At 40.4% G+C, this 139994-nt stretch overlaps 1 protein-coding gene across 1 annotated transcript; it reads left to right on the top strand.

Annotated features, from left to right (window-relative positions):
• Positions 1–41060: 41060 nt before the first annotated feature.
• LOC122772769 (CD276 antigen-like) lies at positions 41061–95900 on the top strand. Its single transcript, XM_044031029.1, has 7 exons — positions 41061–41166; positions 52038–52388; positions 54851–55147; positions 75965–76102; positions 79484–79525; positions 83925–83963; positions 95026–95900. The coding sequence occupies exons 1-6, from the start codon at positions 41121–41123 to the stop codon at positions 83945–83947; spliced, it is 897 nt and encodes a 298-aa protein (XP_043886964.1). The 5' UTR covers positions 41061–41120; the 3' UTR covers positions 83948–83963; positions 95026–95900.
• Positions 95901–139994: the final 44094 nt, after the last annotated feature.

The following is a 139994-nucleotide window of genomic DNA, read 5'->3' as shown; positions in this document are numbered from 1 at the left end:
TGAATGTATCAAAGGAAAGGAACAGGATGAAATGCAAACATCTACTGTTTCATGAGAATTGCTTTTATTGGTTGGTTCCCCATTGAGTTTCCACTATACAGGGCGAGACTGTGGCTTTGCCCGGTGTTTATGGCAGAGACGATAAGGAAAACGACATCAATAAAAGGTGACTAAAATAAGACAGTCTGATAACTTGAGGAGAAATATGGATTTATATGTATTGGAAGAGTGGTCAAACTTTGTTGGCCAGTGTAAATTCAGTACTCAACAAACATAAGCATAATTACATATTATACTTCTAAAACTTAAAGCAACTTTCATGCCACACTTAAAGAGAAACTTGAAATTGAGGTCACCTTTTACTTCATTTCTGTTTTGGTCATCTTGTTACTAGGTACTGATTGGCCATTTTGAAACAGAGTGAGTCTCTCTATCAAAGTGTCTGTTTAATTTTATTAAAAGTCAATTACTACTTCATTAACATGATTTACTCATCCATCACCAGGGAATTATTTCTCTTTACCAGCGGGCACTGTCCATGAGACACAATGACTGGTGGTGCAGGAGAAGTGAGGGAAGGAGGAAGAAAGTCCTGGCAAGATGCCGAAGCATCACACCAAGACCCTCACATGCACAAGTAAAAGCCTTCATGGAGCAAGAGTTGAGACAGAGTTACCTATTTATATGAAGCCCATGACGCACAATTCAGTCCTAATTTATATATCCATGAAACCTCTAATGGAAGGCTGTGAGGTGGGAGGGAGGGAAACCACATAAAGTGAATCAACCAGCGTCATAACTTTGGTTCCACATGGGCTTGATTCCATTTGAACTATATAGCTAAACATCTGGTGTGCAACACCCTTGTCCTCCTATGCCTTCTTTTCCCCCAATTAGCCTGCTACCCCTCTATGCTGTCACTGTCAGCATCACTTCCTCAGTGCTGCATGAAGTTCATTCAGCTCGACCTGCTTACTGAGTTTCAGCTGTTTGAGGAAAATCTTAACCCAGTTCTTCTTGAAGTTGCAAGCAGAGTGGATTCTTCTCTCTCACTTTAGTTTATAAGCTACAATGATGACATTCTTAGGCTGTACCTTTATAAAGTAGATAAATACCAGACTGTGAAACGCTTTTGTGTTGTATCTGTTGTTTCAGTTAAATATCAGGTTGAATAAATCCCACAGATAGTCAAATCAAAACCTTTATGATCACAAGCTGATGCCATCCAGCTTGTAATTCAGTTTGTTTTACAGACTGATTTTTGGTTTAGAATTGAAGTTAAACTGGAATGTTTTATAACAAGAGATTTATATGAAGTTCCAAACCTACTTTATATATATATAAACAGTACAGAAATTGGAGGATTTATTAAAGTTCAAGACAAATCACTGTTGAACAAGTCCAAGTCTCATTGAGTGTTTCTCCAGTGAGTTGACATTGAGCAATACTTCCGAGGACCAAGGCCATGCCCTTCTGCTGTAGCCCAGGATGGGCATTCTTTCCTGGGTTTGGCATCGCTCAGTGACTCCTGCCAGGAAAGCTCCACTCATGGATAACAAGGTGTATAAATAGACCAGCGGGTAGTGAGACACAGAAGGGACAAGACAGGCCTGGCAAAAGCATGTTGAGTGTCATGGGTAAAGTCACGCTGAATAAATTGAGACACTCATTATTCTCCAGAAGAATAATACTCAAATAAAGGGAGTATAGTAGACTTAGTAGACTGTCTATTCTTAACTTCTTAACTTACTAAGTGTCATCATACAACACCAGGGCAGTGCTTTGCTTGGCTACTGCCACACAGTCCTGCAGTGAAAGACAGACTTATTTGGTTGTTCTGGTACCAGTCTTACTTTCCAACAAAAGCAGTCAGTCAATACAAGGAGTTAACACTGCTTAACAGAGAGAGGGAGAGACAGAGAGAGAGAGACAACCTCTCTTCTCATTACCTGTTAATTTAAAGGCAGTGGAGCAGTATTTGGGAGAGAGTGGGCTACAGGGTAAACAGACAGGCGTGTGTGTGTGTGTGTGTACACCGCGGATTTTTAAAGGACCACCAGCAAAGACCAGCAACACAAACACAAAGATATGAAAGACAATTAAACAAATACAACATTTTGTGACTAGTCACAAAAAATCTTGTTAAGACCATTGAAAGGGCAGCTACATCATGCTCACTGGACCTCATCCCAACCTCCTGCAATCTCACAGCAACAATCACACATGTGAGCAATGCTTCACTGACATCAGGTACATTTCCTACTGCATTCAAACAACAGTGAGGGAAAAACACCTTCCCTCACTCCCACTCAGGTGGAAAACCGGTGGGTCTCTCTCCTCCCATTCCTCTCTAAGACCATTGAAAGGGCGGTGTTTAAGCAGGTCACTGAATTCCTCTCCTAAAATGACCTCCTTGACCCTAACCAAGCAATTTGTTTTGTGTGCTGAGACAGAGAAGTGTTCTTATCAGACTAACAAGAAATGTTAGACAGAACACAGCCTTATCAGGGTGAACATGGTGGAGATACAGGTAAGCTACTACAGGTAAGCTGCAGAGATGGTTCCAAACACACACACACACACACGCACACAATCACGTCTATCTTTTTTACCATTGCCTTAAGCGTCACCAACTTGTTCTCAGTGACAGCCGAAATGAATCACAAGACATCTAATCTAATAATTCTAATGTTTACCCAGTAATGTCCTCACCTGTCATTATATACTGCACATGCATAATAGTTAGGATGCTTGTGGAAGGCCAGGGGCCCTTCACATAAGTCAAAGATGATATTATAGACTGTGGTTTCTCTGCAGACCCACCAAGAACACTAACACACTAACTACAGATTTGTGCTCCAGAGAGGAAGACAATCAAGTTTGGTGTTATGGGTTGAGAGCAGACACTAAACAACAAAGCTGAAATGGACTGCAGTGACCTCTGCTGGTCATTTCAATTAACCACACACGATGGAAACAGTTGTTCAGTCTATAGGTTGTAACTGGACATGGGCATTAGTTGAACGATGCCTGTCCCACTTTACTTATATAACACTTAATGTTACACTTGTTAATTAATTTAAATATGGCTGACGATGCTTTATTAACTTCTTATTTATTTATTTACTTACCTAATGATTATATTTCCCAGCAAACCAAACTAAATCACTGAAAACAGAGTAAAATAATGATGAAGAAAAGTGAAAGCACTAAAAGTTCTCGTGAGCATATTCAATTGTTAAAAAAAAAAATTCCATTGGAAAGGTTTTAAATGTCTCACCATGTACGCTGAATTGATTCCCTCAGAGGGAATTAGAGCAATTGTTCATCCCTCATTTACATAAATCTCCCCTTAATTAAGACATTAAATATGATCCCCAGCAATAGAGACACATGCTTGAGCACAGAGCACGCACACACGCACACACGCACACACACACACACACACTGAAACCCTCGCGTGAGTGCGTGAGTGTGTGGGCTTGTAATGTGATTAAAGTCTGCCTGAAGAAACCCTTGCACGGTGTGATTTCACACTCATTGTTTTTGCCGACAAAAAAGATTAACTGGGTTCGTCTCAGTCATACTCTCAGCAGAAATGGAAAAATGCAGCAGCTTAGAGCACTGAGCAGAGACAGACAGGGAGGAAGTGAGACAACCTGGCATTCACACATCCAGATATTTCACTACATAAAAGAAACTGTTCCTAATTTTAAGTATTTCATTAAAATCATGGAGCAGTCACTTAACTGAAAACTCCATCTGGAGCCCAACCCAACAGACAATGGACAACATTTCATTAAGGGTAGAGGAATAAATAAATAAATAAAGGAATGTGAAGATAATTTATTAGGCAGGTAAATGACAAAAGAGACTTATCCAAAGTCACAAAAATGACAAAAGTCTCTGTGGATGTGAACACCATGTTTTGTTGTGTTTTATTGGCCTGATCGATGGATATTTGACAGATTGAGCTGCTGGAGGGCAAATCATTTACTAGCAACTCCAGATTTCATCAGACTTGTTCAGCCAATTAAGTAACAGTATTTATTCTATTCAATTCCACACAGTCACACTTCACCTAATAAACAGCATTTTATTTATTAGCACCTAAGTACAGTAGTTCCACATATCAGGAAACAATTTCACTGTGGCCTATTGTCTGTAGAAAAATACAGATGCAGCAAATAGCTATTATGAGCAATCATCACATAGACAAGACAATTTGGACGTTACCGATACTGAGCTCCAGCATTTTTCAAATCTTAATCCAGGACACAGCAAATGTGCTGAACATAAACCACCACTAGGTGGGAGCAAATAGTCTTAGTAATTCACTAGATACTAAGTTAACTACATCTTAGGCCAGGTTATGTTGAAAGTATGCTTGTTTTTCTTGCTGTGGATTTTATGAAGTAACAAGACTGACAGTTGCACAGAAGAAGGTCTCCATGGTGAAGGATAGGTTGTTTTTGTCGTCTTTTCTCAGCACAACAATACCTCAAGTAGAAACATCAAATGGAGGAAAGGTTGGTCATAAAAAGGAATAAATAATGTAGCAAGCTGAGCGGGTTGCTACACCCACATCCACTTCAATGCATCTCTGCTTCATTAACAAAATAAACACAAGGAGCGGTGGATACTCAAAACCAAAGTGCACACACATATATACACACTCTCACACCCTTTTCTGTGATGTGGAGTTGGTTGGCAATGAGACAGAAAAGAAGATAACATAACTGGATCATTATAAAGCTGCGTGTTCAGATCCTCATCTTGCAAGCAAGTGTAGACACACAGACCCACCAAAAAGAGAGACGTGTTCAAGCAGCCCATTACCTCATTGAAACACACACACACACTCAGACAGCTGCACCAATGCCCCTCTCTGACAGACAGGTTCTCCTCTTCTGCAGGACAGAGCCAATTAAAGAGCTGCAGTGATGTTTTACTACCACTACACTTGGATTAGCAGGAGACGGAGTGTGATAGCGAGAAGGGGGAAATCAAGGTAGTCTTGGAAACCTGGGAGTTTCTGGGCGCTCTTTCCCTTAAGTGACTCATCTAAAGCCTAGTTAGTCTCCTTTGGTTCCTCTCCTCTTGGAGTGATAATGGGGGCTCAGCTATGTGTTTATGTGAATCTGCATGAGAAAAGTCCTTGCACTTATAATCCTCTTGGTTCTTTTGGCGACTCTTTAATACCAAAAAACTGGTGTTTATGAAAAAATCATTTTAAAAATGACTCACTAATCGACCACTGGGGACAGCAACCAAAGCTGTTCACCACTATAAGAGCAGCTCACGCACATCCATAGTGCGGCCAAACACTGAGGAAGTATGAGCAGCTTCTGTCCGTCATGTCAGTGATCTGAATCTCGTATGACTGACTCCACCAGTTCACCACCTTTCATCAACAAGCACATCAGTACTGGCTCATTCTCCGAAGCTCCTTCAGTTTTCACATGGACTGTAAATCATTCACAGTTTCCTTGGTGACTTCAGTATGGGTAAGGTCATAGGTAGACTGTGGTTATATAGCAAACATTAAGTGCAGGGCTGAGGCCTGATAGTTGTAGCCGTTCTTTTTGGCATATCAGCAACATATAGCAGAAATGATTTTAAACTTTTACAGTAAATGAAAGTGGAAATTCATCCATGATTTCATTGTAAGGAGACTGGACTGAGCAGTAAAAAAGAAAGAATTACTGTAAAATCATTTTAATTTGTTAATATTAGGGACATAAAATCCACTAATGGATTGTGACTTTAAATGCAGACCTGCTGTCAGCGGTGATGCAGATATGGACAGTTAGAGAAGGTTATCGTGTAGGCTGTTAAGAACACAGGTCAGAGGCTTGGCTGACCACAGCTGCCTGTCCTCCAACAATGAAAAGACACATGAGGTTTGATCTATTGAGACCATTACAGTGCTCCCAGTGCCTCAAGGGAAGTGAAGCAACACAAGTACACAGGCACATATACACACAGATAATTAACTTTTATTGCACCTCAGAATCATGGAGCAAACTGCTGGACAAGGAGTGGCTAAATTATTGTTTAATGATTGAACATTTTATTGCCCCTTTCCCTCTGTCCACCATTCTCTTCTCTCCCACTTTTCTTTGCCAACAGACAATCTCTACTTTCCTCATTTTCTCTTTTTCATCCAGCCTCTTCTTCTCCTGTGCCCTGTAAGGTTTTACCACAACTGTACCTGTGTGAATATATCCATGTATTGTATTTTATGTCTTAATAAAAGATGTACCTTGCATGTTTGCTTTTATGCTTTGTTATAAAGTCATTTGTAATGTGTAAACTTTCACTATAACATCCCCATTTACTACCAATCTACTCTTACAGGATTTGTAAGGCAGCCATTACATGCATGTAGTTATGTATTTAAAACAAAGTACATCTCCAGACTTCCACTGCATCTTCACAAGTGCAGTGTGAAATACTGCACATGTACATGATATGAATGCACTTGCTGCTTTTCACTGCAATCACTGGAGGAGTGGGTGAGGACAGTGCCAAGTAAATGTCATTATGGTGAACAATTAATGAGTTTAAGTGTTGATGGAGGTTTATTGTGATAATATATCTTGATATTGTGCACATGAAATAACAGGGTTTCCTTGGATGGAGCCTGAAGATTTAAGATGTGGGATAAAAGCAATCAATAGACAATAGTAATCTCCATTACCCTCATTCGGTTTCTGATTTGCATAATCTGCAGACGGGTGAATTTAAAGGTCAGCTGTAACATCAAACAAACCTTAAAGCTTGATATTGATTCACGTGAGCTGTTAACTGGTATCCCTTCCACCTGGATCCACCTCCATATTCAGGACCATGTGTCTGTCAGATATGTTGTTTATTTATGTGTGTTCAAAATAGTGTGTTTAAAAACATAAGTAAAACACAAACTCATTATAATAGTTTTGATTTCCATGCATTGGGAACACTGCACATTATATTCTAAATCAAAGCATGAAGAAAAATGTATACATTTTTTTATACTTTACAGAAAATGAAGAAAACTGAATTTTGGGCTGTTCAAAAAAATAGCAGTGTTTGAATGTTTCTTTTCAAACTCAAATCTTCAGGATTTAGTATTCCTGTGTCTAACAACTGTTTCTGAGAAATGCTTCACCAACTTGTCACAGTACTTACAGGTAACTTCAGACCGTCTTTGGTCATTGGCTGAGTCTTTATCTGGCTATTCTGGAGATCATGTTGGTCGAGCAGCATCATTTTCTAATTACGCCGTTCTTCTGAACAGTTACTGGAACGACCCATTTTCTCAGGTTTTGGAAGGGAACAAGGGGATCCATGTACAACATGTGCTGGTTTCATAATTAAATCAGGGCCACCTGATTGACACCTGTTGAATTACCTCTAATTGAGCGCCACACTGCTATTATTTTGAACATAATAGCAGTTTGGAATTACTGTGCAGTTTCAATTAATTATCCAACTACACAGACTCAGGAACATGCATATCATGAATATTGGGTCTGTTGGTTTTCTATGACTCTACTATACCTACTGGTGATTTGCCATGTAATAATATCATTTCTACCAAAAATAGTGAGTGATCTGGTTAGACATGTTCATTTAAACACAACTGTATTTAATGCTGTGTCAGTTTTATCCATTTGTGACAACAGTGTGAAGCACCTGAGCACCTAATGTGAATCTGCTGGCTGGTGATGTTAACATGCTGTTACAGACGAGGAGGACAGAGATGCCCTCTCTCTCTCTCTCTCTCTCTTCTTTTGCCATCTCAGGCTGCTCAGTCAGTGACAGCTCCAAAACACACAGCTTACACTTGCAGTACACATGCATGCATTCACAAACCAATAAACTGAAGTTATATATCTGTTATAGCTGAGCTTGAACCAGCGTATACATCAAGTGGCCAACTCATCCATTCACATTAAACAAACCCTCCCTTGCTTTTAACAGACATTGCTGGATCTATAGTACATTGAAAACAATGTTGGAACAATTGAAAACAAAAAAGCTGAGATTCTGGCTCTTCACCTTTAAGCATTCTCAAGAGCAGTTTCATTAGGTGGGAATCAGAGTTTGAGCCTCTGAGCCAAAGACCAAAGCCTTCTCCCATTCGTCTCATCATACTGGCCCTCACTTTATCATGTTATTCCTCTCTTCCGCTTCCTTAACCTCTATCGGTGCCTTCACTCCATCCCATCACTCTCCTCTTTTATCCCTCTTGTGTTTCTGTGCTACTGGTCTTTCCGTTCCTCAGCTCTATGGCTGTGACACTCTCTGGCCTTCATGAATAATTCATCAGGCACACAGGAGGAGATGACGGCACTGGTAACAAAGCTAAATGTCTGGGGACATACTGGGAAGCAAAAATCATTTAAATGCTTCATATGACGGGACATCATCCTCTCTGCATTTGAAGCGGAAGCACTTCGGGTTGCATTTAGTTCGTAAAAATAAAAACATGAATCCCTCTATTTCCTTATTTTAAAAATGATTTTTATTTTTGTCATGAACCAAGGTTCCCCCTTCCTTTTCTGTGTTGTCTTGTTGATTCCTAATTACCAGCGAGGATTTCCCTGAGAGCGTCCCCTAAATCTTATGGGATTACATGAAATTCCCACAGCCAATCTTCTCTTTTCCCTCCTCACATTCTCTCCATAGGGGAAATACTACAGCCCCCCCCAAAAAAAATCAGTTATAGACTAAGAACATAATCACATCTTACAAAAGCATGGCTTCTTTTCACTCTAAAATGGAGCAGGGATTTCTTTTTGCTTCCTGACAGCAAGCACAAAAGCAAACACCGCCCTCCTGGCTTTCTCTGGCTGCTCTTGTCATTAATTCTACGAGTGCCGACATCAGATCCTATTCTTCCAATTCTTGTTGAATGGCTCAGCAATTTATCCAGATAAAATTCCATTTCTGCAGCTGACAGGGCAGACCTCTACAACTTCTCGTCCTCTCTTGACTCCCAGGCTGCTGACAGCCAGCCGGCCTTTGATGCCCACAATTGATTCTGTGCATTCTATCGCATGAGGAGCTAATAAATGGGAAAGCCTGCAGACCAAGTCTGTGACGCCAGTTAGATGACCCTGAGTCACCAGAAAATGGGCATCAGAGGGAGGGACATTGGGACTAAAAGCTGTGACGGTGGTTTGGTGGTGGAGAGTGAGACATAAGTGCAGGAAATGACAAGGGAGAACAATAAAGGCAAGATAGTTCTGTTTCTAACCCCAAAACCTTGGAGATACTCTGACCTAGTTTACTATTTATACATGTGCAGACTGTGTCTGCATGCAAGTACATGTGTGAGATGAAGCAGACATAATGAGGACGGATGAGGTCACTCTGGCAGTTGAGGTGGTACACCTGTATTGGTGGTGGTGCTGGGTGAGAGGAATGATATAGTGTTCAAATAATCAGCAACTGAGAGTCATGCAACCCACATAACAAGTCACCCTTATCACTATTATCACAATCTTTATCCTCCACCATCCATAATCCACTACATTGCCATCACCATTATCCATCATCCATGTCCACAAGACAAATTCATACTGAGAAAAACATTCAGAATGACCAAATAAGAATATAATCGTCTCAAAGAGATAAACAACTGTCACCCATAATCAGTTTTTCTCCTGAATCATTCATTCAGATTCAAGATCTGGTTCAAGGTTAAACGTCACAACCACACATAGTGCCTATATTTACAGACAATGAGGGGGAAAAAGAGGCCTCATTTGTGTCTCAGTACGACAACATGCAAATAAGCTCAGTTTTAAATGGAAGGCAGGGTAATCACTCTTGATGTAAACAAACAAAATAGTCTTTAATCGATCCTTTGCACAGCAGCCATTTTAACAGGTCACACTAGGAAAGTCAGTGTTGTAGTAGTGTTCCAGGATGCAGGCTGCCATTGCAGCTATTATCGGTAACACCTGAGATTTTTCGACACAAAAATGTCAAAATTGCTGCTATTCAAAGGGTCTGTTATCAGTCGTCATGTGCATGCCATCCGCAGGAATAATCTACATTTGAGTTAACAAGTCATTAAGAGTGCATCTGTGCACAACACAGCCTCTGACCTGAGGCAACATTCAAACATTAGAATCAGCATGAATCAGCATTGTCCCTTGGTGCTGAACCAATAACTGTGGATCAATAGTACTGATGTGTTTGCATGGAAACAAGCCAAAACTATCAGCAGGGAGGAGTCAATTCAACAGGTGCACAAGTGGATACAATATGTAATGTACAAGGTCAAGCCATTGTGCACAATGCTAGAAAGGTGCTTGCTTATCCTGTAAAGTATCTGTGCAGTAAGCATTTTAGCAGACAGACCAGAGCATCCTGATGATGGAAAAATAAAGTCCTGCTGACTTTTGTTATCCATAGCCTCCCATTATGATGTAATCCGTCATCAAAATTAGATTTTTTCAAATATGAGCCCCCCTTTGAAACTGTGACAATAGCTGTTTGATGGTGTCAGGTGTCATATTGTGTTTGGTGTCACAAAATCCTGGAAAATCTGTTAAGTGCTCAACCAAAGACAATGGGATGAGCTCAGATGCAGCACAACAGTTAACAAAACCGACAAATTATTTCCATAATCCCTCCCTACTATTTACCTTTCACATTTACAATGGTGATTTTCAGCAGGATATGAATTAGAACTTAACATAATGCAAATGAATGTGACTCAGTTCTCCAAAGTGAAGGCCTTAACTCACTGGGCTGTGATGGATAAACAAAAGGAACATGCAGCACCCTGACTTTTGAATAATTTGATCACAACAAATGGAACTGACAGTGGTGTGTAGCATCAGAGGAGGCAGACGTGTCTGGCAGTCTGTGCAGTGAATTGTTGTTGTGCAGTGAATTGTTATTGCGCAGTGAATTGTTGTTGTGCAGTGAATTGTTATTGTGCAGTGAATTGTTTTTATGCAGTGAATTGTTTGTGCAGTGAATTGTGCAGTGAATTGCTGTGCAGTGAATTGTTATTGTGCAGTGAATTGATTATGCAATGCTGCGCTGTGCAGTGAATTGTTATTGTGCGGTGAATTGTTTTTGTGCAGTGAATTGCTATTGTGCAGTGAATTGTTATTGCGCAGTCAATTGTTATTGAGCAGTGAATTGCACATTTTTTCAAAATGTCAAAGCTCAGAAAAACCTTTCTTTTATTCTTTCCATAAAAAAATTATATTGCTTTTTTACTGCTTAATATTTGCCTTGAGTGCCTTGTTATGGTACTGAAAAATGGTAGCTTCACTGCCTACACCGGCATCTTGGATCTTGGATTATTGACAGTGTCTAAAGAAGTGATACTTTAAATGAATTACACACCTAAAAAACATTAATTAACAAACCTCTCATGTCCGATATTAGACTTTAAACTGTTGATAGACAACAGAGTGAAGTTGCAGGAAGTTCCCAAAGACATATTAATAACAAATGTAACATAATATGTTACAATCTGCTGTAGTCAAGTGGTGTATATTTATATAGCACTTTTAAAAGCACAAACAATGCACAAGAAAGAATAATTAAATAGTGATAAAATCAGAAATAATGTTAAATGTTAAGAAGAATGTGAAGAAGAATATGCAGGTTCTTAACAGCCAACTTTCACGCCTAGAGCAAGTGACACAGTAAGGTGTCAAGTCGAGTTGACAATGAAGGTGTGAAATAATGGAGCAACAAGAAGGCTGATATAAAGAAGCATGATAATCTTATTTATCATTGAAGTACAATTTTCACTTTATCACTTTATTTAGTCTGTACTTATTTAATTTAATGTATGTATTGTTGTATATTGTATATACCTACATATTAACAGTCATTTTTGTTGCATTTAGTTACTTGTTTTATGTTATGTTAGCTTTATCTTACTGTCACTTTGTATAGCAACTGGTGCACATCAATTTCCCTCGGGATAAATAAAGCTTCTTGAAACTTGAATCTGATTCTTTGTTATCGTATGTAATTTTATTATTACATATTACATATTATTATCTACACTCTGGCAAAGTATAAAACATTTAAAATACAGTTTTCACAAAAATGTGGGTTTCTTTTCATGTTAAAATTGAACAAAAAGCCCTCAACAACTCAAGGTCTCTCAAGAAAATATACACAGAAGACAAAGCACTGTTTCACCCCACACACACACACAAACACACACACACACACAGAATGCAATCCTCAGTTACCATAGAGACAGGGCACTGTGGACATATTGAGGATTTATTAAAAAAAGGCTCCCTGGCAGAATTATTCCCTTTACGCCCTGAGAGCAGCGATACAATCTGTCACCGTGCTGCAGGAGCAGGAGACGCACAGCTCAACATCTAACAACTGCTCAGTATCCTGCACACCTGTCCTGACACTAACGATCAACTGTAAGCAAAATGCTCAGCATCCATGTCAGTGACTTTATTGTAGGGTTACAGCTGCTGTTAGTGAAGCCATAAGAATCAAGTCACAACACTGACAGAAATGTTCAAAAACAGGTCTGAAAGGCTTGTTGCAGGACAGTCCGACCAGCCAGGTTCTGGTCCTGTAATTGGACAGTGAAGCAGGTAAACACCAGAGCCCCTACAGCTGTTTAAAGGGCTGTTACTGTACAAGCACCTTGAGGGGCTATTCACACACAGCATACTTTGGGTGCACATTCTTTTGAACGCAGACCTGTGACAGGGGAAAAAGCTGGTACGCAGTTGCAGCAAGTTCATATATCATGCAATGTACACATTTTTGACAACAACACGTAAAGTGATAAGAAATCTCAACTTCACTGAAAGCAGCAGTGTTCCTCTTTGCAAGGGAAAATGGATTACAACAGACTCCAACAACAACAGAAAAGAAGCTGCAGAATCATCCAGACAAATCCTCTGAATCAGATGGTGAAATGATGTCCAAAATACACCCAGACACACACACACACACACACAGACATCCAATATTTAGTTCAATGTCATTTTAGTCGTATAAATCTTTTTTGGCCATTGTTGCCATTAGATTACATGATGCCACAATCTCAATCCTGCTAGTGTATTCATCACAGCTATCCAATAAATGTCATATAAAACTTCATGATCATGTGATCCTGTGTATATTAAGTGCGTTTATGTAGTTAATCCTCCCTGCCAGAGGGAGTTCCTGCTCATGTGTCTCCCTTTTGATTTTTGCAGGTGGTGAGTGAAGATGCTGATCAGGCCAGGTGGATTATCCACCTGGCCTGATCAGCATCTTCACACACCCCCAGCCAGACCATGCTGACCTACATTGTGGTGTGTAGTTTTGATTGATGTCATGTGTGAATCTTTGTTAAATATTTGTGAATGAAGAAACAGTATTATTTAGTGCAGTCCTGGTAGGAAGAACTTTGTTCTCCTGTTTTATGTTAGAGAGGCAGGAAAGATTCTTGTATTTTCTTTTACTATTTATTTGTGAATAGGTAAGTAAAGTTTTTTTATTGACAGATATTTTGAAGTTAAACTACTATGTGTTAAAAATGAATTTGTGTTGAGCTGAAACTTTGGTCGTCTTGGTCTCTGGAAGTTGGGGAAAAAGGGAGAGCACTTTTGGGTTACACTCAGGTTACCCCTAGGTCAAGGCAATCACAAAGGCCTGATTCAGGATCTTGCATGGAGGTTTTATGTAAGTAACTTTTGATGTTCATTAACTTTCTGTTATTTAGCTTCAGTGAGTCAAATTGCTTAATTGATTATTTGAGTTAATACACCCAGGAGGGGCAAAGGAGTTATCTACATGACTGATTAAGGAGTTGGAAGTTAAAATATAGGTGAAAAAAGAAATTCTCTTGCCCTCACTGTATTTACAACACCAGTGGAGAGGGAGCTGAAGCACAAGAGATGGAAGGAAGATAAAAGCAAAAGTGATGGATGGATGGTGGGAGCAGCGGTGTCAAGCCTCCTAATTTCAGGAAGTGAAATCAAGTTTTCCTCTGGATTCCCTCGGGCTGTTCCACATGAGAGCTCCCTCTTCCCTGCTTCCCTGCTTCCACAAAGGAGTGGATAGCCAAGACGGCAAGCCCGTGACATTTGACAGCAAATGTGTATGTGAGAGTGTAAGGGCAGCAAAGAAAGACAAGCTTGCCCAGTATTTTGTCTGTACAGTACAAAGAATCTCATTCCCAGCATGGAATGATGCAGGAGGTTCAAGGAGAAGCAGGAGGACAGTTGAATGTCAGAAGAGCTTGGCATGAGGCAAAAAATGGGAAGTGGAAATGGGGTGAGATAAAAGACGTCATCCCCTTTGCTGAAAAGATCAAATATGACTTATAGAGGACATGAGCGGTGATGAAACGAGACAATGAAAAGAAAAGTGAAGAGTGACGAGAGCTAAAGCAGACAGAATTAATGTGACTGCTGGTCTACATAAGTCCTAACATCACCATCACCTGCGACCTCCCCCACTCTCTTCTCTGTGTCATCTACATTATGCTCAGATAATCTGCATTCATCATGTTGCACATTTTTACCTTTGAAGTTGCCTTACATCTGAATTACAGCTGAATCTTTATAAGCATTGCCAGGGGTCCCAGTCATGCAGCCAGAACAAGGGGAATAGGACGGGGAAGAGGCATCTAGCAGGGAGACTGAATTCAATTCCAGATCACACAGACGCTGCACCTAAAGCAAAGCTTAAATGAAAGTCTTTCTGACTTATCAATATGTACTGCAACTTGCCAAGCTTGATACCTTGCAGTTTGAATAATTGAAATAAAACTAAAAAAGGTAAAATCATGACTGAATTCTCACATTTCTTTTGAATCTGACTTGCAGCTAATGTAAATCAAATTAAGTAAAAAAAAAAAGAATCTGTTCTACAATTCTCCCTTAATAAAATTGATAGTAATTTGTTTTAAAACGTGTGTCAAGATGTTGTATATTTCTGCATCTTTTTTCCAAGTGAGTTTATCTGCGTTGCCTCCTCTGTCCTCTCTCTGGGCCTCCACCTTTCTCAGTGTGTGGGGTGTAACAGTACAGTGAAGGCATCAGTGTCACATTAAAAAGGCACTGAGCAAGGAGATCAAGATGACGCTTCTCTGAATTATATATTTATTCAATTCCCACATCTTCTGCAATTCATGTACTTTCTCAGCTTCTCAAAATCAGCTTGTTTCACATTAAGATCATACACAAAAGACTGAGCTTCCTTCACTTTCTGACTGTCTAAATGTTTGAAAAGAAACTACAAGACAAAGCCTTCAAAGACTGTCTATTGGTTTAGCTTTTCAATTGCCCTTTTCACATGACAGTGACCCTCACCCCACTGCGATTTCCGATTTTCCCACGGGTGATGGGGCTTCCCTGGACCCATATTTAACTATGTGGGGCATAAAGAGGCACCTTTACTGAAGCTATGCCACTCAGTAGGTTCATGTGGCAGCTGGATATAATTCAAGTCTAGCCAAGTCAAGCCAAAATGACTGTCCAAATTAGCTCTTGTAAAATAAACAAATTCCTATAAAAACAGAGGGTGTCAGTTATAAACGTTTCCCTAAAGAAGTCACGTCAGTGACAGAAAAGCAAAATACTAATAATCACTTACCTATCTGCTTCAGTGTCGAATCAATAAGGTGAAGTGAGTTAGACAATCAGAGGTTTGAACCTTCACAGTCACAGTCTAATCACTACCCAAGATTCAGAACTTTACAACCAACCAATCACAAGCAGCCGCTGATTTGATATTGGACCTTAAAATGCAGACCTCTGCACTTCTTTTACCTGTTAAACTGTAGACGTGACAGGGGTTGAATATTAACCATAACGGTGACATCATGCAATGAAAACAAACAAAGGAACACAAAGTGAAACTAAACAACAAGCTGCTCTGTGCTAAATCACACACATGTATTCAAAGTTCACTCTGACACTTTAAATTTATGAATATCGAGCAGTGTTGGCAGAATTTGACTGAATGTAACTGACCTGTCCAGGTTGTACCCTGCCTTTCGTCGTATGACAACAGTGGATAAAGCAGTAGAAGAGTGAGTGAGTGAGTGAGTGAGTGAGTGAGTGAGTGAGTGTCACCTTTATTTTAACTTCAGTCAGGTAGATAACCCCTTTGCTCCACCTGGTTTGGACAATGAATTCATGAATATAAATGACCTCATAAAGCCCCCATTGTGCTGTTCACAAATATGGAAACAGACAGTGGATATTATTCCAGACTTGCAGTATCCCAACAACTCTTAATCACAAGTACAAACATAATTCAACATGGCTCATGGCTTCAAAATATTTTGGTGCATTTCCCAAGTTTCTCTTTGATTCATTTTAAGACACATTTTATGCATCTGAACCACATGATTTAAATGAGAATTTAAATAGTTTTTTTTCCAAATGTAAAAGGTCATGTGCCAACAGCTGACTCATGTATGCCACAATTGCCTCCACTATCCAGTGGGAGAGGCATTGTTTTGTGACAGGTTTTTCAAGATTGGGACCAGCCCAGGAAACGAAAAGCTGATCAGTCCGTCTGAGACTGCTGTGTCCAGCGCACACAGGACATACCGCGCGCTGTTGCCCAGGGGAGGAACTCAAAGCAGTCAGGTTAATAGGAGAGAAAGCGCAAACTTGGGTACAAAGGCTGAGTTAGGCTTCAGCGAAACCTGTGCGTCTCCCAGGCAAACTGAGTGCAAGAGGGGAGCACAGAGAGCGCATGGATAGCGCTAACCTGTTTCGCAGAGGCCAGATCCAACAGCAAAACTGTCTAAAGGGACAAATGCTTCAGGTTCAAATGGAGGCATTAACACCACGGTGGCACCAGAGGCCCCCTTCATAAAGTGCTTCATCGTGGGTCGGGTGGTTGTGTGATTCTCATCACTACCACCTGGGTTTTCATCACCATCAATTTTGTATTTAATTCTCCTTAGCACTATGGTTGTCACAATACTCAAATTTCAACCTCGATATGAACAACATAACAATAAATATAATAAAATAGATAAATATAAAATAAATTTAAAAATTAAGAATCCCAATTGTTGTTAAAATGCTGGGACCCGTGTAGGGATGGGAATTGATAAGAATTTAGCGATTACGATTCCATTTTCAATATTGCTTATTGATCTGATTCCTTAATGATTCTCTCATCAATTCTCATTGGGTGAGGGAATAAGTACAAATTAGTTTGTTTGTATTAACTCTCTTTACTATCTGAGTTTCACATTAATTGGTCCAGACATTGTGCCATAAAAACTAAAAACACAGCCTGCTCTGTGACATTTGTTTATCATCGCCTCAGTCTTTTTATTCTTCCCTGCCTCTGTGAACAGAGTAGTGAGAGGTGCAAGAGAGCAACTTGCTGCAGCCTCTGAGCCAGCCAGACTCTGGCCGTCATCATCATCATCGTCTAAATTTGATAGACAAATATACTTATAGTAAAAGTTTACACAATGAAATTGCGCTCACATTAACTAAGTAGACAGGGCCAGTCCTGCCTGGAGAGTTGAAAGTTACCTTCGGCATTATTAACAGATGACGTCCCGTTAGCTCTGCTGCTGCTTGACTCTAAGTAGCAGTGTATCAAACACACAACAGTCCTGCAAATGAATTGTATGCTGTGTGGTCAAATGTTTCTGCATTTTGGACAAAATGGAAATATAACCACACTTAGCACGCTTCTGCCTCGCCTCGGCGCCATGTTTGCTGAGTTCTGAACCTAGACAACGCAGCGTGCGTGTGACATCATGACGCATTTGCAACGAGCAGAACCGATAAGCGGAATCATTAAGCAGGCATACTAACGGTTCCGAGGAATCGATTGACTCGATTCCCATCCCTAGTGTGTGCATGAGAGAGGCACTGTTGTACAGTCTGATAGCTGTAGGAGCGCCTGAACCACTCCGTTCTGCACCTGGGGAGAATGAGCCTCTGGCTGAAGGTGCTCTTATTAGCAATAGCTGCTAGCTGCTAACGTTAGCTAAATTATAACTTTTAATTCTTCAATGTTGTTAAAACGGGAGCTTTACTCACTTCTTGAAATTCTTCGTAAAGACCGGAGTTTCGCCAAGTTTGATGTGCTCCTCGACTTCGTCGCCACCACTTTGTAGCATTGTTTGCATATTAGCTTATCGTTTAGCCTTCCCCTGGTCGTTAGCCTTGTATGCAAAATACTTCCAGACGACACTTTTGCTTTTTCCCCTTTCCACTAAAACCGGCCGTGAAGGCCGGTTTTAGTGGAAGAACATTTTTATCCAGCTCAGTGTTGTTAGCATTCGACGATGTGTGCTCAGGTGCTAGAGAGAGACGGGCTGTGTTTCTGTCTGTTTATAGCGCTGCTGGGTCAAGTTGCTTGTAAACCGGGAGGCAAAGACGTCACTGTTTGTATGGATACTTTTGCAACTAAGTATTATAGTATAGACACTTTCTCCTATGTTCTGTGCCGCACTCACTGAGCATCATTAACCAGATAGTTATAGACTTGAAGGATTCAAAATAGATGTGTGATAGTTCAGGATGTAGACAGCACTGACTAACTACATCCTCATCTCCTCTGGAGTCTTGTCACTCAAATCTATCCACACAAACCCACTGTCTATGAGGTCTTAAATGTTTAATGGTGAATTCACTGTACAAGCTGTAACATGACATTTGAATTGGGGAAAACAATGGAGCTCACAGGAGACTTCATTAACACCAACTGATTTAATTTACATTATTCTGAGACTGATGGTCTACATTTTTTCCAAATAAGCCTGACTGAATCATTTACATCACCTACAAACTACTGATGGGAAGTATTTACATTTTACAGCAGGAATGGGAATAATACAAATGAATATATTCCAAGATATAGTGTTTGACGAAGGAAGGAAGAGTTTTTAATTTCTCGCTCTTATCCCTTAATTGTCTAGACCCACTATTCCTTTCTCAATCCCAGGCTAATTGCTATTAGAGCAGCAAGATTCTAGCCAATACGACACAGTAATAATCTAGGACAAGAGGGAAGAATGAAAGTATACAACTGTTCTATTAAACGCGTCTACAATGGTTATAAGATGATGCATGTTACAGTAATTTTGTACTGAGATCTCAGAGTGAAGCTGAAGCTGTAATGACCCAGCACTGTGATTTATTAGCCTGTTAGGATCTATCATAAAGCAGTCCAACAGGAGCTGTGGATATGCTGGGTTTAACTGGCCTGTGTGTGAATAGAAAAACGACCTTGGACACTAAAATGTCTGGGGAACTTCATTAGCCCACGACAAAGCCACAAAGAGTCTTTAAATGCATTGCAGTTGGTCACTGGCCTTCGGACAGAACTGCTGTGGCCATTCACACTGACTGAGAGGATGAGCAGAAGTGGATTCCCTCAGATTAGCAGCTCTCTAAAAGAAGTGACCAGCATGCAAAAAGCCTGGCCTGTTCCATCCATTATCTCACGCTTTATCCTCCACCAGAGGGTCGAGGGGGGTGCTATGCCAATCGCAGCTGACATAGGGTGATAGGCGGGGTACACCCTGGACAGTTCGCCAGTCCATCGCAGGGCCACACACATGAAGACATAAAAACATTCACTCTCACATTTACACCTATGGTCAACAACCATTCATTTAGAGTGACCAATTTACCTAATCCCCATACTGCATGTTTTTGGACTGTGGGAGGAGTCCGAAGAAAACCCACACACACATGGGGAGAACATGCAAACTCCATGCAGAAAGGCACTTGTTCCACCCCGGGGCTCGAAGCCAGGTCTCCTTGCTACAAAGGCAAGAGTGCTAACCACTACACCCACCGTGTAGCCTGGCCTGTTCCAGTTAGTGCTAATTAGCCAGGATCTGTAGGTGGCTTCACTCATTTTTCAGCTCTGATACCAGAGCTACTAAAATGTGCTCCTCATCTCTCCTCACTGTGCCCTCTCACAGTTCAGCAGCGACTGCAACCCAAAGTAATAACAGCTTTCAAACGTATGTTGCCCCGACAACCATTTCTCTAGCAACAAGCAAAGCAGCCGCTTTGGCACAGTGTGTTGTGTGGCAAAGATAGCAAACACTGGATGGTTAAAAAAAGAAGAAAGACAAAGGAGTGAAAAGTTCAGCGAAGAAATGCAAATAATTAAAGGATTCTGCAAGAAAGACAGTTGAGTGCTTCTTCTCATAGAAGAGAGCAACATATACATTCTGCGATTTTAACATCACTATGCAGGTGAGCCAAACAACAACACCTTTATTTACCTTCATAACAACATGGAACTAATTTATCATTCCTTAACTTGGCAGCCTTAACTGTACCCATGTGTATAACACCTAAGAACACGGTGACAATGTTGAAGAAAGAACCACAGAAACAATACACAATGTGACTAAATCAATATGAGAGAGAAAAGAATTTTTGAACCTCACCCTTTAAAATAAAGATCAGTTTCCACATCATCTTTCACCAACTGCACTGAACAAATGTTAGTGTGTGCACACCAGATGAGAACATTTCTAACAAACACTTTAGATTGGACGTATTAAGTTAATCTTTTACAAGCTGTGAAGTCAACTTTAATAAGAGCAAGATTATCAGTCAAGTCTCGTTACTGTGTAGAAGTAAATTTTCAGCTCTCAACCTGTTATTTCTCAAACACGTGGTCTCCCACAGGTTACCTACCCTAATTATTAAAATATTTTAAAAGTAAAAGGGAAGTCGTGGATGAACCATGATTCAGTTGAGCTGGTAGAACATATCTTCCTGTCTGCTGCCTGTCCTTCCAACATTCTCAGTGTGGAGTTGTTAAATGGGGAAACCGTGGCCTTCCTTGTCTCCAACCTTGAGCTGTCACCTCCATGCAATAGCCCACTCACTAACAGGCAGGGTAATGACAGCGCTGCTTGGGCTGAGAGGCCAGACACCATTACGGCACTACAGGCCACTGCTTCACCATTAGCCTCTCTGCCAGATGGCAGCTCAGCTCCTTCAAACTGTACTGCACTTTCACACACACTGCTCTTGCATTTACAAACTGCGCCACGAAATGCATAAGCAGACAAAGTCCCTGAAGATGTCTCCAAGCTGACGAGGGACCAACCCACACCTCTGACTCTCTGAGTGCTCCCTAAATTATGACAAATGTTAGAGGTTTAAACAAGGCATAGCAAAAATAGGTGAAGTCAATGCGGTGTGCAAGACTCCAGCGTACTGCAGTAAAACACTGAACTGATTAGAGATGATACACAAATCTGAGGCTGCAGTATGTGCTGTCAGTAACGGGAAGGAAACGGTAAAGGAATGATGAAAATGCAAAATAAAAAGTGGATAATACTGATCATACTTAGCTAATCTGATCTGATCAACCATTCTCTGTGTTCAGTTTGATCATTTTTATAAATGTACAAGGTTCAAGGTTTTTTTATTTGCCATTTGTGCTTAAACAGCTCAAATTAAAATCTATAAAGAGTATAAAAATATAAAAAAAAAATGTAAAAGAAGATGTAGAAAAAATAAAAATATACAAATATACAGCACCTTTAAATATATATATATACATATATATATACAAATAAGAGAGAGAGAGAGCGAGAGAGAGAGAGCATTGCAATATTGTACTGGGATGTATTGACATTTATCAGGGAGAGGAAGTGAAATTGCACATAATATTACACATGGTTAAGGTGAGGTAGCGTCTGGTTATTTTACAGAGAGTTCAGTGGTTTTGCCATCAGTCTGACTGTGGCCGGGAAAAAGCTGTTGAAAAAGCGAGTTCTGTGTGTTATAATGCTGTCCGCTCTGCTGTGCCTCAGATTGTACTGTAATGTGCGTGTTGCATTTACAGTGTGACAGAATGTGTAAGGTCGTTTTCAAGTGGCACCTTTTCCACGCCCTCCTTTCATGTGCATTTTTCAAACATTCAAAGCACAATATTTCCAAAAGCACCCCGACATCTAATGATGGGTTCCCCACAGCTTTGAAATATCCAAAACATAGGAGGTTTCCCAGCACATCAAACGTACAGCCGTAAAAAGAACCAAAACAAACCCTGATGTGTGCACCTGTGCACAGGTGAGGAGCATAGCTGAACTTCTCATGTCATAGCACACACAATGAAGCATTACAGCGGCGCCACGGAGGCGCAAAAAATGGTAATTGAACCCGAGCCCAGCACGATCCATTACATCAGATCTGGACAGCGACAGAGCCGATGAAGAGCACTTCCCCTTTTTTGAAGGCACATCTATGACAAAAAATGAAATAGATTTTGTAATGAAAAAAGCTTTTGTTGTTCCCAAAATGTTTGAATCACAGTGAGACATAAGTCAGGAGTGGACTGATGCAGCAGCAGTTCTGAAATGGCCGCTGTCCTTCTTTTAACTCACTACATTTTTGAGTCAGAATGACCCTGGACTGATTCATGGGCTTTGATTAGTTATTCTGTTTAATGTGTATGTCTGCACTGTTGAGTGAGTGAGGAGTCACTACTTTGCAGTTCCAGTATGAGTCATGCTCGGCTCACAGTGACAAAAAAGACCAACCTCTCTGCTTCTAGTGGCACATGAACTGGCTAAGCTAATTATGGATCAGTTAGATTTTGATTGCAAGACTGATGAAGATGTGTTGGCACTTAAAAAGCTTCAAAGACGCATGTATTTTCCTTTGGTGTTACTGTATTTATTTGACTAATTTTGTACAATTGATTGCCACATTTTGCTTTTGCCTTTTCAAGCTTAAATTATCCTTCACCTACACTGACATACAGTTTATTGTTGATTACATACATTGTTGTAATTTTGCAAGATGATGGATCAGTGATGTTTTTGTGCAGTTTTAATTGTGTATTTGTCATATATACGTCCAATGGCTACCCCAGCAAAACTGTTACCTTGTGTAATGTCTAATGGGAATCCAAATAAACCACGCTTCATTAATTGTCCTTGAACATCTTATAAAATGTAAGAATAGACAGTTGAAAAATTTAGGGGGAAGTTATTAAACCAGCTAAATGAGGCTGGCCATTATGAGACAGTTTGATTCACAGCCTGTCAGTCACTCTGTTACCACATATTGCATCTTCACCAGCCATTAACTCATCCAGCAGATTTCCTGTCAGCCAGACTACTCTCAGTATCTCTGCATGCTGCCAATCACCTGGGTCACTGTTAAAATATGGCCCCAAGAAACCCTGAGACACACACACGCACACACACATGCACACAACTCAACTCACCGCACAGCAGCTGAGCAAATCTGAGGAGTCACTACTTTGCAGTTCCAGTATGAGTCATGCTCGGCTCACAGTGACAAAAAAGACCAACCTCTCTGCTTCTAGTGGCACATGAACTGGCTAAGCTAATTATGGATCAGTTAGATTTTGATTGCAAGACTGATGAAGATGTGTTGGCACTTAAAAAGCTTCAAAGACGCATGTATTTTCCTTTGGTGTTACTGTATTTATTTGACTAATTTTGTACAATTGATTGCCACATTTTGCTTTTGCCTTTTCAAGCTTAAATTATCCTTCACCTACACTGACATACAGTTTATTGTTGATTACATACATTGTTGTAATTTTGCAAGATGATGGATCAGTGATGTTTTTGTGCAGTTTTAATTGTGTATTTGTCATATATACGTCCAATGGCTACCCCAGCAAAACTGTTACCTTGTGTAATGTCTAATGGGAATCCAAATAAACCACGCTTCATTAATTGTCCTTGAACATCTTATAAAATGTAAGAATAGACAGTTGAAAAATTTAGGGGGAAGTTATTAAACCAGCTAAATGAGGCTGGCCATTATGAGACAGTTTGATTCACAGCCTGTCAGTCACTCTGTTACCACATATTGCATCTTCACCAGCCATTAACTCATCCAGCAGATTTCCTGTCAGCCAGACTACTCTCAGTATCTCTGCATGCTGCCAATCACCTGGGTCACTGTTAAAATATGGCCCCAAGAAACCCTGAGACACACACACGCACACACACATGCACACAACTCAACTCACCGCACAGCAGCTGAGCAAATCACCACAATCTGCCAACTATCACTGCCATAATTCAAGCAGTAAATCTCCCAGAACCTGAGCAAACAAACATGACCAGCTGAAAGGTAAACATCTGCCAAGTCACGTTCCTGTGCTGATCAAAATGATAACACTATTTTCTGGTGACTGGCAGGAATCCCATGACTCCCATGATAGCTCTGAACCTCGCAAATCTACACCAGTCCCTACAGCTGTCTTGCATTTTCACATATTTTACAAATGTGTATATACAGCCACAGATCCTGCTGCATCACTGTGCGTCAGTCAGCAAATGTGAAATCACTTCCTGTTTAATTCTCATGTCTTGTCATCAGTCACAGATTCAACAAACCTAATGATGTCTGAGTCTCCTCCAACATGTCTCCAGGCTTTCAGACTGTGGTTCTCCTCAGAGATGAGGATTGTGAAAAGGATCAGCAGTGTTCCATTATTACTTGACAAAGCTCATGACAAAGGCTATTTAAGATGATCAAGAAAGACTGGCTCTCATTATAAATATTAAAATGGGGGCTATTTCAGTGGTAGAGCGAGTCGTCTTTCAACTCAAAGGTTTGATTTCCGGCTCCGCTAGTCTACGCGCCGATGTGTCCTTCGGCAAGACACCTAATCCCACGTTGCTCCTGACGAGCAACGTGGGGTGTGGATGGGTATGAAAGATGGGTGATAGAAAATGCACTGTATGAAAGTGTGAGTGAATGGGTATGAAAGGGTGAATGGTAAACTGTAGTGTAAAGCAGCTTTGAGTGGTCATCAAAAGTGCTACACATATAAACCATCATGAAATCAATTAAACTGACCAAAATGTGATCGTTAGTATAAAAAGGAAAACTGTGACATTCTTGGAGATTGTTCAGGAAGTTCAGGATCAACACCTGTAACATCTCTAATGCTGTTACACTTGTCGTCTTTTTGTTGTCACAAAAAGATGATGGCAAATGTCACAGAGGAACAGAGAAGCAGTAAACATGTGACAGTGACCTTCTCTAAAGTCCAGTCTTCCAGGCAATCTTCTAGATTTATGAGCAACATCCCATGTCCAGTGTTATAATTCCATAATTAACAAGTTTGGATAATTTATTTTATTTAAAATCAACTAAGATTCCACATCTGACCTCTGCAGTTGGGCAAAAGGAAAGACCGTATCAGTATCAGTTATTGGCTCATGCAGTCCCGATATATCAACATATCAGATATCAGCAAAAAGTCCAATATTGTGCATCCTTAATTCATGGTGATTACTGATACATTTTCAGATTATTTTTGTCAACAAGTTTACAGTAAGGTTTTGATTGTTTTCATGATAACGGCCAGCTCACAGTGCATGAGTCCTGTCAGTAGAAAATGAACACAAGCACAAATATCTATGACATGACTGGCACTGATGGGCCAGGTTATGGTCATGTACTCAATTATGAGGCTCATTAAAGGAAGACCCGTCACAGTCTTTATGAGACCTGCGTCTTTTCTGCGTTCACTTAGGCAGTTTGTGTGTGAACTCAGGGTGAGCAGTGTCCTGGGTCTCAGTTTCAGACCAAGAAGGGCGAGATTACAGCACTAATCCAATATTTGTCTCAAGCCAGCACCAATCCCTTAATCCAGACTGATGCTGCCATGTCATCTCCAGCTTCTGCCAGCAACACACACACACACGCACACACGCACACACACACAAGGATACAGACACCAGCTGTTAATGCCTGATAGTGTGTGTATGTGCATGCGCTTCATTTATTCACACACAGATGACCTGTGTGTGAATAGCTGGGGGAAAAACATTACCATAACAAAAACATCATTGAACGTCATTTTTGAATATTTGAATACAATATGATTAGAATTCATAGAACATACAAAGGCTGTGCAAATTGGAGACGTTCATGAATCTCAGCATCTCTGAGACAACAGTATTGGACTGACAGTATATACTGCTCCACAAGCAGGAATTCTTTCCTGATTCTTTGGATGCGGCCTCAAAAAATACTAAATTCAGAGAATCTCCAAACTGAACTCTGGTCATTCTCAGGCTGTATTTGTGAACACAGCTGATTGGATTATGTGAATGAGTGAGTGCCCTGCATGATCAAACTGGGTGCCACCCTCTCACCTGAATCATCTACATTCTCCTGGTGTTGTGAATGCATCTCCAGTGTAGTAGAACTACTGTTGTACTACACATCCATCCATCATCTACCGTTTTATCCTCCACCAGAGAGTCGCGGGGGGTGCTGTGCCAATCTCAGCTGACATAGGGCGATAGGCGGGGTACACCCTGGACAGTTCACCAGTCCACACAGGACCACACACATAAAGACAAACACTCACACCTATGGTCAATTTAGAGTGTCCAATTTACCTAATCCCTATATTGCATGTTTTTAGACTGTCGAAGGAAGCCGGAGAACCCGGAAAAAACCCACACACACGCGGGGAGAACATGCAAACTCCATGCAGAAAGGCCCTCATTCCAACCGAGGCTTGAACCCGGGTCTTCTTGCTGCAAAGGCAAGAGTGCTAACCCTACAACAACCGTGTGGCCCCACTTGTGAAAATGTTCAGACAAAAATCACTTTACATTTAATAAAGTTAATGTTTGAAAATAGCTTTGGTATCACTAGAATTAAGGAGCTGTGATACACCCCATCCCACAGATGCTCACCATATGCATGAGATAAAATATTTCTTTTACATATCAGTGCTTATGTTTTACTTAATGTTGTGTTTTAATTAATGTTGTTGTGTTTTAGTTAATGTTGTGTTTCAGTTAATGTTGTTGTGTTTCACTTAATATTGTGTTTGAGTTAATGTTGTGTTTTAGTTAATGTTGTTGTGTTTAAGTTAATGTTGTTGTGTTTAAGTTAATATTGTGTTTTAGTTAATGTTGTGTTTCAGTTAATGTTGTGTTTTAGTTAATGTTGTTGTGTTTCAGTGTGTTGGTGATTTGCACTTGTGGGCCACCGTACTAATCTTCTAAAAGGGTTTAAAATAACAATAACTATCCATTTGTACAAATCCATGCAGACTTAAGTTTATTGTTTGCCTTATCTATCAAACAGTTTAAAGAAAAAAAATGTTGCTGGGAAGAAAAAAACAACGATTATCTAATTATAATTGCCTGCCAGTTACCTAACTGATTAAAGAGCTAATATATTCAGCATCACAATATGTTTCATTTGTGTTGATAACATACTCATTTCTTCACCGAAGACTACACAGTGACTACACTACACTGTTAAACCTCCCCCATACTGTGTATATTGTCAGACAGTACGTTTATTGCATTACTCCATACAGCACATATAACTTGAGGTTTTGCCACAGAACACGCTGGTAAAACCTTAAGATAATTACAGGAAGGTAATTGTCGGAAGTATAAAGAATGCAAAACAAGTAAGAATTCATCCGGTGATGCTGGTGGCTGTGTGTAGAGAGTAAGCTGGCTCTGCTGTGTGTCAGCAACAGGAGAAAGACTTTGTAGTTCTTCCAGGTAGGAAAGGAACCTGTCTCTAATTCCAGGGGATCGTACTCAGAAGCTTCTAGCATCTGGGCAGCATGCGTGAGTATCCTGGTGGATATATCTGTATACAGAGTCGAGTTTTGCAGCAACATAATTATATTATTAGTTATGCTTCTTTCAAACACTCACATATTTGCAAAAAAAATTCAAAGGCAAACCGCCACCAAAGGCAGTTAAGGAAGTCAGTTTGTTGAATAGATATCATATAGCTGAGGTCCAAGCATGAGAAAGAGAAGGTACAGTTCTAAAAATACAAAGTCCAAAGGATGAAAAAGGTAGTTAATAAGAGGCAGAATATGCAGAAACACATCCAGTTGGTTAAAAATAGGGGAATTTTATTTTACATACATTCTACATTCACATATCTCACCTTTACATTACATTACATTACATTACATGTCATTTAGAAGATGCTTTTATCCAAAGCGACTTACAAGGGAATGGAGTACAACCTGCCAGGGGTGGAGTTGAACGAATGAGCTACCCCACCCCTCACCTCCCTGCATCAACAACTTAATTCTGAAAATCCACACAGAGAGAAATACTTGCTCTGCAGGGTTCTAGCCAGGATTTTATTTTAGCGTAATGGAAATGGTGAGGGAGCGCAGTGACCAAGCAGGGGGATGGCACAGAATGAAATCAAGTGATTTTGAGGCAAAATAAAAACTTCACGTTACAAGGTAGGTGCAATTGAGTATTTCATGGGTTCTACTGACAAATTTAAAGGTATTCAAATAAATAAAAAGGAATTGGTGAGGATAATCTGCCAAATATTAGCCTCATGATTGGAATCAAGTGATTTTAGGGCAGAAAATGTTTTTAGGTCACAGGTAGGTGCTGCAGTCACTTTTCGGCAAGTGGAAATATATATTTTATGAGTTGTACTGGCCCTTTAAGTGTATTCCAACAAAGGACTGGGTTGGGTGAGGTATAATTGGTAAAATATTAGCGAATGAAATCAAGTGATTTTAAAGTAGAAATTTGGCCTTCCAAATATAGTTAATGTATGCTAATGATTAGTTCTTGGAATCTAATGGAAAGCATGACGCTACTAGGGATGGTTTCCATGGGCTTGGCAGTTGCTATGCAGTGATTGACATCGGAGTGCCTTTGTTCTGCTCGCTCGTGGGGAAACTTATGGTTGGAGATGTTCCGTGCTGCTAATGTGAGTTTTGTGGCTGAATGTCGATGGTATTCCTGCTGATGTGTTTGTGATCTATTGCAAGAATTTTGATGTCGATACTAGTAAAAATGTGAGGAAGTATTACAGTCCTCATATTTGTCCAAAGTGTGTGTCTGCCACAAATCATAGTATGACAAGCTGATACGCTACCATGCGCTAGCTAAAACGCTACTCTGACATTTTCCAGGCCAACTCAAACAGGCTAAACTAAAAGTCGGTTACTTTCTCCAAGCTCGCCCATGGATGCACGCCCCACGAGCCACGATTCAGCGTTTGCCAAAAATATAAGAAGAGCTGTTTTGGCGGCAATACAAACATTTTAGTAGTTCATCTTCAGCGACAGTGACAGCATCCGCCACAGGGCCATCGGACATGTTGATATGTGGCAAGCTGGGTTTCCGTATGGAATCGAAGGGGTTGACTTCCTCATCCAACTATGGTGTTAAAGGCGACATAGACCGGAAGCTCCAATTAACGCTGCGTTTGTGTGTGTATCTGCGTCATTACCTCGTTTATGAAACCCTAAAGTTTCAGAACAACAGTTCAGCCACTGCTGAGAAAATAGTGTTGTATTGTTTTCCTGGGCTCTGCGAAGCGGATCGACACTTCCGTAGGTTGATGATGTCATCAGAAATCCTCACCACTCCTCTCACCACCATAGCGCCTCCTGGTCCGGCACTAGTCCGGGCACATTCGGTTGCGTACATTCAACCGCAGAAGAAGAAGAACTACTCTCGATGTAGCTGCTGAGATGCAGTGCATCCACAGTGCCAGAGGGGGAGCTGTGTATCTGAGAGCTGGCCTATCTATTACGTCACTTCCAGGTACCTGGCCAATCAAAGGACAGTGGGAAAGCTGTCAGTGGCTGGCCAATCACAACACAGTCCACGTTCTGGGGGTGTGATTTTGGTCTGAAACAACGCGGCTTCATATATGTAAGTAGACCTCCATAACTAACATATGTGTGATACAAGCATTCGATGTCGCCTTTAACAGCATAATTGTCATGCTTCATCTGTCTGGCTCGTGTTACGTCTGTGTGGATAGGTCCCGCACCTTTGTTCATTAACATTCACTAAATGAAACGAAACAAAAACAAGCTGTACAATTCGCAAGGGATACAGTTCTAGAAAGATGGTACAGTCTGGTTCAGCAATCCAAATGGTACTTCAGCTTGGGGTCATCTCCATCTTTCCAGTCCTCATGTAGTCTGTTGATCAGCATTGCATCATCTACGATCTCAGAATAAGATAATAGCTGCTGATAATCTCTGTGAGTGACTCTTGAGAGTTTTTGTATCTCAGTCCCAGGACCACCACAGATGAAGCACCTCAAACCATGGCAATTTGTAGTATCCGCTTCCTTACTGTCCTAAAAGACAAGATAGCTTGGTGAACAATATATTTTTTGACTACACTAACATATGCTTGCAGAATATGTCCATACAGCCACATTAATAGATTATGTGTATAAATTATACGTTGATCAACAACACAGAGAGTATTTACAATGCTAAGCTACTAGATTTTGCATTAGCCTAATGTTAGCTAACTTAAGCTGGATGCTAGCTAGCAACATTCATTCTACTCATCTAAACTTTAGAAAGCACAAAGATTTACTTACCATGCCAGAAAGTAACTTTGTTGTTGTGTTGGAGCAGTGGTTAGCGCCCCTGACTGACCGGGGTTTAATACGCATGGAAGGATAAAAGTGTGCACTAAATTCCAGTCACCTATTCCTCTACCCTTATATTTTCTTGCAATGATCCTGCTACTTCTCCACATGCAGGGAGGTAATACTGAGCATGTGCATAACATGTGTCATTACAGTAGTATCTTGTTAAAAGTTTTGAGTGGATGTATCTCAAATTTAATGAGATAAATCTCAGGTTAAGGAGTCATTTTTACTCAAATTGCACTAATGCACTAATGTGGGATAGATTCAGCACCCCTAAAAAGTTGGACATTGATAATATTGGTAAAAAAAACAAAAAACAAGCATTTTCACTATTTTTACCCGGGCCCTATGGGCACCCCAACCTTGATAGGCTTTCCAGGTGATTCCCAGAGAGTTTGGCCGTGGATTAATTGGGAGGTGTTACTAGACACCTAGAAGAACGCATGATCAAGAAGCTATTGGTAAGAAATGTGTTCACAGATCTTCAAAAAAAACTATATACTTAACTACCTACCTAATTATCAGGAAGATTGGGAGTATTCAGATTTGTTCTTAGCGTTATCTGCATGTGATCAGCTCACTCAGGAAGGATGTTAATGAATGGGGTCTATTTGATGCTCTATACTCATTATCCTCCGCCATCTAACCCTCTGTTCATCCCTGCTCCCTCCACCCTTTTTAAGCCAATGGAGGTTAATAATGGCCCCCCACCTGGGACAGTTTATTTTGTACGCGATGAAAGATCATACAGTTTGGATCCTCCCTGTGTTTGTCTCTCAAATGCCCCCATCAACATCCTCATCTACCCCTCTGGTCTGACTGGTACTGTCCCTCTGGGGGATGCTCCTGTCACCATTAATGAGGGGTGGGACAAGCTGGGAAGTATAGAAAGGGGGAGGTAAAGGAGAGGAGGTAGTGGTGGGATGCAAAGCCTTGACAGCCTTTATCTGTGATGGATGATGGGTGGGAGATTAAGAACATCTGAAGCAGAGTGATTTCTGCTGGGGATAGTTTGAGGGCCTTGATCTGCATGGTATTATGGTAGTTTTTGCAGGAAAATCAGGAGTGCTTTGTGTCTTCAGCATAATAAACTCAAAATGAACACTAACATGTTTCAGGAAGCATGAGTCTAATTTTCAAATTATTGCAGATGTGCAGTGCAGTACCTGCTCTAAAAAACCCTACTGCAGACCACCCACCTCATATATACACCCCTCAAGGGCAGGAAACAAAAACCAAACACAGTTTGACATCAAGGCAGGGTCACACACAGTGAAGCCCCGAGGTGCACTTTAATAGCACATCATGACAATAGGATACACATGGACACACTGACAACATCTCATGCATGGATCTCACTGCTGAGTGCACCAAGCTCAGCTGGAGCTGAAATGTGTCTACATGTCAGTGATGAAAATCAACAACTGACGTGACAAGAAACCAGCTTGTCAAATGAAGGGTAAAAGGAGACAGAGACAAGAGAAAAACATACAGTACATGACCATCTTTATGCATTCAAAAATCACTCCTGCAGCAATTCATACAATGTGGGCGGTCTGATACACAAATAAATCTCACGGACACAATGGCATGAATATCAACAGAAGTAATTAGGGGTGAAATGTCATTTTCAACATTTCAGGAAGACAACATATCTGAAGTGTGACTGCCTGTAAGATAATATCAGTAGCTTTTTACTTCTAATGGACTGACTCCAGTGATGTTGGTGCAGGACCTGAGGCTCTCATCCAGCACTACAGAGATCTTGATTTCAACAATCATGATTGCTCCCTGTGGAGAAGGAGAACAGCTGAACAATGTGAACCTCACTCACAAAGAAGATAAACATGTCTGTGGCCTTCCACTGGAAAACAGTAGCATTAGCCTGATTTATATTCCACTGCTTACCACTTTTGATATCAAAGCTCAATAAAACTTAAGGACCGCTGTAACATTATCCACTGACATCATCATAAATCATACTGATCAGTACCGTGTTTATTCATATCCATATCTGTGCTTCTTTTTCCATGTTTTGGAAGGGGATGGAATAATAAAGTTACTGACATAATTGAGGAGGAAGGGATTTTAAATTCACTTTTATAGAGGTGGTTAGTGCAGCACTGAACCAATCAAGAGAGCAACAGAATGTGTTTTGGGTCTGACAGTTAAAAAATGAACAGCTACAAGGAGACGTGACTGCAAATCACATCACACAACAAAAGATGATGGTGTTCACAACATATGGAAAACATATGAAAAAGGAAAAAGTGTCAAGCAACACTTTTCTGTCCAGGACCATTGTTGATGCACAACACATTAGTGTCTCTCAAAGCATAAATCGAACTTTATCACTGACAAGAGCGGTAGTGGGTCAACTGCTGAAAAACGGGTTTGAATCATTGTTGCATTATTGATATCGGAGTAATTATTTGTATTGGTTTTATCTGTGAATCCTCTGCCCAGCCAGTACGGCATTCACAGAGTATCCACACACAACACTCATCAATACCTTGCTGTCCTCTCCCCTAATCTCTAAATACACCTCCATTATCCAACCCCCTCCACCCTGAAAGGCCAAGTAGGCTGAATAAAGTTGTTGCTCCCCATTTAATTACTCCCTTTGTCTCCTTTTTTGGGCAGCCTGTGACCAAGAGGAAAGGAATTGGACTTGTAATCAGAGGGTTGTAGGTTCAGATTCATCGACGTGTCAAGGATACCCCTGCGCAGGGCACACAGTCCCTCACTGCTCCCAAACAACAGACACAGAGAGAGAGAGATAATATAATAAAAATAACTAGTACTGAAAATAACTAGTACCGCGCGCGGTTCTGAACGGGTTCGAGCCGACCCGCGCGAGTCGCCGTGTGCCACGGCTCCCCGCGCGCCTCGCGCTCTCACCCGTTCATTCACCGCGCGCGGTACTAGTTATTTTCAGTACTAGTTATTTTCAGCGGCGTCCCCGCACATGTCGATCCAAATTTCGGGGGGGATCGGCAACGTATGGCAAAGTTATAGGGCACTTCCTGTTTAAAATGGCCGACTTCCTGTTCGGTCAAATGCGCGTCCGTAAACGTGTTCAGGGAAGTTCCCTTGTCTTACATATCAAGTTTTGTGCAGATCGGACAATTTTAGAGTTGACTTCCTGTTTCGGGCATTCCACTTCCTGTTGGGAGGTCATCTTTTGCAGACATGCTCAGGACAGGTCCCTGGTGTGACATATAAGGTTTCATGCAAATTGGACAACGTACGGCAAAGTTAGCGGGCACTTCCTGTTTAAAATGGCCAACTTCCTGTTCGTCTCTGGAAACATGTTCAGGGAAGGTCCCGTAACTCACATATCTAGTTTTGTGTCAATCGGACAATGCAAGACTTTACTTCCTGTTTCGGGCGTTCCACTTCCTGTAGGGAGGTGACCTTTTACAGACATGCTCAGGACAGGTTGCTGGTGTCACATATAAGGTTTTGTGCAGATCGGACAATGTACTGCAAAGTTAGAGGGCACTTCCTGTTTAAAATGGCCGACTTCCTGTTCGGTCAACGGCGTCTCCGTAAACATGTTCAGGGAAGGTCCCGTAACTCACATATCTAGTTTCGTGTCAATCGGACAATGTAAGACTTTACTTCCTGTTTCGGGCGTTCCACTTCCTGTAGGGCGGTGACCTTTTACGGACATGTTGAGGAAGGGTCTGGGGTCCCACATACTAAGTTTCAAATGGATACAACAATCCCTGTTGGAGCAGCATCAAAAACTATAAATGTAATTCTGTCTGCTGTCACCAGGGGTCGCTGTATTTGAAAATGAATATTTTCATATAGACGTGTTCAGGGCCGGACTGTCATCAATCCTTGCAAGTTTGGTTCAGATCGGACCAGGATTGGCAAAGTTGTAACAGTTTGTTTTTTTAGAATTTTCTACCACCACCAGGAGGCGCTGTTTTCGAAAATGTACCGTTTCAGCAACACAGTCGTCTTCAGGAACTAACCATCATCAACTATAGCAAGTTTGGTTGGGATCAGACCTTCCGTCGCAAAGTTATAAGAGTTTCATTGTCTGTTGTGAAAAATTATTATTATCTCCAACTTTGGCGCCCCCTATCTCGTACGCCATACAATATTTTAAAAAGCTTTTGATAACTTTTGATGCTCAACTCGTCCACATTGATCTCACCAAGTTTGAAGGTGATCGCACAAAAGCTCTAGGAGGAGATAATTGAAATACAAGCTGTCATACTGTCTGCTGTCACCAGGGGGCGCTGTTTTCGAAATTGAATATTTTCATATAGACGTCTTTAGGGCCGGACTGTCATCAATCCTAGCAAGTTTGGTTCAGATCGGACCAGGATTCGCGAAGTTGTAGCAGTTTGATTTTTTGTCCCAAAAATCCGACTTTGCGTCGTTGCCATGGCAACACCGTTAAACGATTCGTCGTCATATTGATCACACATCATCTACCATGTGTTTTGACTGTTGTCACCAATTTTGAGTGCGGTACGATTATCTGTGTAAAAGTTATTCCCGAAATCGTAAAAAAACTTTTTTTTGGTGTATTTTCTTTCACCACAAGGAGGCGCTGTTTTCAAACTTCACCGTTTTTTCATAGACGTCTTCAGCCATGGCCCATCATCAATCATAGCAAGTTTGGTTTGGATCGGACCTTCCATCGCAAAGTTATAAGAGTTTTGTTTTTCTGATGCGAAACATCAGAATCATCACGAACTTTGCCGCCCCCTATCTCGCGCGCCATGTGACATTTGAAAAAACTTTTGATACCGTGAGCTCCTCAACTGGTCCACAGGGACCTCACCAAGTTTGAAGGTGATCGCACGAAAACTCTAGGAGGAGTTAGTTCAAATACCATTGCTGCGAATTCGCCAAAATCGCCAAAAAATCGCCAATCAACCCAAGATGGCGGAATTCCTGTTGGGTTTGGATCATGGTCATAATGTAATTTTTTCTTCGTCCTGACCCACTACACATGTGTACCGAATTTCATGCATGTGCGATATTTGTGTTGGTCATGGTGAATTTGGACAGGTGGCGCCGCACTTATTGGCCCCTCCCACATTCAATTTTCGACGCACATTCCCCGAACCTTTTTCAGACGTAAATTTACACCAGGATTGATGCGGTCACAAAAATTGGTGAGTTTTGGGGTATGGGAAAGGCCTCAAAAAGGCGATTCATTTGGGGGAATAATAAGAATAATAATAATAATAACTAGTACCGCGCGCGGTTCTGAACGGGTTCGAGCCGACCCGCGCGAGTCGCCGTGTGCCACGGCTCCCCGCGCGCCTCGCGCTCTCACCCGTTCATTCACCGCGCGCGTACTAGTTACAGTACTAGTTATTTTCAGTACTAGTTATTTTCAGCGGCGTCCCCGCACATGTCGATCCAAATTTCGGGGGGGATCGGCAACGTATGGCAAAGTTATAGGGCACTTCCTGTTTAAAATGGCCGACTTCCTGTTCGGTCAAATGCGCGTCCGTAAACGTGTTCAGGGAAGTTCCCTTGTCTTACATATCAAGTTTTGTGCAGATCGGACAATCTTAGAGTTTACTTCCTGTTTCGGGCATTCCACTTCCTGTTGGGAGGTCATCTTTTGCAGACATGCTCAGGACAGGTCCCTGGTGTGACATATAAGGTTTCGTGCAAATTGGACAACGTACGGCAAAGTTAGTGGGCACTTCCTGTTTAAAATGGCCAACTTCCTGTTCGTCTATGGAAACATGTTCAGGGAAGGTCCCGTAACTCACATATCTAGTTTCGTGTCAATCGGACAATGTAAGACTTTACTTCCTGTTTCGGGCGTTCCACTTCCTGTAGGGAGGTGACCTTTTACAGACATGCTCAGGACAGGTCCCTGGTGTCACATATAAGGTTTTGTGCAGATCGGACAATGTACTGCAAAGTTAGAGGGCACTTCCTGTTTAAAATGGCCGACTTCCTGTTTCGTCTCCGTAAACATGTTCAGGGAAGGTCCCGTAACTCACATATCCAGTTTCGTGTCAATCGGACAATGTAAGACTTTACTTCCTGTTTCGGGCGTTCCACTTCCTGTAGGGAGGTGACCTTTTACGGACATGTTGAGGAAGGGTCTGGGGTCCCACATACTAAGTTTCAAGTGGATACAACGATCCCTGTTGGAGCAGCATCAAAAACTATATATGTAATTCTGTCTGCTGTCACCAGGGGGCGCTGTATTTGAAAATTAATATTTTCATATAGACGTGTTCAGGGCCGGACTGTCATCAATCCCAGCAACTTTGGTTCAGATCGGACCAGGATTGGCAAAGCTGTAACAGTTTGTTTTTTTAGAATTTTCTACCACCACCAGGAGGCGCTGTTTTCAAAATGTACCGTTTCAGCAACACAGTCATCTTCAGGAACTAACCATCATCAACTATGGCAAGTTTGGTTGGGATCAGACCTTCCATCGCAAAGTTATAAGAGTTTCACTGTCTGTTGTGAAAAATTATTATTATCTCCAACTTTGGCGCCCCCTATCTCGTACGCCATACAATATTTTAAAAAGCTTTTGATAACTTTTGATGCTCAACTCGTCCACATTGATCTCACCAAGTTTGAAGGTGATCGCACAAAAGCTCTAGGAGGAGATAATTGAAATACAAGCTGTCATACTGTCTGCTGTCACCAGGGGGCGCTGTTTTCGAAATTGAATATTTTCATATAGACGTCTTTAGGGCCGGACTGTCATCAATCCTAGCAAGTTTGGTTCAGATCGGACCAGGATTTGCGAAGTTGTAGCAGTTTGATTTTTTGTCCCAAAAATCCGACTTTGCGTCGTTGCCATGGCAACACCGTTAAACGATTTGTTCGTCATATTGATCACGCATCATCTACCATGTGTTTTGACTGTTGTCACCAATTTTGAGTGCGGTACGATTATCTGTGTAAAAGTTATTCCCGAAATCGTAAAAAAACTTTTTTTTTGTGTATTTTCTTTCACCACAAGGAGGCGCTGTTTTCAAACTTCACCGTTTTTTCATAGACGTCTTCAGCCATGGCCCATCATCAATGGTAGCAAGTTTGGTTCGGATCGGACCTTCCATCGCAAAGTTATAAGAGTTTTGTTTTTCTGATGCGAAACATCAGAATCATCACAAACTTTGCCGCCCTCTATCTCGCGCGCCATGCGACATTTGAAAAAACTTTTGATACCGTGAGCTCCTCAACTGGTCCACAGGGACCTCACCAAGTTTGAAGGTGATCGCACGAAAACTCTAGGAGGAGTTAGTTCAAATACCATTGCTGCGAATTCGCCAAAATCGCCAAAAAATCGCCAATCAACCCAAGATGGCGGATTTCCTGTTGGGTTTGGATCATGGTCATAATGTAATTTTTTCTTCACCCTGACCCACTACACATGTGTACCGAATTTCGTGCATGTGCGATATTTGTATTGGTCATGGTGAATTTGGACAGGTGGCGCCGCACTTATTGGCCCCTCCCACATTCAATTTTCAACGCACATTCCCCGAACCTTTTTCAGACGTAAATTTACACCAGGATTGATGCGGTCACAAAAATCTGTGAGTTTTGGGGTATGGGAAAGGCCTCAAAAATGCGATTCATTTGGGGGAATAATAAGAATAATGAACGGGTTCGAGCCGACCCGCGCGAGTCGCCGTGTGCCACGGCTCCCCGCGCGCCTCGCGCTCTCACCCGTTCATTCACCGCGCGCGGTACTAGTTATTTTCAGTACTAGTTATTTTCAGCGGCGTCCCCGCACATATCTATCCAAATTTCGGGGGGGGATCGGCAACGTATGGCAAAGTTATAGGGCACTTCCTGTTTAAAATGGCCGACTTCCTGTTCGGTCAAATGCGCGTCCGTAAACGTGTTCAGGGAAGTTCCCTAGTCTTACCTATCAAGTTTTGTGCAGATCGGACAATCTTAGAGTTTACTTCCTGTTTCGGGCATTCCACTTCCTGTTGGGAGGTCATCTTTTGCAGACATGCTCAGGACAGGTCCCTGGTGTGACATATAAGGTTTCGTGCAAATTGGACAACGTACGGCAAAGTTAGCGGGCACTTCCTGTTTAAAATGGCCAACTTCCTGTTCGTCTCTGGAAACATGTTCAGGGAAGGTCCCGTAACTCACATATCTAGTTTTGTGTCAATCGGACAATGTAAGACTTTACTTCCTGTTTCGGGCGTTCCACTTCCTGTAGGGAGGTGACCTTTTACAGACATGCTCAGGACAGGTCCCTGGTGTCACATATAAGGTTTTGTGCAGATGGGACAATGTACTGCAAAGTTAGAGGGCACTTCCTGTTTAAAATGGCCGACTTCCTGTTCGGTCAACGGTGTCTCCGTAAACATGTTCAGGGAAGGTCCCGTAACTCACATATAAGGTTTCGTGCAAATCGGACAACGTATGGCAAAGTTAGAGGGCACTTCCTGTTTAAAATCGCTGACTTCCTGTTCGTCTCTGTAAACATGTTCAGGGAAGGTCCTGTAACTCACATATCTAGTTTCGTGTCAATCGGACAATGTAAGACTTTACTTCCTGTTTTGGGCGTTCCACTTCCTGTAGGGAGGTGACCTTTTACGGACATGTTGAGGAAGGGTCTGGGGTCCCACATACTAAGTTTCAAGTGGATACAACAATCCCTGTTGGAGCAGCATCAAAAACTATAAATGTAATTCTGTCTGCTGTCACCAGGGGGCGCTGTATTTGAAAATTAATATTTTCATATAGACGTGTTCAGGGCCGGACTGTCATCAATCCTTGCAACTTTGGTTCAGATCAGACCAGGATTGGCAAAGTTGTAACAGTTTGTTTTTTTAGAATTTTCTACCACCACCAGGAGGCGCTGTTTTCAAAATGTACCGTTTACAGTCGTCTTCAGGAACTAACCATCATCAACTATAGCAAGTTTGGTTGGGATCAGACCTTCCATCGCAAAGTTATAAGAGTTTCATTGTCTGTTGTGAAAAATTATTATCTCCAATTTTGGCGCCCCCTATCTCGTACGCCATACAATATTTTTAAAAGCTTTTGATAACTTTTGATGCTCAACTCGTCCACATTGATCTCACCAAGTTTGAAGGTGATCGCACAAAAGCTCTAGGAGGAGATAATTGAAATACAAGCTGTCATATTGTCTGCTGTCACCAGGGGGCGCTGTTTTCGAAATTGAATATTTTCATATAGACGTCTTTAGGGCCAGACTGTCATCAATCCTAGCAAGTTTGGTTCAGATCGGACCAGGATTCGCGAAGTTGTAGCAGTTTGATTTTTTGTCCCAAAAATCCGACTTTGCGTCGTTGCCATGGCAACACCGTTAAACGATTTGTCGTCATATTGATCACGCATCATCTACCATGTGTTTTGACTGTTGTCACCAATTTTGAGTGCGGTACGATTATCTGTGTAAAAGTTATTCCCGAAATCGTAAAAAAACTTTTTTTTGGTGTATTTTCTTTCCCCACAAGGAGGCGCTGTTTTCAAACTTCACCGTTTTTTCATAGACGTCTTCAGCCATGGCCCATCATCAATCATAGCAAGTTTGGTTTGGATCGGACCTTCCATCGCAAAGTTATAAGAGTTTTGTTTTTCTGATGCAAAACATCAGAATCATCACGAACTTTGCCGCCCCCTATCTCGCGCGCCATGTGACATTTGAAAAAACTTTTGATACCGTGAGCTCCTCAACTGGTCCACAGGGACCTCACCAAGTTTGAAGGTGATCGCACGAAAACTCTAGGAGGAGTTAGTTCAAATACCATTGCTGCGAATTCGCCAAAATCGCCAAAAAATCGCCAATCAACCCAAGATGGCGGATTTCCTGTTGGGTTTGGATCATGGTCATAATGTAATTTTTTCTTCATCCTGACCCACTACACATGTGTACCGAATTTCGTGCATGTGCGATATTTGTGTTGGTCATGGTGAATTTGGACAGGTGGCGCCGCACTTATTGGCCCCTCCCACATTCAATTTTCGACGCACATTCCCCGAACCTTTTTCAGACGTAAATTTACACCAGGATTGATGCGGTCACAAAAATTGGTGAGTTTTGGGGTATGGGAAAGGCCTCAAAAAGGCAATTCATTTGGGGGAATAATAAGAATAATAATAATAATAATAATAATAATAATAATAATCCTTCCAGTTTCAATAGGGTTCTTGCAACCTTGTTGCTCGAACCCTAACTATTTTTGTCTCAGCAAATACAGATGTATAAGATCTCAAAAAATCTCATTAATATTTCATGTGTGGTAGTCGAGTGCAAGTAGAAAGGGAGGGGATCGGTTTTTCTGTCTGGGCTCGCTCCTCAAGTAGTGTTTTCCCCTCTGGAAAGCAGAGGCGAAGGACACGGCTGTTTCCTCTTTAGGCTTTGGAAGTCCCCATTTGTCATCACTGGTCCAGTCACATTGAGAGAGAGAAAAGCTTTAAGGCTCAGGTCAGAGAATGGAATAAAGTCATCAACTTCAAACTAGATAAGTCACTACAAATTGTTTTAGACTTTCAAACAGCCTGTACTTCAATAAAGACTGTATGTTAGAGTGTTTCATAGCTGCCTGGGAAACAAATCCAGCTAAAGTAAAGATCAAAAAGATACACACATGTCTATGACATGTCACAAATTTTTTCTGTGTGATATTCCTCCACCTTTGATATCAGTCTGTTTTTGTCCTCCCTTACAGCGCTGTGTCTGAAGAAGTTTCAACCCACGGTTTGAATCCACCCTGGAAGACCATGCTGTCCCTCCTGCTTCCTGTGATGCTCGCCGTCCAAGCTATGGGTGGGTGTCACTGCTGACTATGCTCTGTTGTCGTTATTTTCAAGTCACCGCAGTGGGAAACACCACTGACTGTTTAACAGTACACCCTGCAGGGCCTGTTAGTCTTCAACTTTCAAAGGCTTCCCTGTGCAAAACAGGAGTTCAAAAGAGGCAGTGGCTAAAAATATCTTATATAAATAAATAATCTTTTTTTGGGAAGTCATTAAGTTCTCTGTTGTCTCAATTTAAACTTGCATGCATTCAGATGAGATGACAGGCAACACTTTCCTATTTATATTGAGAGTCTGCCTGAGGGAGTAACAGTGACATTTTTCTCAGTAGTTCTTTTAACTTTGCTTTTTATAGGGTTACAAAATGATATGGGAATATTTTTTTCCCCAAAATAATTGAGCTAATGTACAACAGAATAGCTTTGACCCTTTCCAGACAGGTGAGGAGTAGAGCGCTCGGGGCAGGGCAAGCTTCTCTTTGGAAAGTGCTTAAAGTGCAGTTTTTCTGCTGTGAGTGTGGGAGTGTGGTGAAGAAGTCCTCCTCCAAAAACTCATGTCATCATAAAATGAAACAAATAGTTGGGAGAGACTCGATAACATCTCACAATGAAGTAAATAACAGACAGGGAATTGAGAACGTCAAAGGAGATATCAACAGGGCATATATTTTCAAATCTCTGTTTTCCCAGTTGGTTTGGGGCTGACACGTAACATAAATTATAATGTCGTACTTGGTGATTTATGTTGATATCCACGTATAGCCTGAGGCAGCCTGAGGAAGAGGGAGTGTTTGAAATACTTTGGCTAACCTCAAAGATGTCCTCCAGAATTTGAATTAGTCCAAACACCATCATTTGTTCTCCCATTCTGCTCTTTGATTGAGTTGACACAACATCCTTGTGGCACATTTCAGTCTGGACTCAGTGGACCCAAGTGTCTTCAGTGGTTCATTAGGGACTTATTCTGCCCCAGCACAAATGGGCCTATGGCCTGCTCATTACTGACTGTGTGGTATCCGCTGCCTAACTCGCTCTTCTCACCAGGAGGGAGGAGGAGGAGGAGGTGGTGTCGACTGATGGAGCTCTTTAACTCTTGTATAATGGGCTATTGTTGCTCATGCAATTATTCCGTTTTTTTCTCTCCCAAATGGAGCACTAAGTGAATTATGGTTGGAGTCTGTATGTCTGCTACATGTACAACTGTCTGATTAAACAAAAAAAAACCTCTTCATACATGAAATTTAAATTGCATTTCACCAAAACACATAATGTTTAATCTTGAGTGCATTGGTGTTAACTCTGTTCAAGGCAGTTCATATTTTTTAAATCAGATAATTGTTTGGGTGTCTATTTAAAACTACTTAAAGGTTGACTTTGGTTGACTGAATTTTTTTTTGTTAGCCAAACAAACAGAGATATCTGTAGTGACACGAGCAGGTGTGTATCTTCTGAAAGTCTGGGTTCATATGATCCATGGTCCACTATTGGTGTTTTCCTACTATAAAGTTCCAGCACGACTCGGCGCGGCTGGAACTTTATAACTTTATCATTTTCATTGCTATAGTAACTCATTGACATGGGCGGGGTCATCATAGCAAACTGGCGTGATGTTGTTTTATATGCAACACACGCAAACTAGTGACTTCTAAAGCAGTTTTCGGTGTACTGAATCATTAGAATCAGTTACTCAAAAAGATTAGTTCAGTACTTCCTGCATGACGGGAGTGCAGACACAGTCACTAAACTGAAATATAGCGGTTGTGATGTGACTCGCGATTGCCGGCTTTTTGCAGTAAATATTGCGATTTTAGAAATTTCCTCACTATACCTTGGAGATTAATGCATGTCTTCATTCTTAAGTCTTTTAAACTGATCTACAGTTTGGCATTGTTCGGACTGATTCTTGTGCCGGACGTCGGGCTCATGACTCTTTCAGTGCAGACTCTCTGCCAGTCAGTGGCTGGCAGTCTGTCAACGTCCCATTTAGTATTGCTTCAGCTTTCTTGGAAACTCGCCAGAGCAGGTAGTAAAAAAGATCCAGGTACTATTATTAACGGGAAAGCAAAAAAACAAGTAGAGTAGAGCTGAGTCATGGTGGAACTTTGTAGTGAAAAAGCATCATATGTCTCCAGGCCACATTCTGGGATTACTGGCTGTAATCTTCCTCCTATTCTCAACCTTGTCATTGCTTGATAACTTCAACCAGTGTTTATATTCACACAGTTACACTATGTGGTCTCTGCTCAAACACTTCCTATTGTGAGAATAATATGTGTGGAAGAACAAGACGAGAAGTGCACATGACAACACTGTCATTCTGTTGCAGTATTGTGTGTTTAGCCCCCAGCTGGAAACTGACTCAGGAGTCAGATGATGGATCATTCCCAGGGGAACGTCGCCCTGATGTTGCACACTGAGCACTGCACAGCTGTTATGTCACTACTGCCGCGAAGATGCTTTTTGACAAAAGGTTTTGTTGTTTTTGTTCTTTGCTACACTTTTGAAGACGCAGGAGTGTGAAAATGTACAACAACTTCCTGTTGCTTCACCCCTTCTGGTTGTTTATATCATATTACTACATTAATAATACATTCTATTGTTTTTTCATTATGCATTTCTTACCCTCCAAGGACACCTTACAATAGTTCAAATATATGCACAAAAAGTGAAGAGGTAAGAAAAAGTTAAAATCTAATTAAAATAGCGAGACCCTGCCATACATCACATATAAAAAAAAAAGAATAGAGTTTAAACCAGGGCAAAAAGTTTATTAACAAGCCTGTTATAACTTGATTTAGGTTATATTGTGTAAGCTCATATAAGCAGAAGTTTATTCTCTTAATTTACATCCGGTGTATAGCCTAATATGTATATTTATTTGAATAGGGACTATGCAACCTTCATTACCCTTATATAAAACAAAGAGCGATGTTATGTAACAGTTTCTACTGAAATTGTCCACCTACTGAAAGACGGTGTGTCAATAAAAAAACTAAATGGTTAGAGGTTAAGTAAAGAAATGGTTAAAAAACCAAACAAAGCAATTTGGTTGGTATATGATAAACCATCATCTTACCAGGAAGTAAATCAGTAGTGAAGGTTTAAAGTGCATGAGAGGATGCAAGTGCATGTGTCTGTCTTTAAAAAAAATAAAACAGCTGCCGGGTGAGTCGTATCAAATTAAAAAGAACGGAATTTTAATTCAATTTTTAATTAAGGTAATTTAAATAACAACTTTAAACATGAGAGAGGTGTTCCACAACTCTGGATCTGCAGTGTGTATGTACAGTAACATGTGATTGCAGCTGTGTCAGCCATGTGCAAAGCTAAGTGCTTGTTGTTGTCATACTTTCTGTTCCGTTAACGCCATGTGCTACTCTTAGCTCCCAAACAATGAAAACTGACCTGATTCCACTGTCAGAGATGGGGGCTGTAAGGTAATTCAAATTAATTAGCATAATTGGATAGATTGCATCTAGTGTTGCAGTGGGCAGGCACACATTATGGTGGTGCCACGGAGCGTGAAAACAGCCTGCTCATGCCTGCATCTCTGGTGGACTTTTTAAAGGTCTGCTAACTATGAATGTCCTTCTTGTCCTCCTTTTCTTTTCACAGCAATTGATTCTGCAGCGAGGGGGCACTTTAGCCTGTGCAGAAATTCAATTTAGGGTTATTACCCCGTATCAGTGATGTTCTTGCTAATTTGATTGCGTCCAGTGAAGTATCCTTTTAAAAACAATCGAGGACAAGCTCAACAAAGATTGGTTTCGCCACAACGCATACATAATGACCAGTCTCTATTGGCGCGTCTCTGTCTCACCGTTTTCCCACTCATCAGACCCTCTCGATGAAACACAGTGCATTACCCAACAAGCACCTCATGATTATTTCAACAAGTCCTAAAAAGCCTGCCCGGTGGGATCCTTAAAAAATGATATGTGTAATATGCAGAGATAGCAGTTCTGGAGGGGTAGTCGGGTTTGTAGGCATGTGTGTGTGTGTGTCAAGTGGGCTGTGATGAATTTTTGAATGGACGTTGATCTGTGCTTGGAAAGCATCACAGCTACCGAGTTGCTGAGGAAGCAACTTGGGAGACGCCGTCCTCTAGCATGTTGCCACGGCAAATTGTGCGATTCCGGTAAAGTCAGACACGGCAGCTCATTCATCCACAACGCACAGCTGGTGACTCTTGCTTAACCTCTCTTCATCCTGGGGTTTGAAACTAGCGGATGCAAAATGCCTGCCCCATCAGTCTGCTGTTAGTATATTAATAGTAGTAGTATACTTTATTCGGCCACAAAATCAAACAACAAACAGTTACACACAGCAGAGACTGAAAAGGTTCATACACAAGCAAACAAGTATACATGCTGGTCAATTTATTGCCAACAATATGCTGCCCTTCTTAAAAAGAAAAGGAAAAAGGGTAAGTAAAAGTACATAGTTAAAGGAAAAAAGAAATATACATGCACACTTATATATGTACACATGTAAAGTACACATTTACATTTATGCATGTACAGTAAATATGAACATACTTTAAATTAACTTATATCTAGGAATGTAAATCGTTATCGGTACTATAATAGTCAGAACCACAGGATCAGATATTGGACAGTTTATAAATGTAAAATCTGATACAATTCAAAAATGCTTCACCATGCACAGACTGTAAAAATGTAAATACATATATAAAAGCAATTTAGCTGAGTCATATTAGGGCTATTTATTTCTTTTTTGAGAGAACAATATTTGTTACACAGTTGGAGAATTATGTCGTTGGAATGACTCGGCAGAAATGTGTTGTAAGCAGCTTCATAGTTCATAAATGGTCTAAAATGACTGTATTGGACTAATATCGATATTGGTAGATATTGGTAAAAGTGCTATCGTCCCACCCCTGCTTATATTGCTCAAAAATATCAGTACAAAGCATTTTTTCTATTGTCTTCCATTGTTGTCATCATCAGCTCTTTCTCTCTCTTTCGCTCCTCTCTTATTGTGGTTGTTGTGTATGTAGATCGCGATACAGCCCGCTATTACTAGAAAATGGCCTGCTCTTTTATCAGATCTAATCCTGTGACCCTCCTTCTGCATTGATGTGCTTCCTTGTCCACCTCCCCAGCCCCTCTGTTATCCATCCTCAGCCTCCTGTGTCTCAGGCTCACTGTCTCTCTCTCACTCGTAAGCTAGAGCTAGAGCTTTCCTTATCTGCTTGCTGTTCTTCAGCCAGCGCTATTATCTGAGTGCGGGTGCCCATTAACAGGTTATTGAAGGGATATGAGATGGCATACATCTCGGAAAGAAGCAAGACAGAGGGAGCAGAGGGACAGAAAAAAAAGAAAAGAAAGATCGCATAGAAGTGGGTCTCACCTTGATTCATCACATTGCTGGATATAAGCAAGTCCTTGTCTTGCCCATCTGCCATCACCTGTATCTCTCCCTGAGCGAGGGCACTCACACTCCATGATGAGTTTCTGGAGCAAAAATGGGAAAGGAAGAGATTATGTTCAGAGCTTAATGTTGAAAGTGACCCTTCTACACTGCAGAAGGCTTTAAGTCACACTTAATCTCATCCATACTGTGGCCATTTGAAAACCACTGCACGAGACAAGATTTTTCACACGGCTGTTTTCTGACCAAATCTGTCACATATTCTGTCACATAATCTCACATATTCCCATCGCCAACTCCGTGTTTTCCAAATGCATATTTTTCAGACCATAGCGTTATGTTAATTTGCAGCTCCACCTCAACATCGTGAAATCAAAAGCTTTTCCCTCTGACTTGAACAGCGATTGGTTATATTATGAGAATAATCAGAATGAAAGGGCTCACGGATCCTTTGAGCAGAGTCTTTTGATGTTCAGGTGGTGCAGAGTTGCCTGAAAAGAAAATGTCTTGAGCTGCAGTCACATTTTTCAACAGAGGAGGGCAGTGTTGTAAAAGTATATTTCATCTGTTTGTCTCCTTGCTCAACTGAAACCATACAGTCATTGCAATCTGTTAGTATTGCACCTGTTTACTTTTGCTGTGTCAATATTACTCCTGCAGTTTGCCCTCCAGTGCTGGAGCTTCATTTTTATTTTTTCTAAAATCACAGTAACCTTTAATCCCCTGTTGTATCTCACAGTGGTGGGTTCTGATATACAGTACAGCTGAAATAATGTCTATACTTCGCTGTGTTTAATGTATAGCTCCACTGGTTGTGTATATAGCTGTGCTCAGTTATTGAACTGTTGCCATTTATGAGAAGATACTGAGGTGCTAATGTTTGTGGTTGAAATGGTATTGAATTGTAATTACACTGAAGTTTGAGTGAAGCTGTGTTGTTTAATGAGGTGGAAGGCCTTGGTATTGCTAGGCGTGTGTGTGTTTGCCAATGACCACTGACTCATCATGACAACTGAATTTGAGGTCAGTGAATCATGTTAATAATCCTCACAGATGGCCGGTGAAATGTTAGTAGCTTTAAACTACCTTGAACAAACTGTGCTTCTCCTTTGTGTCTGCGTGTGTCAGATACAGTATTATGGCTCTGAAGATTTCTGCACTACAGTGCTGGGTGCATGTGCTTATGTGTCTCTTGCTGCTGATGCTGATATGAACCTTTCTGCTCCAGAGCAGCTTTGTAACAGTGTCTCCATTGTAGTGTCAGCGTGCCTCATGTCCAATTCCTCAGACAGAGTGTTGCTGTGGTGCTGTCAGCAGTCATACAGGTGTGGAATATCAATGTGTTCTCTGGCCCCTGGGTGTGTGTTCCTCTATGAAATCGTGTGTGTGTGTAGGACTGGATGTTGTTTGGATTTTATTGATAACACTGCTGCTCATAGATACTAATACTTAACAATACTATGATACTTTGTTACTGTTAAGTTATAATAGACAACCATTCATCTTTTCCTTTTTAGTCAATAAATGTCAGGAGAAATGAAATAACAATGAACATAATCACACAGAATTGATCATTTCTCGCATTAGTGTGATTACTTTTTGAGGATTTTCTTCCCCCACAGGGACTGAGCAGATAGAATTTTGTAATGATGGGCAGTTTGATACAACTCACTACCACTGCAGCATGCTGCGGCTCAGGTTGTTAAATTAAGGATGATCAAAAGAGTGATTCCAGCCTCTGAGAAAGACAGAGCTTTGCTATTTCACACGTTTTCTCAAGTACTTCTTCTTAAATTTGTTTAATTTGAGTATCAACCCTTCTCTCTTTGTAGATGCGAAATGTGTCTGTAGAAATACATTTCAGTTAATACATTTTTCGCAGTGGAAAAATGTGTGATATGAGAACTTCTGCAGCAGTATTCACTTGGTCTGCCGTGCATCTGTATTCACACTATGTTCCCAACAGTATTTTTGCCAATACGCTGCCGAATGCACATTGTATCAGTGCATGTATCTGTATCTGCCAGGGGGATATGAAATTTTCACTGGATTTTTTTTTTTACCAACGGCATCACACATCACCCTGAATGCCTTCTCCCGATACAGACTGTGATCCTCCTATTTGCTGTCTGCTTTCATCCCACGCTGTCTCAGTGTCACACTCAGCCTCCACGCTTGCCTCATGGGCCTTGCTAGCCTCAGTTCACTATGTGAAAACACTGGGTATCCAGCAGCACTGATGCTTTGTACACCTGGGTAAAACAGGACAAAAGCAGGTGTTGATACTGACAAGGTGGTGGGAAGACTTAAAAATAGAGTGGAGAGCTCTATGAAGATCTCTTTGCAGCCTTTCCTAGCCAGACCCGTGCCTCCCTGTTAAGCGAGGGCCCGTTGCCAGTTCTCGCAAAGGCTGTAATGAGTTTATTTCATGTCGGCTGTGAAAGTGCCCGTCTCTGTCTTGCAGGCACTCAAACAGAGCTAAGGCCCATAAACACAAAGTGCAGTGTGTAAATCCCTACAGCCTGACATCTCCCAGCCTGCCCTCTACGGCTTCTGAGCACCTCTTTATGGAGACAGAGAAGGTAGAGGCGAAATCCCCACTCAAACCCAGAGAGGACACCGTGGGCCAGGCTGCAAGGCATGAACTAGCTCTCAGACCCAAGACATTTCACGTTGTAATCTTTAACGCCTTCTACTTACATTTATCTCTCAGAAGGATACATGTTTTTGTCATGTTGAGCACAGCTCTATGGAGAGACGATCAAACTGCCAGCTGATGTACAGAACGTGCTGCTTGAAACCAGCTCCAGATCAAAACCAGCCAAGTGTGCAGAGTGATTCACTTTGTCTCATGCAAATTCATCTCTTACGAGTAGGACATCAGATGTTTATTTTCCATGATGTCAGTCTGCCTCCTGCCCATTCCTCTCCCCTTGACCCAATGCAAAAATGTTTCCCTTGTGTTCACTCTCCAACAGCAGATTGGTGTCTCCACATAATTTTGCGTTAAGTACCGCATCCTCCTTGGGCCTTGGGCCCAGTGGTCGGACACTGGTTGAAGAAGCAGTAAGTGAAAGATGAAGAGTGAGACAGAGATGTAGAATACAAGGGGGAAGGAAATTCTGTCTCTGTTTCCTTTCTTACATGGCTTTGGTCCGTGTTGAGGGAGTAGCGAGCAAGGCTCCACCACAGCCTCTTCCTTGACTTGCTTCCAGATAGTATCTCTGAGTGTGAGCTTGACGCCGGCCTGTCTCTCTCTTCTGTTTCACTCTTTCCCATCCTCCTTCCTGTATGAACTCAGTGGTGTGAGTCATCCCAGGCTGCTTGGGGAGTGATATAATTGCTATCTCTCCTCCTCCTTCAACATGCACATCTTGCAGAGGGCTGTCACTGACCCTCCACTCCTACCAAAAAACACTAGTGACCTATTCATTTCGGGAAAGGCTGGGCCACCTCCAATGAAATTTGCTCTGTTTTCCCCACTGAGGGCGACACAATGCTGTCTGCCTTTACCATGCTTTGCCCTGATAACCTCTCATGCATTGTTTGCCACGTTGTTGTGCTGCTGGGTGCTTGTTGGCAGAATACGGGGTGATAGGAAAACCCCATAGCAACGGCAGAGCTTTTGTAATCACAGTAAAGGAAATTTAAAAAAACAGAAAAACGGCACCACTTTCACCATAGGGGTCAGAATTTCCATGTTGCTGGCACTTGGGTTGTTTAAACACTCTGATATGTTCCAGGTTGAATTTGTATTGCCAAGGCATGAATCAATTATGCAAAATAGTGGAGCATGCAAAACAACCAGTTTGGTCTCCCATTTTTCAGGATTCATTTATTTTCGTTGTGTTTCTGGAGGAAGATATTCATCATAATTGAATTTTACGAGAGAAGAAGGAAGTGCTGCATAGCTCCAGCTGGTCCGACAGGTGCTGTTTAGTGAGGCAGGTAAAATTACACAAAAGCACAATCCCCAGTATCCTGCTAGATATTAATATTGCAGGTCACCCATGAAAAAAAACTAAGGCAGGTGAGTTTATATTATGAATTTATTTCACAAGGGCAAACTTCTTTTTTTTCTCTTTTTTATTTGTTTGTACCAAGTACCTCAGGGGGAGCGTCAATGTATCAGTAGCGTTCTGTGCTGTTCATCTGTGCACTTGTAAGTGAAGGCAGCAGGTGGCACTGTTCCTACAGATGAGCAGGTTAGTATGGGGGTGTGATGCTGAGAGGCTACTTCCCTGGGATTGGAGGAATAGGATTGAAAATAGGTCTGCCTCGACTGAACAAAACCCATTTATATATGAGCCCCCTCAGATGTAAGACTTGTTTGTTGTTAATGGGGGAAGTAATTATTGCACCTCTGCAGCAGTCAAATCTCCTTCATGGCAAAGTGATTCAACATTGATGTTAGCTCTGTGATAGACAGAGCTCAAAAGAGGTGAGGAGGCTAAAATGCCACTGTGATTATAACAATTAGAGAGGCTGAGCATAAAGTAGAGTGCATTGCCTCAGGGGCCGGCTGGCTTTTTCCCCCCTTCCCCTGTGATGCTGATGAGTGTCTCAGAGTTGTATAACAGCAGACAGGGATCAATGGAGATTGCTGACTCTTGAGAATACTATGGATGTACTCGGAACAGCCCAAGATGGCTACTAATCCAGAATGATTAGGCAGTGTACTCAATGCTTTTGGCCTCGTCTAGACAAACAATACACTCGCACGCATGCATTAAGCACAGATGCACTGAAAACTCACAGTTGTTCCCAAGTGTCGCCTTTTATTCCCCCTAAAACACAAAGTCAAGATCTTTGCTGCAGTTATTCCCCACTCTACCGTTTTTTTTCCGTTCTTTAGATTTAACTAACGATTATCTAAAGCTGTACAGATGTTATTGCCGCCATCTCTGATTTTCAGTGCACTGAGCCATTGCCAGGAGGCAAAGCCTATAGGAACACAAACAAAGTCCTACTGCTTCCTTCCAGATCCCTCCTTTTCTTTCCACTTGCCTTCATCCCGTCTCACCCGCTGCATGCTGCTGTGCTGCACAAACAGAGTGGATGTTTCTGATGTAGTAGCAGCTTATATTGCATTGATTGCTGCATTGATTCTTCCTTCAAAAATATTCATATTTGAGTAGGTGTCAGTCACATTTGAACACAGTGCACTAAATGAATGTTGTGATTCAGTGAATTCTCTTTTTATGAAACCGTTTATATGAAACCAGGGCTACTGTTTACTGTGTATTTTAGAATAGCTGGGTGACAAATCGGTTATGTTTGGCACAGGAGCTTAGAAAGGAGTTTAGATGGTTGCAGGGAAGACTGTGCACTTTTTTCTTTTTGTTGACGTTCATCTGACATCTCCTTGCATAAAGGGAAATGTCACTCTGTGTAGATAAAAACACAATTGCTAGTTTTTTTTCCATTCCTGTTGAGGATATTTTGTATTTATTGACACTACTCATGTGTACCGTCTTTTGTCTTGTAGCTGTGATGGAAGTTGAAGTCCCAGAGCAGCCAGTGGTGGTGCTGCATGGCAGGGAAGCCATACTCAACTGCTCCTTCAGCCACGCTGGCCCCTTCAACCTCTCAGATTTGAGCGTCTTCTGGCAGCTGACCGACACCAAACGCAACGTGCACGCATACTGGGAAGGGCATGACCAGCTGGCCGACCAGGCCGAGAGATTCGCCAACCGTACCAGCCTGTTTCCTGGCCAGCTGGGCCTGGGCAATGCTTCGCTCCTGCTGAAGAGGGTGGTGGTGGCAGATGAAGCCAGCTACACCTGCTTCGTCAGGGTGCAAGACTATGGCAGTGCTGCTCTGACACTGCAGGTGGCCGGTGAGTCAAACTCTTTAGCCCATGACACATGTAGTAACAAATGAATGTGCACATGGGCTGTTACAAACAGTGGCATGCAGAGGATAGACACATACACAACAAAGACTTTGCACTAACCAATGTGAGAGTTGCAGTTTAGCTTCAGCTTGACATCCTATGAGGTACATTTAACAGGCACATTTCCATGAAGGGCTCAGTAATCAGTATTCACTTGAATTTATAAAAAAAAAAAAAGGAAGAAAAAAAATTACAACTTCAAACTTAAAGTTCTCTTAGCCTCAGTGTCTCAGAAAATACAGTGGGGCAAAAAGTGTTTAGTCAGCCACCGACTGTGCAAATTTTCCCACTTAAAATTAAAATTTTCATCATAGATACACTTCAACTGTGAGAGACAGAATGTGAAAAAAAATCCTGGAAATCACATTGTAGGATTTTTAAAGAATTTATTCGTAAATTATGGTGGAAAATAAGTATTTGGTCACCTACAAACAAGCAAGATCTCTGGCTTTCACAGACCTGTAATTTCTTCTATAAGAAGCTCTTCTGTCCTCCACTTGTTACCTGTATTAATGGCACCTATTTGAACTCGGTATCTGTATAAAAGACACCTGTCCACAGCCTCAAACAGTCAGACTCCAAACTCCACCACGGCCAAGACCAAAGAGCTGTCGAAGGACACCAGCAACAAAATTGTAGACCTGCACCAGGCTTGGAAGAGTGAATCTACAACAGGCAAGCAGCTTGGTGTGAATAAATCAACTGTGGGAGCAATTATTAGAAAGTGGAAGACATACATAGATTAGATTACAAAAAGAAAAGAAAATGCTGGTTGCAATCCTTGTTTATGTTTATTTTCAAATTATTTAAATGTTATCGAGGTAAAGGAATGTACTATTGCTGGAGTCAGATTTCAAAACAAACAAACAGACTTAGAATATTGAGAGATAGAGACATCCTGACTTGCCACTTTGGGTCAGTCTTTAGTTAGTCTGAACACTACATTCTCCACTACACAATCTAACAGTATCTTTTGTCTGTCTTCTATTGGCCCATAAATAAACGCCCTTGCTTTAAAATGCCATTTCCTCAGTTTGCGACAGTTTTTACAAAGTAGGACTCTTGATGAGTAAATGTGGTGTTGTGTCCCTTTAATTCCTTCCCCCACAAGTTAACCAAGCATACTTTTATATTCCATTAATCAATAACTAAAGTAATAAATGCTGTACAAATATTTTTTTTTTACCCTGTTCAATATTATGAGTGGATTGTATAAATGCTGCTTCATTATACAGTCTTTGGATCAAAGTTTCACTTAACACTTTATATTGATTATGCTGAAAGTCATTTGACCCCAGTGCTTATTCACACATATACACTAATAGTATGCAGTAAAATGTGTCGTACATTTACTAATGTAGACAGTGATTTAGGGTAATTTCTTCTCACAAGATGTAAGCAGGTGATAAACAGTTTCCTCAGGGCTGCTGAGCAGTGTTTTTGGTCAATAAGCACTGATTGTGGTCTCTGTCATGGTCAATAATGTGCTGACTTTGATTATTAGCTGTTGTTACGGTCAATTGGCCATCACTAACATCTCTGCTGTGTGACTATATCCCCACCTTCACAGCCGAGAGCCTTTTATTTATTTATAATGATACTGTGTGCTTCTCCTCTCACATTTCTATATCTGCTGTGAGATTGTTTCTGTATTCTCTAAGGATGGATGTGCATTAGGCAGCGTTAATGAATAATATTTGTTTTCTTCTGGCCTGGGAGAGGAAAAACAACATCTCCAACAGTGACAAATTGACTCAATTTTACGTATTAGATTTATAGATGTTTTATTTTTAGCCAGCTTTTACAGTTCACACTGCAGACTTCCTTCATGCAGTGGAGGCAAGGTGCAAATTGTAAGGAGCCCTTCATGGAAATCTGCTCATTAATGCTGTCTGTGTGTTAAGAGTTTACATTTCAGACAAAATTAATTTTATATCGCACTTAGCTTCACCCAGCTGTCTGCTGTGCTACGATTGGTTTTGGCTGTGGGAAAAAAAGCAGCCTCTTTCTCTGCCACCTCTGTAGTCACATTCCAGCTCTCAGGATATGAGAAGTGATGATTTGCCACATAGGGAGCTAGCCAGTTTTCTCCCAGGCCGGCTCACTTTCACCCCCTGACTGCCACTGGATTTCCTTTCTGAGAATGGCTCAGTGCTTTGGCTCTGTACAAAGTGTGGGGATGCAGCATCAGGAGCATGTACAACTGATGTTGTCTAATGTCTGTGAGATCTTGAGCACCAAGTTATGCTAAGCTCTGTAAATATAATTAAGCATTTAATTCGAATCGCATCAAACAGTTCCCAGGGCTGCAGAGAATCTAACTAAATTCACTGTATGTACCAGCTGCTCCCTTATCTTTTCCCTTCCTCTTTTTCTCCTCCCCCTCCAACTTTTCTTTCTCTCAGCCCCCTACTCCAAACCTGTGGTGACTTTGCAGTCTGAATCCGATTTGCGGCCAGGTGATGAAGTGGCCCTGACTTGCACAGCCTATGGTGGTTTTCCTGAGGCTGGTGTGATATGGCAGGATGGGGGCGGGCACAACCTCACAGAAAATATCACTACTTCAGTGGTCGCCAATGAGGAGGGGCTGTTCACCATGACCAGTGTGCTGACAGTCATTTTGGAGCCCAATAGCACCTACAGCTGCCGACTGATCAACCCTCTTCTGGGGGAGGAAGGCTACGCTTTTGTCACAATCACAGGTGGGTACTGGCCTTCATCTCCCTTTAATAGTAAATTTAGCTCTTTTAGTTAATGTTGGCAAAGTAAACTGGCTAATATTCACTAGCTCCCTGCTTTGTTTTAGTGTTACCAGCACAGCCTAATCTCGTCATGCATTTGCAGAGTTTCTCATTAAAGTCTTGCATGCTTTTGTGAATCGATCTTCATTTAGTTGTTATTCTTTCAGCTTCTTTCTTTGTTTCTTGAAGTCTCAAATCAGCTTCACAGCAATGACGGAGGATTAATGAAATGTCCAATTTGGGCCAAGAAGCACAAGTTCTTGTGGGTTGTTAAATTACCAGTGGGTTATTATTTCCCTGATGATAGGCAAATATCTATTCATTACACATTTCAAAAGGCAAAACAGAATAAAAGAGTATGTAAGATAAAGTGATTGCTCTCCCTCATCTGCAGGGATTATTCTAACCAAAAAGTTTCTCTGAGTGATGTAATCTTGAGCTGTGTGTGTGACAGCACCTAAGTGATGGATCTAATGATCAACCCATCCACCTCCCATGCCCCTCTGGCCGTGCTAGTGTTAAGTGCAAGGAGAGTGCCATGTAAGGTGGGCTGAGGCAGGGTCTCTAATGGGAACAGCACTGTGTAAAATGGCTCATAAATAAGTTGAGGTGGCCCAAGCCTGCTCTCCAGGATGGAGCTGGTGCTGGAGCTGGGACTGTTGAGGCAGAGGTCAAGGCAGAGGTCACGGAGTGCTGCTCCAGTGGGCTGGGAAATGACTGTGCTGTCTGGAAACAGGATGGCCGATTGGCAGGGCAGGGTTGCTGGACAGCTGAAGGAGGTTGGCCTTTCCAACGGTTTGGTTGGCCACTCTCAAAACAGTACAGAAAGCTAGTGAAATGAACTATTAGGGGAGTGGAAAGGTATTAAACACATGGTGAGAATGAAATACTACAGAGAGGTAATCGTGTTAAAGGCGTCTGAGTCATTGTGACTGCTACTTCCCTTCCCCTCCTTTCTGGATCAATGCACTATTACAGGTTTATTACATTTCATGCCAGGTTTTTTCCTTCTTTATTTCCCCTCTTTAAATGAGATTCACTTGGAAAAAGATTGAATTGTCTGAATTGATGACTTAGATGGTCATGCATTCTTATTATTTTCCAGGCAGGTGATTTGAAAGAGTGACAGTGATATTTCCAATTTTTCTTCCTTCACCCCCATTTAGTTTGAAACCTTACATTTTAAATCATACCTTAAACCCCTTATACACATGTGGTAACTTAAACATATCAACAGTGGCAGTGATTCGCCCTCACTATAGATGAATCTGGCAAAGTACCAGGTGTAAGCAGCACCCCAGTACTGTGTTTCGCTCTCCGTGCAGTTTGAAAGGAAGCTCTTTAAAATGTATACACTTTTCTGCTTTAACTGTCTCTGTTTATAATGTTAACCAACAATGGAGAGGAAGCTGCACCATTTTCAGTTGCTCCAGCATTAATGATAAAATTCATCTTTGTACCAATGACAGTGAAATAAACAAGCCCTTACTTCATTAAGAGTCTCTCTGTACAACTTTATGCTCTTTTTTTGATTTATTTGTCTGTTCTGTAATATAATTTTTTTTACAAATTTTGACAATTTTTTTTAGCAAGCTATTAAGTCACTTTTATGTCAGTATATTATGCAGTACTTAATTTACTGCAGTGTGGTGTTATTGAAGGAAAACTATTACTTTTATTCAAAATTGCTGTTCATATTGTATATCCTTCAGTGATTGGGGACACTGCCTAATCAGACAATCTTCAGCGTACATATTCACAGACAGTACTTATTTGAGTTTGACTCCAGATCTGTGGTTAACACAGCAGCACACTACTGGTGACATTTGATTTAACAATTTATCTATAAATGTGATTTATTCTTTTGTTATTTAAATATGTTATAAAATTAGGTGGCACAAACCCACCCAGGTACACCTTTGCTCATGCATATTTCAACAGATTTAAGGAAGTAACTTAGTATACTTGTGCTGATTTCCATTTCCTTTGCTTTGAGTGTCATGGTCCTGCTGTTTCAAGAACTCAGAAGAATGAAGATGAAGGAATCAGCTTAAACAACCAAGACTAGAAAAAGACTTTAGAGCAATGGTGTTGTTGAAGTGTAACGCCGTAATGATTGAAAGAGCGAGAGCAAATGAAATCCACAAGAAAACTGAGGAAACTCTTTAATTAAAACATTGTAATAGTGATTTTCAACAACTGGGTGTTCATTAATAAGAGTTTCTCAGTAGGGGCACAGCTTGATGATGGCCCGAGTTGCTCGTAAACACATAAAAGATTTACAGTATTTTGTGTGCCGTGATATAAGGGGGCTTGTTTGAAATCAAAATATATTTGTGTTTGTTTACAACAGCTGGTGTGTGCTTAACAGCTTCTGTAATTAATTTTGACCTAGCAGAACTCTTCTGCTGGAGTGCGCTGAGCTTGTGTTGATATAGTGAACACACTTTCTGTATACTCACCATGCTCAGGCACTTCAGAATCCTATTAGGAGAACGGTTGAAATCTGCTTAAAATTTTAAATGGACTATGAGAATGAGTGAAGGAATAGGAGAGTAAGAAAAGCGAGAGATTGTAGGGGGAATACGACAAGCATGTTAACATTTCACACTCTCCCCAGTCTCTGATTGAAAAATTACAATTGTAATACAAATCTCCCCCAGGCAGAACAGGAGTTTGACAAGGTTAATTTTGACAAAATGAACCCTTTACCCGCACTGAACGAAGCACTAGCATGAGCTGCACTTTAGAGTCTGTGTGAAGTCATCCATGTTAATCCTACCTCTTTCGTAGTTCTCACCAGGTTCCCCACCGCACCACAAACATCCCAAATGCCAACAACGTATGCACAGGGCACACATGCACACTGATCATGATCACATGATCACCAGGCACCTCAGAGACGGTCATTTTTTTGTAAACACACCCTGCAGACAGAGTGCTGGCCAGGTTGGCACAGGCAGTGTTTTTGTGTTGCCGGGATATTGATAGATGTGGCTGAGTGCAGCAAGGCTTAGATGCGGGGGGAGACCTAGAGAAACAGCTGGTATTAATGAAGAGTCGAATGATGGAAAGGAGCAGCTTCAGTCCTCAAATGAACCGTGGCCTGTCTGCTTGCCCGGCAAGTGTGCTTGTGTACAACCCCCCCGCCCCCTCTTCCTCTTCCTCCTCTTGCCCTACTTGTCTTGATGTCATACTCCAAGCCTATTTTGACCACTATTTTCTCCTTTAAATGAATCATGTTTTCAGATTTTTGGGGGATCAAGCGTCTATGTCCTATCATTTTTTTACTGATCCTTTTCTGAATGTGGAGCTTTTAGTGATGTAGCCCATCGACTGAAGCGGTGTGATTGCAGTGTGTTGTCTGATGGCTGGGTTTCAGGGCCTGTCACTGAACTCCCCCCACCCCCCGGCGCCACCCCCACTCCATCTGCTTGCTCTCTCAATGAGGATGGCGCCATCTCCTCGGCACCACTCTGCTGGCACAGCATTTACAGAGAACGGTGTGCGGATGGAGATAGATAGAGTGGAGCAAAGAAGGAGATAGAGAGATGAGGCAGGAAGATAGAGAGAGAGGGAGACGGGGGTTAGGAGGGGTGAGAAGTGGATGACAGGAAGCAAGATGGAGATGAAAACGTTTGCTGAGCTCAGAGCTGTGGCACAGCGACCTGACAGGCAAGAGATGAACTCGCCGACAGGAAGGGAGATCACCCCACATGGTGTAGAAGAATTTCTGCAGAATTTTTTGATCTAACTGGCAGCGGCATTCACTGGGCAGTTAGTGGCTCAGTGGTTAGCACTGTTACCTGATAGTAGGAAGAACATGGAGTTGTTTCTCATTCCCAGACCTTTCTTTATTGTGGCACTGGCACTTCCTTCTCTTGCATGTGTTGGTGTGCTCATTATTTCATCACAAGTGAATAAACTTTACAAAGTCCAAGCTGCCTTTTTATGAAGTTTAACTGTTTATACGTCTGACTGTCTGAAATACTAAATAGAGAACACTTTGAATATTGGTAACTATCTTTATATTTTTATTTGTCAAAGCTGCTGCACTATTTTTTTTTTGTTAGCTTTGGGGAGAGGAACATCTTTCAGAGGAGAAAGCTTTCCAAGACCCCTCCCCCATAATCCTAACTCCAATTAAGCATGTGCGTACTGCTAGTGGTACTCGCAAAGCTTCAGTGTGTTCTTTACTCTCTCCTTTCTCATTAATACTGATGTCTCTCTGTGTAGCTCAAATACTTTCTGCTAAACTTAAACTACTAGATCACACTTCAGAGTGTCCAGCATTCACGTCCCTACAAAGTAATTGCAGTGTCCTTGACATAAAATTATCTGCAGTCACAGCCTTGTTCAAAGAATAGTGAAAACCTGGTGCCCATGCTTTTGGATGTGAATACAGATGCAACATGCAGTGCATAACAATAACCTTTAGGTCCATGCAGTAACCCCACTCTTTTAGCCTGTAATTGCCACCGCACCATCCGTACAAGTTCTCACTCCACTCTCACTTAAGTCATGAAAACATTCAGTCGTTTATGACTGTCGAAATATTTCTTCACCCCTTGTCCTGCCTGATAAGGCATCATTTCATAATTTATAGCTTTTTTGTTGTTGTTGTTTTTTTGATGATTCCAGGGCCCACTTTGAGAAGCACTGTGCTGCGCTACCCACAGTGCAACGTGCCTGCCAGCATTTCTGTTGGATATTTGGACATGTTTTCTTTATGGTGGCTAATGTATCATCTAGCTTTTAGCCCCAAGCAAATATGAGGAGCAGACTACAGACATCTGCTAAACTTGTTTCTTACTAACTGCAAATGCTTAACTCATTTATTAAACTTCACTCACATCTTTAGTCTTTAGTCTAATCTCACACATTAGAGATGCTGTTAATGGACCATCTAAATCAGTGCTGCTCCTCTTAAAAAGCAAATCATGTGTTCATGGCTAATGTGAACCAAAGAAATTATTATACAGTCCTTTGTATAACGGGGATTTGTTGTGTTAAAATGTTTTACTAGATTGGTGTTTTAGTAGACTTTATATGTTTGGAGCTAGTGTTAATCTGTCTTGCAGTCTTCTGTCTCGCAGTCTGCAGACAGACCCTGCCTGCTCCTCTCTCTTGGCAGGCATGACTGTGTTAAGTTGATTTGGTGTGGTTTATTTTCTTTGCATCGATCAGTCTTTTCTTTTTTTTTTGTCAAATTGTTTTTTAACCAAATGTCATGGGGCTCTCATCCAGCTCTTATTAGTCTTTTCTGAATCCACTACAATCCCATGTGCAGGAATACACACCATCACTTTTTCCAAGTTTATTCCCATGTGGAGGAATGATCATAATTCCTAAGAAGCACTGGTGTCTATCAGACTAGTGTTTCCTAAATGTAAGGACCTACAATTGAAAGATTACAAACCATTGTGACCCACTTTACAAAATAAATTGTGACATTTCTGTTATTCAGAATATAAACATATAAATGACATAAAAGTCCAATAAAATGTTGAATCACTTCTAAACTAGACCACATTCACTCACACATGTGCAAGTTTTCAGTTGGATCCTCCCAGTTTCCCCGCGACCTTCCACTTTCTTTCACAAAGTCTGTTTCTGAGCCAATATATTTTACTCCAGGTATAATGCTGTTTTTTTGTGGGGCATATTTTCCCAAGGGGGATGTTTATTGTGAAGCACATCCATGCTAAACCAACCTTCGCTGGATAAATCAAGGTTAAAAAACATCTTTAATTGCTATATAAACATTGACCTTTATCTTGGAGATGGAATCTAACACAGGTGCTAATGGTAGGTGGTCTGTGTGAGAGTATTAACCTATTCATTATGCAGTTTTCCCCTTCATTAGATGTATGTCAGCTTGTTTCTTGCCCCTTTCACTTCACTGTGTTATTATGTCTTCAGAGCTTGATCCTGACAGCATGTTGCCACCTAAATAGCTACCTGCCGCAGCTTATTCCAGCTATAAGTGTTCATTCCAATAGTGTTTCTAAGATGTCTCTCACTGAGGGTTTTCTCTTAACATTGTATCAAACGTTGTTGGTTTTTTTCTCTCAAATGAATTTCTGAAAATATGATGTGGCCATAAAAAACATGTCTTGAAGGAATACTTTAAAGGAATACTTCACCGATTTGCATTTAGCTTTGTATTATTAGAATAGGGGTAGTCATTTTGAAAAATTGTTCTTCCCAACCCTGCCCACAGTGACACTTGGTCCGAGGCTTGAAACTGCATCGGTAATTCCGGACAATTTAGACTCACTCGTAGGGGCCAGGACCTCAGTGTCAGTGTCCACCATCTTTGCTAACATTAAGCTATCAGGACCAGGTGTCACTGGTGGGCACGTAACAAAGAAAAGAATGAAGATATTTCTCAACTCGGGGGAAACTGAGGTTGGGAAGCACAATTGTTTAAAAAGACTACCCCTATTCTAGTAATACAAAGCTAAATACACATCGGTGAAGTATTCCTTTAACAGAAGAATGCAGATATCTACTGGTTGAAATTTCTCTCTCTCTCTCTGTAGAGCAGCTGCTTTGCTGAAATTGCTGTAATTGCAATTATCCTTCACATCACACAAGCATGTTCAGGTTGTTCTCTGCTAGAATCCCCGTTAATCAAGTCTTGGTTAATATATTGCCGAAAATCATGTTTTGCCTTCCAGATTCTATGACAAACCACTGTGCCTGTCTTTATTCTCAATGAAATGAGGACTAATTTAAATGCAATTAACAGAGTCTTTGGAGAAGCAGAAAGCAGCGGTATAAATGAATTTGTTGTCAGTGGAGCAGCAAGCAGGCTACTTTCCCAACGGAGCACTGTATTAATTAGTGTCCAGTGCACAAACAGGCTTTCTTTCTCTTGCTGAATGCCTGCTCTGTCTTATCAGGAACCCAGCCAGGGAAAACAACCAAATAGACAGATGAAATCTAAAATAAATCCAGGTAGGCATAAATGGCACTATTTTAATCACATTAATTCATATGAGAATTATTAATTCGGGCCACTTGCCGCTGCCAGTGCTCCGAAAGGTTTAAACCTTATCTTCTGCATCCTCAGTAAAGAAAACATTATCCTTGTATTATGGCCAGGGCAAAGTTGTATGTCATGCTCTCCTAGGAATTGTTTTTTTTGTTGGATTCAGTTGTGGGCAGTTTCTGATCTGTGTGCTGCTATTTTAGAATGGCACAATCAGAAAGAAAAAAAATTGGCTCATCTCCTTTGTATTGGGATTTATTTTTCCTTTATTCTACCCTCATCTCTGCTTTCTTGACTTTTTGGTATTGAAGGATTTCTTTTGCACTGTTATTTGGTATTTTTCTTTGCATGGGTTAAAATCTATATCGATGTAGCATCTCCTCCTGATGTGTATGTATGAATGTTTAAAATTCGTGTTTGTCTCCTTGTATATGTCCTCTGCGTATCCATCTTTTCTATAAAACCACAGTATCGTTGTAGTGTAATCCCCCACCTATGCCGCCTTCCCACAAACCGCAGTCTGACATCTTTATGTCGGCCCTCAGCCTTGTAGAAACCTGTGTGTCCTCTCCATCCTTCCTTGCTTTCCTTTTCAGTGCACTGTATTTATGATGGCAGTAAATGCACAAAAGCCCTCTTTTGTTGCTGATCAGGTTCACTTTGGACTTTAAATTCGGACCTTAAAAAAAGGACTATCATTGGGACCGTTATGGCCCTGCAGCATACATTTCAAACAGCTCCCTCTAAATCCTGTAAGAGGGATTGGTCTGCCATCAGTCTTGGTTTCCTGATATGAAATCATATTAGTTTCAGCTTTTCAGAGTCACTGGGAGAATAGCCACCAACAAATGGCTGGGCATGCCTTCAAAGTTTGGTTATTTAATTATTCAGTCCATTTATTTGATGTTTAAACTCTGCACCTGATAACACCATGAATTATTGTCCTGCAATGGATGTTTGCAACCTCAGTAAATTGCTTTGTTCTTTGCATGCAAACAGTCCAAATTAGTGGCTGGCTATACACAAAGAGCATTGTCTAACACCATAATGTGTTTTCAATTAGGAGGCGTTGAGAGATTTAGCTTATTCTCAGGATAGGTGGCTCCTTTCTTCAATAGCTCTAGAGACCAGTAATTGATTACCAAGTGTGAAAATGGAAGTTAAGAACGGACTGAGTGTGGCCGTGTCACAGATGAAAGAAGTTTGGCAACTGGGGTAGTGTTCAACTCACTCACCACTCTCTACACTGACAGCTTGACTTGGAAGTAAGAACACAGTCACTGACTCACTGCATGATAAGACACTCACCTATTACAGAGCCATTTGTTTCAACCCCAGAGTCGAATAGCACATTAATGCCTGTGATTAAGCCATGCTGCAGTCGTGCACCTTATGAGACCAGTATGAATGGACAGTGGCCTGCATTGACTCACATCCCCTTCAGTTTGTATTAATATCCCCCCGCAGGCTTGGACTCTTTGCCACACCGGCCTCCCCAGAGTCTGACAACTTACAGCTCACTACAGATCAACTGCTACAAGGAAACAAACTCGCTCCTCTTACCTTATTAATATTGTCAACTGTATTTAATTTCATCACCGTGTGTGTTGCGGCAGAAAGTGCAACTCTCAGTGGCAGAGACTGGTGACTCGGTGACTCACACCACCAGAGTCTGTCATATCTATAATGCACCGCTCTTAATGCTTTCAGCCACTCATTCCAACAAATGAAGAATGATGGCTGTTTGTTATGTTGTGTGTTTTTTCCTGATGCGGTTGTTACAGGGGTTGAGCAAACCAAAACAGTGTTGAGTACTATGGCTGTGAAATCAAGAAATCAAGTTCTGCCTAACTGAAGTCAAATGTTTGTAACAGGAGTCAGACATTGAGCCAGATTTGCTGCTTTGTCCAATGTTATACTAAATGAACATTCCTTGAAAAGCTTATTTGCTTCCTGCTGCACAGTGAAGGACTGATGCACAAATAACTATAAATACACAGTGAGGCTAAAGCTAGCAGACACAAAATCATTACTCTACCATTGCCAAGGCTTTGTGTGATGGCCTGTGCTTGTCACCTGACAGTAAGAAGGTTTCCACTGGAATACCAGTCTGCATTTTCTCCCATGTGTTCTGGTGGGTTGTTGTCGTCCATGTACTCAGTTTCCTTCCACAGTCCAAAGACATGCAGTTTTATGAGATTAATTGGAGATTTAAAATTAACCATCGTTGTGAATGTGAGTATGAATGGTTGTCTATCGCTATATGTCGACCCTGTTATAGGCTGTTACCTGCCCAGTGTGTTCTATGCCTATCGTTCAATGTCAGCAGGGATTAGCTCCAGCTCAACCACAACCCTCAAAGGATAATCGGTATAGATAATGGGCGGATGGCTTTGCCTAAATCGAAAAACTTTCCCAGAGAGTTTGTTAAACATTGAGCAGGCAGAGACTGAAGATAATGAGAACAGGCTTTGCAAGAGAAAATATGTTTCCCAAAATGTCATCGTATGCCTCAAACATATCACAAATGCGATGAAACGTCTAAAGCCAAAGATTAGGAAGTGAATTTAGATATTTACACATTCTTGCACTGCGCTTTCAGTAAGGGTGTTTCAATTTCAGTCATAACTCTCGTTCTCACAAATACATTTAATTTGTCAGTGTTGGTTGTGCAGACTGAGAAGTGATGTCCTTAGATTTCAATATTTCACTGCATCTGAATGAAGCCACGTGACATAATGCAACAACATTGTGACATGTAGATCTAAGTATTTATGGGCTTGAAATATGTGCTGCTTCAGCAGAGAGCTGACTTGCATTTAAAGATGAAAGCAAGTGTGTCCTGTATTGTATTGTGTGCCACGGTAAGAATTAGTGCTGGCACTCCAAAGCAGGAAGAGAAGCTGTCAAGGTTGTAGACTAAAATAGGATTCAAGTTGTAATCCTGCACATTGTAAATCTGCCACTGATTCTTCGAGAATGTCTTAAATAATGTTCCTCCCAGTATTTACCTCTTATTTATCATACATTTAAAAGCAAAGGGGGCAGACGGCTTCGACGACAACAGTCATGTGCATCGTAATGGTGTCAGAAAAGGATGAAAAAGAGGACACACTCAATTTTACATTTGCTTGAAGGTCTCCCTGGCATGTGTTTGCACATCAGGCTATGCAGGTCTATTGTGTATCTGAAAAAAGAGCAATATGTGGTGTCAGTAACTAATTTCTGGGAGATGTAATAATCATCCACAGTGTACATTTGGACACATTTGCCCTCACATTTCAGAAATTCAACCCAGCTGATTGTGATGACTGCACACTAAAACTGGCAATAAACGAAAGAAGTTGTCAGTATTCATTTTTGGACGTATGTAATTTTGCAGAAAAAGCATTGTCTCAAAGCCATTGCTGTCAGTTTTGCTTTTATTCACCCACAAAGTGCTTGCTTAGCATGCACGCTGTTAACAGCAGTGGCCAGATTAAAACACTCACTACTGGGAACAGCCAAGAAAGTGTAATTATGCCTGTGTATGTCAGACTTTTATAGGTTGGTGCCTTGCTCAAGTACAACTAAATAGTAGTCTGTAGCACTGTGGATTGTTCCTAGCAAGTTGTTTAAAAAAAAAATTAAAATGAGGTGTGATATCTTTTATTTGCTTTTTTCTTCAAGACATCTCTCTGTGTCTTTTCCTGTACACTTTTTGTATTTATCTATGCGAGGCTTATACTTAAGAAGAGCAAAACAAGCATTTTTGGCAGAAATTACCTCTTTCTTTTTTTTATCGTTGTAAGAGACTTACTTAGACTTTATCAAAACTTACTTACATGGCTCCAAGCCCTCATTTTAGACACAGTAAATGTGAGGATATATTTCCTTATTTGTGCATTAGGAAGCCTTATTTTAGTCATGATGTATTATTTGTGTGGAAAGTGTTTGCATCCTTGTGGGACACTGGTGTGACGTGTGGTCAGAGGCTGAACATTTTCACAGGCTAAATAACTTTGCTAGACACAGGTTGTGAAAGTGCTATTAGCTATATTCCATGGAGAGAAATTTACAAAGTAATTTTTACAGTCTGTCCAAGATATCATATTTTAACATTGCTGGAAGGAGACAAAGTATATTTAAGCTATAAGCCATAAGACGCTATACTCAACAGTGATCTGTGAATATCTTAGAGACATTGTTAGGGACACTTCTGAAGCAACTGTCAAAGCGGAGCCTCAAGTAGATTTTTTTGCTTTTGTAAAATGACTGCAATATAGTATAAATGTTCCCTTTAAAGTAATATCAGTAATGAATATTTATACTCATAACAGTTTTAAGTGGTTATTTTGGGTTATAATGTATTTTTGCGAGACTTATGTATGCACATCATTTAGTTTGGTAGTGGATATTACTGTTGGCTAACAAACAGCAGTCATTTGTTTAAACTAACAATGTCAGTGTGAAACAACAGCCAGCCAAATTTAATGGGACTTGTCAATGAGGCGGTTAAAGATATTAGAAACAATATGAATCCTATCCTGCTTTAAACCTATACATGCTGTTTCATTGAATCAGAGTGAGTGAGTGATGGAAAATCTTGAAAAATGTTTTAAAAAAATGTGGGCACAAACCTGACCTCTGACCGAAGCATCCGTGTGTGTATTTGCATTCAAACTAGGCAAATAATCATGTGAAGAGGTTTGGCTTTGTTTTCGAGACACACGGCTAACAGAAACAAGCTGACCTACTCCAAAGTCGGAGGCCAGGCTTTCTCAAGTGCTTTGAGAATATTCATCTCTCTCTTCAATAACCACTAAAGACTGATGCAGAGGAAAATGAGAAATGCTGTTTTATAACGAGAGCCCTAGGCAAAGACATACAGAGACATGTCTTTTAAAAAAAAAAAAAATCTGTCATCATATATTCTCTGAGTAAGACTGCAGTGGCAGAGGCATACTAAGGAAGAGCACTCTTTGAAGTGGTCCAGGCAGCATTTAAATGTTTCAAATGGAACTCGCATGCCTTTGTGTTGTAGGGCTCCTGTCATGGTGTCTGCAGAAATGTTACCTTGTAAGCGGCGACTGATGCTGTTCTTCAGAAACAAACACTGATTCCTAACGGCCAAACTCCAACTCAACGATATTACTCCAGAAACACTGCGCAAGTGCGTAGCTCTCTCAATCGAAATCAAACAACAAGACTTTTATAAAAGCAAGTGCAACTACTTAGATTCCCAACTAAAATGGAAACTTCGATGGAAGGTTCAGTGAGCATCATGTTATAGTTCACATCCTGATGTTTTTTCTCACCCACTTCACACTATGCTGATGCAACACATGAGTTGTTTCAGCAATAGGTGTGCACCCCACAGACCAACTCAAGATCAAGTTTCAAGCTGCAGTTTGTTTTTGGTACAATGAGCTGCTAAAATGCCCTGTGTCCTTGTCCTGTGTTTGTTTCATGCAAGTATTAGTTGAATCTGTTTATGATTCTACCTGATCTGTATCCTGTACATACAGCAATTTCCTGGTGTTAGCATGTGAATTTGCACTCAGTGTGGATTGCATAAAGCTGCATATTGCAGTGGATTAAATAAAGGTGCTGCTTGTGGTAAAATAATCACTGACTTTAGTTACCCCCATTTCTGCAGAACATTTCAGCTCATTGTTTTGATGCGCCGTTTGGTGCAGTCTCTCTGCTCTCATCATATCCAGCAGCGGCAGGCAGCTGTTTAAAAAAAAAAAAATCCTCTGATAAATCCACCGTAGGCTACTTGACCAGCACTAAATGGCAGGCTGACAGCCCTTGCAACTACCTTGTGAGCAGTGAGGCATTTAGCAGCTAAAGAGCAAGATATTTCTCCCAGGGGCTGGTCGAGGAAAAGAAAAGAGCTTAAAGGAGAGTGAATATTGAACTTACATTTATGCAGTGGCCAGTAACACAACCACAAATGAATGCTAATGTTGGTTTGTGTCGGCTAAATGTGGATATGGAGGTTAAAAGTCTGCAATAACCTTCACCATCCCCAACAGCTTTAGAGGAGGATAATGTGCCATTGTTGTGATTATATTTTGTCAGAAATCTTTACAGGGCTTACTTACTTTAGAGAAATAAAATGTAGTTCGATTGATGAAGAGTGACGTTCGGGTTTGTGTGGCAGGATCAATGCATCACCTCTGTTTTAAATGTCTCTTTAGTTCTTTCATACTTATTTGTCCTTGTCACTCTGCTCCCAGATCCTTCACTTGGCATTATCAAGCAGCCAGAGAGTCTGTTTTGGCCATGATAGCTGTCACTAGTGATTCTCTCCTACATGTCCTCAGCATCTCAAAGACAGCTCTTGTTTAAAAGTCAATTAAAATTGTAGACAACGCAAAGTTGTAAACTGAGTTTTGAGCCCAGGTCCTGCCTGCATTACTTAGATGGCGTGGTGAAGAAATGGTGCAACTAGAAGGGAGGAAAAGAAAAGAGAAAATCAATAGTCCACTCTGCCTCCAACATCTTAATGCCACTCTCAGTGGAGAGGGATGTGTGGAAGTGATGGAGTCTCTGTCAGTCACTAGACATCAGAGGAGTTTTTAATTGAGGCCCCACTGGGGCTGGGGGGGACATGGGGGATGTTGGGAGAGAGAGAGAGAGAGAGCTAGAGTTATATGAGGTGGACAGACCTGTTTTGTGGTGATATAGTTGTCCACTTTCATCTCCATCTCAGACTAGGGCAGAGCAGCATGACCTGAACTTATATTAGTGTTTTCATAAACACGGGTAAGACCATGACACATACAGTAGTGATGGGCATTAATAAGGGCTAGGGATGGATATCACAAACCAGTGTGTTCCAATGACAAATCCGATACAGTCATTTTAGACCATTTATGAACTATGAAGCTGTAAACAACAGCTGAGTCATTTCAAACACATAATTCTCCTGCTGTGTAACAAATATTGTTGTCCCTATTCCCGTCCCTAGAATTATTTGATTATTTGTTGATCAGGTAATTTGACTATTCATTATTATGTTAAAATGTTACAAAACCTAATAAAGTTTTAATCAATTTCTACTCCAATAACTGCCTCATATAGTGCCTGTGTTTTTAAATGATGGCAGCAGCAAGCATTTAGTTGGTGGACTGCATGCACGTTTGCAGAAGTGATACCATTTGAGAGGGTTCTTGAATGCATCTTAAGCTCATCACATTGTGAACACTGCATCACTAGCTCTCATGCAGGGGAGTCGAGAATATTTGAATATTCGATGAATAACCATGTTGAATGTTTGAATAGCATTTTTTCTTGAAATGCAATGATATTGAATAATATACAGTATGGTGCATAGCATACGGTATTTTTCCTCAGATCATTTCAGTAGAATGTGATTCTAACAATTACGGTTATTGTTAGAATCACATTCTACTGAACATCAGGTAATTGAATTACCTGATGTTAAAAGTTAAGATCTATTAAGAGTTTACAGCATTTGCGGAGCTTCATAACTGATGGTGCAGCACAGCTGACACTGTATGTGTATGTCTGTGTTGTTTGTTTCACTTGCACACAACAGCTGCAGTACAAGTTCATTTTGCTCTGGGTGAAATCTTCCATGAATCTTTTCATGTACCATGAAACCCGTGTTTTTACCTGGCATTCTACAGCTAACTTGTCTCATCACAAGGACAGGCACTCTGCAGCTATGTCGACATCGTGCTTTTTCTTTTTTACTCCAGTGGAAGTGCTGCATGTGTCACAGCTGGAGCACATTCTCAAACATCCCTCATACTCGCTGACATGTTTCCTCATGCTTTGCTTCTGTCTCTGCTGAGCTGTCTAACTCAATTTCTTCACCCGCCCTTTTCCCGGCATGCAAATGTGTGTTTATTTTAGTGTGAAAGAGCGTATTTGCTCACTGGTTAACATGCAGTAAGTGAATACTTGCAGTGCACTTGGACGTGACATGTACCAGAACAAATGGGGTGGCCAAATCCACATCAGGGCACGTATCTCCACCATTGAAGTTTATTCCGGTTATACTGCCCACCTCCATCTGTCTTGCTAACCTGACAGCCATACATTTGGCTCTGAGCTATGTATTCAGTTAATTAGCCAGTCTACTGGGTATGGGATTACCTTCAGTTTTAAAGATGAGAAAATTCACTCTTACCTTGCCCTTGGCATATATGAGTAAGATTTAAAATCGTCCTTATAAATGTGCTGTGACTTAGCTTTGCCCTTCCTCCCTCCTCCCACTCAAGCCTCCCTCTCAGATATCATTGTAGGAATTGTTGTATGTACTGGGGTGACACACAATAACATTCCTGACAGTCACTGAGATTACCCTGTCTTACCCATCTATTACATTATAAGACACTGTTGTGGTGTTAGCCAACAAGAGATGTTCTCTGCATTATCAAAGCATCTAAAAGTCACATCTCTATAGTTATTCAAACATAAAGGTGTCATCAATGTAGTTTTAAATGTATTATACATTAATAAAAAATCTCTATATATAAGATAAGCACCCTCATAAATGGGTACATCATATATAAAGATGGCCAATGTGTTTCCTTCGACAAAACTAATACAGGTGCTTCCATCTTGCACCGGTGACCTAATTTGGAGTTTGCACAGTTATGCGGCTGGGCGATATGGCCAAACACCTTATCACCATAAAAAAAGTTCCATATGAGATATTGATAATTATTACAATTAATTATTGAGTTGAGGTGTTAAATGTCTTAATAGACATAATCTATAAACACTTTATTAAACACAGAAACAACTTTGAGTCAAAACATTCATATCAACTGTGTGTGTGTGTGTGTGTGTGTGTGTGTGTGTGTGTGTGTGTGTGTGTGTGTGTGTGTGTGTGTGTGTGTGTGTGTGCATAAACATAATATTGATATTATGCCAAACCCGTGTTATATTGATATATTGATCAATTGTGAGTCTCTTTCTATAGCATCAAAAACCAAACTTACCAAAAACACAACCCCTTTGAAAATATATCACTGTGGTGAGGATGACATAAAATGACAGAAACCACCTGTGAATTTTTTTTTCTTAGCTGTGTAGTTTGACTTTGACCGTTCAAAGACTCACTCCATCATCCACCTTACTCTCCCATGTACCCTTAACCACATCTCCCACCACCACTGCCGCCAGATGGCTTTTATGGTTCTGCTGAGAGAAAAAAAAAAAAAAGCAGTGTTGTTAGAACCTTTATTCCTATAAATGCGGAGCCATTACTCTGTTTTAATGTGCACTTCTGCATCATACATTCACATTTGCTGCAATCCTACGGTGTCAAGGGGAGGGTAAAAATGTCAGACAAATTGTTTAGGTAAATGGGTGCTAGGTCATCTTAGAAAGAGGCATGTTGCCTCTCAGCATGCAAAAAAGACATTGAGGTATCATCTTGCTGAAGAGCAATTTATTGGAATGCAAAAAGGGGGGAGGAGGCTGAGACAAAACACGCTGACAGGACAAAAACCTGTCGCCATCCATCTCAGTTTGCCAGGTTTTTCCTCTGCAAGTGAGCTTCTTGTCCTCTCCCAGAGAACAGAGGTGTTCCTGGAAATCATACAAGAACAGCTGGCATTGCTACACAGTCACACACTTTCATACTGGGGCTGAATGAAAGACGGTTTTAGGGCTTTGATGGACACCTTTTAGGTTGATAATAAAGGCCAGTAATTGAAACAGAGGCTGAAATAAATTCAAAGTCATTCGTTGAATGTGATGCTAATATTCATGCTCATGTTTTCCATTCTGGTTAATCTGTGTCCTCTGACACCAAGGCCATCTTCTTTCCATTAGCACTGTTGTTATTGTTTCTGCCAATCTCCTTCCTATGAGAGTACCAGTGCTATACAGAAACTGAATAAAGAAGTTTAAATCACCACTGTCGGCAGTCCAGTTTGCGCCCGCTGAGGTAGTATGCATCAATCACCTCACCAGTGTTGGGTGAATGTGATTTAAGTGTGAGCCCCTGTTTTGTCTCGCTGAGTTTTATATCTCATTCACTTTACTGTTTCTACCCTGCCTTACTGTACTGTGTGAATGAATGTCTTTATCTCTGCCATGTGACTCATTGTTAGGGGGATATATAAGCCTATTTCCAATCCTGGCCATGGCTTTGTCTCTGTGATCTCTCAGGGCTGTGTAGGCCCCAAAGCAAGGCCAGGACCTGATACTGCTCAACCCCAGGGCTAGCCTCTAGTCCACCCCTTTGTGATCAACACTCCTCCTCTACATGCAGGTCCCCCTTCTCTTCTTTTTTCACATCCAAGCAGGATAAGCCCAGGTTGGTTATCCTGACAATGAAAGAAAAGCCTAATTGACTCTCTGCTTTTCTTCCTCATCCCTCCAGCTTGTCTACAATGAGCCTTGAGGCTCTTTTTAGCCTGAAGCCATCCCTCTGTCAAAGGACATTATTCTCCTTTGGTCACATCTTAAGAGGCTAGGTTTCTTCTAGGCAGGTAAAACTGGGGTGACAGTTGGAGGAAAAACAGCTTTGATCCCCCCCGCCTTCACATTGCAGAAGCAAGATGACAGGCAAGGGAGTCTTAGGGGCACTTTATTCCACCAAATGTGCGGGACAGAAAACACTCGGGCTTGTAAAAATGCCTGCAAATCTTGGCTCACACATTCACCAAAGCCCAAACAATACCAGTGTTGGCCCCTTGCAAGTCCCCTATAGTTTCTCCCAGAGACTAAAGGAGCCTCATTTCTCACTGGCACTCGAGGCACCCTGAGTTAGAGGCTCTGCATGGAGGTAGTATTTTATCATACTCTTGCCTGCCCCCATTAAATATCTATTTTTACCTGAGCAGCCTGTTGTGGCCCCCTGTCAACACACCTACTGTGAAACAGCGCCTAATATAAGAAGTAACAGTAGAGGATATGCTCAAGGTGTGGTTGACCCTCATAAAAAGTAACTGAAAGTAGAGAGGTAATATTTATATAGAATATATATAAAACAGAATACACTATGAATGTACAACATCAAAGTAAATAATACAACAATTCCATTTTATAGCCTCTAAACCACCCATAGTGCTGACTTGATGCCTCACAGACACACCAACATTTGCACTATATTATAAGGTATATGCAAGGATGAGAACTGAAAGAAATACAGTGTTTTGAACATGTATGAGTTACATTTTAATCAAAAAGATAAGAATTAAATTTGCATCCTTTGCAATTTGCTAATTGCATTGATTCAAATTGCAATTTCCATCTGAAAACCATTAATTAGGTTCCATCATTACTAATTGTGTCATTGTCTGTAATATCATGTCAGGTGCACTTTCCACTTAAAGCTCTGCCTTCTGCTTTGTAGGTTTTTAAAATTAAAATGACTATAATTGTTCTTCACAACTTCAAATGTTTATTCTAATGAGTGCTACCAATTTAAGTGACTAAATAAAGTCAAAGACATGAGGATAACTTTGCCCTTTTTGGTGCAGCTCTCAAATAGTGCAGACTCTGGGTAATGTGACAGTACAGCCCAAAGCACTCCATCCTTGCCACTGCACAGAGGGAATAGGGAAAAGGGGAAAGAGACGATAGGTAAACAGAGCCATTAGAGAGAAATCTATTTCTGAAGAAAACAAAATCACATCATCAAACAAGAGAAAAAGAAAAATATGATCCTCCATCCCTTTGGGCCCTGGCGTAGCACTGATATTCGACTATGGCATTTGTCTTTATCAGTCTGCCTTAAGGGAGGGAGAGCGTGGTGGGAAGGTGTGAGAATATAAAGAGAATGAGAAAGACAATAGTAACAAAGAATGCCACATTTTCTTTACCCATCACAAAGAACAAGACACATTTGGTAGTTTTTGGCTTTATGAGTCATGAATTGTGTGTCCATGATTATTTCCTTTTCACATATATATTTTTTTGCAGTTCTCCCCGTTGCTACAAAGTGGCTCTTAGAAGTCATTCTTTAAATATAGCAGAGTGAAGGGTTCGGTGGACAGCAAACTGCAGCATCATCAGTCATGACTAGCCTGGGGAGGGATACGCAGCTTCATCAAAATGACAAGATTGACTTTCCAGATTTTATCCTCTCTCTGTGACATTCCGTTGTTTAACCTCTTTTGTAACAGAGTCTTTACAGTGTCCCGTGTTTTGAGACTGTCTTCAAATAGATGGGTTGTGATTATAGTGATTATTTCTAATGTTTCTGCCATTTGAAGCGTTGACGTTACAAATGAGGTCGCAAGGCATTCGGACAAAATTGAAGAGAGGGGCCAGAAAAAGACTAGCAAGACTTTTGCTACGCGCTCTGCGGGGCTACACATACACACAAAAGTGCTTTGAGGTTATTACCATTGTCAGCAATCTAGCATACTCACTAGGACCTTAAACATATTAGTGTTGCATTTTAGAAGGGTAATATTTGTTACTTAGCACTTTCACTTATAATAAACATTTTTTAAACCATTAAAGGATTAAATAAATGGAAACTTCTTTTCATTTAACCTGGAGCGGTTGAGATATTTTAGCTTTCACCAAAGTGGTGGAAATACTGACTGATCGATGACAGACTGACATTGCTATCATGACAGCCATGCTGCTTGTATTTTAAATGACCCCTTTCTATAAATGGTGAGGACACGTCCTTCGTCCTCCTGTCTGTGGCCCTCCATGGCTTTCTTTGGTCTCCTTTTTTTTTTGCAGAATAATCAGCTACATTTGTTTCTCAGCGTCAGATGGACTGGATTTCCATCTGAGAATTGATCACCTCCAAAACGATGTGTTTACTTGCCCTCCATCCTGGCAGGGCCATATTGTTGCCTGTCTGCCAGTTGTCATAGCTAATGCCAGGTCCTTACAGATGCTTCATCATTCTCTTTTCCCAACGCCAGTCATTTTTCAGTTTTCTTTTTTTGTTTTGTTTTTGTTTTGGGCACTCTCTGAAGGAGATCTGTTTGTGCTGAAGCCAGGCTCACAGCTATTTAGTGACTCTGCTGTGCTGTTTTCTTTCCCTCTCCCCCTGTTCAGTTTGAATACCCGAGAGAAATTTGGTTGTGTCTCTGATATCTTTTTTGTTTTGTGTGCCCTGCTGACCAGTTTTTATTTCTCTCCACCAGTTTGCCAAGAAGTAGTCACTTTGATGTACATGTAAAGAAATGAAAATGTTTGAAATGTTTAAATATAAAATATCACATGTTGATGGCTAGTTTGTTTTAAATGAATCAGCTATCATAATATAATTTTTATTTACTTTCCAGGTGATAACAATGTAAAAAAATATATATATTATTCAAAATTATAGATTTTATATGTCTGAGCAATGTTTAGCAGAAGGCAGGGGGTGGGATAGTTAGTGCCAACATCCACTTAAAGCTATGCCAAATGCTGTTTGAATGAAATGACAACACAGTCATCTGAGCCTGGTGAGCTATTTGCCATCTGGACGCAAGTGTCTTAATTGGACACTAGTAAAGCAAATTTGACTCAGTTTACATAAAGCAAAGGTTCACACTCATGTCTGTGTTTTTTTATGATGGCTCGACTATTTGTGGATGTGACAATGGTGATGATGATGACCGAGATGATGATAGTGATGGTCATCAGTATCCTCATGTTGTGCTTTGGCAGTTTGGCAGTCTGGATAATTCAGAGTTCTTCATGGTAATACACTACAACAGCGAAATTGTCAAATGGTGAAATAATGGTGATGGATACAACATTGACAGTTGGGCTCTTATTTTAGCTCTGCAGGTTTGAATAATGAGTCTCTCCCTCTTCTGTCCCCTCTCTCCCTCTGCCCTTTGCTTCAGGTCAGAACATCGCATTCCCTCCGGTGGCTCTGTGGGTTACTGTTGGCCTGGCTGTGTGTCTGCTGGTGCTGCTCATTGCCCTGGCTGCTGTCTGTCGCAGGAAGATCAAGGAGAGCTGTGAGGAGGCCAGGAGAGAAGGTAGAAGGGATAGAACAGAGGGGGATAAAATGGTAGAAATGACTGCACATTTTGCACCAGAGTACATGCTCATATTCATTAGTGATGACTTTCGAAATCTGTGTACCATGCCCAAGGTTACATATCGGCATATTTTGCCTCATTAAGGGCAACATAGAACATAGATCCGAGAGCGGTGGCAACTTAAGAAAAAAAAAGTAATGTTTTCTTTTCTTTTTCTTGAGCTTTGATGACGTATAACATAAACAGTTCAGAAGCTTACTGAATAATGGATGCTAACCTATCATGCTCCTCCTGTCCTTTCAACCCTTCCCAGGGCCTTTTATTAAAATTCAGAAAGATGCTGTTGATAGTGGGGCATGGGTCAGTAGATAAATGCTTTAATTGCGACGTGTTGCTTTGATCATGTGGGAGGTTTAACGAGAGTGAGGCAGATGGAGCAGAAAGCGGTACTGAGATGTTAACTGCTCAAGGAACTTTGAGAATCTGGAGGGAATTCTGCTTAGTGTGTATGAAGCAGAATCTCGGATGGTGATGGCGGACACATATCTGTGGCAGGGAGAACCGTCATTACTCAAGTTCAGTAATTAGCATTGTGGAATGGCTGAGGATCGCCGCAAGTGCAAAGAGAAAAAGTTTTGAAACGAGATAGATAGAGCTGGTGAGTGCAAAGCCACCAGCTCTGCTGTAATGAGATCCACTCAGAATGGAGGAGACATTTAAATAAAGGTCAGCCTGTGTCTGTATCAGGGCCCAGAGGTTTAAAAATAAATATGGAAGTGACAAAAACTCAGAGGAAAGTGTAAATAGCTCCGTGAAACATATGAAATCAAATGAAATGGAAAGGGAGAAATATAATGCAGTTCTTCCCACGGGCAAAGGGCTTGCAGCGTTGCTGGGCCCTTTTCTTAGTGGGTTTCATAAGGAGCAGCGTTTCTCCCGAGCAGCCTTAACACACCAATGGCAGGATTGATTATATGGTCATCCACTGTCCACCTTACTGAAATATGAAGTCCCATTCTGTCCCCTGCTAGCGATGTTTTCACAGTCAGTGGCGTTTTCAAAGCATGAAACCGATGACCGAGAACGCTGACATATTCACGTATTATGCAAACTCTTGCCACTCCTGAAAGAATAAGACCGCATGAATACAGATGTGGACGGGCTTAAAATAGGACAGTAATGCACATATCCAGAGCTGTGGGGAGAGCAGCAAGCCGGGAAGTGCAGCCTAATTGTAGTTGTCTTATCTTTTAATGGTGTTCCCGGGTATGGCCTGATTGAAGTGAGTCTCCCTTCACCGTGCGTTGGTCGTGAGGGTGAAAAGGTCTGTAGAAGTGGAGAAGTGAGTCAGTCGTTTCTCTTCCCTGTCATAATGTATGCAGGGCACCCAAAACATTGTAGCGGAACAGAGCAGAGCAGCTTGTGGCATTGCATCTGGAAAAAGATCAGTTTCACATAGATATATATAATATATATATATATATAATTTATTTTCTTTCATCACTCTCCTTCATCCTTCCCCACATAATGACCATGACTATGTATCTCATAAATGCATTCAGTGACCTATTCAGGGCCACATTTCCATTTCTCCAAAGCTCATTTTACATGTAGATAAGCATGTGATTTAATCAGACCCACACTTGAGATCATCTGTAGGTGACATGCGACAGATTTCCTCCTGTGTGAAGGATGAAAGTTCAAAATGAAAACGGTGTTTCTCCCAAGGGATTGTTTTCCCCCACCGTGATGTTCATGTCCACAGCTTCACCGCTGCACAGGAAACCCATGCAATAACATACATAATGTCACATAGATACATAGACATACTGTACTTCTTAATCCTAAAAACTGGGAAATATATGTGTTACAGCAGCACGGTAGCAGTTAAAAACATAAACAATTAAACATTGGCTTAAGAAATCTCCGTATTGTAATTTATTTTTAAATGAGTTTGCTTGTTTTATTCATGTCACTGGTGATTCTAAGGTGGAGAACATAAATTAAAAAAAGCTATACAGCACAAATGCTGCTGTCATTAAGACTTTGCTGTATGTCCTCATGTTCAGAAAGATTTTAAAAGGATGACTACTCTGCTTCCAGGGTGCAAGAATGGATTAATCAGGCTACTACAATATGGTTTTTATTTAGCAGTGATGAAGGTTTACAAATTGGATCCATTTGGTTTGGCTTTGAATCACGAATGGCGTCACAGCGTTTATTTATTTTGAAGTACAAAGAGGTTACTACACACACAGCAGGAGGGGAGGACGAGCAGGCACAGTAGCACTCTTCTTGCTTCAGTGAGTAGCCGTTCCTGTCCTCTGACTCTCATCATATAACATGGTTTGTCCACTTTTAGCACTTAAGCCGTAGCCCTCCTCCGTCTCACCCCCACACATTGTGGATGTAGCCAAAGGGGCATAAAATTGATACATTCTCAATGTACAGTGAAGGCTGTTCTCACTTCCTAAAATTGGCTTTTGTGAGTTTTACTCTTAAAGTTTACTTAAAAGTGTATCTTGGTGCCAGTCTGACGATTAAAATAAATCCCTCAAAATCTTAAACTGGATGACTGATTGGCTCACTAATGATAATGTGTGGGCATGAAGTGTTTTTCAGAAGTCTGATTTAAAATAACAGAATTAGCACAAAGGAGGACAAACGAACAAAGCCGGCGTATGAAGTTTCATATGCAGACTCTTTGAATCTGGAAGCTCAGCACATTCTGCTGCTGTAATTTTTTTATTTTTCGCTTCATTTCCCCTGGAGGATTTTAGTCTCTGCTGTCAAATTCAAGGAGCGTCAGGCAAATGTACAGCAATATAAACAAATGAGTTCTCGACATTTAATTGTGTTTAATCTTATGTATCTGATGCTAAATAGTGATTCTCACATCAGAGAATTGATATGAACAGCCACTTAGATGCTCTGTTCCAGAACAATTTTTAGCCTGTGTGTGTGCATGTGTGTGTCTTTGTGCCACGAGTGTATGTCTGACAGCCATCACTTGGTTGCCTCCCTCACTCTGTTGACAGTGGGTTTTCATAAAGCCAGCAGCTAAAGCCTAATATGATTACTGTCTCTGTGAATGGGCTCGATAGGAGGTTAAAGGGTGGGTTTGGCTCTTTGTATATGTATGCATGCGTGTGTGTGTGTGTGTGTCTGTGTGATGTGTGTGTGTGTGTGTGTGTGAATGATGTAGCAAGGGCACCATTGTGAACAGCTTTGTCGTCATATAGACTCGCTCATCACAGCCTGTGTCCTTTGAGCTGTGAAGGATCAGCTCACCATGGGCCTGTGATGACGTTGACGACATTGTGTGTCTGCCTTTGTACTGTAGCTCCCACTGATAATGGCTTCTCTGTCCTCTTACAGCTGAAGAGGCCAAGGAGCTGGAAGAAGAGGAGTCAAAGACAGGTCAGCCAATGAAACACCTGGTCAAGCTGCCACATTCATCAGGGACCAGCTGTATGTTTTAGCTGTGAACTGCTGTGCAGGTGTAAAATGCTGGTCAGGGAACTGCAGCAGCCAAAAAAACAACTTGAGACAAAACTTACACTGAAATATAGTGTAAATGTACTGTTTCATGAGAAACAGTACATTTTTAGACACGTGATCAGTATATCTGTCCTAAACCTGTAATAATTTTGCTTAGGAGCAGATATCAAAAGCTTTTCATCAACCTTCACAGTAACTAGGTTGTTGAAGTGCTATTTGAGTTTTGAGAAATTAAGTTTGCCTGAAGTCTGGCTTGGCCACATTGACAGAAGGATCTCAACTCCATACCTCTCATCAAGAAGTAGCAGAAAGAACAATGCCCCCCACACACACACACACACTGTTCTGTTTATAGAGCATGGATATAAAAGGACTAACTAATATATGACTAATATAATCCACTGATGAGTCTGACTACTTGAAAGAAGTCCAGGAGGCAGGATGGTAGAGACCAACAGAACATGTATCTGAATGTCAAACTTGATCACATGATTGTGAGAAAACACTGATGAATCATAAGGGGATGCCAAAAATGACCACATCACTGCAGCCCAGTGGCTTAAAACCTGTGTGTGTATGTGTGTTTAAAGCAAAGATAGAAAGGGAGACAGACGCACTAATTTAATGATGCCAAAAAGCTGTTTTACATTATACTTCCCAGCTACTGCTGTTAATGTACGATCTATCTTGCCTATTAATTTAATGGTAACACGTTCCACAAGTTCCGAGTTCCACAAATGCCATCAATAGTGCTGCCTTGTCTTGCACTCAAATTATTCTGTTTACCATGCTGATGCTTGGCTAGTTGTTTTTCCCCCTGCTCCCAGTCTGTGCATATTCTGCTAACAAGCTGCTCATTCCATACACTATACTGTATATATCTTTATATTTACTATACTGATGCAAGAGTGGTTCAATATTCTAACCTGGTGCTAGAAAGCAAATAAATATGCTCAATGGTAATGGTAATGGGAAATTACCCCATTCAGTACTTTTTTTTTATTTGCTTTGATGCAAAAAAAGTTCTGGTTTCCTGAAAGATATTTTACTTTTCAATTGAAGCCAGTGAATCACGACAACTATCTCAATGTGCTTATCTTTCTGTGATGAGAGCAATGTGATATTTTACCAAATATGGCTCTGACCTTATGAGTCCAGAATTAATTTTGCCATTAGTAAGCAGTGCAAGCTTCTTGTGCCTGCCAGTCCTGAGCAGTTCTCCCTCAAGCGTTAATGTCATTACAGTTATTCATTTGACTCCATCTTTAGTCTGATTGAATTATTTAGCCTTTCTGTGAACAGCAAAGTTAATACCATGTGATTTTAATAAGCTGAGAGGTAAAGGGGAGTCTTTGAGTGAATGGGGGGGGGCAATGACTTTTATTCTCTAATGCCTTCCTCATGAATGTTTTAGTGAGATCTGTGCAGCCAGGCATGGGGTCATCCAACCCACCACTAGCGAGACTTAATAGTGCAGCCAAAGGATTCAGGAAGAGGAAGGAGACCAGAACTGGGAGGCAGTAGTATGCCTGCAGTGACGAGACAGCGACTCACAGCCTTCCTCGCTCATTGTCCATGCACCTGTGTGATCCAGGTGGAAGCTGTGGGCAGTGAGCTTGTGAAGTCAAGCTAATGGCTCTGCCTTCAGAGATCACTCAATAAGCACTTCAGACAGGCAGCTTTGTTTAGCCATCTGGCTCCAATTGTGCTGACAAAGGCAGAGGTTCCTGCATGAGACAAAAGAGCTAAAATGAGCCCCACTTTAATAAACCCAGGATGATGGGGAGCCACGTTTGTGTGTTATCTTAATGAACTGTCCAAAGGAGAGTGTGTCTCCCCTTTCAAAGCCAGCCTGATTTAAACAATAACCAGTGATAACTAGGGACCTGGGCACATTCATTTGCAATACAGTAGTTTCACTTTGTTGCCTTTACAGCAGGGGCAAATAATATACACATACCACACAGAGAGGTAATTGCTGTTGCACTGATGCACAACCACATGCAGAGATGTGTGTCCAGCTTTTCTGACTTGATCCCTCAGATCTTCACCTACTTTAATATGTTCCGTAATCTGAGTGTGATGTGCTGTGTAAAAGGGGCGGAGGTCATGCAAGGGCATCTCCTCCTGTCAGAAGTTGGCTTTAGTTTGTGTTCCTCTCTTCCATCGTGGACTCAAATGTGTCAAGTCTTAGCAATAAGGCCCTGGAAGAGAGCGTTATTCCGTGACCCAGTTCTTTCAAAGAAAAAAAACGATTGTAGAAAAGAACAATTTGACAAACCTTTTAAAAAAGGAAGCTCCAAGCAAAAAAAAAAAAAAAATGGGTTTATTAACCCGTCTTAACTGAGGCAAGGTCCCATGATGGTGGATGGTTAGGAAATATCAGGCCCTTTAAAGCACACAGAGGTCCATCCCTTCACTTCCTTCTCAAAGTTAAGTCCTTCACTGAAAGCCATGCAGCTCCTCCCCCTGAATATCGTCTTGATTTTCACCGTAGCTTTGGCCATGTGATGGTTATTCTTCAGCAAATGACATATAGTTAACAAGTTAAAAGGTGCAGTAGGGAGGATATCAATTCCAGCATAATGTAAATAAGGTATCTGAGAGAGAATGGCACTTCGGCATGTTTGAGTCTTTGCCTTTGACTCATCTGTCATATATGAAATTGAAGTGTGTATGTCCATGCTGTTTTTCGTGGAAGTCAAAGTGTCTTCTCCTGAGTAAGTGAAGTTGAAGAAATTTGAAAGTACAGCTGGATGTTCCTCAGAATTACATAGTTTATTGCCTCCATATAATCCTTTGTACACACGGTACAGTACATACAGTATGACTAGAGAAAGAGTAGTTGTATTAAAACTGCATTGTAGGCAATCGTATGGGATGTATAATGTATAATTTCATTTTGTAAAACCTGCGGTGGTGTAATCTCCATCCTGCTTTTTGTTCCATGTTAGCCTGAAAACATGACCAAACAGAACTTGGTCTGCTGATGAAAAAAAATAAATCTTTGGTATTACCAGTCTAAAGCTTATTAAAAAAAAAGTTGCATACAGGATTGTTGTAACACAGCTGAGACCTGCAGGTTACTAATTTAGCATTCCTCATAGCTACAGTTTGAATTAAGAGGGCCCTGGAAAGCAGCTCTCGGCAGCTCTTCTTGTCATGCCCTTCCTTTTCACTGGCACCACATACTCAGCCACTCTCCCAACGGTCACACATTACTGACTAAACATATGTAAATAGAACATTCATGTTGCCTTCATTATTAGATGTGGGTCACCGGATAACTTCAAGAGCACTAATTAAAGGAGCTCCCTGCACACTATTGCTTAGTAGCTATTTAAGTGCTGCACTCATGTTCCTTGCTGTTTCAGCACCATACAGTAAGCTACATGTTTACAGCTGTGTTTTCTCCAAGGATTAACTCGGAGAGAGGATGTTTCATTGTTGAAGGCCATATAACACTGGGATGATAACAATTGCAATTTTAAAAAATGATACCACATAAATCATATAGTTCTCCTCTGGTTCTCCCCTTATTATGTCTGTATGTATCATGTCTTCAAAGGGAGAAATTGTCTTTATTAAATATTATTAAATTACAAAAGTGGATTGCCAGTTGTTAGAGACAGTGCAGATGTGCTGCACACAAAGGAACCTCTGCAACCTCTCAGTGGTTATCTGTTGACCTATGAGCAAAAGGCCACCTGACCATTGTCTGAAGAGACGGATGAAAAGTAGCTGCCCTTTCATAGTTTGGAATAAAATAGTGTTGCCACAGAAATACTGTTTCTGTATTTCTGGCCAGTCCCACTGAAATTACAAAAGTAATTGTGCTATGAGTGCTTTTGTGAGAACAGAGCGATAGTAAAAGTTAAGGAAATCTTTTTTCTCCGGATTAATCCTCCTGTACAGCACCATTTACATCCTTCTCCTACCACCCCTCTCACCCACTTACCCAATTTCCCCCGGTCTGTCTTGTAATCTATGCTTCTCTGACAGTACTGCCAAAGTCCAGTGGGAGAGTGCCTATCCATCTCACTACCCCAATCTGTCTCCCCTGTTTGGTTCCACATGAGCACTCAGCTGCTGTGACTAATTAAATAAAGCACTGTGCCCGCTGCTTCCTGTTAGCCATTGCAAGGTTGGTGCACAGAGATGGAGCAGAGGCAGGAGGAGGAGGGAATTCAATAACGAACGCATAGCATGTGAAAATTCTCTCGACATGAAAGTTGAGAACAGTATGACAAATAAATTATAACTCCATTATTTTTTTTGTAACACAACAATTCATTTTAATTTGTCCTTTTCTCCCCAGCAATGACGCCACTGAAAAGTTAAAGCCAAGAGAATGAAGGTGAGTATGATTTTACCATGTGCAGGCATGTGTCTTTCAGTCCATTTTTGTATGTATTGCTGTGGCGTCACAGTTTGTTCACTTATCAGAATTGCCCGGTGTTCTCGGTAAGTGCTGCTGTAATGAGGCTAGGCTGCATTAATTCAGCAGACCACCTGGAATACTACAAGTCTTGGCATTTTGATTTCAGGAATCACAGGGTCACTGATAAATCTGTCATGCAAAATATAAAGCCCAGGATTTCCTTGAAGAGTCCAATTAAAGTTAAACTTAAATCAGTCAATTTATCAACAAAGCCTTTCCTTCCGTTGGAAACTGATATTCATGTGGAGTTTCTAAACTGCCAGCTTCGGCTCGTGAGGAGCTGCAGCAGACCATTTGGATAATTTGGCTGCATTTAGCATTTTACTGCTTTTCTCATGATCGGAGGTTTTGGGTGTGGGAGGAAGAGGTGACATGGAGCTGGAGCTCAATTTATCGAGATATGTTTGACAACTGCTGGGGGTCATGTGACAGAACAGCTAGAGTTGGGTGTCATGAGCAGCCATTATGAATCAATAGTTGTAGTGTACTTCAACCTGTAGGGGGCTCAAGCACTAACTCTTGTGGGACACCTGTCCATGGAATAACATAATGAATGAGTTTCAGCAACAAGTCCAGACCTCGCAGTAATAATTAATAATAATAATTTAGCACAATATCTGTGAATGAGATTAGAAAGAAGCCACGAAAAAAGCATTACAACTGCAACCACTTCACAAATCTGACACAACACACTACTATGTGCTTAGCTTAAATCAATAAAAGGAGAACATACAGTACAGTGCAAAAGTCTCAGGGCATTACCAGCTTTGTTTGTGATATGTTGTGAACATTGTTGTTGGTCTCGTATATTAGCAACCTTTCAATGAGTTGAACTAATACAACATGTGTGTGTATTACTCCAGAATGTCCCGATGTAACAGACCTTTGAAATCTTGGAACAAACGGGTTTTATCAATAACATTAATTAGGGTTCCCCTCCAGCTTTGCAGAGAGCCGGGGTCGTGCTATTGTTCAAGTGTAAGTGAAGGTCACACCAAATTCTTGGCACTAACCTGTAGAAGCAGTTTTTTTCACAGACAAATGTGTTCTTTTAAAACGGCATACATGTTTCCGGGTATTTTTGCTCCGCATTGCGCGTCACATGTCTGTTACACATTACAGAGAAACCTCATCAATACAACTGCATTACTCAAAACTTAAAAGAAATGGCATTACAGGATCCCTCAGCATGGGCCTCTGTAGGCCATCAATAACTAACAAAGAATAGAAATTTATGGCAGATTTTCTTGTTTTCAAAGTAGAAAGAAATGTTTTTTTTTTGTCGTAACAGATGTTTTGATATTGGATGGTGATATTTTTGGAAACATTTTAGAGGTGCTCCATCAATTCTGAGTCGAATCTTAATGATGTTTTTACTGATTTGTTGGTGCCGGAGAGACATCACGACTTATTTTAGCTGTTTATTGTTTCCTATTTCTCGCTGTTCAAAACCACTCCAACTTCATCAGGTAGATAAGAGAAGCCTGCACTGAAAGTCTTTGTATTTCTGAGACTGAGCAGCACCTCAGAAGCACAACAAATGTGACATGCTAATTTCATTTAACAGGTGTTTGTGTATGCGTGTCTCCAGTATTGGCACATATTTATTTGGGAAAAGGCTTCAAATAAAGCAAAGTAAAATAAGTTGAGTGATGCTTCTCAGTCACACCACTGTCAGCAAGCAGTTTCTGGTTTCTGTTGTGTGACTCATTTTCATCACAATGATGAACAGTTTCAACTATATGATTCTCCGATTGGGGTTTTTTTTTCCATGAAGCCCCAACACACAGACAGAATAGACGGTGATAGAAGGAGCAATTTCCTGTAACTAACCAAAATAAAGTCTGGCCAGGAGGAACCACAGAAAGGACATTAGTCATTACTGTAGTATCCGCTGACCTTCAGCAAGACTGTTACTGCTAGGTAATGTCCCAGAGCCTGTAGACCCATCCACTGCTGAATCATCCTGGATCAATTATTCTAATATTTGTGTGGCATTTTTTCTATCGATTAACGGATTTATGCCGAGTGCAGCATATCTTGTTTAATAAAGGAAGCTTCTGCATTTAATTAAATTGTTTAAGAGTTAGTGGGCACTTTGTTTTCATAAACCTTACATTATCGATGCATGTGTTCATCAGTGACTTATGTTTATCCACCCAAACTTTTATGGTTTCATTACCAGCAGCCAAACACAAATATGAAAACAAATGGCTATCTGCACCCCACGGACTGTCTTGCAGATTGTGCACGTTGATTTGTTGCTGTCATTATTAGTGGCTTTGTCTTATTGTATGTTATAACAAAATGTGACACACTGATCATTATCAGGGTGGTTTCCGACAAATTAGAAATGTAAATGTTGACCCTCTACCAAGAATATAAACCTGGAGGCAAACTATGGTTTGGGGAATGGTCGGTTGCACTTATCCATCTCTAAAATCAACAGTTTCTCATTTTCTGCAGTTATTAGCTTTTTTATATGAAATATCCTCAGTTATTCATACTGTACTATTGCAATAATGTTGTATAAAGCGGCGTTAGAGACATGTGAGAGAGTGTCACAGTTAAATGCATAATTCGTCATCCACAAAAATCATATTGTTAAAAAAACCTGTTTTTCATTAAGAATCTTTGTACATTTTCAGTGGAAATTCTTCCCCAGGTTCATAATTTACAATGATTTACAGAGTCTTGTTCTTTTAATATGTAAAAGGGTAATAAGGAATGGCGTAGTTCAGAACTTTGCCCCAGCTTGAGATGACTGCAAATAAGAAGATAAATATTCAAAGGAAGACATGAACTGAATTAAGGAAAGGAGCAGAACCACCCGGTCATCTACCTGAGGACTTTTGATGAATTCCAATGAGAGCACAGATTACATTTTTAAGATAGGCCCTATAGGTGCAATTAGTGCTACATAATGGTACTTTCTCAGCTGCTTCAGCAGAACAGTAAAATATTGATTTAATTCACCACTACACTGTATATATTCACTTAAACTCTGGACTGTCATGCTAAGAATCTCTTTTATCATAATACTTTTAAGCAGTAATAGTAAGGATTTCTTCTCTCATGGCTTTTTAAGTAGGGAGTGCTTATAGGGAGTCATGTCTCTGAGGATGCTTTGGAAGAGATAAAGGTGTAGGGAGAACAGAATGGAGTGTGAAAGGAGAGAAGTGGCCTCCGTGTGTTTAAAAGTCTGCTGCAGACTGATGTAGGCGCTAGAATGTGAGCTCTCAGATGATGTGAGGTTTTTGAGTTTGGTGTATAGGCGGTGAGAAAGACGGGGGCTTTTCCATTTCATCTCTGCTGCATGTGGCAAGTGAGGCCTGGCAAACACTGATGATGTCAGACAGGACACTAGGATGGGCTCTGTTCAGGGAGGGGCGGTGTATCATCAAGTGGCGTTTGACTCTCCATTCCAGTATCTCTGGTCTCTGCATTATTTATGCTTTTTGTCTCTGCCATTTATCAGCGCTTTTATACCTTGCAGCCTCATTCTACTGTACATCACCTGTGATGGAATAGGTCGCAGCAATCATAGCCCCTGAGGGAAGCCAATAACTGAATATAGTCACTCATATTAATACCAGAAAATAGACAAGTGTGCCATGCAGCAGTCTCTGCATACCAGGGAAACATTGGCAAACATCCATCCACCACTGAATAATAATACGTAACAGGGAAAATGTGCTGGCGCCACCATCATACCTTAATATTAATTTTCAGGTCATGGAAGTGGTAATGATGTGAGCTGTGGTAGGAGTTGCACAGCGACTGAATCACTGATCAATGACAACTAATGAACACAGTAGGAGTTCTGCTCTGTTTGCCTCTCGACAGAGAACCGCCTTCTCCAGAGAGTTCTTTTTTTTTTTTTTCTTGTTTTTGCTAGAGAAGCACAGGAGCCTTCATTGAAACTAACTGCCTGTGGGCTCAATTAACTACCATAGATTACTCATGATGCAGATCAGAGATTGTACACAAGAGCAGCAATGTGGCGATGTTAAAAGACTCACACACACAACAAAAGTATGTGCATGAGTTCCGGACATTGTGATGCTGAGATACGTTATCAATGTATGGATTATGTAAAAGTCCCATAACAGGGTCCATAGCAATTAAAATCAACTGATTACTGGAATGATCAAAACAGACGTTATTTACACGTTTGTTTTTTTTCGGTCGCTTGGTAAGGCTCTGCACCAAAGTGTGGATACCATTATCAGATGGAGCAAATGTAAAAAGCAAAAGGCAGCACCGTGACTCTGTGACCCTGAAGCAGATGTATGTTTTGTTGTGTTGTTATGGGCAACTGAGAGCTCCATGGTAATAGCGTGGTTATGTGTGGTCTCAAGGCTATGGTTTTGTCACAGCTTGTTAGCATCACTGAATGAACCCCTCATTGCTGTCAGTTTCTCTACCTAAACAACATGTCTAAGCAAACGGACACAAATGAGGACACCTCTTTCTGATCATTTGTCTCACTCAAGCCTCTTTGCTCTTGTTTGTGACATCTGGGTGTTTTTCCAGGATTTCTGAACGTTTGCTTATTTGAAACGTTGCAGCAACCAACAATGCCAGGAATACAGTTTGTTTGTTCATTCATTCATTTATTTGTCTTCTATCACTCTATCCTCCACATGAGGGTCACAGGTCCATCACAGGGCCACATAGACACAAACAACCATCCATTCTTAGACCTATGTGGAATAGAGTTTTTATTTCTGAATCAGTTTTTTGGACAAATGCAAAAGCTGGCATGTTTAAATGGGTTGCAGCCTATTGTTTACAAAACATGGCGATCAAAGACGATATGTTCAGCATCAGAGGATTTACAGATGGCTCGAACTTAAACACTGAGCAGCACTCCTGCTGTGATGAGAATACACTTAACGTGCTGTTTATTAAATGACGAGATGACTTTTATGCGTATCTTTCTGAAGTGTGCATGCATAATTGTGATAGTTTAATCACACATGTCTCTGCAGGTTACCCAAGCCTTTTTTTTCTTCTTTTGTTTTTTTCACTTACTGTAGCAGTGAATTAACTAATAGGTTAAGGAGGACCATGATCAAAGTTGGAAAATTTCCATTGGAATTGATGGGAATAAAGTGGAAATTTTCAGTTGAAAGTTGGGGACAAATATAGTTGGTAAAAAAAATATTGTAGCATTATCTTTGCTAAAACAATAATAAAAGCAAAGTATCGATTTAATCATTGAAAAAATGTTGTATTTTAACTCTTGTTCTTTGCCCTCCCTGATTTGTTCTTTGCGTCATGGTTTTTTGTTTGTCTTAAGAAGCAGTGTCTGGAACTTGTTCCCCAAGTTTTCCCCGTCGACATCAGACAAAACTACAAAATAGCTGTAAATGTTTAACATTTGTCAGGTTATAAACATTATATACTTACAATTATTTGGTCAGATTTCGACAGGGAGCGAGTTCCAGATGGACAGCGACTCCAAGCCCGTGACTACTTCTGGTCCTGGTTTATACAACATATATATGTATAATACTTCTTCTTTATGGTCATCTGGTCTTCTAGCTGTGGCTCCAAAATTCAATAGCCAATCAGCAGGCAGCTTCCTAAGGCCCGCTCGCAAAGAACAAATCAGGGAATGCAAAGAACTATTTTGTTATTTTCAAACAACAAAATACAATATTTTTGAATGGTTAAATCGATATTTTATTGTGAGTGTTTGTTTTGTTGAAAATATTGACACAAATCTAATTCTATCAATTTACAGTTAGTTCTCATTCATTCTCATTAATTCCTGTGGAAACTTTCCAATTTGTAATATTTCCAAAATTCCCAAACTAAAGTTTCCATGGAAGGTAGGAAGGTTGCAGTATTCTGCGGTAATCAGTATCAGTAATTGTTCATCAGGCAGCAATGACTTGTTGCAATAAAATTCTGTACATACTAGATCATTTTTTCCTGTTTGAAAATCAAATCAAACTCACTGACGTCAACATGTCGCAGTTCCTCGCCTCTGCTCAGTTTAGCATGTAAGGTGAAAGTCACCTTCGCGCTGCATCAGCAAACAAATAAATCACAACACGGGTTGAAGATGGTCACGGCATGCCGCCCCGTGTGACTCTTAATATTCATCCAGATTAGCATACTGAGAGTGTAAGTGCTACAGGGTAAATGACTGACTCGCTTACTGAGGTGGCCAGCGTCCCGGTCTGAGCATGGAATAAACTGTGACTTTTTTTCTATTTCCCTTCCTTTTACATTTCGCCTGGTACTGACTCACCTCGCCTTTGGGGCTTACCACAGGAGTCTCTTCAAACGATCCTTTAGACTGAAGTGAAGAATCAAGATTAATGCACTTCCATGTCCCACCAAGGCTCAGGGGGAAAAGTCTTATAATTAACACCAGGGGGCTGCAGGTTGATTTTAGAGAGAGGTCAAGGGTGGGGTACCTCAACCACAGAAAAAGAGCTGAGAAAGGTTGTAAGAATGTGTTGCTGATGTGGCTCTGCTGCTCCAGAGTGTCAGTTGAGTGATTAAAGAGATTTTTTTTTTGAGTAACAGAAATACAGAATAGATAAATAGTTTGACATGAAATAAATTGAAAATATAAGCACACCTTCTTGATGTGAGATGGATTAGTAGTGACAGCACTGTTGTATAAATCTGTATAGAGATGTTCCGATACCATTTTTTCCCTCCCAATACCGATTCCGATACTGTGGGTATCGGCCGATATAGAGTACCGATACTGATACCAGTGTGTTATAAAAAAATATATATCATACTACGCCTGCATGACTGCGATATGATTATCATTGGTGGTAAGGTTTGGCTCAGGTTAAACCCTCTGTAAAACATGAACGAATACAGCAAATGGCCACCATTTATTTTTACCAGTGATATGTTATTTAGTTTTTCAGCTTGTACGTTTGTTTTGACTCTGGTCCAAACAACGCAGCACTGGCAGAGCTTCATGTTTCCATGACGACTGACCGGGAAAGGACGTGTGTGACACCATTTTTACATGACTCCAGATTGTTAAAATGAGTCTCTGAAGTAGCTAAACTTTAAAAACAGAGGCATACATACGCAGGACACAGGTACACTGGTTAGTTGTTGTTAGCTGTTTCAAGAGTGGCGAAGAAGAACCGTGTCAGAGCTAACGGAGCTCTAATAAATTACGTGGTATCGGATCGGTGCATGGACTCCAGTAGTCCGATACCGGTATCGGAAATGCCTCCGGTATCGGAATCGGAACAACTCTAAATCTGTATAAAACTTCACCTTATTATTATCATTATCATTATTATTATTATTATTATTACTATCGTTGTTGTTATAATAATAATAATAATTTATTAGCCCAGTTTAGGACTGGAAAGCTTTCCAACAGTGAAGAATTCTATCCACTCACATTTCTAAAGCTCATGATACCAATAATATGACGATACAATGATTCTGTGATAATCAATATATTGCTAGACAATCATGTAGCGATACATCACGATACCTGTCTAACTGAACAAAAAAAAAACATCCGTGAAAAGTTAAAAGTGCAGGGTTTCTCTATTTATTCACAACATAGAGAACCGAGTGCATAAAGTCTATGTATTAAACGTGGAGGGAACATCTCTTAACGTAGCTTTCTCCCATAAATTCCCTCTTCTTCGGCCAGGTCACTCCACCTAAATTTGTTAATTCAAATATGGATATTTCCCCTGGTGTGTCGATAATCATATTGCGCGAGGAAGGACAATTATGTATCACCAAATCGATATTTGGACCCACCCCTAATGATTAATAATCAATGTCATATTTGTGTTGTACTAAAACAGGTCAGTGGTGCGAGTAACCGCAGCGGCAAATAAATATCTCAGTTTATGATCCACTGAAGCTTCATATTGATTGCCAATTTTTTTTCAATAATTCAAATGTGGACACCTTTACACCTTGCGCTCCAGCAGCATCATCAAAGAAATCAGATGTGAGGTCGTTGATAGGTAATTGTAATAGTAAATTCCAATGTTTCTCTATATCTGTTTACACAAATCATTTTAAAAAGTGGGGGTTCGTTCAAGACACACAGAGAGAGAGAGAGCGAGAGAGTTAGAGGGACAATGCAGCGCTAAACTTTATTCGGTGGCTTATTTGGAGACATAAACCATGCAATTTACTAGAAGGCTATGCATTTACGCGCATGGTTAAGTCTAATAATAATAGCCTCTTATATTTCTTCCCACGCTGATGATACTAACCACTATTTAAATATCACCCACACTTCACTATTTGTGTCCTGTAGGACCCATGGATCCTGTCTCTATAGCAGCCCTCTAAGGTCTGTGGAGTAATTGCTGAAATGTAAATGTATCCATGAAAGCAGGTCTGAATACCCCCCTTTGAGTCGTACACACGCAGGCAGTTATCCAGTTTTGCGTTAAATTGTCACAGTGCGTTTGATCATCTGGTTATGTTCTTTAATTATCGCCAAGGTTAAGCTACTTTCTCATTATCCTGAATGCCTCTCCAAGGTTATTTTCAAACACTTACTTTTATACTCCCATGCCTGGTGTTTGTGTTTGATGCTTGCTTTGGTTGATGTTTCTTTCGGGGTCAAAAAGCAGATTTGTGTGTTTCAGAGACAAACAAGAAAAGAAAGTGCATGGGAAGTTTACCGATGGAGAGAACGAGATATGGCAATATACATTTCAGTGGGAATTAGGAAAACGAAATGGGCCCGGCGTGGATTTGCTACGCTTCATTAGACTGAACCCATTGTGCCGTTGCGTCTTTCACATGAGCAGTCTCCTATAGCCAGGTTAAATTAGTGTACAATCGCGTGAACTTGGTTGTAAATGGATCTGTCCATCAGCTTGTGTCTCAGGTGTTGGAGTGGATGAGCACTTATGCTCTGCCGCGGCTGCTTTGGATTCTCCGACAGAGTAAAGCTGTCCGTTAAAGACTTTAGATGGAATTTGCTTTTTTCATTGCGAGGTGCGATGTGTCTGCTATTTCCTGAGATATAGATGAACTCAGCGACAGATGTTCATCCACTGTCTGTGGAGGGCCAAGGAGGGCTAGATGTGAGTGTGGTAAGAAACTGCACGTATGAAAATTGTATTTTGTTCATTTGGATGATGGATAAGTTGACAAGTTGTATTACTTTCTGGCAGGAAGCAAATGGAAGCCAGACTGTGTTTTCAAATAGAGCTCTGCTCCATAAAGCAGATATTCTGACAGGGAGCTTTGCTATTTGCAAGGATTCCTATCCTGCACGAATGACAGACTTTATAACTCTTTCTGTTTTTTTTGCTTTGACATTTTGAAGCTGCTGGCAAATGCCCTCAGGGTTTCACTTCGGATTTATCTACGTCCGACCAGCCCGTCATGTGTAAAATGAAATAAAGGGATGATAATGAGTGTCAATTAGGGAAAGGAGGCGCTCACTAAGAGAAACTATTTTTGTATTTCCTGTGATGTCATTTTAGGGAAGACAGACACAGTCAGTGCTTGGAGTGTGATAATTCGTAGTGAGCACACAGACTCGGAGCTACTCAAAATACAGTAAATCAAAAGTAGACTCGCGATCGGTTTTGATCCGCTTAAAGGTCTCCGCACATCAACCCGCAGCGCAAATGAGCAGCACGAGGTGGGAAGAAACAGAGTGATGATGAACTGGTGCACAGTCATTTTACTGAATAAAAGAAAAAGAAATAAGTGCAGCCAACATTGGAGCCCGCCACATGGTGATATAGTGATTAGCACTCTCGCCTTGCAGCGAGAAGACTCGGGTTCGAGCCCCGGTTGGAACAAGGGTTTGCATGTCCTCCCACAGTCCAAAAACATGCAATGTGGGGATTAGGTGAATTGGACACTCTAAATTGACCGTAGGGAGTGAGTGTGAGAGTGAATGGTTGTTTGTCTCTGGCGAACTGTCCAGGGTGTACCCCGCCTATCACCCGATGTAGCTGAGATTGGCACAGCACCCCCCGCGACCCTCTGGTGGAGGATAAAGCGGTAGATGATGACTGACTGACAACACTGGAGCCGCTTCAGGGAGAACATTAGGACGTCCGTTTGACAGTCGGACGGTTTTGTTTATTTTAAACAGTCCCAGTTGTGTACATTTGCTTGTTTTGAAGTAAAAGTAAAAGCTGCAGCGTCCCTCTGTGAAATTCAGTCACTGACATGAACGCTGCATTGACTGAATACAGGCTCAGAAAATATTAATGTGTGAATAAATCACGCTGGTGTCTTAAGTTGTAACCCCTCCAAAAAAAACACAAAGTTTTTCCACTGCAGAGATGATTATCTCCTCGCTGTGTTTTTAAGCCGCATCGCTCAAAAGGAAACAGAAAATTAAAAGATCAATCCTTTTGGGTAAACCCACAGCATTCATTTAGGATTTCAGTTGCATGCAAATATAGCAGACTGCCTTGACTAATGTATCTAAAAACCAAATCACCAAGCATATCGGCAACTATATTGCTTTTAAAAGCTTCAAGTAGGAGAGCTTCATGTGTGACATAATTAAATTCCACCCAAGTTAATTCAAACTGTTTAATGATGCAGGAAGAACAATTTATTTCGCTGCAGTGGCGGCGGGGTGGTCCACGGGGGCTACGAGGGAAGAGAAGCACCAGTAAGATAGGTTACGATGAAGAGGACGACTACAGGGAGAGAGAGACTTGAAGGTTATTGCATCCTTGAAAACGCTCCTCCTCCACTCTGTGTTATTGTTTACGTAATGGTGCTTCATTTGCCTGCTTTTACATGTAATAGTGATAGATAATGATCACGTCAGGCCAAATTTTAGTAGCGGGATTAACTCTTGTTTGCTTTAGTTATTGGATTCGTGACTGGTTATTGTGACCAGGCGCGCAGTTGTTTTTTGTTTGTTTGTTTTTTTCATTATTTTTCAAAGCTAATATCCTCTCTCTCACCGCAAACAGCCTGACACTGTATGAATTGTGTTTTTTTGTGTGTCTATTTCCAGGAGTCAGGGCCAGACTGCGAGTCAGAGATGAGCCTGGCGGGTGTAATCCCAGTCCACCTATCCATCAACCTGGAGACTATTTCCAGCGTCCCCTACAGAATGTCAAAGTCTCGCTGAGCGGAAGATGAGTCCATCATCTTCTTCTAAGACTTTCCCTCGAGTTTCCATCAAAACACATAAACACATCATGTGCCATCATTTTTTTTTATTGCCCTCCCTTTCTTGTCGACGGAGAGCCGAGTGAACGCAGCTGACAAAGGTTGTGCTCCGTTGTCATGTGCAAAAGAAGGAAAGCCATACAGGGGTGGGACAGGATCCTGTCTCTGTCGCCGACATCAGTGTGCACGGGGCTATCACGAGGCGTGTGCCGCATGCTCCCCTGTCTAATACGAGCTGAGACACTTAAGGAAATGGCCGTGCTTCAGTCGCCGTCACCGACTCCCTGCCAGCGAGAGAGCTCGGCTCTCCCTTCTACTCCACTTGCACTCGCTAATTAGCGTCTGCCATTGGAGTAGCTCGTACCCGTCGCTGCTCTCTTATTCTCTTATTCAGTCACTTGAAGGAATTGGAATTGAACGCCAGCTAAGCTCCAACAAACCGCAAACGGTGAATGGGATTCACCCGGATTTTCTCGCTGACCTGACAACCTTATATGTAAGAAATTGTTTTTAATGCACGCTGACTATCTCAGTTAGTTGCTCACACCTGCTGGTGTGGGATGTTTTATCTCCTCCGGACACAGGACTGGACAGACTGTTTTATAGCTTCTTCTTTTTTCTTTTTTTTTTGGTACTTTAGCAAGTCCCCACGCCATATGTCCGTGTTTGAATGCCAAAGCCATTTGTGCCTATTCACATTAAAGAGACATGTTTGAACTGCCTGGTCATTGGTAATTATTGGTTCCATTGCCAGAGCCACTTTGTGCGCTCTCAGGCAGAACACAGTCGAGTTTATTACAGACACTTCTCATCCCGCAGGACGAGCGTGTTGCTCCAATTCATTCTTCCATTTTTCCAATAGTTGATTTATCTGCCAAATAGACGATTCTACATAATGAGGAAAACATGAATTATGGTCAAAGTAATACAAATATTGCATTCACATGCAGATCAGCACTGACAAGTCAAATTGTTTCCAGTTAGACGCAGTCCTATTTTCGGGCTAATCCCCCTCTGTTTGCAGATGTGCAGTCATCCCGAACATTTGACTTGTTTTGAATAATGGATTTTCTCTGAGATTGTTTGTTTTCTGTCACAAGTGAAATAGCTACCTTGCATCAAGGCTGACTTATACAAGCGGTGCAGCCCGACCGCACAGGAACACGCGCCTATATCGTGTCCTCCTCCTCCTCCTCCTCCTCCTCCTAAGCTGGATGAGACTGTTGATCAAACACCCGGCTGTGCGCTAGTGCACAGATTTCTCTGTACAGTAGCCCTTGACCTTGCTGTGTGTCCTCATGGCCCAGACGCCCGTCTGAAATTAAATTACAGATTAGTGGCTCCAGGCCCAAAGAGGGTTTTATTTGGTTGGCCCCTTCTCTGAGATGTGCTCATTCTCTCATTCAGGAAGTGGAGAAAATGCCAGTGTTGAAGACTTCTTCTTTCTCCTGACTGCAAGTGCTGGAACCAGTGGGCCGCAAGAAATTGTAAGTAAAGTAGGAAAGAGTAAGAAAAGGGCACAGAGTGGAGGAAACAGGTTTGTATAAACACCAACAGCCTTGTTAATGTGGAAGTCTTTTAAGCCTTTATTATTCATTCATTCATTCATTCATTCATTCATTCATTGTCTACTGCTTTATCCATCACAAGGGTTGCAAGGCAAACGTATAGAGACGGAACAGCCATTTGTCTGTGTCAGTTTAGATCAGTGGTGTCAAACATACAGCCCGCGGGCCAGAAGCAGCCCATCAGAGGGTCCAATCCGGCCCGTGGGATGAATTTGTGAAAAAAAATACTATATTTTTCAGTTCCAGATACTTGTGACTAAATGTTTTGTGCTTTTTGTAAAAAGCTACTTCATTAAATGCCCTTGTTTGTTTCTTGTTATTATGCAGTTATGATACTGGTCCGGCCCACAAATCAAATTGTGCTGTATGTGGCCCCTGAACTAAAAGTAGTTTGACACCCCTGGTTTAGTTGTTTTGGTTAATTTTTTTAAGACAAAAGTTTTCCTGGGGAAGGCGGAAGATACACGCCGAAACAAAGGTAAAGGAAAACTTCAAAAATGAACCAAAAACACTAAGTTCACTCACAAGACATAATGAACTTTCACAATATAACCCTGGTTTAGTTTCTCCAGGTTCTCCGGTTTCCTGCCATAGTCCAAAAATATGCAATATGGGGATTGACCGTAGGCGTGAGTGTGACACTGGGTGGTTGTTTGTCTTTATATGTCCCTGTGATGGACTGGTGAACTGTCCAGGGCGTCCCCCGCCTATCCCCCCGGCGACGCTCATCCGGAGGATAAAGAGGTAGAAGATGGATGGATGGACCCCTGGTTTAGTTTGTCCTCTGTGTGTTTCTGGACTATGGGAGGAAACCAGAGAACATGGTGGGGGAAAAAAAAACCCACACATGCAAACAAAAGGCTCAAAGTGGGATGCAAACCCGCAATCTTCTTGCCACATGTGCCACTGTGTGGCCCACCTTTGTCATTCACTCATTCCAAATTGCAGTTACCGCTATCGAAATTCAAATATGAGGGACAATCAATTGATAATCAAAAAGTAAGGAAAAGACGAATTGTGGCCGTCAATACAGGTGCATTTATTCTATAAAGTGAAATGTGTTCATAAATAAAACATCAAACATAAAGGAAAGGTTTTTTGAAGATTACGTTGCCTGGATTCTGCGACATCGGCAGCTCTCATGCTTCATAATAAGTGACAGTGCGCACAGACTGAATTTGGAAATATGGAGTTGCGTTACGACTTTGTCCCAATACGTGATGCACAAATTTGTCCTCGGCTGATGACACTTTTCAGGGAGTTTATCGTTCTCCACTTCACTTACTCGTTCATAATTGATCTCGCCAAATGCCACCTTTTCATGGACCCAGGTTCAAGAGCATAAATGTTTAAGATGCTAACGTCTCCTTTTATTTATCTATCAATATAAAGGTTTGGCAGGGTTCGGGAGTTTGCCCCACGGCCAAGACTCACATTCACAGACACAATCATTTCAAAGATGAAATGTAGAGATTCTCCCCTTTACATATTGTGTACGTTAGAAAATAGTGGTGAAGAATAATGTGGAGGAAAAAAAACAAAGAAAAAACAAAGATAAGAATTGTGCAGTAAGGGCTTAAAACTGTTTATCTCCCGTCTTCCGTGCAGGATTTTTCTTTTTTTATATACACCCGTCTAAAAATATGACGCACCACAGCCATCTGCTGTATGATTGTCCTGCAGTAAATCGACGAAACAACACCCCCGTCACCCCCATTTGTTAAACAGGTGGTTTGATACGAGAGCATTTACATTTATATTCTGTACAAACGCAGACAAACGGCCACGTTCAGTTGCTTTGGTCCCCAGTAAAGTGTAAGCATCCACGCGCGTGTGCGTGCTTGTGTTTCAGACATTAGTCATGTTGTGGGGACTTAAATCTGTTTACACAGTCACAATATGCAAGACCCCATAACTTTAATTATTCAATTTTATGGTGAAGGCATGTTGTACTGTTAGGATGAGTTAAGGGTGTGGTTAAGGTTAGGATTAGGGTTAGAGAAGTCTAAAGGAAATGAATGCAAGTCTTAGAAACCAGACTGTTTTAAGGACATTTTGGCTAGTCCTTCTTTTAAGGGCTTTTTGGGGGGTTAAGATCTGGTTTTAGGCACTTAGTTGTGATGGTTAAGGTTCGGGTTAAGCCAGTATTAGTAATGGTTAAGGTTAGAGAAGTCTTAAGGAATTGAATGTAAGTCATGGAAACCAGACTGTGTGTATGTGTGTTGTATTTGTTGTTTTTTGAGGACCAAAAAGCTTAAGGGCATTCACAGAAGTAAGGACTTCTTTAAAGGTCTTTTTGGGGTTAGAATTAGGTTTAGGTAAGGGTCCGGCACTTATTTTCACTATGAATGAATCGCCAACATGTGTGTGTGAGACAATTTTACATGATTTGAAACCTAAGTTTTAAACACTTTTTATCCCTTTACATGCACTTAATCAAAATATATATATACAAGCGAAACAAGATTAAACCATAATGCATTCGCCTCTTTCTTAAAGATGCCTGGCGTATAAGTGGAAAATCATATATCATTAACTTAACTGATGTTACCTTTCAAGCAACTGCAGTGGGATGACTGTCCTTATAAATGCACTTTCTAAGCAAATCAGACAAGTGATTAATTACAATGAAATGAATGCTGGTCTTGATAACAGCTCAGTCCACACGTTTCAGCGAAAGTCAATATTTGCAGCAATTTGTTGATTTCGACGTTGAAGCACTTTTTAATTCTGGAAACTTTCAAATCAAGTTCAAAGTAGATGATGGAATCCACGGAATACATCACAGTATAACATACTGAATATGTGTGTGTGTGTGTGGGGAAATTGCCGCGTATTTAGATTTGGTTTCAGATCATTTTTTGTTCCTCCGCGCACACATGCACAGAGGCACACTTCTCACCCTGGCTCGGTACAAGTTGTTATTGTGAACACATCTGTCGGCTGTTTGTGGCGAAAAAACAGCGACTGGGCAAACACTCTGGCAGTCGTAGCTGCACAAATAAAGCAACATTTGCCATCAGTGCAGACGGGATGATCCAATATTTAGAGGCGAGAGAGAACATCGGCGCTCCCATTTTGTCAAGAAAAAAACACACTCGACACTCGAGGCAAAACAACCCCCCCGCCCCACTCTACACCGCTCTCACGCTCTGGCTCGGGCTATGGTTCAAGCAGAAGAATAGATTTATATTAGCACTTCTGCTACTCTGCATTTGACTTCATTTGAACATGAGGTCCTAGTGAAGTAGTCACTCAAATATAGCCAGCTGTGCCCCTTAAATTTTAGCACACACTAAATGCTTAGTGTACTTTAGTAAATGCCGCCCCCACCCCTTTGGTTTTTCCCGCTTTATATAACCGATGCTTTAGCGTGCACGCTACTTGTACAAATCATGTCTGTTTGCTCTCTTAAAAGTAATTTCAGTCCAATAATGAGGAGGCAACTGGCAGCTTTTTCCCGTTCATACTTGCTCGTGTTCCGTATTGTGTTTGGGATGGCACACCTGAGATCAGCAAACACTCGGGGCTAATCAGGACCTTATTCACACCAGGGACAGCAAGTGAATGCAATTAAGTAACAACAGAAATAAGACGAAAAAAGTGTCGGCTCCAGGATCAGGATTGAAGAGCACTGTGTAATTGGTTTATTCATGGAAACAGAGGCTACTCTATCACAAGTTATCTAAGGTGCATGTAAATAGCTTGGGCTTTGGCCAGTAGTCAGTTACCCTGAATGTGAGCACAGTGTGGAACTTACTTGGAATTTTGCTCACTGTAAGTGTCCTCACATCGTTTTTATGGTCTGTTTGGGTTTGTTCTCCGCTTTAGGAGAAAACGCTGCCAACATTTTACAATGTGTTTTTTTTTCCCCCCCCCTCCTTAGGAAGTTCACTAACGTATTTAGCATTCATACACTGGAGCTAAACATAAAACAGGCAAAGTGACCTCGATGGTGTTCCATAAATAAGGGGGTTGTGAAGGGAGCAGCACAGACAGACGGACAGACAGACGGAGAGCACCCAAAGGCAGACTAGTCCACACACACACAGGTAAGTTTTCCTCCTCAGTTTTTAAAAATACTCCTGCCCACACAGGTTCTCAACGGCCATGTTTAGATACACAAACTGTGTATGCATGTAGTGCAATCCGGAGTAGACCTATTCATTTATTTATTTATCCTTTATTTAACGGGAACAATGCATCTAACCGTGGTCAATTGTCATGGGGAATAATTCAGAACTCCTCATATGGACATCGTGGAGGGTGTGTGTTTATAGGTCACATCTTCAGGCTTTACGAAATGTGTTTTTCCGTCTTCTTGCGTGCAGTTGAGAACTTTGTATCGCATACGTATTTTTAGTGATAAAATAGCTTCCTTTTTTTTCTTTTCTTTTTGTTGATAGAAACGAGCCAAGCCAACTTTGAACTTGTGGCGTATGTCTACATTTCACAAATTCAATCTGATTTTGAACTTACTTTTTGCTCAGGTGTGTTTTATATAGTTGGTGAATGAAGTAGAAAAAATAATAATTTCACCAGACTGTCTATATGTATATGTGCGTTGTGAACAATTCGCTGTACGCTGGATATCTTTTGGAGGCAGTCTCCGTTTATTACTGACACAAGGCAAGTAAAAGTAAACTCCCATCAGCATGTGTAACACAGGAAACGTGCCCTCTATAAAATAAACATGTCCAGCTTGTCAAATTTAGCATGATAATCTCCATATTAGCATAATGACAATGCTAAACAATACAGAAATCACACAAACGCACATCACGTACCTCTCCCACAACATGCAGCAGCAGAAGGGGAGAGGTGAGGGCAGACACACCCTTAAATACTGGGTGGGCACCCCAAAAGTGAACGTGGGGAACAGAAAATCATGAAGGTTCCACATGACAACTTAACCTGCCGTGTCAGGGTAAAATATAAAAATAAAAACTTAAAACATACATTTTGTGTAATTATAAAATAAAAAGCCAAATAAAATAAATATTAGGTGTTCAATAAATTGCAGTACCTTAAAAAAAATATACTGTAATAACTGATTGTGCTGAAAAATAAGGATATAAGACACTCTATATTGCACTTGTAGCCTCTGTATTTACAAAAGAGTACTGTAATATTATACTCAAGTAAAAGTACTACTATTTTGATAAAATGTTACTTAAGTAGAAGTTCTGGTATAAAAATGTACTCAAGTTGAAGTAAAAAAAATAGTAGTTTGTTTAAACCCATTTTAAGAAGGTTTGGGTTCTTTCTTGTGTCGTGCAAAAAGGATAAGGGGAAACAAATCTCAGGTTAATTCTTTTTAATTAAAGGCAAACCTTTACAAATTAAATTGATGAAAAAATATAATATGTAAACACATCATCCGCTGCCAAACTTTTTGATGTATGAATTCTTTCAACAACTTTTTACTCAGTAACGGATGTGGTTTAAAACGTAGCGAGGTACAGTACTTCCAAAAAACGTTACCTAACCCAAAAAAAATAACCTTCTCAATTACAGTAATGCGAGTAAATGTCATTCATTACATTACTACACCACTGTTTTTAACATAGTAATGTAAAAATGCTTTGTGTTCATGTAAACAAATGTCACGTCATCACACACACGTGTTACCAGCCTAAAACTCACACATACAATGTGAATAAAGATTATACATTTCTTCACCCTGGCAGGAGTTGAATCCTCTCTGTATTAAAGACCAAATGCATAGAAAGAGCTATATATTTACAAAAATGCCATGTAGGCAGGTTCAATGTCAGGAGATAAATGAGTGGTTTTAAAAGACTGGTGAATGGACTCCAACAGACAGATAAGTGAACCAGGATAGGACACAAACACACGAGGAGAAGCAGAAAATCTGGCAAGTCGCTGGTGTAGATGGCTGATTTAAGTCGGCACTGGCTGGGTAAACTGGCAACAGGGAAGTAACCGTTTAACACCTAAGCCTCACAATGTCCGTCTGGACTATTTCTTTTGTTTATTTTAACCAGAAAAGGGCCAGAAAATGTCCTGTGACTAAGTGCTTTTGCCCATTTTTCCAGAATAACTTTCACTATCTGGCAGTTAAGAATGTCAAAATAGCGTATTAACAACTTAAAATGAAGAAAAACAAAAAGTTTTATTGAAAAAAACAAAACAAATCATCCGAACACCAGATTTTTCGTGTTAAATTTGATATTTGAACAGTATAATTAAATGTAACATTGGTTTGCGTTTTTGTCTCCTTTCTTGTGACAAAGACGCTGATTCGCCGGCTTCCTGCAACAGCATGAGGGAAATTACCGTAATAACCACATGTTGCCTTTGACGTGCAACTTCTCAGCTTTCAGAAACCGTTGGAATTTTTCCAATAGCACAACCCGTTATTACGGTAATGCAAACATGTCGTCTGCGATACGCTCGGTGTTAAAGGGACTGGGTTGAGGAGACAGCAGCACAGGTGATGGAAGCCAAAATAAACCCCATTCACCCAGGAACATAAAATGATGATAATTTAATTACATTTGATAAATAACATTCAGTCAAGGGCTGCCCATAGTCTACTGTGTCTTTATTAAGATCAAACACTATTGGTTTAAGGCTGCACACAAATCCTGGTTTATATCACAATGCGAAAAAAAACAAAACAAATCAAATCAAAACAAACGAAAGTGAAAAACACAGGAATTCATAACGTTCTTATCCTCCTTGGTGAATTCCAGGCAGCTTTAGTGAGCATGAAATGTTTGTATAAGGATTTAGAGTCAGACAATGTCATGCTACAATGAAGGGGGAAAAAAAACAACATTTGATGCTGCTACTGTAGAAGTAAAGCCTCAATCCAAACTTTCTTTAAAAAAACAGCAGACCTTTTTGATATCAGCTTAAAGAGAAGTAATGTTTACAGCAGCCGAGAGAATAAGATCATGAATGGGTATTCAAATTGAGGCCGCCGTGGTGAAGAGCAACATCAGACTGAAGTCCTCTTGAATCAGAATCAGAATCTTTATTGTCATTGTGACAACGAGAAACATTTAGAAAATAAAGACAAATATAGAACGTAAGATTATCTGTTAAAAAGGCTACAGAATCCTAAACTAACTGAGAAAGACAGTCACACGCAGACGCTTTGCACGTGTCCTGAACTATGAAAACCCGGGATGTGCTGGATGGATGGATGAAAGAACGATCACGTGATTAAAAGAGATGTAAACAATGTCGTTAGTGTGCGTTAGTCTTCTTTTAGTTTACAGGTGAAAGGTGTCTCGCAAAGTTTCACATGTACAAAAAAAAGAATAAAAGTAGCCTATCTGCTTTGTCCTTTGAGCCAGAGATTTCCTCATGTCAGGAATACAGATAGATAGTTTTCAGCATCATGAGCACATTTTCTCTTTCTACTGAATAAAAGGCACGTTTTAGTTTTTGGGTTTTTTTAACTTTTGAGCAGCAAGTGGGTCTAAAAAAAACTGCCCATAGTATATTGATACATACAATAATAATAATACTAATAAAAATAATAATAATAATAATGAAAATAAAAATAATAACATAGTCAAATAAATAAATAATAATACAAATAAATAGAGATCATTCTTTTACATCCATATGTCAAAGTCACACTTCTCATACAGTGTGTGTAAAACTGTACACACTGTAATAAATTTGTCTACTGAGCCTTGAGTGGGACAGTATATCTTAGCCCCTCCAACGTTAAATGTGCCATTATCTCGTCCACCCGTCGGCTGTGGAGATGCAGTATGCGGAGAAATAGATTTCCAGTTATAGAGTATGAGGCGCCTCGCCGACAGCGGTGAGAAACAAAGTCAAACAACAATGAGCTTTGGTTAGTGAGTTTCAACTCTATATGATGAACTCCTTAAAAATTGCCTATTTTGGCTCTGGATCTATTATCTTATCACACATATATGAAATAGTTAATCTTCAATCCAAACTAGAGCAAGTGCGTAAGGGAAGTGCTGGAGCTTGGTTGCAATGGTTCTCATTTTAATTGAAGATCATCTAAAGAAGCTGCTGACATTAGAACATCAGAAATCTGAGATATAGAGTCACCAAGATGTTTTCACAGTTTCTGTACATTTGCATGTCTCACTTTGCAAAAGTCACAGCAGAAAAAAAAACAAAACATATAGCACATGACAAGATCAGACACAAAAGAAAAACATATCGTCTAAGGTGGAGATAGCTGAAGGTATTAGTCTTCTGCTGAAGTGGGCTTTATTGCAAAGATGCTTAGGAATGCACTTTTCTCACCAAGTGTTGTGATTTTTTTTCTTTAACAAATTCTGTGATGCAGGTACCTAAAAATATCGAGATGATGCAACACCTAACCGACCGCTTGGGTAAAGGACATATGCCAATTTTTTTCAGTCCGATTCTGGACCACTGGTGGAAAGGACAGAAACAATGGATTGTTGAGAAATAGCATACAGGTGAGTGCTTGTCCTCTTCCAAAGTGTCTTTCATAACCTCTTTTCCTGCAAATCAAACTTCCCTTTTGGAGTCTCAAGATTCCCAGTTTGACTGGCGCCGTTACAGTTTTTGCAACCGTAAGTTCACAGACGTCACAGTCTGCCACCAGTCTATTTATTGTTACCCGCAGCCTAGGGGAAAAATGTGTGACAACAGTGAACAATTTATTATAATTTAGAGTGAAAAGTGACAGTGCTTGTCACGATGAGATTATAACGACTTCAGGGTGAATCCAGGCCAAAATAACAAACAAAAATCCCAACTCCCCACCAACCAGAAACTGAGTAAACCCTATCAAACAAAAGCAAAGACACACACTAATCCCTAGCCAGGTAAACGGGAGAAAAGCAGTGCTCAAAACAAAGGTGGCGATTCACTCCCCCCGCACCGTGACTAAACACACAAATGTCATTTACAGCGACATTTACACTATTTACAATCAACACACAGATCTCGACCAGACTCAGGTAAGTTTGTCACGGTCTCAAAAACATTGTTGCCTCCACCTGGGGAGAGCAAAGATTCTGAAGCAACGGGAGTACTCACTCCTGTCCCACACCAATGGAAAAGCGCAGGCAGGTTTTATCTGACTCACTGTGCTTGCATGTTTGATTTTTATCCCAAAATTCTATTTAGAATCTTATTACCGACAGCATAATCAGGATGGAGTGATACGCTCGGTTCTCGAAATAACTTCCCACGGAAGGTGCTGAAGTAAATCACCGGCCCAAACTTGGGAAAACAAAAAGTCAGAGGCTCATTTTTAGCAAACGGAAACGTGTGCTTTGTCAGACTCATTCAGTTGTGCTTGGCTAGGCTGTCCCTAATTAAAGTGTTCTGCTCTACAAAGTCCCAGGCTGGTCCTGAGCATGCAGAAGCTGTCTTATTCTTTCCATCCATCACATCTACTGTAATTACTTTTGTTTACAGTGGAGGAAACAGCAGCTGTCTGATTAGAAGTTATTGAGGAGATAACTCATAGGTAATTTAGAAATGGTGCTCTGCTTCTCTCGTGGATGCAGATGAATCATTTCATGTGTTAAGTGTGGGCTTGATGTTGAGACACTCGTGAAGAGCGACCCTGACAAATTACCGCAAGCCTGTCAAGTCACCGAACCATCTAACTCTAAAGCCTTACATTGCTGTTTTCTCCAGCTGGTAATGATCATTTTTCTTTTCCTGGTTGCAGATTATGATAAAAACTTTGCCGACCAGTGTAACATTTTGTGCTTGTTAAGTTGTTTTTTTTTCCCCTCAGAAAGTGATGGTATATGTGTGATTTATTGTTATATTATTTTGAAGTATAGGCTCAAGCTTGTAAGCACTTAATGATGTCAGTGAGACAGATACAGCGGCGGAAGACAAGCTTTATAAACTAAACGCTCATTAGCAAAGTGAGAATCAGCACACACATCGTTTTCATTATGCCGTTATTCATCTGTGCTGTTGATGTGTCACAGCTTTATTGTCGTAATGCTGAGATTTCTGTTGTGATGTGTAAAATGGATGCGTATCAAAATGGAAAGTCAATACTGCATTATTCTCTTCAAACACAGGAAGTGGATGCTGTATTATTCAAAACATTATTCGGAATTTTGCTGACCTGCAGATTTAGGCAGTGTAGATGCTGCCCACATCTTTACCAGTCCTTTTTTTTGGAAATTTTGATTTAATTGCGTGTACTTTAATGAATGATTTTACGATATATTTCATGCATATTTGTTCCCCAGTTTATACTGTACATGCAATCAGTCGATATATCATTAGTAGGTGCCTGAAAACAAAAATGTGCCACCTTGATTTTTGGTCTGTAAGTTGTTGCAAGTGACCCGGAAGTAAGCGGTTCATTATGTTGTTAGATTTTTTTTTTTTGAAAGTATGACACATAATATTTAACATTACTATACAAACTGCCAAGATGGGGCTGGTGGAATGACATTAAAACGTCTATTGTATTTTATAGAATTAACTAATATACAGTGAACACAATGCAAATGTTTGATATGAGAAGTCGTAAAAAGCCAGTGGCTCTTATTTTGAAAGGAAGTGGTGTCTGGTCAGCTGGCAACTGGTTTTCAAAACCGTCAGAATTGTGTCTTTTGTTGTTGATTGGGATTTGTAAAAGTGTAATAATGGTTTGCACTTCCAGGCCACCGTAGATCAATATAAATACAGACCATTCACCATAAATACAACATCAAATGGTAACTACTAATGCAGCCTGTTTGTCATGAGCTGTCCATGGTTCTGAAATGTTCCTTTCATTAATTTTTCCCCTCTGAGCTTACGTTAAGATTACACTAGGAGCAGCTGATCAGCTGACCTCAGAGACCGGGCGGGAGGGTATACGGACGAAGCAGCTCAGAGACAAGGTAGGGCAAGACCATTTAATGATTTAAAAACAAAAATAGTCATTTGAAAATGAACGGGCAGCCAACTTAACGATGCTGTACATTCTGTATCAAAAGCAATCTTTTTCACGAAATGCTTTTCAAACATCTCCAAAGATTGCAGACAGCAGAATCGCATGTTTGTGGTCGTCTCATTGTGTCCTTGAGGGCTGAATGAGTTCAATCAATTAATGCCTGTAATTGGACTGTTTGGAATATCAGAACAGCTAACGCTGCTTTGACAGTGATTTAATTTGACATGTTAATCAATCATCAACATTGCTAGAGCACACACTAATATATTAATGGGGGGAGATATAAATAGCATTTACGTCGTATAGACAAAGGTGTGGCGTATGAGTCGCTGAGTATGATTGTAATATATTTGCATCTTGTGTATTGTTTTTTTTTCTCTCTATTATCTTTAGCCTTTGTGTCAGGAGTGTGGTTTTTTTTTCCCTCAGAAAATGTAAGAAAATGTCAACAAATAAACATCATCTGATAAACTATTGTGTTGTGAAGACATGGTAACTTGTACTGCCTCACTTGCTTGCATCATTAATTTGTTATTCAGTGCCTCTTCATGTGTAAATACTATGGCTCAAAATCAGTTTCAATGAACTTGTTGTTTATACAGCCGATCCCCTCCCCTGCCAAAGTGTTAGATTAATTACTTTGCTTTAATGGGTCCTACTGCGGGGTACTAGTAATTAAAAGATAATGATTGGTCCCTTTGAATGTTACTAATAAAGATGCACACATTCATTTGTGTTATTCAGGTTCTTCAATAAAAGATTAGGCCGTGTGTGCAGGTGGGGTTAGAAGTTTGTGTGTGTGTGTGTGTGCGGGGTGAGTGAGTGTGTTTTGTTGTTGTCAAGGCCGCTTTGCTATTTCTGTCAAATTATGCATGCTTGTGTTTGTGCTCGCTCTCAGAAATCCATATCAGATAAACTTTGGATTATCGCATTGGATAAGAATAATGAATAAATGCATCTGGCCGTTGACATTTATCTTCACGCTGGTTTCCTCCAGCAGGGGAAAAATAAAACTGAGGTCATTTAAGTTTTATTGGGTGTTGACAGCTGCATTTGTTGATGAAAACAGTCCAGTTATTCTCTCGGATGGATCGGTGAAACGACATATGACCCCGCCATTGCATGTCTTTGAGTAAGGGACCTGCTGCAAAATGCAGTAAAGCTTCAAAAGCTCTTTTCTTTTCTTTTCTATCTCACATTCTTCCATTTTGTATATTACTGATTCTTCATACTTTTTAAACTGTTTCTTTATGGAAATTCAAGCAATCAATTCAGTTTTGCTTTAGGTGGTGCAAAATGCACACTGCACTTTCTTCAGAAGTGATCTTTCTTCAAGGGCCACGGTTGATGCAGTGGTTTGCAAGACCTCGGGTTTGTGACCCAATCAGAACAAGGGCATTTATGCATGGAGTGCGTGGGTTTTGTCTGGGTTCTCTGGCTTCTTCCACAGTCCAAAAACATGCAGATTTGGGGATTAGGATTAAACTGGACACTCTAAATTGCCCGTAGGTGTGCGTGTGTGTGTGGGAGTGGGAAAAATACCAAACTATTCCCTTATGTGTTCAAGTCAAATTTATTCATAGACATTAACTGTTTATGGTTAAGGTTAGTGATAACAGTTCAAAAAGAGTGGAGGTCAATGCAGTGTCCTAATAACTGATAACTGTGCAATAACCTGGGTGTGCATGCATGCGTGCATCTGTGTGTGTGTGTGTGTGTGTGAGAGAGAGATAGGGAGAGTCATGTCCTCTCCTCTTCGCACACTTTTTCAGCAGCATGTTCTGCCAGCCTTTGTGGTGTAGCCACACTCTTGTATCCTGTGTACTTCAGCTATTCCCATGATTCCTTGTGCCTGTGAGCAACTGTGTTCTCCAGTGTTTAGAATTCCCCGCACCCACTTCCCTCCGCCTCCTCTCCTCACCTTCCCGTGCCAGTTCACCCTGCCAATCAGTTTCCTCGCTCATCTGCTTGCCAGCACTCTGCCTCAGCCATGTCTCATCTCCACACCCATAGTGACTCCCCTTTATTCAACAGCAAGCTCACTTTACCCTGGGTCTGTTTTTGGATCTGTGACATTTACATGTGGTGATACAAGCGGCTCATTTGCAACAAGACACTGGAGTGCACACAGGTTTGACATGATCTAAAGATACAGTGTGTAAAATATTGGCAACAGGGTGAGTGAGATGTGTGTGCATGCAGATATGTGAGCATCTGGAGGGCAGAGAGAACCAGGATTGCTATATACACATATGGTATGTGAGGTAGTGAATCCACTAAGGGATATTGTGTTTGATTTTCATTTTCAGTTTGCTCTTTACTTTAAATGTCATAGGATGACTGCATGTTCTTTTCCACAATGGAAATGTATAACTCCAAATAGCTGACTGAAAAAAAACCAACTAGTGACCGATGGCCAAATATGGCAGGTCATGTGACCTTCAGCTTCCTGGTTGACTAACTGGGTAAATCTAAAGAATTGCTCACATCCGATTCACAGTTAGTGGTCACAAGAGAGCAAGACGCTGCGGGGATCCGTTGAACACAACTTGTAATTAACACATGCCAGTCTATTTCAAATGACAGGCAACATGTTACATGAAAAGCAGCACTCAGACACTTGCAGTTGCATCTCAGCAGGAGAGGTGGCATGAGGCAGTGGAAAGCACCACAGTGTTCGAGCCTTTCTGCTGTTTGTCATTACTGGACACACTAGGGGCCTGTCAGGAATGTTCCCCTGCCATATGACAGCCTCCAGCTCTGTGATGTAGAAATGTGTTCTCGAATCCCTTGAATTTCCCCGTCACCGTCAGATCAAGCCAAATGATATCATTATTTATTTAAACTTCCCCAGAAATGTTGCAAAATGCAAGGAGGAAGTCCAAGGCAACTTTTTTAATGAGCCTTCTGATATTAAAAGAAACTTGGGTAACACTTTAGGGTCAAGGTACATGAATGATCATGAATTCATGCCAAACACATGACAAATCATTAATTAATTCATGAATTAATTACATGTACTTCATGCCTGATGGCATGGCATTCATTAATGCATTAACTAAGGTATTGGAATCATTGTGAGTTATTGATGCTATTCATGATGACTTAGTAGACTAGTAGAAGGAACTGAATTGAACTGGTAACCAAGCAATGGGCATGTAGACATACATATATGTACACGCCTCATGATCAGCAGCATCGTACATCAATGTTGTTGTGAGTGACTTTAGTAGAGATGCTTCATTCATGTCCTTTATGTATGTATTTGTGTCTATTAAAGGATATTGTACAAGCCAATTTTTGATTTGGTGTGAAATACAGTCAATCTTAAAATGTTTTATAAGAATACTGAATGTGAAATACTTGAAATTACGTTTGTCTTCATGAAGATAAACTTGAAAGTACTTTCATATTGTGCTCATGACTGTGATTAGTGCAATTATGAATTCATTTAAGCATGTTATTAACAATACCTATATGGCCAGCATTTTTATAACGTTTGTGGATGTTGTTTGCTTTGGTCACAGCTGTATTGTGATTATTGTTACTTACACTACGTGATGTTCAATAACAATAGAACAATATCTGTTGGAAGTGTTTAAAAATGGTCACTAACGTTAAGTAATATTCACCGACACTTTTGTGTGTTGGAGGAACAGTAGGACACTAAATATAATGGACTGTGTTTGAATCATTGGTGCAAATGTTAAGCATAATCTAAATATACAAATTGGCTAAATGTGTAAAAGGTTTTTTGTTATTTTATAATGGATTAATATTGAAATAAGTATGTTTTGTTTTCTGAAAAACATCATTTAGTGTCTAATGCTTGAGTAAATCTTTTGTATAAGGCCGGTATCAGCACTAATGTTTCCCACTTCAGACACTGGTGACATGTTATTGTACAGGATACAATGATTGTGAATAGTTTGCAGTCACAGAGTGTTTAATTTCACTGTTAGTTGCAGTGTCTTGTTATTTTCACCCCCGTCTGTGATTGCCAATATTAGCACTTCAATTAATACAAATAATTGAATATAAAATGACTCGTCAAGATTTGTGGAGTTCTCAGTCTCCACGTCGACCTGCCCAAGATGGCGGACACGCAGACGTATGGCGTCAACGGGGGAAACGCAGCGAACGCGCGGCGTCCAGCGTTTACACAGTTTGTCAATGAGAACGTGTACAAAGTTGGGATTCTTTAGTAAACTTGACTGAAATATCACAGGCGAGAAGACGATATATCAGCAGGAAAACAAACGTGGCGCCTGCTAGCTAATGAAGAGGAAACGCTGGACACCTGTTGTTTGTTGGAACATGTAAGCCGGCTCAGTTTCTCTGGAAAAGTATTCAGGTGAGTTTTACTGTCGTCTGTTTGTTTGTTTGTTTGTAATTACTACAAATAAACACATGTACTTAGGAAGCACACACTGTTTAACTATGACCAAGTGTAAAAAAAAGCTGATATAGACGTGACACTTCACTAGCAATACTACTATCATGGAAAAGTTTGATATATAAAAATGTGCTTTTTCGATTGCATTGAATTCACTTTTATTTGTGTATCTCCAAATCACAACATACATTATCTCAAGGCACTGTACGCAAGGCAAACACCTTTACAGTATTACTTGTTATTTGTAAGTTACTGTTTTTGTATGTTTTTAGATGATGTGTATTAGTGCTCAGTGCTTTTAGGGAAATCATCTAATTGGGATTTTTCTGATATCTGTTGTTGTGAAATTGAAAATGTGATGGAGCATTTAAATATGATACACTATACTGTAGTACAAAGACCACAACTTAGATATTGATTTTTTTTCCAACATGTATGAATCACATTTTCTTTAAAATGTGCATAACACAGAGCAATCGAAAATAGAACAGGAATATGTTAGAGGTAAGATTCTGCTCTGTGGGTTGTGTCAGTCAATTTCAGTGTGCTGCTTTTATGTGATGTTTCTGTCGATGTGGCTTATGAGAAAGTGATGGATTTACTGACATTGTTATGTATATTTTGATGTACAAACACCATTTTTTCCTACATTCTTGAAAGCCACTATGTTCAGTTAGAGACAGCCATAGACAGTCGATTGGCATCACACCAACATAGGACATTATCATTGTTCCTTTAATGTAAAACACTGTGTGATGGAAGAAAATTAAGAGCTGTTTTGCAGTAGCAGTTTTGAAAGCAGGCAATTAGATTCTCTCAAGTTCCTACCTAAAAGCCTTTTGATTTCAAAACCAGGCAAACTAACAAGAGAGCCTTTCGTTAACAGCATTTTCCAAATCAACATCTTGAGGTAATTATTAACATGTTTTCAAGAGCAAATGTTGTCATGGTGGCTAGACAGTGTGTTGATAATTGCATAGTGCATAATGGATGGACAGAGGGGAGCAGCACATTGCAGGAGGTGCTGGACCCAATGGGCCATGATAATTAACCAGAATCTTAATGACACTGGGCAAAATGATCCCACGACTCTTATATGAGAGATATTTAATGTTTTATAATGATGGGAATGCAAAATGCCAAACCACTAACTGTCAAACTTTTGCTACTGTTGTCTTATAATTAGTGAAAGCTCTTACTGTGGACAATTTCCCAGTGCGGCCCCTGCCAGCATTTAGCACTTTCATAAAGAAGTGATGGCATGGATGGGAATTGTGTGTAGAACAGAGGTGGACTGCACATGAAAGAGTTAACAATTAATTCAGTAGTTGGCATCGGTTGCATGAATGTTTATCTTTCTGACAATTAAAGAGGGACAAGTCATAGACCTAGAATGCTGTCCTTGGTGTACATTTAGTATTTTCAGGACAGCTGTCATCTGCGAGTCAGCCAAAGTTGGTGCTTTGTTTCCCCCCCAGAGAGATAGCAATATCTTTCTAATATTCACATAGAATTAGTTTTTTTTTTCTTTTGTTACAGCAGTAACCAGATTAATAAATGAGCAGGCTTCTCATAGAAATGATAAAGTGGTTTGACAAAAACACATTAGTGAAGTTATTCTGACCACTGTGGCCCTGTGTAAACTTCCTTCTTACAGCTGAGATATCACAGTTCAGTCTCCTTCCTGGCTGCTTTAACCCCCATAGACACCAGAGGGGAGCGGTAATCAATACACTGTACTTGGTCATCATTATCAAGACTTATATCCCCTTCAGCTCAGGGTCCATTAAATCAAAGGACCCCATTCTTCCAACCCAGTGTCTCACCGAGACTCCTGAATCACATTAAGGTCTGATTTATGTGTCTTTAATGACAGGTCAACCTTAATTAGCTGATGGTGCAAAAATGCAGCTAAATGCTGAAAAGGACGACCATCCAAGGCTCAGATAGACGTTTGCTTCAGGCCAGTCTGAATCTGTCATCCACATCAAGCCACGCTCACTTTGCTAAAAGAAGAAAAAAAAAAAAAGCAGCTTCCTCTTTTAGCTGTGGCTACACTTCATATGTTGAAAGATGCCAGAGGCAATAATGAATCCTCGCTGAAATGCCTGCTTCACTTGCATTCAGGACACCAACTACGTGAGGCTTTTTGTCTGCAGCGAGGTCTTGAACCTCTCTTTCCTGAAATATTTGCCATCAAACAGTAGATTCTGATGACACCTTTGCCCTCGTCTTTTTTTTCCTCACTATCCATTGGTTCAGGCCTGTGAGACTGTCCATATCATTTTCAAAGAAAATAATTTGGTTAGTTTAATGGAGTGACTTAGACTAACAAGTTGTTGCAACAAGAGTACCCTGAAGTGACTTGAGATGTATTACCACAGTAGTAGCAGCTGCTCATTAGCTCCTTGCAGTGTTATTGCAGTTAGGCTCATAAGAAACCTGCATAATATCCATGCATGCCTGTAAAAGAGAGACGGCTGATAAATTGCATAATAACCAGATTAGCAATATGTCATGCTAAGCCTCTGGCAAATGGCAAGGGAATTGGGATGATTCTACCCTCCCTGTAAGATGAGAATGATATAAATAGAAACCTTGAAGCACAATTTGTCAAGTTACATGAGCAGGAATGCATTCCCTTTCCACCCCACCCTAAATATGTGATGGCCCTTTGAAGCAGATTTCGTCAAGTCATAATGAAGACAGTGATGCTTTTGTGAAAGCACTGACAAATGTTAAGTTTAAAGGACACTCTCGTTTGACAGCCTCTAATTTGTGATCTTTATTTCCGAGTGTGTGAACTGCAAATTTGCTACAAGGCATTACAATCCATTTTATGAAAATGTCTAATTCTGGCCACTGCATTGTGTTAAATCATTTGGCATTAAGAATATGCTGTTTTGTTGTGTCCTGTGAGGCACCCCTGCTGTGAATACACATGGATACTGGATGAATGTTATTAGTGTCATTGTTTCGTACTTAAAAAACCCCCCAAAAAAACCTGGTTCCTTTATGCCATAAATCGAGTTGTCATTTTTTCCATTAAACCCCATCCTGGTGGTGAAAATATATAGTGAAAGCAATATAAATGCAGATGGTGTCACACTTTCTATTGTCATTACACTGTGGAGTCAGATTTTGATGGCGTCACCACAAGCTTTAACCAAACCAAAACAAACCAGGTACCATAAATCCCTTAAAAGACATTAAAAGCAGAGTATCAAATGGATTTCAGGAAGAGGTGCCGAAAGAGCACTCAGCAAATGTATATAATGTATGTATTACGTGTAATGTAATGTATATACATGTTGAACTCTAACATTTGCAGAATGTCTTCATAGTTAGCTTACCTTCATCAATGTGATGAACAAGGAAATACATTTGGATACAGTTTATTTATTGAGCAGCTCAGACTTATCATTTCCCTGCTTTTGAAAAGGTAACTCACCTGCATTCTATGGAAATGCATACAAAGAACAGGAACACATTTTGCTGGGAAACAATGATCTAGTGGTTACAACAACATTGAACATATATCAGGTCTGAAATGCAACAAAGCAACCACATAACACAGGCTATGATACCTAATTACTTTATAGCAACAAAAAAATGATTCAGTACTCTAGACTTTAGTACATCAGTCACGTAGTGGGTCCACCACTTTGTCCAAACTGAGACATCCTAACAACAGTGAGTGGACCAGAATAACGGATTGGATTGTCAACGTTCGCAACAACTACTGAAGATCAAGTTTACGTTTTTGAACGTTCTTCAGAAGTTGAAACCTGCTGATTCTGTTATTTTCCCAAATGTTCCAGCAGTTTCATTTGACACATCTGCAGAACTATTAGATCAATCGCCTTGAATTTTGTTATATATCCATGGTGCCCCGAAGATAAATCTAATGACTCTGTGATGCCCTGACCTTTCCTGTGGTGCTCCCGGCAGGTCAAAGTTGCCCCATATCCACATCAACATCTGTTAGATGTGACTGGCACAACAGTTTGCGCCTATATTCATGGTTCACAGAGGATGGCATTTGTCATTTATAGTGTATGTATGTCTTGGCAACTGGTGAAATTTTAAATTTCCCCTTTGCTCACAGAATGTGATCATAGTCGCTGACTATAGAGATTACACAAATCAGATTATACATGTTTGATTTGACCATGACATTATGTTTATTACCACCGTGCTGCTCACCCGTTCTCTGTTGTGGTCATGAAAGTTGTGTGGTTCTCTTTCTAGTGTCGGTGGAGTTGCGGCGTTTCTGTTCTCCACAGGGCAACAAATGAAAAACGTGTGTGTTCCAGTGACGCTGCAAACAAGCCAAGCCATGAATTTAGAACAGGATATTGGCTAGAGGGGAGCTGTTTGGAAAGTAATTACATCAAAGGCTGCTGTGGGAATATTTGCCACACAAAAATTGCTGCTGATGATACGCACGGCCCCACAAGGCAGTAATTAGGAACTCCTGCCTTATGGTCAGTGTATTGTGGCTCTTTCTAATGCTAAACAATGCTCACATTTATGAACCTGCCAATATATAAGAGCTACAGTGAGTGCTCAAATCCATCTGTGTGACTTCCTCTTATGCCTGTAAATAATGTCACATACTGATGCTTGGCGATCACGACCTTATGCATTAAATATGAATGAATGCTAACTGCCCATGTTGGCCCTAATAACTTTACTGTAGTCAGGTGAAATGAGGTGATTTGTGTAATGATTCTGCTTCCTGATCTTCCATGAAGCTGTAAAGATGTATCACTTTAGGGCCAAAATTTTCATGATTACTTTCTGTGCTCGTGGTTAACTTTAATGGTTCAAGGGTTTGTGTGTATTTGTCTGTGTGCATGAGCCTGTTGACCTTCCTTCTGCCATCCTTCTGACGTCTTCAAAGCAGCAATGTGGTAATAATTATTATTCCTCCTCCGCCTGCTCAGCCTTTGTAACAAAAGAGCTACGTGAATACATGGAGTCAAATTCGTGGGCATTTTTATTTTTGTATGTAACCTTACTTATGGCGCTTTTCCACTCTACAGTTCTGGCACGACTCGGCTCGACTCCACTTGGTTTGGTATCGGACATGTTGTTTTCCATTACTATAGTACCTCCTCAATGTGGGCGGGTCGTCATAGCACTGCTGCATGAGACTGCAGTGACGTTGTTTTATACGTGACACAAAAAAACAGCAAAACTGTTCTTTTTAGTGTACCGAGTCATTAGAATCAGTTAATGTAAAAGATTAGTTCAGTACTTCCTGCATCACCGAGTGCAGACTCCATCTGACACAGTCACTGAACTAAAATACAGTGAAAAGGGGTTACGATTTGGCTCACAATTGCCGACTTTCGGAAGTGCTGTCGCTAAATACACCACACTCCTCTGTTTAATATTGAGATTTTAGAAATGAAACTTGCTAAATGTTGGAAATTAGTCACCATCGCATGATGGTATCGGCTGAGCTCGCTTGTAACCTCACCAGAGCAACTACTAAAAAAGCACCAGGTACAATCTCTAATGGAACAGGAAAAATAAAACGAGTAGACTCGAACCGAGCCGGGTCGACAATCTTTAAAGATTTGTTATTTTATCTGCTTTGTATGTAACATTGGGGAAAACCATCCTGCTCTAGTAAAAACATAACTGTTTATGACAGCAAAACACTGGACTAAGATTAAATGAGCACAAATAAGTTAGGGAAATAACAAAAACATAATTTCTATTCATAAAATTTGTGTTTTTTTTCCCCTTGTATTTATTTGGTGGGTAAGTGGGCGTGGGGCACTGAAGTTGAAATTACAAAGCATGACCTTTGTCTCCAGAATAGCAGGCTGAAATTGGCTTAGTCCATTCCAGGAAATGAAAAAGTAAAACTACTGCAACACTTTGCAATCCTTCTGTGCCACCACATCTTAAATAACACCAATTCATAGTGGAAGATTTTTTTTTTATACGATTTAAGTTAATAGCACTGATGTAAAAGAAATATGGGCTGTTCAAAGCTTAGACTATGACTTCATAAAATGACAGGCCCCTATAATAATCTAATTTGTACAACATAAAATCTGATTTCGACCATCCAAAGAAAATGGTGCCTGGTGCTTGAAGGAAAAAAAAACCGGTGTGAAATCCTCCAGGGGATCAGTGTGCATTGATCCCTATATAATCTGAGTGAGAATGATTTCCAGTGTATAAACTTGAAATCTGTGCGGAATAGCTTGAACAGTTTGAACAGTGCAGGGAAGCACAGGGAGTCTGTGCACTTGGGCTGTCGCAGTAATTGCAAAAATGAAAAGACTCTGGCAGCAACTTAAAAAATGTCCTCAATGGTCCACATTTAAATTAAACAGCCATAACATATGTTGGTTATTAACCAGTGTTGATTAAGCTCTTGGTACCAAAATTTTAGTGAAAAATCATCTGTGTCAATGCATCTTTGTATGTAGAATGCACCTAGATATGATAATGCAATGGTATAAAGTTTTATGTACAAAACATAGTTAATATAATGTATTTAAATATGTATTTTATTATGTAGTGACTCTATTTTGGACGTTTTGGATGAGACCTGAACAAATTTAAGATATATAAAAAAAAAAGAAGCAAATCCAGAATAACAACTCTTATCCAGTTTAAGAACATAGGTCTGTGTAATATGAAAATATCCCTGAATATTAGAATTAGGATAATATACCTGTAGCATATTGTAATTGAATGAAGCATATGTTACTTTATTTTTTTTCTGACATAATGTCTGATACCTCTTCATTTTTGTTGTTGCCATCATGATGATTGACTACTAGGGATGTTTATATTGATATGGCTGATATCGGTTCGATACCGGTATCGGTCCTCACGTTCTGGGTTTATCTGCTGGACGAGTCACTCACCTATATCGATATTGGTCCTTGCGCTCCGGGTTTACCTGTGGGACGAGTCACTCACCCTGTGTGGGTTGGGCTAATCCAAAATAATGAAAACACGGGGGTGTTCTCTGAAGACACTGTTAACTGTGAAACACGAGTGCTCTGAAAACACCCCCATTAGCACTTGGTACTTTCCCCCTGATGAAATTAACCATAGACTGTATGAAATTAACATGGCAAAAAATCGAATATTCTTATGTTGAAGGTTAGATTTTATGTAACCCATTGGTTAATAATAAATGGGTCAGTTTTTCTCATTCCTACCGTTACTGACTATTGTGTTTAAATAATATTACTTGATCAAGCCTATTCTAACATTCCACACTACAAAATATGTAATTAAAGTATGAATGATTCGCGTTGATATCGTGTTGGATCAATATCGGTTTTATGGTACAAATAGACTTTAACATAAAGACATATTTATGTGTTGTGCTGTGGCAGTTAATAAAATAGAATAGCATAGAAAAGCTTTGTCATCATTAAATATATATCCCATACATATCCTTATTTGAAGACCCACACACGCATTGTGCAATCATCTGTCAAGATATAAGAATGAGATGTTTAGCACCGTTAAAAGACGAGTGTCTCATTATTGCACATTGAACACTGCACACTTGTTCGGGATGCTGTTACCTCCGTGGAGGCATCACGTCCTGAAAATGTCCTTCAGAGAGGGCAGTGCAAGTCCAGTCATTTTTTGCCTGTGTGCAGTTGGCATACTAGGCTGTCATAGGACACTTTTGATGCATCAGTGGTAAAATGCTCTAAGCAGCTCTCGGGTGGTTTCAGTGTCCATAGAAATTAGAGCTACTTCACCTTTTTTTAAATTGTTCATGTGACGTTCTTACTAATGTAAGTCCCCAGAAACTTGAATCCTTCCACATGGTGTCTCCTGAAGTCAATCGTGAGTTATTTTTAGCAACGTAATGATTTTCTGAACCCCCAACGTGATACGATTCTCCATTCTGAGCTCACTATTGGATTTTTTTTTTATTATTATTTTTTTTAATCATGAAATTGAAGAAGTCAAAGGCATTAGCAAAACATTTGCTCATCTGTTTTTTAAAACAATTCACAGCTTTTTCACTCAGGGAAAAGAAAAGAAACGTTTTGTCTTCAAAATAATGTTGCACATGTCCATTTCTCTGTCAAACTGAAAATATCTGTCAATATAAGACTTAATTGAAACAAGCAAACCATTGCTTGTGCTGAATTCTGTGTCTGCTATAGAGCCTGCACCTCCTTGGTCCAGGGCTTCCTCTTTGGGAAATATCTGATGCATCTATTGGTTATCTTTTCAATGCAGATCCTGGTGTAGAAGTGGTCTGGGTCAGAGAAGCAATTCTGTAGTTGAGAAGATGCGTCTTTAGGCCATTTTGTAACAGTAATGGGCTTCAGTGTTTTAATAATGGGTCTATATGCAGGGGTCAAGAAGAGACAGGGTGGTATGATTGGCTGAGGTTGAGTAAGGGGGGAAGGCACTGTATGTGTTAATGATGTTACATTACACACAGTCATAATAGACTTGGACCTATTTGCACATTTGACGTGTTGGTCGAACTTTGGCAGCACGCACACTTCAAATCAGTGTGATTGAAGTCCCCAGCAGCTATGAAGATGACCAAGATAACTTGGGAATGGTAAATGGCCTGTATTTCTAGTAGTATTTCTAGTTTTAATGACCACTCATGGCTGCTTTACTCTACAGTTTTGCCATTCACACCCATTCACTCACACTTTCATATAGCACATCTATCACTCATCTTTGAAACCCATTCACAAGTGAGCTACCGTCACGTGGTATCTAGGCAATTATCACGATAACTAGTGATGAATGGCGGGGGAATAAACTAAACGTTTATTCAGTCGGTAGAAATACAGTTCCGTTGTGTTGGGAAAACCTAGTCTTGTGACTCCAGTTGTCTAGCCGTGAGACGCAAGCAGTGTCAATTAGCGGAGCTGTGCGAATCAGAGTGCAGCTCGTCCATTCTGCAACCAGTGTATTTACCTGGCAACAGGAAATACTTTTTTCTGATTGTCTGATAGGTTGCTAATTCAAGACAGCTGTATGAATGAACTGCACAGAGCAATCTGCATTCACATCATCGATTCATAGATTACTCATTTATGTGTGGTGACCTTTATCACTTATCAGCGTGAGAAATGTCATTGGGGGCTGTGAGCATGTGAACTTATTGAAATGTGTTTGTCTCATGCAAGAGCTCTGCCTGTTATTGCACAAAAGGTGTGTGTGTGTGTGGTATATAGTATATATGTGGGCGTAGTATTAGGATCTTTGCACAGAAGCAGATGTTTTCTTGGGGGGTTTGTGTGGTGCTCTCAATAGTGTTTGGAAAAGGAAACATGCTGTGCTCACTCTAATTGGCACATATGTTAAAGCCATTTCTCGTGGAAGTCCCTCGTGCAGTTTGTTATCCTGTATCCCACCTTCTTCCCAGAGGACTAGAATCCCAGTTGTCACACTGCAGACATCGAAAAAGGCAATGCAATGAAGACAGATTGTGCTCAAAGACATTTTATTCACAAAGCATTTGCTCCTGTTGAGCTCATCATCATTCTATTGACAATAACCCTAGAAAAATGTGACATTCTTGACAAGACTGTGTGGAGAAGACCTTACAAAAGTAAAACAACACACAGAGACAAGTCAGTCCCAAACAAAGGTCCTTGAAGTATGAAGGCAATACATCCACAAGCCCATTTAACTGCCAAAAAGTCTGAAGTGAGGGTGACACCAGAATCGGTCATGAAGTACACCAGTATTTCACCCACACTTAAGTTTGGGTGTTGTCCAAATTTGATTAATTCTGAGTTGGATTATTGATTCCAGTATGGATAAAGAAAATAAACACACAACACAATATCTCATTCTCTCATGGGCGAGTGAGAGCAGTGCATTCTGGGAGTTGTCGTTCATCTACATGAGCCGAAATTAAATTTTTCTGCCTTTCTCGGCCAAGAAGGCACTTCATATATTATTTCACATTTCTACTACATACTGTTGGCAAACTGCACATTTCTACTACATCCATACATATTGGGACATATTTGACCTGACTTTAATTTAATTAGACATTCATCTTTCCAGTGGTGAAATATTCCATTAATGACTTCATACAACAAGACTATTTTTGCATATTGTACCTTATAATTGTAAAATGGCAATATTTATAATTGTGTAGATAAAACAAGATAAGATAGATGGATACATGACGATAATGTAGTGCTTGTTCATAAATCATAAATAAAGACAATAATGCAAATATTTTTTTAAATACTTAACATCTATCTGTATAATGGTAAAATGGAAGAATTTTACAGTGAATATTATTGTAATAAATCAATGTGTTAAGCATCACATCATCATCATCATATCACCACAGAGGATGCTGGGTCAATAACGTCAATAGTGGTTGTGTTTTCCATCATTTGCACAGTATTAATGAAGCTGTGTAGCACAGGCGCAGCATAACTATCCTCATACAGCCTCTGACTAGCGACTGTTATCAGTGACAAGAATCATAAACGAGATGATGAGCAGATGCACAGTTGATAAAAGCCATGCAGCCGCTTTTACAAAGCCTGTTATTGTGTTGGCTTCAGGGCTATACTACAAATAAATTTAGATTTGCACAAAATAAAGTCATACACAGTGATAGAAAATGAGAAAAGAATGGAGCTGTAGTGTCAATACAACGGGAGCATAAAAACATTAACTGCAGTAAAGCCATAACAAGCCTAAGTTCAGCCTGAGTTTAAAGGCACAGCGATAGGATCTCATAAAAGCCTGCCTCTTTGTCCACACCCTTAAACCCCAATAGCTGAATCTCTCTGTATGAATGCGCCACACTAAAATGGGAAATTAATGTGGAATGATGATGATTATGGATCATATTTCTTGGAGAAAGGGACAACGCAATCTCCACCGACGTTGCAGTCATGCTGTATATACCGAGTATGACATTAGACGAACTTGACTGTTTCCTCATATTGATTTGCCAGTGCTGATGGTCGGCAAAGAAATCCTTCATAACAGCGACTGATATCCCACATGAGATTCATATAACGCTATGATCCTTAGGCTTTTCATTGAAACATATGCAGCTGGCTGGTCATGATGCTCCCTCTGTGCTTTGTCAGATTATTACCTAGACCCTCAAAGTAGGAGACTATTTTTAGATGGCTAATAAGAATGGATTCAAGTTAACACCTTTACATAAATGTTCAGTGAACAAGCCAGAAAAATTGGAAGAAACGTGAGCAAAGGAGATTAATTTCCAAGATTCTCAGTTTGATTAAATAAATAGACTTATAAGAGAGTAATAAAAAAAAATTGGATATTTTACTGAAATATTCATGGTTTGCTGTGGTTTTCTGTCATGTCACACTTGAGCTACAGCAACTGTAAGTGGCTGTGATATCAAATAAATATTTAACACTTCAACATGATAAAGCCTTCTTCCTCTGTGTTGCCTCTCTGAGGCAGTTCTTTGATACCGATTCCTCTTCGCTCAGAGATGTCATGATCTGTCCCTGACCCAAACGCATCATCTAGGTGCACTGCAGTTTCACACACTGTGGCCAGCTGTCATATGTAGTTCAATAAAACACGCTTGAGCATGCATTATTTAACGCAATATCCACAAAGGCGCTTTCATGGACACAATTGTTGCAAACGGCTTTTCTGCTTTCACAATAAATATGCCATTTATATAAAAAAAACAAAAAACCCTCACACAAGTGAGGTGGATATACCTGAGCCAATGGACTGCATTCACATTTTAGTGATGACACAATGCACTTATTTATATAGCATTTTTATACCAAGCTTTGAAATAGTTGCGTAGTTTTAAATTCACAACGGTTTGTTCAAAAACCAACGTTGTGCTTATTACAGTAATTTAACTCTTTCGTCTTTGATGGCGAAAGAGTTAGAAAAATGTCTGTACATAGTTTAAATTTTTTGTCCTGTTTTTGGTCATGGAGACAAAGACTCAAACAAATGTTATTTTAAATATGTGTTATACTTATAATACTAATATCTACTTACAAAATCTGTCAGCCAATTCTTACACAATTCTTATGATTTTGTTCTCAGGAACTTGATGAATGCTGCTCTGTCACTAAAACTCAGTATTTTCATTCAGATGTTTAAATGACAAAGTTCCTCTTTTAATGTGTTTAGTATCGTTTTTTAATTAAAATATAAAGTGCACTGTGGTGTCAGACACAGAATGATGATTGGAGCAACTGACCATACGCGTTTAGTCACACTAAGCAATTCCGTGTCATTTTGTTATTATGAAACTGTTGCATCAAATGGCGATAAATGAAAATGGGCAAAATAGTATAATACTCCTCCAAAAAATCTTGGCGTCTTGGGCCAATGGTACACTGATTTATAAAACTGGCATCTGCCATAGGAAACACATTTATCGGTCGACCTCTACTCGAAAGCATAATATCCAAACTGAAAACGTACAGAGATCACATTAGTAAAGGATGGTTGAAAAAAAAAAATGATGGTTGCATCATGGCCTTATTGAAGACTGGCAGATCATCTTTTAATCTAAATTCTTAGTGCGAATTAAGCATATTCTCTTTGAGGTAGGAATAGTACCAGATGGTGTTTGCATTCACTTCCCTCCCCATTGTCCATGAAAGTTATGAGGACAGCAGTGTGCTTTAAAATGACTATAAATACAGGCTCATGATAGTCGACAGTAAAACAGGCAGTGGGATTAGTTACTTTTATTTATTCAGCATGTAATTGTCCCAGTGCAGTGAGGATTTGCATTCTCACCTATTAAAACAGGAAACATTTGTTGCTTTCATATGTCTCATCTACACCATTCAATTGTTGCAGGCCCTGAAAACCCATTTTCTTAATCAGCTTCTTAGTGTGGGTGATGGAGTTTATTGTTCTAGAGAAATATTTTATTACCAACCACGTCTTTAGGGGATTGAGGACAAACAAATCTAACTAATAGATTATTAGTAGGAACACATTTTCCACATAGTTAACAGAAACTACTGCTGTTACAGTTTGAATTAATGACAATTATTTTTCTTTTTTTTTGATAATGTGGAAACTAACAGGGTTCTCATTTTTAAGTCACTTTGATATTAAAAGCAACAAGAGCTGAGGTGTCAACAGCTGTTAATTTGTAAGTACAAAGCTTGTTATCATGTCGGTCTAATTGTCATGTGCAGCTTGAACAGCGAACGCCGGATACTGAGACAGTGAAAAGAGGAAAATTATCGAAGGGAAGGAGATGCAGAGTAGACATGGATCAGACTGTGTGGCAAAAGAAAGTGGTCATTATACATTGTTGGTGTGTTACACATCTCATTATTTACAGAGACAAATCATGTCAAAATAAAGAAATGGTTAAGTTAATGAAAGAGAAAGTGAACAACTTTCAGTCAGCGTGCGTCTCTAACTAGGTCAATGCCTCAGTATCTGGCTGTTGATGAGAATAATGCCTGTACCTGCCTTTCTGATTATAGACACAGAATGCATGCCTCCTTTCATTAATACCCCATTACCAGTGGACATGTGTTTAATCGGCATTCACTATCTGGTCAAACCACTCTGCAATGCATGCAGGTTTTTATCGGTGCTGACCGGCATAGTGAGAATGTAAAAACCCAGGTTAACATGCTAATTTCCTCTTAGTCTGCTCTATCTTTACATGTCATTTAGCAGACGCTTTTATCCAAAGCGACTTACAATAATTGCATTTAAACATTTGGGTACAAACAAGAGCTAGAAGGAAGTGAGTGCTTCAAGTAAGCCAAACTATAAAGTGCTAGTCATAAGGGCGATGTATAAATAATATTTTTTTTCTTGTTGTCTTAGTCGAGGTAGAGTCGAAAGAAATGTGTTTTTAGTCGGTGGCGGAAGATGTGGTGGCTTTCTGCAGTCCGGATGTCGATGGGGAGCTCGTTCCACCATTTGGGAGTTAGGACAGTCTCGAGTTCTGCGAATGCCTCTGCGATCCTCTCAGTCAGGGGGCAGCAAGCCGGTTTGCTGATGCAGAGGGGGCGGGCTGGGGTGTAGGTTTTGATCATGTCCTGGATGTAAGTTGGACCGGATCCGTTTGTAGCATGGAACGCATGAACTAGAGTCTTGAAGCGGATGCGAGGAGCGGTGTCGTGTAGGAAAATTTTGGTAAGTTGAAGACCAGTCGAGCTGCTGCATTCTGGATGAGCTGCAGAGGTCGTATGGCACACGCAGGGAGACCAGGTTTTGGTTTCCATGAGGACTACAAGTCAATGTTAATGAGGAAAAAAAGGGTCCTAATCGGGTAACAAGTACACGCACCCTTTAACACCTAAGTCGCAAAATGTTTGCTTATTTTAACCACGAAAGGGCCAGAAAATGTCCTGTGACTGCTTTTGCCCATTTTTCCAGAATAACTTTCAATATCTGGCAGTTATTTGCAGTTTACCTCATGTTAAAATAGTCTTTTAATATGACGACTGGTCTTCAACTTACCAAAATTCTCCCACACTACACCGCTCCCTTCACTGGCTTCCTGTAGCTGCTCGCATCCGCTTCAAAACTCTAGTGCTTGCATTACATGCTACAAATGGATCCGGTCCAGCCTACATCCAGGACATGATCAAAACCTACACCCCAGCCAGCACACTCCGCTCTGCATCGGCAAACCGGCTTGCTGCCCCCTCACTGAGAGGAATCGCAGAGGCATTTGCAGAACTTGAGACTGTTCACTGTCCTAGCTCCCAAATGGTGGAACGAGCTCCCCATCAACATCCGGACAGCGGAAAGCCTCCACATCTTCCGCCGCCAACTAAAAACACTTTTCTTTCGACTCTACCTCGACTAAGACGACGACAAGAAAAAACAAAACAAAAAAAAAAGTTGCTTATACATTGCACTTATGACTAGCACTTCATAGTTTGGCTTACTTGAAGCTCACACTTCTAGCTCTTCAGTCATCAGTCATCATCTAACCTCCACCAGAGGGTCGCGGGGGGTGCTGTGCCAATCTCAGCTACATCGGGCGATAGGCGGGGTACACCCTGGACAGTTCGCCAGTCCATCGCAGGGCCACACACACAGATAGAGACAAACAACCATTCACTCTCACACTCACTCCTACGGTCAATTTAGAGTGTCCAGTTGACCTAATCCCCACATTGCATGTTTTTGGACTGTGGGAGGAAGCCGGAGAACCCGGAGAGAACCCACGCACACACAGGGAGAACATGCAAACTCCATGCAGAAAGGCCCTTGTTCCAACTGGGGATCGAATCCGGGTCTTCTTGCTGCAAGGCGAGAGTGCTAACCACTATACCACCGTGTGTCCCACTTCTAGCTCTTATTTGTACCCAAATGTTTAAATGCACTTATTGTAAGTCGCTTTGGATAAAAGCGTCTGCTAAATGACATATAATGTAATGTAATGTAATATAAAATGAAGAAAAACAAAATGTTTAATTGAGAAAAAAAACACTGTAGATGTACAAGAACATCAGATTTTGCGTGTTATATTTTACATTTCAACAGTATTACACTTATACGCCGGCTTCCTGCAACAGCACGAGTGAAATTACCGTGACCGGCTGTGACGTGCAGGTTCTCAGCTACCACAAACCGGTGTGTGATTACGATAATGCAAAGTGTGCTTGCACAAACGTGTCGTCAGCAATATGCTCAGTGTTAAAGGGTTAAAGTATTAAACATCATTCAAGTAGACATCAGGAGGCAACATTGTGTGAACCTTGGAGATGAAGAAAATGTTTATTTTATACCTTTTGTGTCTCATTTTTGTAACCAAGACGGGGTATTTTAAGGCCTACAAATTCACATTATAAAGACTTTTTAAATGCATTCATTTTTATAAATGACAACAATATTTAATTAGTTTGAATTGAAGCCCTTGTTTCTGTCATAATGACGGATAATAATCTGAATGTGGGATCTTACGCTGAGTGCCAAGGCAGTTGGCATATTGTTGGCATATTCTCATAAATAGGCAGCCGGCGCAAAAAAAAGAAGGCTACGATACAATAACAATTAGAACATTTCAGAATAATGTTCCAGAGCAGTATAGTATTGCATTAATCATCAATCATGCATTCATCTGTTCACAGTGATGGTAATGCAGCTGTACTGTTTCATTTCAGTCTTTCTGCTTTTTTTTTTTCGGGTAGGGGAAATGAGACGACACTTTAACAACCTCAACTTGAAGTGTTTTAACATCACTTGGATGGCTAGCTGTCATACTTTTAACCAGCCTTCAGGAAATGTAGCTGTGAAGGGGGGAAAAAAAAATATATCTGAGTGGTTGTGAATGAGAGACTGGTTGCCATGGTGATGCAGTGGCAGACGGGCCAGGAAAACTGAATGTTGCCTTCAATGGGCCACAGGACATCAGACAGGGTGTGGAATAGCCGAGGTTGTAATGAGTGTTTTAAGGTGTGCTGATGAGCCATTTGATGGGCCGCAGCAGTACACCCGAGCCTGGGAATTTATGGAGCTTGCGTTCTTTATCTCCCGTGTGTAACTCTGTTCAAAATGCAGGGGAGAATTGCATTCACTGAGAACCAATTTTACAGGCTCCTCTTCATATGCAGATGAGTATATTTAATTGTTGCGGTGCCTAATTCCCAATGTATGAGCGGAAAGAGGAAATGCATCCGAAGATGTGTTTTCAAATGAAATATTCAAGGCTTCTAATGAAATATTCTGTCAGTTTGGAGTTTCTATGGGCGAGTCTTCCACTGGAGCCGCTTTTAAGAAAAGTGAAGCAGGCTGCTTTAATGAGCCTCTGGGCAGCCACAGCCGGTCCTCTGCACTTTGCCAGCCCTGTTTGTTTAGTGGCCTTTTATTTTTTGTCTGCTGTGGACTTTTCACGGCACAATGATGGACCAGACATCGCATTAATAGCATGTTGAAATCATGCACTCCCGATTTCTGTCTCAACAATACGCAGAATGATAATCCAACATTTATGAAGTCGGCTTTCCCGTCTTGATGTGCGTTTCTGATATGCTCCATCATGTCTTGGGGGAATAGAATATAGTGTTTATTTTTCATCTTTAATCTCTAGAAACATTTTTAAACTGAATTAACAGGGAGATGGAAATTGATACTCCGTCAAATTTGATGAAAACAAATGGGGTGATATTTTTATTGTTTTGTTGTTACTAATGGGCATATCCAGATTGTTTAGTTAGAGTCACACTTAATTATGCCAAGAGGAAGTAGCTGTATTGTTAAATTACTTCACAATGCAGTGGCTCATCCACTATAAACAAAAGGACTTTTAAACGTTTGAAATGTAACTGTGGTCTGAGGTAAAACCACAAACAACAAGAGGAGCATCATACTCAAGGGAGGCGCATATCAATGTTGGCTTCCTGTTGAGCTTTGTAATTACTATCCGTGGGCGCATGCATCAAAGAGGCTGAACTTTTAATTATGCAGTGCAATCAAAACTCTTCTTTTTTAAATAAATTAACGGATACTACGATATTTCTGAAATTACACACAGTAAACCAGCACATAATCACCAATTAATTGGCTCTCGCTCCAAGAAACGTTGTTTTATTTTGTAGCTTTGTTAAATTATTTAGACCTTTTTATTCTTTCTGTTGACAGCGATAATGCTCTGTTTTTAGATCTCTTGCTGTCAGCACTAGGTGGTGCTGTTGAGGTTGGCAGTGCATTCCCTGCTACAGGATGTTGCGCCATGTGCAGGAAACATCGGCCTAGTAACTTATGTTGGTTTTTAATAGCATGATACAGGAGATGTACTGTAAGCTCCTTATCGTGTCACGCTCATATTTAAAAAAATAAAATCTTCTAGCACCCTCCAGACACATTACAAGAGTCAAACCACACCATCCGAGATGCGAAAATCTTTTTAATCAACCACCTGAGCTGATCAGCACCACCACCCACTCGCCTCCTCTCTTTCGACACACATGTGAAAGAGGAGACGTGCACAGACGACGGGCATGTCATCTCTTTTTTCCCCTGATCATGAGTGCAACATTGAGTGTTTATAAAATATAAGTAGACCTAGTATTTGGGCCATTTTTGTAATGATTATTATATATTTAAGTTAAGCATTTTTACACTTTTGATCCACATATTTGATTTGGCATAGATTTTTACACCGGATGCCCTTACTGACGCAACCCTCCCATTTATTCAGGCTTGGGACGGGCACTAGTACAGTGGCTGTGTCCCAATGTAATTCATACCACGTTTCCACTACATGGTCTTTGCTCGCCTCGCCTCTTCACGGTTTGGTTGGTTTTCCATTACAATGTAGTACCTCCTCAACATGGGCAGTGTCATCACTGCACGGCTGCATGAAACTGCCGTGACTTCGTTTTACACACGACACACACAAACTAGTGACTTGCTGAGCAGTTGCTTTCAGTGTAACTGAATCATTAGAATCAGTTAATTGAAAAGAATAGTTCAGTATGACCGGAGCACAGACTCACTCTGACACAGTCACTGGACGGAAATACAGACATTTCCTTGGTAATTGTTGGAGATTAACCCATGTTTTTCGGATTGGTAAGTCTCTTTAACTGATCTGCAGTTTGGCATTGTTTGGCTCGACTCTTGTGTCGGATGTCTTGCTCATGCCTCTACTTGTGATGGCCAGCGACAAGTACCAGGTACTATCGCTAATGGAAACGCAAAATAACTGTGTCGTGCCACGCTAGTGGAAAAGGGGCTTTAGAGTGTCCTATTCCCTAGACCTGGTATGGACTCGAACCAGCAACCCTCCGGTTATAAGGGTATAAGAGTTCCTTTACTGCTTGGCCATCTGCTGCCCAGTCCTCACAAACTTGATAAATGTTTATTTGACAAAGTTTAGTTTTTTCATTATCTGCATCATGTATTTAATAGATACGTTTATACTTGATTTTTATTTGGGTTATATAGTGCACTGCAGTGCAGACACAAGATGCAGATTGGAGAGATGGACCACAAGTGTTGTTCAATAAATGTTTATTTAATTGAAGCACTTTTGTGTATCCTCTGTTTTATGAAACTGTTGTACATAAATTGGCATTGACCATAGAAAACCCCGTGTTCGTTGACCTCCACTGTGAAACACTGCGTCACATTAAAATAAACTGTCCCGCATCCTCTCTATAACCATCCCAATGCTTTTGAACATGAATCGATCCTACCTGTTCTCTCTGGAGGTTACAGCGCGCACGTCTGCTGCTGACTGCGGTTCTGTTTTTTTTTTTTACCTCCCTCTTGAGCAGTAAATTGTTCGGCTGCTGCTTCAGCTGAGAGTCCAATAAACGGCAAAGTATCTCACACTTTAGTGCAGACACTACTCATTGTCTTCAATTTAACACGGCGTTTATTTGCATCGTAGCTTCACATCATGTGCGACCGTGTGCACGTTTTTAACTCGTTGAGTTAGGCACATTTCTTAAGAGATCCTCAAACTCTGCTTTTTTTCAGCCTCACAATTTTTTATGCTTCATGTCTTGTCTTCCATTTGTCACTCTCATCCCTCTGCATCCTTTGCTGGTCCAACCAGGCTGACACACAGAGAAACATATGTGTGACAGCAAGTAGGCTATAGAAATTTATGAAAAAACAACTATTTTGCAGTCGTTTTGGTCATAGTCCACCTTGTCCTCTAAAATAATGTGTGTGGCGCCCAGAAACATAAAATCCCTGTCTGGTTTGAATTCTGTAATAAATGATCCCCAGCATGTTTTGGAGAGACATTTGATGAGATGTGGGGCACATTGAAAATGAATGTACGAATGAATAGAAAAAAGAATTATTCAGAAATGAGTCGTGTCCAGAGTTTTCTGCCCTAATTTATCTAACAAAACACAAACACTGATGGAATTCTGTGGTTTCTTTTATGTTCATTTGTTCAGCGTCGGTCTAAACATGTTTGAATGTGTAATACAATATTGTCTCTATGGAGCAACATAGAATCTAATTAATCACTGCAGAAAATAACCAAATCCTATTAATAATACAATGTACTTACCCCGACTGTGTGTAGAGAGCAAAAATGTGGACAGTATCACTGGGTGTTTAGTGATCAAAGATGATTTATTGGGACTATTTAAAACAACTACTGCAATGCTTGCCCTGCTTTTAATTCTATAAAGTTAATTTTACAACTGGGGAAAAGAGGGTCCCAGTGCCTTTTTATTGTAAAGCATTTTTAATTTGAGTTTTGTCCACAAAAACAAGATATTCTGAACTTGGTATGAAGTCTGAGTTTAAAAGATCTCTGTTCAGAGTCACTGTCACTGCTGCTTGTCTCTTTTTGTTATGCCCTTCTTGCCAATATACAACATCACTGGGTTCTCAGATGTTGCAATAGTTGTCTGCGTGTGACTGCACAGGCGCTTTATTTATTTGTGGATATAAAGTGTCTCTTGCCTTGTGTTTTCCTCCATCTTTCAAGGTAACATGTACTGTAACTGTTCCTCTTCAATATCCGTGCTTCTTTCGTCTTTGCCTTTTAATAGGACCAGCGGTGTAGCAGATACAACTTTACAATGAAACGTGCATGGAAAAATAAAAGTCCCGAGGTGCAAAGTGGTGCATGATGCATTTATAAGTTAACAAATATTTAATGCATCCTTCTGAGGAAAGAAGATGCATGAATAATGCATGTAGCTAAACTAGTGTGTTACACCAGCCGGATGGTTTAAGTGTTACTACGGTCAGTGGTTACATTATGGAACCTTTCCCTCTCAGGAGGGATTTAACCAGGTTATAAATGACTAACATTTTAGTGAGTGATTGTAGTAAATAAACCGTGTTTTGGATTGATATTGACTTAGGTTATCATTGCTTCACCTCTGTTGCAAACACAATGTTCATTTCAAGTGGAATTAGTGGAATGGACTGCTTGTGTTATAATTAACATCAGATAATCGTATGTGATTTATATATCAAGCTACAAGGCATGAAGTGAAATAGTTTTTTAAGCAGTGCAACATTTGTTAATATCCTACATTAACGTTTTCTTGATATATTTGAGTGCAAGAGAACTTGGCTTATCTTTTATCCCGAACTTGACAAATGAGAAACGCTTCTTTTTTTTTGAAAAATTAGGTTTTTAATAATTCAATAGTTTGTTATATTGTTGTGTCAGTGTCTTTGGACTGAGAGTTTTTCCAATTAGTTTTACCTCCCTGTTCTTCCACTGTGTTGGATATTGTTTTAATTTGATTTTACCCAAATCCTGAACACATGATTTATTTAAAACACATGATTTATTTTAAATATAAAATAATATTTAAAAAAAATAAAATTGAGATGAAAATATGGATATGAAAGAAGCCTTTATGTTTGTGGTAAATCAACATAACAATCCTATAAATATTTTTCTTTCGTTATGCTCAGTGTTCTGTGTCACAGGTGCTCTTATCTCAGTATCTCAGCAGAGGACACATAGGCGTAGATGGTGCACTGAAATGAAGACTTCCATTTGACATTGATGCACCTCTGTGGTATTATATGCAAATTGCCCAGGATGAAGGCAGATGCTGTTCGATGTGCAAATGATGATTTTGGGCCACTGCAAATGTGCACACCACTGCCTTTAATGTTAAGTGCCTTTCCTGTGGCTTAACAAAAAAAAAAAAAAAAAATGGATGTGAACTTAAAGAGAAATCCAGGTTTCAGGGTTTGAACCTCTGAGTGATACTATGTATTCAACATTCCAACAGTGAGTAAAATCTTGGAGTGTAAGCAGTTGTTATTTTCATGATTGAATTATCTGCCGACTTTATTTATTTATTTATTTATTTAATTAATTAATCTATTCATCGTTTGGTCCATAAACCGGTGTTTCCAAAGCCTCAAAATGCCAAGAACCTCAAATGAGTAGTCAATGAGGACGTAATAAAATAAACCGAATATTACAGAGATTCCCAGTCTACTAAGGGGCCGTCCAGACGGAAACAGGTTTAGGTGAATATGCATACATACGTGTAGACGGCAAATATGCTACTTTAGGAAAACAAAGTCATATTCCCAGCTTTCTATTGCACTGTCAACAGTGTTATCAACTGCTGTCAATGAAAAGTAACTAAAGTCAGTCTGAAAAGACGCTAGATATCACTAGAAAACATCCTGTCTCGATTAATCAAATAATCTTTGAGTCCATAAAATGTCAGAAAATGTTGATCAGTGTTTCTCAAACCTGGAGTTTGAATGATGGTTTGGAGCACAGAAACGAGAAAATATTCACATTTAAGAAGCTGAGAAATCAGAAAACCTGTTTAAATTTCTTAAAAACACTCAAACCAATGAATCGATTATCCAAGTAGAAGGCGATTTATTTAGTAAACAAATTATAATCAATCGAGTAATTGTTTCAGCCCTAGAGTGGAGAAAACACAACCTTTATTTTTTGTTAATTTATTTATTTTTTTCTTACTTGAATAAACAAAACGGATCAGTGATTGTTCCACACACAGTCGGCTGCACTGAGCATCCACAGCTCTTCTGTGACTCCATTTATGTGCGCTGCTGCTCACACAGCGCTTCTGTGTGTGTGTGTGTGTGTGTCTATCTGTCAACCAGCAGTAAATACAGTTAGATGGATCTCATTCATGTAGCAGAATTGGGCATTACCTTCTCGTAAAGTATTTAGGCTTATGGCAGAAAAACTGTAGATTTGTTGCTCATCGCTTCTTAAAAAAAAGAATAAAAGTCGCCGGGGGTCTGTAAAGCCGCTACATATGCACAAGGAAACGGCAAGAAATGTAAGCAAACTGACTATTTCCTTTCTTTCCTCTGACTCGGTTCATTCTGTCGCCGTTTCTGTTATTATATCTGTAATTTGTAAAACGTCTTCTTCTGTTTTTTTTTTTGGTGTAATTTTACAGTGCAACTACAGTGCTGGCATATGTACTACAGTGTTTTGAGTTGTTTGAGGGGCTTCCCTGTGGATGGAGATATTTCCTGAAATGATGCCGTCTTTGCGGGGAACTGCCTAAGATACACATACAGCGATAGTAACTAAGGCACAATATACTAAGAAAAAGAAACTTAAACAAAATAAAAATAATTAAGATTATATACAGTTAAATATTTACCTCTGTGACAAACATCCAAGAACTGAATGAATAAGTCTCTATGGCCTGGAATCTTTTTGCAGAAGAAAAGTTGACAGTAGTTTTACAACGTGACTGGCATTATCACTAAATATAACTTTTACACACATGCTAATTCCAGTTCACTTGTATTTGTGCATATAAGTGCTCTTACACTCTCGCGCAGAATTGTGTGTGAGCAAAGTAACTGTTGGATTTGCATCATAAGTTTATGTTTGATAATTGGCAGGTGCGCGCCCACTGTCTGAGATCAGCATACTTCCGTTCCTCTATATCAGCACATCCGTTTGGTATATCTTGAAGAAAGTCGTGTGCTGCTAAACAAATTGTTTGAACAGAGGTGAGTTACAGGAGATCGTCCCAAAAGGTTTAACAAAAAAAGAAAAGAAAGAAAAGTATTGTACAGCAGCAGAAATTGAAATAACTGTGTCAGAGGTGGAATGTCCTCTGGAGTGAAGATGAAGCCTGCAATAACTGAAGCGCTGAATGCTGTGTCCCCTGAGCTTCGGATGGTTTTGAAAAATTGAAAAATAAAAAAAATTGCTTGACATCAAAGTAATGCAAAACAAAGAAAAAAAACAGAACAACGACAATAAATGCAGATTGAGCCCAGAATGTGAGGCTGGCAGTCATCATTGAGTGGACATTTTTTCAAGGAATGAATGTGATGACATTCAGCAGTAATTGTTAAGATTATATTGGCAATTTATTGTGTCTTATGTAATTAAGAAGTGTAGTTTAATTGGAACAAATTACTATTTAAATGAAAATAGCATTGCTGCTTGCAGAAGTTAATTAAACAGGCTTAACAATATAATTTGTAGGCCCGGGTGATGCAGGAGCGGGGAATACAAACATTCTCATATACTCTATTGTAAATTAAGCAAACAAACTGTTATCATTTAAGATTATAATCATACACAATAAACAATTGGGCTGTCGTTCTTGTCGTTAAATACATTTATTTATGAAATGTGGTCAAATATGTATTACATATTATACTTATACACTATATGTAGGAATTGTTATTATTAGAAGAAGAGTTTTTATAACCTGCATAACGCAGCAATGCTTGTGTATACATTCACACCATACCATGTGTTAGTGATTTATTATTTATTTTTGGTTTGGTTTCGACATTGAAAGGGACCAAAGGGTGTGTTCTGTTTTTGAGGTATATCACAACTTTGTTGGATGCTTTCGGTGTGCTTTCTGAGTAATTTATCTGATGAAGAGACACTGCTCAGCAGAGCATTTCACACATCCAGGAATATGAAAGAGTCCACTTGGATCTGTGATGTGACATCAAAACTCATCTTAAAACCCATTTTTACTCTTTGGCTTTCGACCCAGTATGAGGCGCTACTTTTATCTTTTTTTATACCTTTATTGTGTGACTTGTTTATTTGTGTTTTTATACTTTCTATGGTATGTCTTTTCTTAGCTCTATTAGGTCTTATGTTTTTATTTTTATTTATTTCAGATATACAACACTTTTTTAAAGTGCTTTATAAATAAAGTTGGATTGGATTGGATGAAATCAGAATGTGCACAAGGCTGTCTATTGATATATCTACCTTTGGTGTCTTATGACAATTCATTTTTCGTCTTTAGAATTCAGTCATTAGACAATTATGATATACTTGTATTCTGAAGGAACTGCATTTATGGATAGCCAAAAAAATGATTTTATGTTTAATATGGACATATTCTCAGTCTAGTCATGTGCTCACTGTACGTTATAGAATACCTAGAAGCCACGGTTTGTTGTTTTGCACCAGCAGCAGATTGTATGATAGGAACATAGCCAACTTGTGAATTCTCAGTGGTGTTCTGGCAATGTGTTGGTCTGGGTTTCCAGCACCACAGCCGTCTACTTTCTTGCTGCAGGTATATTCTTTTTTTTCTTGCTTCTATAGCATTTGAAAAACATAGGCATAAATTCAGCAACATTTAGGTAAAATGAGGAATTCAGGTATTATCGTCCTACACTCCAGGAAAAAACTTTATTGATTTATAGTAGCTCGATTCATAAAAATTCTGCTATTGTGAGCACTCACCCTGTTAGTATATCAGATGAACTGTGTATTATCAAGAAGTATTTCAAATATGTCCATTTACAAAATGAGTTTACCGTCTCCAGAATGCTGAACAATCCAATGCATCACAAGCCAATCTGTGCTGCACTGAGGAGCGGAATCATTTGCTCTCTTAGCACGCTCACAGCTGCCTGTAGATAGGGCTTTGTCTTGCGTTTTAAGCAGATATTTGACATAAAGATGGGTGTTTTCTGTGCCTTGGAGTAGAGAGCAGTAAAAAGAGGTGCAGTAAAAATTGCCAAGGTTGACTAAGGACAGATAAGAGCCACAAATGTATTATAATTGAACAAGCTGTCCCTGCCTCTTAAGCTATTGTACTATCTTCTTCCCTTGAAAACGTACCAAAAGACCAAAGGAAGGCTAATATTAAATATTTATCGGTCAATTAGGGCAGTATCAGGGCTAGTCCAAGCAATTGTTGTCACATAAGTTACCTTGAAATGTGGACACTTGTGTAACAAAAGAAACTTGTGGATGGATGATACAGCAATATCCAAAGGTTGAAAACTCATTCAAGCCAAATGTTCTTGGGAATATTTTTATGTGGTGTTACTCATGTAAACTCATGTACTTCATGTCTATTGGCTTAGTGATGCTTTTGAGACTTCTGATATGGAATGACATTACAATATTAGAGGATACGGAGGAAGTTCGACACCCAGTCGACACCACAAAAGTATTGAAGTTTTGATACCTAGCCATACCTCAGCAGACCACAGCAGATTGGAACTTCCCAGTCCTTAAGTCTGTTTGTGAGGCCAAAATCGAGTCTGATTAGATGTGTGCAGAGTTCTAGCCAGGATTTTATTTATTTATTTATTTTAGAGGGCAGCGACCAAGCAGGGGGTTGGTGCGGAGCTTTCAAAACTTTAAGGTAAAAAATTGGCCATTCTAAGGGTACTCAAAGGGGAACATTGTTCTTTTTATGCCATATATTCTTGATGGGTCATTTTTATACCTTTGTATCGTTGCAGTGTGTAACCTTCACCAAGGACGTTCCAGAATTGCGCTGGTGAATTCAACATCTTTCAAAGAGCGGCGCGCGGTGAGTGTCTCATTAACTCTTAAGTATGGTTGGTAATGTTTTTTTACCTCGATTAAAAAATAATGCAATTTAGTCGTGGGTGATGCTCGGAGTTACGGCAGCGCGATTTACACATTTAAGTTGAGAATGGGGCGAAGCATACTTCTAAAGTTGTTTACGCCGGAAATTCCTTTTATTCTGCACACTCATGGGGGAAACTTAGGGTAGGAGATGTTACGTGCTGCTAATGGTTTGAGTTTTGTTTGCTTAATGCAAATACATTCGAAATACTGACCCATGTCCTCAATTTTGCGTTTCAGCCACAAATCATAGCTCAACGGGCCGCCATGTGCTAGCTAGAGCCCTGGTGTGATGTCAAAGTGTTTGTGCTAGTGTGTGTCTGGGAGAGCGAGAGAAAGACCTAGAGTCAACAGAATCTGAGTGAATGAAAGCTCTACTCACACTGCTGTAATCTGAAATAAGATCAAATAGAACAAAAGTTAATAATTTGGTGATCAGTGTTCATATTGTGGGTCAGATTACTAAATGCTCCGAAATAATGCACTCAATGGAGTTTTTGTGTTTGAGAGCATTCAGACCTGTTATTATTACTACACCTGATTTGATCACTCAGGTCAGATGTTAACGCTAGGTTTGAAAGACTCACCAGCTTATGATCCATGTAGACATCGACAGCAACAGTGATTTGCAGGGAAGAGCACGGTAGCCTTTGTAACGCTACAGGCTATGGTGCTGTTTTGATGTTTGGGTTGTTGAATGCGAAGCTTACCTTTTACAAGGGAGAAAGCTTTGAGGATGAGGACTAATCCTATGACACGTACACTTGACTGGGATTTCTGAAGGATAAACTTTCCCAAAACAAATAAAGAACAGGGCAGAGTGAGTATTGTTACTTTAAAAGCTGATGCTCGAGTATTTTCCTCCACAGGATAGAAGCAGAAGAAGAATTTTTAGAATAATGCTGCAGGTAAAGACAGGCGACATCTGTGGCTGTAACCCAGTAAGCCAGGCACACAATATTTGCACTTTAGTTTGAACAGATAATTTGATAATAGTAAACTGTGCAAACACTTTCTTCCCTGCGTCCTTACAAACCATTTCCACATGTAGAGAAATCCATTTGGTTATCTTTACCACCATCCACAGAAAATAAGAGACTATGAAATATCCCAGGTCATTATTTCCTACGTAAAGCTCCAAGAATGGCAGTTATAAATGGATGTATTTGTGTTTCAGGTGTGTGGAAGCATGTACATGTGAGTGTATGTGGACACCCAATGACAATACAACCACTTCTAGAAAAAGGGTTTCTGATTAATGTGAGGAGGGGCTACAGAATGATTAATTGAGCTCATGACCGGCAATGTGTTGATGAAAATGAAGAGAGAAGGGTTGAAAATGTGGGGGATGAGGGTGGTGGCATAGCATAGACGCTATTAGGCAAGTAACTGTGGCAGGTTGGTTGTGTGAGTACAGTTGGTGTGGATGGTCCCGTCTTTATGCGTCATGCTTCTTCACTTCCTTACATTTAAATTAAATATTACCAAAACGTCAGAGAGATCCATATACTGTCTCCCCATAGATGAATAAATTATTCAATCTTGCCAAACACAAAATCACAGTTAACCTTGACTGAGGAAAACAACAGTGTGCTTCAGTACCTTTTGTCTTGTGCTCTGCGACTTCTTTTACTGTTGCACAATTGAGAAACTA

Source organism: Solea senegalensis, linkage group LG7 (genome assembly GCF_019176455.1).
Source record: "Solea senegalensis isolate Sse05_10M linkage group LG7, IFAPA_SoseM_1, whole genome shotgun sequence".
In the NCBI taxonomy this organism is placed as follows: Eukaryota; Metazoa; Chordata; class Actinopteri; order Pleuronectiformes; family Soleidae; genus Solea; species Solea senegalensis.
This window is presented reverse-complemented; position numbering and strand designations above follow the sequence as displayed.

Bases quoted from the DNA above. Each gene is read 5' to 3' on its own strand.
- LOC122772769 (XM_044031029.1), top strand. From the start codon at position 41,121: ATGCTGTCCCTCCTGCTTCCTGTGATGCTCGCCGTCCAAGCTATGG. The intron at 55,148-75,964 runs GTGGGTACTGGC...CCTTTGCTTCAG, and splicing joins CGCTTTTGTCACAATCACAG to GTCAGAACATCGCATTCCCT. The intron at 76,103-79,483 runs GTAGAAGGGATA...GTCCTCTTACAG, and splicing joins TGAGGAGGCCAGGAGAGAAG to CTGAAGAGGCCAAGGAGCTG.